The sequence below is a fragment of the Natrix helvetica genome, assembly GCF_964273705.1.
Source record: "Natrix helvetica genome assembly, chromosome: 2".
Taxonomy (NCBI): Eukaryota; Metazoa; Chordata; class Lepidosauria; order Squamata; family Natricidae; genus Natrix; species Natrix helvetica.
In genome coordinates this window covers 252,262,986-252,407,164 of record NC_138552.1, presented here as the reverse complement: position 1 = coordinate 252,407,164, position 144,179 = coordinate 252,262,986, and the positions used below count along the sequence as shown (strand labels likewise).

General features: G+C 44.5%; 2 protein-coding genes across 4 annotated transcripts in view; both read left to right on the top strand.

The window, feature by feature from the left end:
• PTK7 (protein tyrosine kinase 7 (inactive)) overlaps positions 1 to 14,789 on the top strand; it is a 95,760-nt gene extending 80,971 nt beyond the window's left edge. The window contains exons 16-20 of the mRNA XM_081944739.1: positions 1,964 to 2,196; positions 3,312 to 3,392; positions 11,572 to 11,723; positions 11,819 to 11,997; positions 13,436 to 14,789. Coding sequence (XP_081800865.1) covers positions 1,964 to 2,196; positions 3,312 to 3,392; positions 11,572 to 11,723; positions 11,819 to 11,997; positions 13,436 to 13,596 — 806 coding nt within the window. The 3' untranslated portion in view covers positions 13,597 to 14,789. The remainder of the gene's footprint in view (positions 1 to 1,963; positions 2,197 to 3,311; positions 3,393 to 11,571; positions 11,724 to 11,818; positions 11,998 to 13,435) is intronic.
• A 12,602-nt stretch (positions 14,790 to 27,391) lies between these two features.
• Positions 27,392 to 127,675, top strand: SRF (serum response factor). 3 transcript variants are annotated; one of them, XM_081944752.1, is made up of 8 exons: positions 27,392 to 28,045; positions 60,599 to 60,865; positions 99,098 to 99,359; positions 99,961 to 100,131; positions 120,131 to 120,250; positions 122,249 to 122,440; positions 124,696 to 124,772; positions 125,726 to 127,675. In XM_081944752.1, exons 1-8 carry the CDS (start codon positions 27,494 to 27,496, stop codon positions 125,819 to 125,821), a joined length of 1,737 nt encoding a protein of 578 aa, XP_081800878.1. In that variant the 5' UTR covers positions 27,392 to 27,493; the 3' UTR covers positions 125,822 to 127,675. The 3 variants fall into 3 exon arrangements, with proteins under 3 accessions (XP_081800878.1, XP_081800877.1, XP_081800879.1); XM_081944751.1 differs by having other exon boundaries at positions 99,958 to 100,131; XM_081944753.1 differs by lacking the exon at positions 99,961 to 100,131 and having other exon boundaries at positions 27,393 to 28,045.
• Positions 127,676 to 144,179: the final 16,504 nt, after the last annotated feature.

The following is a 144,179-nucleotide window of genomic DNA, read 5'->3' as shown; positions in this document are numbered from 1 at the left end:
TAGATCTATACTAGTCTCCCTTTATTTATTTATCAGCACAAATACAACACACACACACACACACGTTGCCCAGCTGGAGTAGGGCCAAACGGAGATCCTTCGCCTCTTGGCCTGTTTTTGTTCAAGTTTAACATACAGGTAGTCCTCGACTTACCAGCCCACACTTGAGCCCAACATTTATGTTGCTAAGTGAGAAGTTAGTTGTGGGTTTTGCCCCGTTTTACCATTTTTCTTGCCGCATGTGTCAAGTGAATCACTGTGTTAAGTTAGTAACACTGTTGTTAAGTGAATCACGCTAAACAATTCATAACAGTAGCAAAAGTACAGTTATGAAGTAGCAACAGAATTAAGTTAATGGTTGGGGGTTGTTCCACAACATGAGGAACTGTATTAAAGGGTCGCGGCATTGGGAAGATTGAGAACCACTGTTCTAAAGAATCATTCAATTACCTTATATAAATTACCTTACTATTAATTTTTATCCCCAAATGCTTAAACTTAAAATTTTATCTGTGTGGTAGTCCTCAACTTACAAAATTTCTCTCACTAAGTATGGCCATAAAATGTAATAGCATTGCTTAGATTCCACAGTCATAAATGCCAAAACAATGAGTCAGGAAGGAAGCTGAGGAAGCTGCACATTCCAGGAGCAAGGGGATAGGTGGAGGTGTATGCAGAATCAGAGAGGGTACTGGAGAGGTATTGTGTGGGTTGGGAGGCTAGTGGAGGGTGCAAGAGAGCCCCTGTGTGGATCAGGATGAGGTGTGAGGGTGTGCATGATAGGCCAGAAGAGAATGGCTGCAGCCACTATTCATTCAACATTGTCATTGCCTTCAAACAGTTTTTGAAGAAATTGAGAACTACTAGTATTGTTATATGATTTTACAGCTCGTTTTATTCTAGTCAGTTTCTTTGCTATATAAGTTGCATTGATGTTCAGCAACTTAAATGTCATTTCTTCTGATTTGCTGGTCAGTGAGTGATATCAGATGACTGACTGATTGACCAGCATTTCTATTCCTCTGAGTAACATCACCAGACACACTTCCGATAGGAGTGATGGCGAACCTATGGCACGCATGCCACAGGTGGCACGCGGAGCCATTTGTCAGGGCACGCGAGGCGCTGTCCTGTCAGCTGGCCAGCACGCATGGGCGCTCTGGCCAGCTGAGTTCACCCTTTTTTAAAGCCATTTTTTCGCCCTCCCCAGGCTCCAGAGGCTTTATAGGAGCCTGGGGAGGGCGAAAAGAGCCTCCCCCCACCCTCCCCCCCCGGAGGCCCTCCGGAGGCTTCATGAGCTTCCCTGACTCCTTCGGAGCGCTCAAAACTACCCTCCGAGCAAACCGGAATTCTGCTTTGCTAGGAGGATCGTTTTGAGCGAACCGAAGGCTTCAGGGACCGTCTGGGGGTGGGGTGGGGGGCTGTTTTCGCCCTCCGCAGGCTCCTATAAAGCTTCTGGAGCCTGGGGAGGGCGAAAAAAGCATTTAAAAATGGGGGGAGCGCCTGTAGTGCGTGCATGTGCACTGGGGGAGTCGTGCATTGCATTATGGGTGCGGCACGCCCGCACACGACCCCCCTGTGTTCCCCCCACTTATGGCACACAAGCCAAAAAAGGTTCGCCATCGCTGTCCTATAACCAACAGAAACCAAAAACAATTTAAGAGGCTGCACTTCTCCTAAAGCATCAAATGTATAGCCAATGGGTTCTCCTAGGTCCATTTTTGTCATTAGAAACACAAATATCTTTGGGTCATCAAAAACTATCTATGACCCCCATGGATAAATGGCGGGGAGGGTGGGGCAGGGGAAGTACGTGTCTGCATCATACTCTCAGCCAGCTCTGAAGTTTTCCTTCTTCCTGCTCATGGCCTCAAATTTTTCAACAATATCAAAATCCATATTGTACTGTATTCTGTGTTTAGTTATAGAGATGACTAGCAAGCTGCTCTCCTTTTTTTTTTAGGGAAAGGTGAATTTGGAGATGTTTTCCTGGCTAAGGCAAAAGGCATTGATGACAATGACACTGAAGTGCTTGTTTTAGTCAAGAGTCTTCAGTCAAGGGATGAACAACTACAGTTGGCCTTCAGACAAGAAACTGAGATGTTTGGCAAACTGAACCACAACAACGTGGTGCGATTGCTTGGCTTATGCAGGGAAGCAGACCCTCACTACATGATCTTGGAATATGTAGATTTGGTAAGAAATCTAATCAAATATCCAATTGTCGTATGTATGTGGGGGGTTGTTTTTTTTTTAACAAGAAGTATACAAGGTTGAAGCTGTACACACTGTATTTACTCTTAAGAGAAGACCTGTTGATTGAAATACAATAATGGATGCAGAGCTCTTGAGTAAACCTGTGTCAGTTTTGCTGTGGTTAATGAACCGATCATGCTTTTTTTTTTTTGTTTACTTTTGAAACAAAAGCCAACAGGTTTATATGGAAATTCCACCCCTTTAGATTGGAGGCTGAAGAAGCTGGTCACTGGAAAGGGATTTCTATATTGAATATTTATTTATTTCTCAATTTCAGTTCACTCAGGCAATTTACGGCAAAATCATAAAAACGTTCAGGATGAGAAATAATAAAACATCTATAGCAACACAACTCAAACAATAGCAATGCCACTTAGACGTATATACCGCTTTGCAGTGCTTTACAGCCCTCTCTAAGCGGTTTACAGAGTCAGCATACACAACATTCAAACATCCCTGGTAGGCTTAGAAACACAATATTTTAAAACTTAAGACATGAACCAGTAACAAAAAAAACATGCTGGTATCCATTCTGTAGGGAAAAGCTCCACGGAATAGCTCCATATTTCGTTGTTTCCTGAATCTTGGCTGGGCTAGGATAATTGAGTAGGGAAAGCTGGATATCTCTATGGGCCTATTTCAGAAAGAGACGTTTACACCCAGAAGTCTCCAAATCAGGGTCTTTGGTCACAAATACAGAGTTTTTAATGATGAATGCTGACCTCTTCCCCCATCCTCAGTCCTGGCTTCAAAGTTGTTGATGAATCCAAATTCTGGGAGAAGCAGATCTCTGATAAGGCAACATTGTCTTCACCCGACTGGGTCTTGCGAATGCATGCTTACTCTGCCTGCTGATCCACTACTATATACTGAATACTGTATGAACGTGGTGTTACTGCAGATGATCCTGGTTGTTTATTGTTAGCATCTTAAAATTACTTTATGTGATCAAAAGAGAATAAGAGATTGATAAGATGAATTGGTCCGACTTATTTTTGTCTCCGTATACTTTTGAATAGTTCTGAAGATTTCCTTTCTGGCTTCCTTCCTGCTAGGGAGATCTGAAACAGTTCTTGAGGATTTCCAGAACTAAAGATGAGAACCTCAAGCCCCAGCCCGTCAGCACGAAGCATAAGGTAAAGTAGTACAATTGGAGACTTAGTAGCATCTGAATCTAAAGAAGGCTGTAATTGTAGAGAAAGGAGTCAGTTCATTTGAAAGAGTCAATAATTATGTCATCCAATTTGGTATGGCATTTAGGCTGCTGTGCAGGTGCCTTATCTCCCAATGTTGTTGCTAGGGCTATTTAAAAACAAGCCTACGTGCTGATTTTTTTTTAATACAGAAAGTTGTTTACAGATACATCCTGGCAAATTGTAGATCACAAATGGACAATTTGCAAGCCATTGTGGGTCTTGATGATCTGTTCTAACAACCACCTGTTAGTGATCTAAGACATTTGTTTCTTCGTTTAAGAAATTAAGCATATGGCCTTCCACCCAAAAGCACAACTCAATAATGAACAATAATGGAATTACAAACCATAAAACCATAAACATAAAAAATAAAAAACCAAAAAATATCAGTGCTGCAATCATCTCCCATGGTGCAGCAACTATCCGTAGGCTCCAATTACTCTAGCTCACTGCCTGGGTGAAGAGCCTGGTCTGATGGCCTTCTAGGTGTCTAAAGGGATGGGGTCTGCTGAATTGCTGGGAGAAGGATGTTCCACAAGATTGAGGCAGCTGTGGAAAAGACATGCTTTTTGTGCCCCTCTACATGACAACATTTCAGGGGAGGGACCTGGACTGTGCCTACCTTAGTCAAACTGGTGGGACAGGCAGATACTAAGTCCTGCAAATAGCCTGTCTTATGCCATGTAGGCCTTTAAAGGTGATAACAAGCACTTTGAATTGCACCCAGCAGAAAACTGGAAGCCAGTGCAGCTTGTGCTGCAGTGGTGTAATGTGAGCAAACCTAGAGGTGCTCAACACTGCATATGCAGTGCAGTGTGTTGCATTCTAGATCAATTGGGGCATCTGAATAGTCTTCAAGGGCAGCCTCACATTCAGCAAATGGCAAGCAATCCAGACAGGAAATGATTATGCCACGAGTGGCCATCAGCAAGACCTTCCTGTCCAGGAGAGGGGGGGGCTTTATAGGTCACTAGACAACCCATTTCAGAGATATTTACTTATCTAACAGATGCAATACAACAGAATAGTAGAGTTGGAAGGGACCTTGGAGGTCTTCTAGTCCAACCCCCTGCCTAGGCAGGAAACCCTATACCGTTTCAGACAAATAGCTATCCAACATCTTCTTAAAGACTTCCAGTGTTGGGGCATTCACAACTTCTGGAGGCAAGCTGTTCCACTGATTAATTGTTCTAACTGTCAGGAAGTTTCTCCTCAGTTCTAAGTTGCTTCTCTCCTTGATTAGTTTCCACCCATTGCTTCTTGTTCTACCCTCAGGTGCCTTGGAGAATAGTTTGACTCCCTCTTCTTTGTGGCAACCTCTGAGATATTGGAACAATGCTATCATGTCTCCCCTAGTCCTTCTTTCTCTTAAGCTAGACATACCCAGTTCCTGCAACCCTTCTTCATATGTTTTAGTCTCCAGTCCCCTAATCAGCTTTGTTGCTCTTCTCTGCACTCTCTCCAGAGTCTCCACATCTTTTTTACATCGTGGCGACCAGAACTGAATGCAGTATTCCAAGTGTGGCCTTACCAAGGCATTATAAAGTGGTATTAACACTTCACGTGATCTTGATTCTATCCCTCTGTTGATGCAGCCTAGAACTGTGTTGGCTTTTTTGGCAGCTGCTGCACACTGCTGGCTCATGTTTAAATGGTTGTCCACTAGGACTCCAAGATCCCTTTCACAGTTACTACTACTGAGCAAGGTATCACCTATACTGTACCTGTGCATTCCATTTTTGTTGCCTAAATGTAGAACCTTACTCTTTTCACCATTGAATTTCATTTTATTAGATAGTGCCCAATGTTCAAGTTTGTCAAGATCCTTCTGTATCTTAAGCCTATCTTCTGGAGTGTTGGCTATTCCTGCCAGCTTGGTATCATCTGCAAATTTGATGAGTTCCCCATTTATTCCCTCATCCAAATCATTGATGAAGATGTTGAGTACTGGGCCTAAAACAGAGCCTTGGGGTACTCCACTGCATACTTCCCTCCATGTAGATGCAGTTCCATTGAGAACTACACGTTGAGTGCGGTTGGTCAGCCAGTTACGAATCCATCTGGTGGTGATGCTGTCTAACCCACATTCTTCTACTTTATCTAGTAGTAGGTTATGGTCTACCTTATCAAAAGCCTTACTGAAGTCCAAGTAAACTATATCAACGGCATTCCTCTGGTCCACTAATTTTGTCACATTATCAAAGAATGCAATAAGATTAGTCTGGCATGATCTGTTTTTGACAAATCCATGTTGGCTTTTGGCTATTACTTTGTTTGCTTCTAGGTGTTCGCAAATTCGTTGTTTGATTATTTTTTTCCAGAATCTTTCCTGGTATTGAGGTTAGGCTGATAGGTCTGTAGTTTCCTGGATCTAATTTTTTCCCTTTTTTGAAGATGGGAACCACATCAGCTCTTTTCCAGTCCTCTGGTAGTTCCCCTGTGTTCCAGGATCTCTGAAAGATATAATTCAGTGGTTCTGAGATCTCGTCTGCTAGTTCCTTCAGAACTCTGGGGTGTAATCCATCCGGTCCTGGTGATTTGAACTCGTCTAGGGTAGACAGGTGCTCACTTACCATTTTCTTCCCTATTTCAATTTGTGTTCCTAATTTTGTGGTGCTGCTTTTGATAGGTTGGACTGTTTTATCCCTTTGTGTAAAGACAGATGCAAAACATGAGTTAAATAGTTCTGCTTTCTCCCTGTTGCTTGTCACCTTCTTGCCACTTTCTCCTAGCAATGGACCAATTGTTTCCTTAATTTTTTTCTTGTTTTTAACATGTTGGAAGAAGCTTTTTTTGTTAATTTTTACTTTTGTGGCAAGCCTTTCTTCATTGTGAGCCTTAGCTTTCCTCACTTCATCTTTACAGGCTCGGGCTATTTGCTGATATTCTGCCTTAGTTATGTCCCCCTCCTTCCACTTTTTATACTTACTTTTTTTGTCTTTCAGTTTGTCAGATAGTTGTTTATGCAGCCATGCTGGTTTCTTTTGGGAGCTGTTATTTTTCTTCTTCATTGGTATTGTGCTAGACTGGGCTTTTGTAATCTCATTTTTCAAAATTTCCCAAGCTTCTTGAGTTGTTTTCCCCTCGAGGATTCTCATCCATGGAATTTTTCCCAAGCTCTCCCTAAGTTTATTGAAATTAGCTTTCTTAAAGTCCAAGACTCTAGTTTAACTTTGTTCTACTACTTGTGTTTGGATAATGTTGAATTCCAATATTGCATGGTCACTTGCCCCCAGGATTCCTATGGCTTCAACACCTTCTATCATTTCCTCTCTGTTAGTGAGGATTAAGTCCAATATGGCTGATCCCCTTGTTTCCTTCTCTACTTTTTGGAAAACAAAGTTGTCTGCTAGGTTTGTTAGGAACCTGTTGGATCTTCCACTTGGTGCAGAGTTTGTTTCCCAGTTGATGTCAGGGTAGTTAAAATCTCCCATTACTATTGTGGTGTGCTTCCTACATACCTTAGTTAGCTGACTAGCAAAAAGTTCATCTTCTTCCTCTGCTTGGTTGGGTGGCCTGTAGTATAGACCTATGGCAATGTCATTTCCCCCACAACCTTTAATATTGACCCAAATGCATTCAAGATAGTTCTCATTATTGTTGTGTTCTATTTCTGTAGAGACGTAGTTATTTCTTATATATAGTGCAACTCCACCTCCTCTTTTATTTGGTCTATTTCTTTTAAATAATTTAAATCCTTCTAGCTGTATGTTCCATTTGTCAGTTTCATCCCACCAAGTTTCTGTAATGGCAATAATATCATATCTGCCCTCTTTTACTTGAATTTCTAATTCTCCCTGTTTATTCCTCATACTCTGTGCATTGGTATATAGACATTTGAGTCCATTTTGATTGACCTTGTGTTTACTGTCTACATAACCTGTGTTATGCCTGACTGCCCCTATTTTCTTGCCACTTGTGTGATTCATGCACATGGTATGGCATATTTAAGTCTTCTTAAAGACTTCCAGTGTTGGGGCATTCACAACCTCTGGAGGCAACTTCTGTTCCACTGATTAATTGTTCTAACTGTCAGGAAGTTTCTCCTCAGTTCTAAGTTGCTTCTCTCCTTGATTAGTTTCCACCCATTGCTTCTTGTTCTACCCTCAGGTGCCTTGGAGAATAGTTTGACTCCCTCTTCTTTGTGGCAACCCCTGAGATATTGGAACAATGCTATCATGTCTCCCCTAGTCCTTCTTTCTATTAAACTAGACATACCCAGTCCCTGCAACCGTTCTTCATATGTTTTACTCTCCAGTCCCCTAATCAGCTTTGTTGCTCTTCTCTGCACTCTCTCCAGAGTCTCCACATCTTTTTTACATCGTGGCGACCAAAACTGAATGCAGTATTCCAAGTGTGGCCTTACCAAGGCATTATAAAGTGGTATTAACACTTCACGTGATCTTGATTCTATCCCTCTGTTGATGCAGCCTAGAACTGTGTTGGCTTTTTTGGCAGCTGCTGCACACTGCTGGCTCATGTTTAAATGGTTGTCCACTAGGACTCCAAGATCCCTTTCACAGTTACTACTACTGAGCAAGGTATCACCTATACTGTACCTGTGCATTCCATTTTTGTTGCCTAAATGTAGAACCTTACTCTTTTCACCATTGAATTTCATTTTATTAGATAGTGCCCAATGTTCAAGTTTGTCAAGATCCTTCTGTATCTTAAGCCTATCTTCTGGAGTGTTGGCTATTCCTGCCAGCTTGGTATCATCTGCAAATTTGATGAGTTCCCCATTTATTCCCTCATCCAAATCATTGATGAAGATGTTGAGTACTGGGCCTAAAACAGAGCCTTGGGGTACTCCACTGCATACTTCCCTCCATGTAGATGCAGTTCCATTGAGAACTACACGTTGAGTGCGGTTGGTCAGCCAGTTACGAATCCATCTGGTGGTGATGCTGTCTAACCCACATTCTTCTACTTTATCTAGTAGTAGGTTATGGTCTACCTTATCAAAAGCCTTACTGAAGTCCAAGTAAACTATATCAACGGCATTCCTCTGGTCCACTAATTTTGTCACATTATCAAAGAATGCAATAAGATTAGTCTGGCATGATCTGTTTTTGACAAATCCATGTTGGCTTTTGGCTATTACTTTGTTTGCTTCTAGGTGTTCGCAAATTCGTTGTTTGATTATTTTTTTCCAGAATCTTTCCTGGTATTGAGGTTAGGCTGATAGGTCTGTAGTTTCCTGGATCTAATTTTTTCCCTTTTTTGAAGATGGGAACCACATCAGCTCTTTTCCAGTCCTCTGGTAGTTCCCCTGTGTTCCAGGATCTCTGAAAGATATAATTCAGTGGTTCTGAGATCTCGTCTGCTAGTTCCTTCAGAACTCTGGGGTGTAATCCATCCGGTCCTGGTGATTTGAACTCGTCTAGGGTAGACAGGTGCTCACTTACCATTTTCTTCCCTATTTCAATTTGTGTTCCTAATTTTGTGGTGCTGCTTTTGATAGGTTGGACTGTTTTATCCCTTTGTGTAAAGACAGATGCAAAACATGAGTTAAATAGTTCTGCTTTCTCCCTGTTGCTTGTCACCTTCTTGCCACTTTCTCCTAGCAATGGACCAATTGTTTCCTTAATTTTTTTCTTGTTTTTAACATGTTGGAAGAAGCTTTTTTTGTTAATTTTTACTTTTGTGGCAAGCCTTTCTTCATTGTGAGCCTTAGCTTTCCTCACTTCATCTTTACAGGCTCGGGCTATTTGCTGATATTCTGCCTTAGTTATGTCCCCCTCCTTCCACTTTTTATACTTACTTTTTTTGTCTTTCAGTTTGTCAGATAGTTGTTTATGCAGCCATGCTGGTTTCTTTTGGGAGCTGTTATTTTTCTTCTTCATTGGTATTGTGCTAGACTGGGCTTTTGTAATCTCATTTTTCAAAATTTCCCAAGCTTCTTGAGTTGTTTTCCCCTCGAGGATTCTCATCCATGGAATTTTTCCCAAGCTCTCCCTAAGTTTATTGAAATTAGCTTTCTTAAAGTCCAAGACTCTAGTTTAACTTTGTTCTACTACTTGTGTTTGGATAATGTTGAATTCCAATATTGCATGGTCACTTGCCCCCAGGATTCCTATGGCTTCAACACCTTCTATCATTTCCTCTCTGTTAGTGAGGATTAAGTCCAATATGGCTGATCCCCTTGTTTCCTTCTCTACTTTTTGGAAAACAAAGTTGTCTGCTAGGTTTGTTAGGAACCTGTTGGATCTTCCACTTGGTGCAGAGTTTGTTTCCCAGTTGATGTCAGGGTAGTTAAAATCTCCCATTACTATTGTGGTGTGCTTCCTACATACCTTAGTTAGCTGACTAGCAAAAAGTTCATCTTCTTCCTCTGCTTGGTTGGGTGGCCTGTAGTATAGACCTATGGCAATGTCATTTCCCCCACAACCTTTAATATTGACCCAAATGCATTCAAGATAGTTCTCATTATTGTTGTGCTCTATTTCTGTAGAGACGTAGTTATTTCTTATATATAGTGCAACTCCACCTCCTCTTTTATTTGGTCTATTTCTTTTAAATAATTTAAATCCTTCTAGCTGTATGTTCCATTTGTCAGTTTCATCCCACCAAGTTTCTGTAATGGCAATAATATCATATCTGCCCTCTTTTACTTGAATTTCTAATTCTCCCTGTTTATTCCTCATACTCTGTGCATTGGTATATAGACATTTGAGTCCATTTTGATTGACCTTGTGTTTACTGTCTACATAACCTGTGTTATGCCTGACTGCCCCTATTTTCTTGCCACTTGTGTGATTCATGCACATGGTATGGCATATTTAAGTCTTCTTAAAGACTTCCAGTGTTGGGGCATTCACAACCTCTGGAGGCAACTTCTGTTCCACTGATTAATTGTTCTAACTGTCAGGAAGTTTCTCCTCAGTTCTAAGTTGCTTCTCTCCTTGATTAGTTTCCACCCATTGCTTCTTGTTCTACCCTCAGGTGCCTTGGAGAATAGTTTGACTCCCTCTTCTTTGTGGCAACCCCTGAGATATTGGAACAATGCTATCATGTCTCCCCTAGTCCTTCTTTCTATTAAACTAGACATACCCAGTCCCTGCAACCGTTCTTCATATGTTTTACTCTCCAGTCCCCTAATCAGCTTTGTTGCTCTTCTCTGCACTCTCTCCAGAGTCTCCACATCTTTTTTACATCGTGGCGACCAAAACTGAATGCAGTATTCCAAGTGTGGCCTTACCAAGGCATTATAAAGTGATATTAACACTTCACATGATCTTGATTCTATCCCTCTGTTGATGCAGCCTAGGACTGTGTTGGCTTTTTTGGCAGCTGCTGCACACTGCTGGCTCATATTTAAATGGTTGTCCACTAAGACTCCAAGATCCCTTTCACAGTTACTACTACTAAGCAAGGTACCACCTATACTGTACCTGTGCATTCCATTTTTGTTGCCTAAATGTAGAACCTTACTCTTTTCACCATTGAATTTCATTTCAATGATAAACAGAGAGACCACAGATGTAGGAGAGAAATTGGCCAAGTCAGCAGAGGAGTCAAATGGCAGTTTGTCTAGAATCTTTATACAAGTTCAAGGGGGTAAAGTCCAACCTCCTCTCTTGAATGCCATTGAAACGTATCTAGTCACAAGTTCAAATCATTACTCTGAGTAAATTTTTCTCTACAGGCTTCAGCAATAAAAAGTTAATCAAGCTCTTAAAGTGGGGGTCTGGTTGTTTGCACTTGACAGTAGGTGAGCAAAAAGCACTGGAAGTGGGAATGACTTACGACTTCCCACCAGCTTCCTCATCGACTTTCCATGTAAGAATTGGCAGGCAGCATCAGAAAACATGGTCATGAGATTAGAGCTGACTGTGGTGGCTCAGCAGTGTTGCAGGGGCCACAACATTGCCAAAACAGCTGGTCTGAAAATCCTTGAATTTTAAGTTCCACTGGAGTAATGAGTCCTAGGTTTTGGGCACATTCTTTAAGTTGAGGTACATTGACTCAAAAACGTTGCTCTGTGATGCGCCATTCTAAGAAATTTTGCAAAATAGGAAATGCCTGCCCTTTATTATTCCTCCTGCAGGCCAGTTCAGAGAACACTTAGCTTCACATAGGATGCTTACAATGCCTTTATGTATCTGGTATTTTTCAGTTATCTTTCTGCTGCCAAGTGGCACTGGGGATGGAACATCTCTCCAATAGCAGGTTTGTCCACAAAGACTTGGCGGCTCGGAACTGCCTGGTCAGTGCGCAAAGGCAGGTGAAGCTGGCAAAACTAAGCCTCAACAAAGATGTTTACAACAGGTAAGATAGCTTAGATCTCTCTTAGCGGATGCTCCAAAGGCCATGTTTAGAAGATTTGGACAGAGCTGATTTATCCTTTGCTTCTCCATATTCAGCGAATACTATCACTACCACCAAGCCTGGATTCCACTTCGTTGGATGCCCCCTGAAGCTGTCTTGGAGGATGAATTCTCCACAAAATCTGATGTGTGGTCCTTTGGGGTGGTCATGTGGGAAATATTTACATTGGGGGAATTGCCGCATTCATCATTGGGGAATGAAGAGGTGTTAGCAGGTATGTGGACCCTTATTAAATTTTTCCTTATCTAGTGAAATGTTCGTAGACTGGAGCAACACTGGACTGTTGTAAAACAGCTTCTTTATTAAGCCCCTTTATTCTACATGGGGCTTCCCTTGAAATGCACTCGGAGACTGCAGTTGGTCCAGAATGCGGCCGCGCGGGTGATTATGGGGAGTACTAAGTACTCCCATGTGACACCTCTCCTGCGCGAGCTGCACTGGCTTCCTGTGATCTATCGGGTGCGTTTCAAGGTCTTGATTACGATCTTTAAAGCGCTCCATGGCTCAGGACCTAGTTACCTGCGGGATCGTATTCTGCCCCATACATCCCTACGACCCATCCGCTCGCACAGAGAGGGACTTCTCCAGGTGCCGTCCACCAGACAGTGCCATGGGGCGGCGCCTAGGAGCAGAGCCTTCTCTGTGGCGGGCCCAGCCCTGTGGAATGACCTCCCCCCGGATATTAGGACCACTACTGACCTCCGCTCCTTCCGTGTAAAGCTCAAGACCCACCTATTCCAAATAGCCGGCTAACTAAGCGTCATAACTTCATAACGCTCCTATGGGTTTTTTAATTCAGTAATTTTATTTAATGGGATTTTAAATTGTGTTTTTAATTGTCTTTCACTTATGAGTCTACCTCCTCCATGCACATGTATATGTCCTTGTTCTTTATGTATGTATGTTTGTTTTTATCTGTATTTTATCTGTTTTGATTGTACGCCGCCCCGAGTCCTTCGGGAGAGGGTTGCGGCTAATCAAATAAAATTATTATTATTATTATTATTATTATTATTATTATTATTATTATTATTATTATTATTATTATTATTATTATTATTAAGTGAGTTAGTTTAATTAGTTTAATGAAAAGAAGGACTAGAGGAGACATGATAGCAGTGTTCCAATATCTCAGGGGCTGCCACAAAGAAGAGGGAGTCAAACTATTCTCCAAGGCACCTGAGGGTAGAACAAGAACAATGGGTGGAAAATAATCAAGGAGAGAAGCATCTTAGAACTAAGGAGAAATTTCCTGACAGTTAGAACAATTAATCAGTTGAACAACTTACCCCCAAAAGTTGTGAATGTGCTGCTGGTGTACTTTATTTAATAAAGAGATTTTATTACAATCTCTTCAATACAATTTCAGACAGGATCGAAAAAGAGGAAAGATGAATGGGATGGAATTGGAAGAGAGAATTGACTGAAAGACAGTACTGTTTCTCATCTCATTTTGATTTGAGAAATCTTCTAAAACAAACAGATCTATTATACAGAAAATGGATATTTTAAAAATAAAAATTATCTAAGTTGCTGCTTGAAGGCAAATAATTAAGGAGCTGTACTGTTGCTGAAAAGTTGATCATACATGCATCCTAGAAAAAAACCTAGGAGGGCAGTTCTTACCCTGTGCTTTCTTTTTCTCTGTTTAGGTTTACAGTCTGGGAAAATGAAGCTTCCCCATCCAGAGGGTTGTCCCTCCAAATGTTACAAGTTGATGCAGCGCTGTTGGGCTCAAAGCCCAAAGGACCGCCCATCTTTCAGCGAAATTGCTAACATGCTTGGAGAAAGCCCATCAGAAAGCAAGGCCTGAATAGGAAATGCCCACCCTATTCAGAGGTTGGATTGGGCTGAAATCACATTTTGGGGTTTTGACTGTTACAGATTCTCAATGGGACCTAACAGAACCAAAAGGGACCAAGAACTTTTACACTAGTGGATGAAGGCTGTGTATGTTTTCTTGATCCAAGATGTCTTCACCAGGCTGTGTTCTCTGTGCCCGGCCAGGCTGCATTCCTCCAGGGTCTACCTCCGACTTCCACAGGACTAGATAAAAACATCTTAGAAATGAAGGGAATGCTGGGAACGTCCGTCTTAGGATAATTTCACAAGGAAAGCCTGTAACAAGTTTTTGGGACTTCTCTGTCTTGGCACATTTAACCTTTTATTTACTTTTCAAATCCTTTCATGGAAAAGCACAGACAAGTTACTTCTGGGAAAGAGTTTTGGTTTGGGGGTGAGGGCGGGGGTGGGGAAGGGCCCATGCACAGAATCATGCTGCTCAGCCATAAATATTTTTTGGCAGGAGGCATTAAGACGGCAACAGGGAAACAAAACTTGACAACGCCTGTTGTCGCTTTTATAATTTTTGTAGTATCTGGCCAGATCTTGTGAAGCAACAGTGCTTCACAGCACAATAGCAGCCCTATTCCAAGCTGATAAAATTTTTGATCCTGTAATCGTTTCTCACTTGACTGGAATCAGAAAGGTCTGGACTGCCAATTATTGAAGAGATCCAGTGACTTTTCCTTGATCATATCCCTGCAAAGGAGATAAGGAGAATCTTTCTTAAGACAAGGAGGAACCTGCATATTTATTGAACAATGCTTTATTTCTCCTCCTGGTACTGTCAAGTCTGTCAGGCCTTCTGCTGCCTCCTTACATACCCAGAGAAAAAGCAACAAACACTTAAGTGCCTGGCATATGAAGGAGACTTTCAGTAGCTTTCCTGATTATCTAATGCCGCTTTTTTATATGATTCTTTTGGGCAATGTTTGTTTTTCTTACTTTTTTAAAGAAATGTTGACACTTTGCAGCCTAAGTAATTCTTTTATATGCACATATGTATGTATATATATATATGTATATATACATTATTGGAATTGCAGTCTAGAGTCAGTTTAACTTCAGTTTGCTTGAGCAGAGGAGTAGAACAGCCAAGACGTTTTTTTAATAAAATAAAATAAAATACACTGCTTGCAATAAAGAATCCCTCTCAAGCATAAATTGCAATCTGTGTTTCTTTTCTGTTTGTCTGAATAAAACCATCTAGAAGGATTGTGAGATATAAGCAACAAATGCTATCATATTAAGGTTGCATGGACAGTCATAAAGCAATTTTACTTCATATTCTTCTGAAATGCTTTTACTTATTGAATTTCTCTTATGTTTTTCCATTGTCTGGGTTGAATTCATGACTAATGCTATGTCATTATTCATATGAATAGAAAACAACCCAAACTCAGAGCTGAGCATTATTTGTGAACTTAGCAGTTATTTCTCAACTATTGTAATTGGGTCGAGACCGTGTTATTCTTGAGATATAGCATCTGAATTTCATCATATAGCATATTCTCCCAGTCCTGATTTGATCATTTAATATACAATGGGAGTCTTCCCCCCAAAAACGGCTAATTCCATGGCAGCTCTTTCCCAATACATCACCATGATTAGTCCAACAAACTAAGACCTCATCTGTTTGAATTTAAGAAACCTAAATAGTGTTTGTTTTGTATTTAATAACTTGGGAGGTATGCCATACAGCAATGAATACTGTATTGTAATGTTTCTCATACTTGGCAACTTGAAGACAGATGGACCAGCTCCCAGAATCCCCCAGCCAACCTTGAAGGCTGGGAATTCTGGGAGTTGAAAACTGCCCATTTTCAAATTGCCAAGAAATTGAAGGATAGCTTTATGAAATAAAAGTCCTTTATGGTAAAGGATGCATGGTCACTGTAAATATCTAAGATCTGTATTCCCGAATAAAACAAAAAGCAGCTATACAACTGTCAACTGCAATTTCTGAAGATTGCCCAGAAGGATTGCATAATAAATTAATACTTAGATACTGTATTACCAGATAAGCATACCAACACACTCAATGTGCATTGGAATAAAAGAAATGGCTGTTGGAAAGCCTTCATATTCCTTCAGCTCTTAGTAATCCCTGTCTAAATGCATATATAGGATTGTGCTCTTGCACAGACTTTTCAAGAACCTAAACTTAAGATTGCAGCCCTTTGGAATCTTTTGCACAAAAGCTCAATTCTTTGTCTTCTGTTTTTCAGCCATGACCGCCATTTCCAGGTTTCTTTTACTATATTTTCTCTTGTGTTATTTTTCTGTTCCATTCTCTGTAGTGTGCTGGCATTTTTTTTGAAGAAACACAGAGACATGGTGAAAAATGATCTGCTGTGAATGACTAAAAACTGTTTCTTCTCTCCAAATAGACTTGGAGTTTACTGAAAGGACTGAAAAACTCCAATCAGTTGAACCCAACTGTCACTTGCCAGAATTCACATTAAAGCCAACATCCTCCTTAAACAAATTCAGTGAAAAGGAATTTATCATCTGCTTCAATAATCAAACTACTTTTTCCACAGGATTTTTTTTTTACAATGATCTAATGACCACAGCCACTGTAGCTCCCCCACCACCTTATCTCCCCAATCCCTTATCCATGCCCTTCTGTCTATTCTGCATAGTGGCACTTGTCAGCAGCAGCTTCAGAGCTGGGCCTGAAGTAGAAGCCCAGGGCCTTTAGCAGTGTCAATCAACTGCCACGGCCACCAGGCATTGACTTCAGTCTCACTGCCACTGAGAAATGACATATCAAACCCAATCCGGAGCCAGACACATGAGCACCATTTTGCCCAGTCTCAATTGTCCCCACAGCCCTGCCTAGTTTAAGGACCTGCTATGCATCATTCACCTTCAGCTGTTTTCCTGCAGTTTCTGACAGGCCCACACAACCTCTTTGAGGCAGCTTCTCCCAGAATCAGTCCTGCTTCATGCCATTCTCCAAGCTGGCATCTAATTCTTGCAATAGATCCGAAGCCTCATCCCACACATTGCACACACCATTTTTTTCTCTAAAGTTGTGATGCGGGGAATGAAGTATCCGAAGTGTCATGAGAATGGGTTCCTACTGCCCGCCATGCCAGCATCCTCTTTCATGAGTCTTCAGAACCTCTGCAAAGGCTCTGTTGGCATCTTCAAATATACTGATGGTACTTCTTCACTGAGCCTTGATAATTGATCTCTGAGGTTGACTAGCTAATTTATCCATGATCTAATGCCTCATATCAGTTGTTGTGCTCTGGGGGGGGGGCAAATAGACATTCGAGCTCCAGGTATCAGCTGCACATCCAGTTGTTTTTCCAGGTCTTCTTGAATCTGGGACATAATATGTAACTGATCATCTCAAGTTGTGACAGCTTCCTCTTCATTGAAAAATTGTTTCTCAGTGTAGATGAGGTTCTTCTTTCTATCCATAGTTCCCTCGTACATTTCATACGTCCCCTCTCATTAGGTCTTCTACTGTTGTAGCATTCCATCAGTTCTGGAGTCTCTTGTCTATGTATGGTTTGTTTTCAGTAGCCCATTTATCATCATATTGTTCTGATTCCTCAGTGGAACTTGTTAATCCAGGTGATGTGTGAATCAACATCTCTCTTAGTTTGTGTCATTCTCCTATTTGAGATAGGCAGGTGAAACACTAAAGGCAGGTAAAGCGTTTGGATAAAGATCCTCCTGGTAAGGGAGGTACCATTCAGGATTCAAACCCCAGTCTCTTTTGTCAAAAGGTGGCACTCTAAGCACTATGCTATCCAGCCACTTAATACATATACTTATTTTCTAAACTCGGCACCAGTTCTGCCAGTGATATATAGACTAGATAACAAATCCCCCTTTGGGCCATCATTTCAGAAATATTTTCTTACCAGATGCTTCAATGCTTTCAACAATGACAAAACTTCTAATGTAGTATTGCCTTAACTGAAAAGTAGAGATACATTCAGAGATGTATCCGCCTTGACAATGAGTTGTATAGCATAATCAAACAGCACAGGAAATGTTTTATGATATTTAGTATTATGGGATAAATTGTTTTATCATCATTTTTATGTCATAAAATATTTTGTAAAATTTGCTAAAGTTTTAATTCCACAGAATTAGTCCCAGATTTTGGACACATTCTGTAAATTAAATGTTGAAATTCCATCACTGTGGATTATTTCCATTGATTCTATACTGTTGAAAATCCATGAAGTAAATCTGAATAAATTTCAGTTGCTAATTGCGGTCTGCCATTACATTTCTGATGTAATGATGGATTTGCCCTTGAATAATGACAGAAGGATTCTCTCTCAGTTCCTCATTGGAAGAACTTCTTTGGCACCAAAGGATGCATTTGGAAGAAGACAGTAGTTGTTGTCCGATGTTCTTTCTCAACTTGTTTGTTCTCAACTTTTGTTCGGAAAGGTTCATCATTGCTGTATAAATGAAGAGCTCATTAGGTAGAGGTTGCAAATTGCCAATCATAACTCTTTGTTTTGTACAGCAGAAATTGCCAGTTTCTCCAACGAATAGGAAGACATGACAGTAAGGGTAGGCTGACCATGGTACCAACATCAGAAATATTACCTTGTGGAAGTTTTGCTTTTTGTCTCACTTTCTGCCAAGGTTTTGTTGCTTAAGGCGGGTATTGTTGTATTTAGGAACTCTCAAAGTAATTAGGGTTTGCAACATATTCTCGAGTTGATCTTCCCTTTCCTCTTCCATCTTTGTTTGACTCCTCATTCTGCCATCCTTTTTTTTTTTGTTTTAAACAAAATTTTATTGGTTTTTAAAAAAATAAACAAGGAAAGGGGTAGTGGAATAGGTTACAAATTTTGGCAGTTACAATATGCAGGAGGTGGTCCCTCCCCCCGTGCTCATACTTTTCATTTATTAATACATTAGATTATTACAAGTTAATAGTACTTTGTCAGCATATAAACTTTTATCTTCAAATAATTTCAATCATTTTACAGCAAACAGATTTTCTTGTTCATTTTTGTGATCTGAGTTTTCTCGATGTTGCTCCTTCTCCCCCCCGCCAGCAGAGCTCCGGCCCCTCCCGTGTCCTGTGTGTCCGGTGTAGTATCATCAGGTTTATCTAGGAGGGCTTTATTTTTATCCATAAAGGCCTGAGCCTCTGTGGTTGTGTTGATTCTGACTCTTGTGTCCTCCCAGAATATTAGCATACCTTCAGGCATCAGCCATCTAAACCACACCCCTTCCTGGTATAATTTCTTCGCTAATAGCGAATAGTTTTTTCTTTTCTCTCTCACTTTCTTGGGGATCTGTTTCAGCTCATTCTGCCATCCTGACTTAATCTATGAACCCACAATCCTGTGGATCAGCTGTCAAACTTTCTTCAAAGCTCTGACCCTCAAAGTTTTTCTGCCTGCTTTTCTGCTCACAGTTTTGAACTGAAACTCTTTAAAGCAAACCTGTTAAACGTTCGGGGAAAACTTGTCTTTTTACTGCATGTGTGTTTTTGCACTTATTTGTTTACTTGCTTACTTACTTGCCAAATGTTAGCTAGTTAGTTAGACAGCTAGATAGAAGAGAGAGAGAGATAACAGATAGACCAGCTGTTAGCAATGTTAAAGTACTGATGTCTTGAGTTCAAATTACTATTTGGTCACCAAATTCAGTGAATCCAACTCCTTTATTTTCTCATTCTTCTTTCTTTGTATTTTCTGTGCAATGCTATCACAAAGAAGTTTCCCATTTTTCTGCATAAACCCTAAAGCTTACTTCTGGGAATCTGTGAAGATATTGAATTAGACATGCATTTTTCTAGTTTAATCAAACCACGTGATTGTCAATGTGTGGCAGGGCCTTATCTAATTGTTTAGTTCAAATATTTTGAATAAGTATGGGATAGGGCAGGGGTCAGCAAACTGCGGCTCCGGAGCCACATGTGGCTCTTTCCTCCTTCTGTTGCGGCTCCATCACCGGTCGGCGCCACAATTTTGAGAGGAGCTTCCGGTGGTGGAGGGGAGAAAAGCACAGTGCGCCAGGAGAAGACTCTATGGCAGGGGTGTCCAAACTTGGCAACTTTAAGACTTGTGGACTTCAACTCCCAGAATTCCCCAGCCAGCAGAGCTGGCTGGGGAATTCTGGGAGTGGAAGTCCACAAGTCTTAAAGTTGCCAAGTTTGGACACCCCTGCTCTATGGCAAGGGGAGGGTTTTCCAGTTGTCTCCACAATTGATAGGGCTTTCGGTTATGACAGGTAGAGGAAAAAGGGCGCCGTTCTAGGAGGAGACTCTATGGTGGGGGAACTGAACTTCCGGTCAGCTCCAGAATTGAACAGGGGGCTTCCGGTTAGGACTTTTGTGGCTCCCGGTGTTTTCTTTTCTGTGGGAAACGGGTCCAAATGGCTCTTTGAGTGTTTAAGTTTGCTGACCCCTGGGATAGGGATTTCAAGGGAAGACATGAACGGAGCCACCTAACCTGCATTCTCTTTAAGCTGCAGAGAAGCTAGGCATTCTAACCACATTTACGTTTACAGTCCAATCAGATGAGCATGATATACCATAAATGGAAAAAATAGGAGGGAATGAGATACACAAGAGCAGAAGATGCCTGAAGGCAAGGAGTAACTTTGTGAAGGTTTCAAAACTATTTTGCAAATTAATTGAGCAGCAATACATACCAACTGCTTTACTTGCCTGAACTGTCAGTCAGCTGAACCTGGAGCAGATTTCCTTCCCAGTTTGAACTGCAGTAATTACAAGTTTGTCTGTGGTAGCTAAAACAAACAAGACAACTTCAACTGGCTGCTAATATGTGCTGGAATTATTTTATAGTGTAGCTCTGACAAGAGAAGAAATGAAGGGTCTCGGTGCATAATCACAAACTCTCAATTACAGGCTGTAACTGCAGGATTCCCAACGTTCCCCTCAACTTAATCCCATTGCACACGTCTGATTCTAATTAATTTGAATTCCCCATCTGAGAATGGAGCTTACAGCAAGTGGGAAGCAATCTGAGCTGATGGTGACAGGGCAAAATCTTCCCCTGAGGCCTATTCTTGCTAAAATTGGTGGGCCAGCAGCAGTATTTCAGTTGCTCTGAAGGTTCTGCATGGTTGAAGCTCTCAAGTAGACACTCTTCATTCTGTCCACTGTCCCCCTTCTAAGCAAAAGGAATGAAAAGCAACTGCTCCCTTTCTCCTGCCATCAAAGACTGATGTAAAGAGGCCACACCTCATTACAGCTAAAGCCTTTTCAGCTTTCAACACATGAGCGCTTTGGGTGGGGTTCGTTCATGAACTATCCTGAACATGTCAATTTTCATTCATGGAGTACAACATGTATCTGGTATTAGTAAATCCAATGAAATAGAGAAGGCAAGGACTTTGCCCTACTTTAGGGCAACAAATTATTAAATTGACAAATATTAATTCTGTCGAGTAATTATGCATCCTGTAAGTACTTCTTTTTGTCTACCTTGAACCAGCTGTAAACACCACTGTCAAAATACTATAGGATGAAGGTTAGTATAGGAATGATTTGATTTGCAATAATCTTTGGATTGAAGAAATGGCACCTATGCCCAAGAATTTATTTTTTCACCAGACACTGTAGAACAAAAGGATTGGGAATCTTGAACACATACTTCCACTGTATATAGTTATGTTTAATCTTTGAATGGACTACATTTACTATTTAGTAGTGCTGAATTTGTAATGTATATAGATTATATTTATTATATTTATACCACCAGTTAATAATATATTCCCTGAACAATGTATGGAGTTATTTGGAGAGGGCAACATAAAAGGTAAAATGTAAAAATATACTAAGAATCAATCTTTTTTTTTTTTGATACTGGGGCCCTTGTGAAATTATACATGCCTAAATAGTAGTATACATAAACATGTAGTGCCTTAGTCTTGAGATAGTCTTATTCCTGACATCTCATAAGACTTCAGGGTTTTTGTCCAGAATTCTGTCAGATTTCAGCACCCTTGATTAAATTCAGTTGAAGATAGTAAAATCGTATGAGATTTAGCAATCCTATATATGGGTTTTTAGCCATAAACAAAACATTATTGAAATTAGGGATCTTTCAAATTCAAAACAGGGAAATTCCACAAGAAGAGGAAGTAATTAGGAAAATTCTGATTTGTGCTGAAATGGATAAATTGACATGGGAATTGAAGAACAAAGACGAATCAGAATATTATAAGATCTGGGATAAATTTTATTGATGGTTGGAACTAAAAAGGAAAGACCCAAAATAAGCAATGGCTAAGATTTATAGGATGGAGATTAGAATTATGTATGAAATCACAACAGTGAAAATGTATAAGACAAGAACAAAGCAACATGGATGGAAATACGATAACCTTATATTTGTAAATACTGAATAGACCAATTGTAAATAAGCATGGTGGTTATAATATTTAACTTTATATTCTAGTATGTATGGCAAAGACATTGCCAGGATGGTTACACCGTGTCCAATGTTTTAATGTGTGTTTAATAAACACGATGCCCATCATTTTGCCACTCCTTAAAAAAAAGTTGTATAAAATTAAGGCCAACAGTGAAAACACCAGTAGCCCAAACTTAAAAGTTACTGAAACAACTTTTGAACATGATGCCCATCATTTTGCCACTCCTTAAAAAAAAAAGTTGTATAAAATTAAAGCAACAGTAAAAACCTCAGTACCCCAAACTTAAAAGTTACTGAAACAAAAAACTTTTCCACCAGTGATAGAAAGATCTTAATGGAGATGTAAGCGACATCTGAAAAGGCCCTTTCCCCAGCAACAACACCTAACATCTTTTTAAATGGGGTAAGAGAGAGCCTCTAAAAATGCTCTGAATGTCTGAGTAGGCTCACACAAAAGGCTGATTAAAACTTTATGACAGTCAATAGTCAGTTAATCAAATACACTCCAGTTTCATGAGCAAGAAACTAAAAACAAATCCTGGGTACTTAAATATGGTTTATACAGGAAATGATGCATAAATTTCACATTTAATCCTATTAATGGAGAAAGATTTTTAAATGCAATGATTTATCTGATGGCATAGTCTGTAGACAACTTTGCAAACCTGTCCCCGCTCTATCGATGATTTCTATGTTATGAGCTGGTAAGACCATCATTATAGAATAAATCTGAATGTCCTAGAAGCTTTCCCATTGATTTACTGCATGTCATGGTAAAAAAGCAATGCAAAAAATACACTCAACAGATCAAAAAGCTTTCATATTATGTTCAGAATAAAATATTGTAGCACATTTCCCTTTTAAAATGCTATCAGAGGGCATAAACTCATAGTAATGAAAATGCTCTCATATAAAAGAATTGTATTTTTTCCCAATTTTAACTTTGACCTTTCTGTGATTGAGTTGATTTAGATAGTTGTTCTTATCATTGTCAGTCAAGTTTCATTACGGCTTTTCCTTCTGAGAACATAGCAATAAACAAGAATGATGGGTCAATACCAGCAGAACTCAGTTTCCACTTAAGTTTTTCTGATGTAATAAATTTAATAATATCAAGAAAAATTAACTTTGCAAGATGAGTTCTTAAACTAAGTCAGTAGCTGCGTGGTCAAATAGTTTCACTTACATTCAATTCTATTTTGCATAGTGGTAGTCCCATTTCTTAATCATTGGAATAATTGGACCATCTATCAGCCTGGCAATCCCCTTCCCTCCCAATTTTCTTATGACTTCTTCAATAGAGCTTGAGCTGTCAGAGTCCATGTAGCTTCCCAAGTAACAGTTGAGAATGACTCTATGCTCAAAATAGTTCAAGAGCTGCTGGAACAAAATGACCATCACATTTCTGAATAGGAAATGAGCACATCTGAGTAGGCTTTTATATGCTCCTTGTGAGTCCCTCTTTTACCAATAGTATGTTTTAAAATTCTGACTTATCTAGTCTTGTGATAATTTAAACACAGCCTCATTTTCTAATCTGTCTTCCTTTCCTTTCCTCCCCTTCCCTTTTGCAAAAGTCATAATTTTTGATGTTTATACTAGATGAGTTCAAATCACCAGGACCTGATGGATTACACCCCAGGGTTCTAAAGGAACTGGCAGACGAGATCTCAGAACCACTGAACTATATCTTTCAGAGATCCTGGAGCACTGGGGAACTACCAGAGGACTGGAAAAGAGCTGATGTGGTTCCCATCTTCAAAAAATGGGGGAAAAAACAGATCCAGGAAACTAACAGACCTACCAGCCTGACCTCAATACCAGGAAAGATTCTGGAAAAGATAATCAAGCAACAAATTAGTGAACACCTAGAAGCAAACAAAGTAATAGCCAAAAGCCAGAAATTATGAATGTTCCAACACTGAAAGTTTTTAAGAGGAAATTGGATAACCATTTGTCTGAAATGGTATAGAATTCCCCAATTCCTGTAACTGTTCTTTGTATGTTTTAGCCGCCAGTCACCTAATCCTTTGTTGCTCTTCTCTGCACTCTTTCTAGATTCTCAACATCTTTTTTATATCATCGGTGACCAAAACTGGATGCAGTATTCCAAGTGTGGCCTTACTAAGGCTTTATATAGTGATACTCTTTTGAGCTTCTCCACACTGTTGAGCTTCTCCACACTGGTATCTTCTCTTTTCACACCTGAGAGATGGGCATTTTGGACTCAGCTCCCTGCCAACCATGTCTTTTGCACCAGTCAATTATTACTATTATCAGAAATGGAACTCTTTTATGGTTTTGTATTTTTGTTAGTTTGATTGTGCAACTGCAGGATCTAAGTCCCACACCTTCAGTTTCAATTGATGCTCTGTAAACCGCTTAGGGCAGGGGTCTCCAATCTTGGCAACTTTAAGACTTGTGGACTTTAACTCCCAGGATTCTTCAGCCAGCTTTGCTGGCTGAGGAATTCTGGGAATTGAAGTCCACAAGTCTTAAAGTTGCCAAGATTGGAGACCCCTTGCTTAGAGAGGGCTGTAAAGCACTGTGAAGGGGCATATAAGTCTAAGTGCTATAAATGCTCGTGCTATACTGCCAGGTTGTAGGCCAACTGTATTGATTTCCCTGAGCTACTTTTAATGTTAAAGAATGAACAGCAGGCAGCTCAGAAGACAATGAAAGCCTCTTCTCAATTAAATGAGTTTGCAGCAAACTCCGAAGTGCAGCTCCTCCTGCAGAGGAACCCACGGCAGGCAGAGAGACTCCAAAGGGCGGGAGAGGGCAGTGTAGTCCCCGTTCCTCCACCTGCTGGCAAGAGAAAAAAAAGGCTGTAACAGAAACAGAAGGTTGTTCTGTTGTTCTAACCCGGTGGTGGTGGTGGTGGTGGTGGAAGTAAATACATCTGAGGTTTACAAAATGTAGATCTGACCTAAGCGTAGTACATAAAATTATCTGTTACAATGTCCTGTCAATGAATACTTCAGCTTCAACCACAACACACGAACACACAACGTATGGTAAACTGCTCCAAGCTTGATTGCAGAAAATACGACTTCATTAACAGAATTGTCAATGCCTGGAATGCCCTACCTGACACTGTGGTTTCTTTCCCAAACCCTCAAAACTTTAACCTTAGACTCTCTACTGTTGACCTCACCCCATTCCTAAGAGGTCTTTAAGGGGAGTGCATAAGCGCACCAACATGCCTACCGTCCCTGTCCTAATATTCCCTTGCATTTATATCAAAGGTAGCATTCAACCAGTTCTGACAGGTCCTAGAGAACCGGTAGCGGAAATTTTAAGAGTGGGGAGGGAATGGGGATTTTGCAGTATCCTTCCTCTGCCATGCCCAGAAAGCCACACCCACAGAACCAGTAGTAAAAATTTTTTGAATCCCACCAATGATTTGTATCCATTTCATGTATTCATAATCACGTTTATACATATATCTCTTATCTAATTCATGCTTGACAAAATAAATGAAATAAAATAAATACATAAAATAAAGAAATGTCCAGTGTTAGTAGTTTCCTCCTCCATTAGGAGGAGCCGGTGTGCTGGGAAACTGGTGTGAGCGACGCCAAATCTCTGGGAAATACATATTGCAATGAAGGTAACTTCTTGACAGCCTATTGTTCCTCTCGCCTTTCCTTGCCCCTACTACCAACTCAGAAGGGGAAGGGAGAAGGGGCTGAGCTCGTAACAGACCTGAAACTTATGTCCACCAGTGGCGGATTAAGGCTCACTGGTGCCCTAAGCACTGACAAGCGTTGGTGCCCCCCCCCCTCCTTTGTACATAGTGTACAAATCTTCATTGGTTTTTTTTCTTTCTTTCTCAACTTTGTGGTGCCCCCTTTGGGTCTGGTGCAGTGGTGGGTTGCAGGGGGTACGCCCCGGTATGGGCGTACCAGAGCCAGACCGGCTACCATTCCGGTACGGTGATCCGGAGGGCTCGCCCGCCCGCCCGCCCAAACTCCTTACCTGTGTTTTAAAGCTTCTGCGCTGCCGCGCATGCACATGGCAGGTACAGTGCCTGTGTGACGCTGTGCGAAGCAGCTGGAGTGGAGTATTGCGGAGGCACTAAAACACATGCATGCGCTGTGCGCGTGCGCTGGCCCCGTTCCAACCGTACTGGTTGGAATAGGATATGAAACCCACCACTGGCCTGGTGCCCTAAGTACGTGCTTAATCTACGTAATGCAGGTGTATCCAAACTTGGGAACTTTGAGACTTGTGGACTTCAACTCCCAGAATTCCCCAGCCAGGTTGGCTGGGGAATTCTGGGAGTTGAAGTCCACAAGTCTTAAAGTTCCCAAGTTTGGACACACCTGGCTTAATGGTTAATACACCACTGATCTCCACGAATGGGTCGCTCGGAGTTCCCGCTACTTAGCTCCTAAATCGAGCAGAGATGGAACGCTCCGCACTCCCCAGAACTGGAGCACGTGGGCCTCCAAAGCCAGAAGCGAGCCAGCCCCAAGGCGGGAGGGGCGAGAGAGGCACCCCTGGGCTAAGATCCCCTTCGTGCCAGTCAAAGGTTTTGGGCTTCAGTGCCTTGTTCTCACCCCTCCCCACTCTCGGATGGGGGACGGGGGGGTGGTCGCCAGTAGCTAACTTCCGCGGGCGCCGCCGATGCTTGGCGCTCCCGTCCTTTTCTTTTTCAATCGGCGGCGGCTGGAAGCGCAGAATTCCCGGGGAAACGCCGCATCCCTGCTCTTTGCAAGTCCCAGAATCCCGTCCCGGGTTCACCGAGTTTGACGCATACTTGAAAGGGGGGGGGGGGGGCGCATCGGTCCGAACCGTCTGTCAGCTGTCCGGTTTCGAGCCTCCCCGACCTGGAAGGAGCCCTCCAGATGGGACTACACAATCCCTATAACCCCACGCCGGGCCAATGACGGTTCTCTCTGGAGAAAAACGAAAGGCGATAGGTTGGGAGAAGGTTGGGTCTTTTCCGTTCTTCTGTTGCTCAACCGGCTGATCGGATCTCAATTCCTTCTTTCCTCCCCCCCTTCCTCTCCTCTCTCCACCCGGTTCAGTAGCGATCATTTGAGACTCAGGCTCCTTCCCCTTTAAGAGCTGCGCCTCGGGGTGACGTCTCAACGAACGCAGCTCTTTTGGAATGTATGCAAATGAGCCCTTGTGCCTTCCACCAACGAGAACCCGAGCCCGGTCCCCGGCAGCCAACGGCGTCCAAGCGCTGCTAGGGGGCGGCCAATAGATACAAAGCGCCGGCTCTCACCATATAAGGAGCGTCCTCGCCATAAAAGGCAACATTGTATCGCTTTATATGGGGGAAAGATAGCGGGGGGGGAGGGGGTGCCCCGGGCCGGCGCGGATCCTGACTCCGGTGTGAGGCAGCGGCTAGGAAGGCGGGCGGGCGGAGGCCGGGTACAGGCGAGGGGGCCGGGTCGGAGCAGCCGGCACTCGGGCCCATGGCAGGGCCAGTCTGACCCGACGCGTTAGCCCCACATGGAAGGAAGAGGTGGCGGCACCGGCACTATGTTACCCAGCCAGGCCGGGAACGGCGCTGCCGCCTTGGCCCGGAGCGCGGTCATGGGCATGGCGCGAACCTCCTCCGGGCGGCCAGGTGCCGGGCTTCCCCGCGGGGCGAACGGCGGCGGCGCTGCTGCTGCAGGAGTGCGCGGGCCCGGCAACGGGACGGGCCCTCCCAGCGGACAGGGGACGATCGGCGGTCGCTTCGACCGAGACCGGGATGTAAGCGTGGCGGTGGCGGCCAGCGGCAGCGAAGGCGATTCGGACTCGGCCGAAGATGAGGAGTTGGTGGGCGAGCGCCGCGGCATCAAGCGGACTTTGGGGGACATGGAACTGGGGGTGGGGGGCACTGAAGCGGCGGTCGCGGCGGCAGCGGCCGGGGCTTACGGCGGGGTGAGCGGGGCTGTGAGCGGCGCCAAGCCCGGCAAGAAGACCCGCGGCCGGGTCAAGATCAAGATGGAATTTATCGACAACAAGCTGCGACGTTACACCACCTTCAGCAAGAGGAAGACGGGCATCATGAAGAAGGTAGAGGGCGGTTGGGGCGTGTTGGGGGGGCGGGGAAAGCGGGCTGCCTTCCAGGGTGGCCGTGCAAAAAGACAAGGGTGGCCGGAGAGGGCGATCGGGGTCGATGCGGGGGCTCTGAAAGGGCAGCGGGTCTTTGGCGGGCGAAAGAAAGAAAAGGTGCCGGAGCCCAAAGCTGCTTCTCGGTCGCCAGTTCCCTTAAACGCGGCGTCGGCGGCTGGGATGCCAGAGCGCTCTTTAACCCGCTTAGGAGAACCGCTCTTAACTCCACGTGTCTCTCCTGACATTTGCAGCAACGGCGGCGGCGAGCTTCGACATGCTTGTCCGGTGCAGCGCTGCCTCCCGCTGCCTCTCCCGAAGGATCGGGCTGGTATTGATACCGGAAGGGAAGAGAGACACGGGCCTACCTATCAGCCGCTTTCGCGCCGGAAAGGCACGCCCCATTCCGGGCCGGATTCAGCTCGAGGCAGACCCTCGCGGGGAGTGAGGGAGACCTTTGGTTTAAATACCGCAAAAAGGCGATAAGAGTGACACGACGCCCTCCTTTAGCCCTGGGGGAACCAGGGGTCTCGGTTCCGAGTTCAGCCCGGTTTCGAGTTGGCCTATCCTGCATAAGAACCGAGCTCCCTTGTCGCCTCTCTCCCTGCTCAATCCGGGAAACTTGGGCAAAGCTTTCCGAACGCGGCTGTAGAGACTCGAGTTCCCATTGAGATGTAAGGGTTGTGCTTCTTTCCGAGTATAAAGGGGAAGAATGACCGGCACGTTGGAAATGCAGCAGATCCATCATTCTGTAGGAAGGGAATGAATGTTAAGCATGTGTCCAAACCAGTACCTTCACTGGTTCTATAGAATAGAATACAATTCTTTATTGGGCAAGCTTGATTGGGCACACAAGGAATTTGTCTTTGGTGCATATGCTCTCAATGTACATAAAAGAAAAGATACATTCCTCAAGAATCATAAGGTACTGCACTTAAGGACAGTCAGGGTACAAATAAGCAATAAGGAAACAATAGCAGTATAAATAGTAAGGATACAAGCAACAAAGTTACATTCATGCAGTCATAAGTGGGAGGAGATGGGTGAGAGCGTCAAATGGAATTTCACTGGATTAATGTTGAAGATAACTTTGATCAGACCTGCGCCTTTGTTTTGCTCAAGGAACTACTCCCTGGATCAGAGTGCATAGGATTGCAACCTTAGGTGACTTAAGGAGTTGAAGTTGCAGTGGGTTCCACTTATTATAGCTTATGCTTATGTCAGGATGTATTCCAGTATGTCACTAATAGACTTAAGACTTAACAAATGTACGTAAACAATGATGGCAAACCTATGGCACAAGTGCCAAAGGTGGCCCACAGAGCCTTCTCTGTGGGCATGTGCGCTGTTGCCAGCTGCTCTTATGGTTTCTGGCACGCACATATGCGTAGGCCAGGTGGTCTTCGTGGGCGCCGGAGCACCAGAAAATGGCCTAAAAACTGCCCCCAAAACTGCCAAAAAGCAGGCATGCGTGCGCCAACCAGCTGGTCTTCGAGTTTCTGGTGCTCTGGAGCTCAAGAAGACCAGCTGGTCGGCGCACATGCACATGCCGGAAACCTGAAGACCAGCTGGCTGGTGCTCATATGTGCATCGACCAGCTGGTCTTTGGGTTTCCGGTGCTCTGGTGCACGCATGCACATGCATGCACACACTTTCCAGTTTGAGCACTCTGTGCCGAAAAGGTTTGCCATCACTGTGCCAGAAGTTTCTTTGTCCAGTTTGATAGAAATAGTTTTTGTCAAAAGCATAGCTCTTATTGGAACTAGATAACACTAATATTTAGTGGACTTTTTACTCTTTGATTGGCTAAATGGTCGCCCATAAAACTTTTAGACAACTTTTTTTTAAAAAAAACCTTCAAATATGATCTTGCATTTTCTGGAAGTTTTGGGTTATAGTCCCAATTACTTGTAGCCCATAGACAAACTTCAAGGAATTGACTTTCAGATGTGTTGGACTTTAACTCACCAATGTCTATACTAACATTTCTGAAGTTAATTTTATAAATTGATAGATCAGCATGGACATTGAAGAATGTTGACAGCCTTTGGCAATACTCTGCCTGGCTCAGAACTTTATTAAATAAAAACACTGCTTAGCCTGCTCCTTGCCAGGAATAGCATAAAAAGAATTATGTATGAATATGTATCTCTGTATGCATCCCACAGTAGAATTTGGATCACTTTAATGCTTTAACTGTTTTCTGGGTGCAATTCTAATGAGTTCTGAAAAATCTAGTGTCCAGTGCTTAGTCTGTATTTCTGGGCATTCCTTATTTATACATTTTGGCTCTTACTATTTATAGTGTCATGGAGACAAAATAAGAATGCATAATCTAGGATTGTCCAAAGTTTTTGGTCTTGTGCAAATTTGATTCCTTATACAGTTTAATTATCATTGATATTGGCTTCAGCTAAAACAATCATTGTTTAATTAGGGATTTTTAAACAGTTGGCTGAATTCACTTAATGCCAAGCAGCACAATAATGCCAGGTTTGTTGTTTACAAACCACATTAGTTGAAATCACATTACAGTCTAAATTAAAACCAAATAAAATCATGTTGGTGGGTTGGTGAAAGATACTTTTTTGTGGTTATGAAGCCATTTCCGATTCATACGAAGGCTTCTGCCCTTCTTAGAATTTGGAAAGAGACCATAACACTTTCACTGCCCCCACTGGATGGAGGTGGGGCTCCAGGATCCAACACTGAGCTCCCCATAGTCTCTCTGAACTAGGGTAACCCTGATTTTCCCAATATCATTCCCTCTCATGACATTTGAAAGTTGTTTGGTTGTTGAACTCTGAGTTAGCTTATGTTAGAAGCCAGTGAAAAACATCCATTCCATTTATTTATCAAATTTATGCATATTTCATTGTTTTATCTCTATACCATCCAGAGATGGGTAGTGCATAAATTTGAGAAATAAAATTTGGAAACTAGTAAGATAATTTTTTTAATAATGCTGCATTTACCATTTTGGGCAACCTGGGGATTTTAAAAATCAGCATGCAAATATTTTAAATATTTCATATTGTCTTGTTCATCAAAGCAGCATTGCATGAGCACAGCCACAGTTCTCCAGTTTGAAAACCATCATTTGTGGCTTACCACATATGCAGTTAGCCATTTGGTGTTGTTCAGCAAATTATGTAGTGTGGCAGTTTTCATCTGCTGTGCTGTGGCACATTGGTGTGCTGCAAAAGATATGCAGGTGTGCTGCCTCAGCCAGAAGGCTGTTTCCTGTGACCTCACCAGTGGCAGGTTGCCCCCATGTTTCTTCATAAGTCCCAGCAATCGGTGACATCATGGGACTTCTGGTTTAGTGACACAGAAGTTCCACCTGTCAGTTGTGTAGATGAAAAAGATTGAAAACCTCTGGCATACAGTAGTGTAATATACCAACTCAGCTACAACACATTGTTTATTATAGTGGGTCAAAAAGTCTTTTGCAGATATTTTATCTTGAGTCAATATTGGTCTGTTCAGTACACACAGTTATTCCCCCCGGTTGTGGTGTTGCCAGTCTTAAAATAATGGAGGAGGAGCACATATGCAGCAGCACCTGTTAGTTAGGTCATGATCTTGCATATACCTGTTGCCTGCAGCCTGACTCAAGAAAGGGTGCAAATTTGTAATAATTGGAAGCTTTCTTGCCAGGATGAAGAAAAGACAAATATATGCTTTCTAGTATTGCCCTGAATGACCGACAGTTGGGCGATCTCATGCTGTTGATTAATTTAGCCTTCCAACGTACTTGGGCAGTTTTATTTTAAAAACCGAAACAGTTTCCAAAGCAACTAAAAATGATTAGGCATAGCTAAGACCCTGCCTGCAAGCTTATGATCTAAAAGAGAAAAAAGGAGAGAAGGAAACGAAAATGCAGGCATTATTTCTCAAAATGTTTGTTCAGAGTGAAGACTCAAAACTATTCTTAGAGTCAAATGGAATGGCTGCTATCAAGGTGGCAGGAGCCACAGGGTGGAATAAACTGTAGGAGTGTAAAATTCTCGGCCATACTCTAAAATACTTGGACTTTACCTTTGATTTTGAGGTAAGGGGAAGGGCTGCAGAGTAATGTAAGGTGGGGCAGAATGGATGTGTTGGCAGGGCAGGGATTTTCTGTTTTTTCCCTAGATTATAGTGGAATCTTGCAGGGGTGTGATCTTTGTTTTGAAAATATTATGCCTAATTTAAGTTTTTTGTTTCCTACCTTGAAAAATCAAGGCTGTTAGTTTTCTGCAGTTGAAAATGAGGTTGCAATGTCTGTTGGGCTTTAAATGTGCTCCACTCACATAATCCTGTTACTGTTGCTAAACTTAAGTGGCTTAAATGTAAAACACAGGCTCCCTAACAACTGAGGCTCTTGGATTCCATGAAAAGCATGAACTCTGGACCGTAGACTCGTAATCAAACTTTCCATAGAAAGCATGAATATAACTTTAATGGGATTTCTGGAAAAAAGCAATGCTGGGTGGTAAATGCTTGAGCATCTACATTCGGCTTTGTTTTTCATATTAAGTCATATACAGCCAACAAATGGAATGATGGCTCCATTGATGGCATTCCTGGGTGACTTTGTCTTAGCTCGGAGGCTAAACAGGGTCAGGCCAAATTCTCAGTTTAGAGACGACCTGGGAATATCAGGGTTGTCACTTAGACTGGGAAGCCGGGGCCATCTTGGGAGAAGGCCATGGAAAGCCACTTCCATATTCTGGCCAAGAAAAGTACATGATGTCACCAGAAAAAGAAAAAGAAATGTTTTTATATAGCTATAAATTATATGGCGAATTATAGAAATCACATTGGATTGCAGCAGACAAGGAACAACATATTTGTGCATAGCTGCATAAAGTACTGGGTGATCTATCTGATATGTTCACATTGGCAATTAAACGTTTCTGTAGTGAGCGTGTGGATATTCATCCTTGAAGAAGTAATACCATGAAGAATATGCAGCTTTTTCAGAACCATTCAAGAGCCCATTTTTCCAGAATTCTATGAGGAATGATTTGGTTTAAAAAAACTGGTTTTATGTTTGTGTTCTAAGTGTGCCCTAGGTTTTTATTTATTAGATTTGTGTGCCACCTGTCGTGTCTAGAAACAACTAAGTTGCTATGTACAAGCACATCTCTTGATTTAATTGTGCCTGCTTAGGAAACAGTAACAAGTACATAAAAAGTGATAATATCTCTGCCCAGTATTAGATTCTGGATCTGTATATTTTTACCCCTGCCACAAATATACAGTGACATAGCCACTACCTTATTCCTTTTCAAGGTACACAACATGGAAGGCACAGAACAAAAGGAGAAGTAGTGGACAAAGGAAGTTAAAGCCAAAACATTTTTTAAAAAGGGAAATAACTTTATTTTTTATTTATGCCATCGTTACACCTCTACATCTTTTTGCCTTTGCAAACTCTACCTGCTTCTACTACACTAACAGCATGTATTATTTGTACATTGCCTTTTGCTCTTTAAACATCTTTCTTTTTTAAGACGTCATCAATTCAATTGAGCCAGGATTTTTTGCATTTTCCTCCTGACCCCATTCACCAGAGGTGTCAAACTCGTGTTGTCATACCGTCGTCACATGACGTATCATGACTTTTTCTTTCTTTGCTAAACCGGGCATTGTCATGGCCAGTGCATGATGCATCCGGCCTGTGAGCTATGAGTTTGACACCTTTGTCACTCTTCCCTCAATTCACTTTCTATACGATTCACTCTTTTCTATATGATCCAATCATCTCAACATCTCTCAATATGATTGCTATTTTTTGTATTTAGTCCATATTAGCTCGGCACCCAACCAGTCTTGTTTTACAATACATAATCTTTAAGTAACCCATTCCTGTTGCACTCAACTTTATATTCCTTTTATATTTATGGCTTGCTTCATTGCAATGTCTTATGCCTCACATTTTTACTTCCTTCTCTGGCCTGTATAACAGACCACATAATATACCTTTCTACAATTAATTGTTTGTCTTAGAGTTTGCCTTATGTTTATATGATCTAGTTATTGGAATATAAGCAACAACCTGTTAACTTGCAGATAGGAAATCTCAGCTTATTTGTTTGGGGTCAAACTGAGCTTTGGCTTCACTTGTGACATACTGACCAAAATAGGCCCCAAATTACCAATGCTTCTTTAAGGCTAGTACAGACTTGTTGCACACGGCACAGACACAACTACGGCTGACAACCTAGTGGGCTCTTTTTCTTTTTTCAAATGCAGTGTCAAGGTTTCTTTCAAATGAATATAGTTGAAGAATAAAGTCAAGCCAGTATCCCAATGTCATGTTTCTAAAAGTGCTCAAATAGTTGCATTTCAGAAACTATCATTCCCCTTCTAGTGCATACGGAAGTTTTGCTTTAATGGAAAAACATTGTGAACTTATAATGAATCTCACTTTTGACCTTTACCTCTTGTATAAAGGAGGGGGGGAGGAAAAGGAAAATTATTACTATGTAAACATATACACAGAATGCAAATTTTATGTAACCGATATACACCTGCCTAAGTGGTATTTAAACCAAGAACAGTTACAAACGTTTGAAATACTTTTTTTAAAATCATCTCATGTATTTTTAACTACTCTGAGATAATTTCTGTTTGCATTTAATTTAAATGAATTATAAGTTTGGTAATATTTTATGGGTATTCTCACCAAACTGTTGTTGGGGAGGCTTCCCATTCCCCAAATGACTGTTATAGATAACGTTGGTAATTACAAAATACTAATTTAACTTTGTCAGATTTCTGTAGCAACAATCAGGAGGGAGAGGTACAGTTTAATAGATTAGAGAAAAGTTTCTTGTAACAACACAAGGAGGTCAACTGTTGTGTTACACAGAGTTGCTTTTCTGGATTCCTCTCTGCAAGTTATGTTTACAAAACTCTGCAGTACTAAAATCATGAATTGGGTCCTAATGTCCTGTTTTCTGAAAAGACCTAAACATCAGTGAGTATTATTTTTATTCTAATGCTTTTTAATATTTGGATCATCTTCAACTATTATTTGCACCTAGTATTTGTCTTTGCTTTAAAAAAACAACAACCACCAAACTCCCAAGATTTAGACTGGTGCTATTGGGGGGAAAATGCAGTGTGATTGCAAACCTCCTCCATATATTGTCTCCATTTGAGAAATAGCTTAACAGTCTTGCTTTTCCCATGCTGATTGTATGAAATGAAGAGCATGGCAGCTGTTTCTCTTTGGGACAAAATTGAATAGCTTCTTCCCCCACCCCACCCCCCCAGCTGTCCTGCTTTCTGGGTATATTGCTAGAGCTCCAAGTTCTTATAGTATGTTGCAGTTTAGCTAAGTAAGAATGAAGACCAGTGAAGTTGTTGGATGGGAAGATCTCTGGACAAAACTCTTTTATCTAGTGTCTGGGGAATATTGTAGGATGCTATCAAGCAGGTGTAGGGGTGGTGGGGTGGTAGCAGCTTCTTGCCATTAGTGGAGTTGGCTTTCTAGAAGTTACTGACCATTGTTCAATCATGGGGTCAATGAATTCTAAGAGGTTATAGTTAAATCCAGGGAACAGGGGTTGCTCAGCTTTAGGAGTTCAGTGTAAGATGGGGACCTATTTGACCTGAAAGAGCAGTTTGGTGGGAACCTTTTTGATCTCACCTTTCTCTGGCTCTCCAGGTGGCAGCAACTGTGAAGAAGATGCAGTGATGTATAAAGCATCTAGAATAGCAGTGGCGATCATTTTTGAGCCATTTGTATCTTGCATGCCTTACTCAGAGACATTGGTTATGTCACAATTCAATTACTGCAGTATGCCCCAGGTGGAGCTGTCCCTGAAGAGTAACCAGAATGCAGTGTCTAGGTTTCTAATCAATAGATAATATTGGGATTACAGGGTGTATTGAATGTTTTGTACTGGAAGCCAGTTGCTTTCCAGAGCAATTCAAAGTGTGGGTTAGTGCCATTACAGATAATCCTCGATGACCACAATAGGGACTGGAAAATTTGTTAAGCAGAACAGTTGTTAATGAGGCCATCATGATTTTGTGAGCACACCTGATTTTTACAATCTTTTTTTGCTGCTGTTAAACAAATGCTCATAGTTGTTAAGTGTGACATCACATGGCTATAATTTGTGACATCCTCCTGGCTTCCCCAGTAACGTTACTTGTTGGAAGCTGGCTAAGAAGGTCAAAAAAAGAGATTACATGACCAAAGGAAGCTGCAACCATTATACATGTGTGACCGTGGAGATCCAATAGTCAAAAGTGTGAGGACAGGTCATAACTACCATTTTCAGTGCCAGTGTAACTTTGAATGATTGCTAAATGAATGGTAATAATTCGAGGACTGATTATACTCTCATCTTTGGGGGGTGAAGGACATGATTGTCAGGTTTAATCAAGCCCTTAAAAATCTAATGATTTATTTTTGTCCCTTGTAGTTTTGTGTGTGTGTGTGTATGTGTGTATATATATATATATTTATTTGTTTTCGTAGATTTTCACGGGTGTAGGTATGCTGGTTTTGTTGTATTCGGGTCTTTTCCCGTGTAAGGTTGAGATTGTCTTTGCAACGTTTCGGCAGGATCTCACCTGCCATCTTCAAGCGTGGGCTTAAAATGGGAACGGAGCTGCCGTCTTTCTGTAAGTCTTGAAGATGGCAGGTGAGATCCTGCCGAAACGTTGCAAAGACAATCTCAACCTTACACGGGAAAAGACCCGAATACAACAAAACCAGCATATATATTTATATATATATTATTTTATTAACTTTATTGTCATTGTATGTATATACACAGTATATACAGTATAAAAATACAATGAAATTCACATGATGCCCAGAGACCAGGCCCAATACACATGACAATCCCCAGACGCTCCCCACCCACCCAAAAATTCCCCGCCCCCAAACCACCCAAGCATCCACACAACAGACCAAGTAGTGCTGTTCAACAGCTCACTGATGGTAGCCCTTTAGTTCATTGTTGAGTGCAATTATAGCTCTGGGATAAAAGCTATTCAGAAGACATGTGGTCTGAGTTTTAATTGTTCTGTGTCTTCTGCCAGAAGGCAACAGCCTAAAAAGATTGTAACCAGGATGGGAAGAGTTTTTGAGAATGTTATGTAATTTCCTCGAACAGTGAGATGCGGAGATGTCATCCAGGGCTGGTAGCTGGAGCCCGATGATGTTCTGGGCAGTTTGAATGATTCTCTGTAGAGCTTTTTTGTCTGCTGCACAGCTGCTCCCATACCATGCAAGAATGCCGTATGCCAGGACACTCTCAATGGTGCTGCGATAGTAGGACAGAAGTAGATGCTGAGATAGATTTATCTTCCTGAGCATTTTCAGGAAGTACAGCCTCTTCTGTGCCTTCTTCACAAGCATGTTAGCAATGTCTGTACTTTACTTTTGCTTTTTAACACCTAGGGTAGAAAGATACAGAATAAGTAATTAAGTTTGGGCTACTTGGAAAAGACAATTGGCTGCTTGTATCAATGAGGATTGAACTTGCTCAGCTTGCTACATGTCAATTTAAGCACAGTTTAGCCGCCATAATGAGCCTGATTAAAATTCTTTTAAGTATAGAATACCAGGATTGGCAGAGGTGGAAGGTTCTTGAACACCTGGTAAACTGTTACACGTTGATTGGGTTGTCCTTGGGATAAAAATGCCTCATCTACTTTTGCATGCATCAGAATCCAGTGTTGCTATATCTCTAGTAATGCCATTTTAAGGGTTCCTTGAAATAGATGGATTGCAGACATATAACTGCAATGAGCTGCAAAATACAAGCTCTAGAGCACCTTGGTTAAAAGGCCATGGTGTCCAGGATTGTTAGATTCATTGCACTACAAAACATGGTGAGGAGTCCCCTGAGAAGGCATGATGTTGCATTAATTTCAACGTGTGAGCGTACATTCTTTGCTCTTTTAAATATGGCTATAATTAAATATTTAAATATTTCATGCGGACTTAGTTTTACCAGCTCCTTCTACTTTTGGCATTCCATTTTGGGCTTAGCTCACTTTGCTTCTTTTTCCTTTGTGACTACTTTCTATGAGTTACCGTGAGCTGGAAGAGTCTGCAGCTTGGAAACCGAATTCTTCAAGTGGATAGCACATGTGTTATTTTTAAGAACTCAGCCTCCTGAAATAATGCTGGCAAGTTCTCAAAGGATCTTGAACTAATGATTGATTTTCTATAGCTCAGGGTCCTGAATGTATCCAATCCGATGCCTTGGCTACTAAATCTGTTTACAAAACCATTGGCAAGAAGTATTGGCTTTGGGCTATTTGCACAGCTGAGCATCTCTTCCTTAGTTTTGAGTACTTTCATCTTTGTTGTGGGTTGAATAAAGTTTTGCAAAAATTCTGGCTAGATACTTCTTCATGAACTTAAGCAGGGCACGTGCCTGAAAGTCGGACTTCTGACTGCTGTTTTGCTTTCCTTTTTCCATTTTATTCGTTGACAGTAGAAGCTGCCTGCTTTACGTTCTTGAAATGATCTGAATGCTTTGGCTAGAGACAGAATGTTATGCAGGGATGAATTATAATATAATGACGGTCAGTTGCATTTGTCCCATTCTTTAGGCAAAAACACAACACTTGCTTTTGCACTGACATATTTTGGTCTGGCTATGGCAGACTGTTTTGCATTTCATTCAGCCTTAAGTGGTTTGGTGAGAAATGTGGGCAGAGAAAGCTTTGAACTTTTGAAGACTAAGTAAATGAGCTGTGGTGGCGCAGTGGTGAGTTTGCAGTATTGCAGGCTTCTTCTGCTGACTGCCGATTGCCAGCAGTTGCCAGTTCGAATCTCACCAGGCCCAAGGTTGATTCAGCCTTCCATCCTTTCGAGGTCGGTAAAATAAGGATCCAGATTGTTGGGGGTAATATGTGATTGTAAACCACTCAGAGAGGGCTGTGAAAGCACTACGAAGTGGTATATACCGATAAGTCTAAGTGCTATTGCTAAATATTTGATAATCAAATTTGTTTGACAACTGCACTAAAATTATTATTTTTTACTTGTTTGTTGGAAACCAGCAAAGGAAGAGTCGACAATTTCATTTCTGTTCCTCCAGTTGGTTGTCTTTTTCTGGTCAGCTTGGAGGAGGGTGGGAACTTCCTTTCTCTGTCATTCCACTTCGTTTCTGTGATGGTTGAGAAGTGCCCCATCATGACTCTGGCAAACCACTCATTCATCTGTGTGTGTCATGTGATCATCTCACCTGCATGTTGCTCATGGCTCCTTGTGAGGGTTTAAAACAGAAGTATGACAAATCTGTTCTCTAGTATCCGTTTTGCAATATGAGGCACCTTTTCAGGGGTGGTGGTGGAATGAAATGGGTGCCTTAAGCCTCTGCCAGCCTTAAAAACTCACTTTATCCATAAGTCCTCTTCCCAGGGGTGGGCTGCTGGGGGTTCACATGATCCTTTAGCAAGGATTCTGCCCAGTTCAGCAAACCCCCAAATGCCACCCTGGGGCTGGCCATGCCCACCCCGCCTGTCCCAGGAGTCTCCACGCAACTCATTCATCATGCCAGCTAAGTGCAGAGCCCATGTGGAGGCTTGAGGAGAGGGGAAAACGGGCCTACTGGAGGTTCCGGAAGTCAGGAAACCAGCCTGTTTCCGGCTTCCAGAGGGCCTCCAGAGCCCGGGAGCAGCAGTTTTCGCCCTCCCGAAGGCTCGAGGAAAGCCTCTGGAGCCTGGGGGGGGTGGTGGTGGTGAAAAATGGGTTTACTGGAAGTTTGGGAACAGACCTGTTTTCGGCCTCTGGAGCCCAGGGGAACCAATTTTCGCCCTCCTGGAGGCTTGAGGAAAGCCTCAGGAGCCTGGGGAGGGTGAAAAATGCCTCCCCCCGCCGTGATGCAAGTGGCCACCTAGGTCATGCCCACTATGGCCACGCCCACCCAGCAATGGGGAAGTGAACCCATTGCTGCAATTTTTGAAGTCCACCCCTGCCTCCTCCCCTAAGTAGACCAAAATCCCATCCCATACATTTTGGAAGCATAACTCTGGATATTCACTATGATTCTTGAATTCACCAGAAGTTGTTACTTTCTGCATACTTTTTATATTTCTTGGGATAATTGCTGTTGGTAGTCATGACACTTAAATCAAATTTTCTTAGTTTTAGTGGTGGGATAGTGCTTAGAGGTTTCTCAGCAGCACCCCGTTGGCTATTGTTGGAAGAGAACTGCTGGAGTAGTGGATTCTTTAGTGTTTTCCCAGCAAGGCTGCATGTGAGTCTTTCAATACAGGCTTGAGCAGTGACAGGTGAGTTTTTCTGAACAGGGAGATATACCAAGTAACCAAGTAGATATATTGCTTTCCTGCTCTCTGACCTTGTCTGCTTCCTTTTGTTGAATGATAGCCTGTGCAAGCTGTCAGTTGTAGTGTGTTTCTGTGTTTCTCCTACCAGTTGCTTTGGTCTTAGGACAAAAGATCTACAGTAAATGATCTGGATGAGAGCAAAGCTGTTGTGAAATTCAGAGAAAGTCATTGTTGGATGGGGCTTGATGCTTGTTATCTTTGTTGATGGTGGTGCTGGAGAGTGTAGCTCTTTGTATTGAATGTGCATGACCTAAGCAGAAGAATAGGAGGAATGGTTAGATTCACACATAGCGCTAAAAGATACTGCAGTTCATTTGATTTTTGGCATAATGCTAGACAATCTGTGCCTCTTCTGCTCATTGTTTCAGAGATTATTTCCTTATCTAAACAGAGAGAAAGAATGATCAAAGGCAGACAAAAAAAGCAATAGGAGTAGGAACAGCTTCTGACTGACTGCTGGCTTCCCCTTTGAGTTATCTTGTGGAAATCTGCAGGGAGCATTGGATATCCTCCCTCCCTCCCTCCCTCATCTATCCCCTTTCCTTTTCTTTCTCATCAGGTAAATGGCTGCTGCTGAGTTGGGGAGGGAGTGAAGGGTTATGAGACTGACTGAAATTGTCACAGAAAATTGAAAATGAAGATCATGTGAGCACAGCAGCACCCAGTAGCACAGCTTTTCCATATTTCATTCCATTGGGAGTCATGGATGTCAGATTTTGGACACCTTTCTGTAAGTTAGCCCATTTGAGGAACTTTGGTTCAAAAATGATTGCTTTTCAATGACCATTTTGCCTACTGAAAGGTTACGATGAGAGTTTTAGAACAGGCATCCCTCAACGTAAAACCATAATGGAGCCTGTCCATTATCTTTGTATGTTATAATAGTAATAAGACAAGTCCATCATGTGACTGACCCACTTTTTTGTCACGGTCGTTAAATAAGCTTGTTGGTTGTAAGTGCAAATGATATGGCGATCAAGTCAATGCTGCGATGGTAGGTGTGAATCCATTGTTTTGCTGAAAATCAGAAGTGCTGATTTTTGGCAAAGCCATTGTAAAATGCTGTCACATGACCAAGGGATGTTGCAAACGGCCATAGATGTGTCTGTGTTGCCAAGTGCCCAAATGAGATCATGTGACTATGGGAGTGTGTGACCATAAACAGCCTTTTTTGGGTAATTGTAACTTGGAACAGTCTCTGACCTGCGACTGGTTGTCAATTGAGGATTACCTGTAGTAGTTTTCACATAATATAATGTGTGGGTCCAGCTATTTTAGATGTAAAGTTAGGTTTATAGATTAGAACAGGGTATGTCAAGTTTTCCAGCCAATTACAGGTAGTCCTCAACTTACAACTACAATTGAGCCCAAAAGTTTTGTTGTTAAGTGAATTTTGCCCCATTTTATGATCTTTCTTGCCACATTTGTTAAGTGAATCTCTGAATTTGTTAAGTTAGCAATTTAATTGTTAAGTGAATCCAGCTTCCCCCCTATTGACTTTGCTTGTCAGAAGGTCGCAAAAGGAGGTTGCATGACCCTGGGACACTGCGACTGTCATAAATATGAGTCAGTTGCCAAGTGTCTGAATGTTGATCAGGTAACCATGAGGATGCTGTAACGGTCATAAGTGTGAAAAATGATCATAAGTCATTTTTTTCAATGCTGCTGTAACTTCTAGCGGTCATTAAATGAACTATTGTTAAGTCGAGGACTACCTGTATTTATAAAAGTCAGAATCTTGTCAATTTCATGAAACTTTGGTAGTCACACTTTCGTTGTGCTATCTAATGTCAAAACCTTGTGAAAAACAACTAAAACTTTGCAATAATAGACAATGCTGTGAGGCCTTGCCACGTATATTAAAGGTGTTCATACTATGCAACTCATAGAATCATAGGGCTGGAAGGGATTTTGGAGGTCTTCTAATCCAATCCCCTGCCAAGGGCAGAAATCTTATTCCACACCATACAAATGGTTTTCCAATCTTTGGGAAAAAATGTTATTGTCTGCTATTTTCCAGGATTCGTTGTGAACCTAAAATTGCAATAGTTGATATAGGAAGTGGCTGTTTATTGAGACATTAGACTGTTCGTTGGCACTGTGCTGTGCTATTGATCCTTAGTGTGTTGTTTTATTTGATTAATTGACCTGGAAAGTAATGAAGTTTGGAAGATTGCTGCTGGCTGCAAGATAGTCAGGACAAAATACGGTGGATAGAAAGAGAGAATCAAATGGCTGGGAAAGAAATTTAAATTTAAGATTTAGTTTGGTATTTGGAAGTTAGATTAACTGGAATAATAAAAGTCTTTCTGAGTACAAAATAACATGTCTCATTTCTGTGCTGTTAGAACCAGTCTTGCACAGTTTCAAGGAGAAGAATTGAATGGAGGATTAGAGGCAGTGATAACCTTGGAATGTGTTTGAATTACAGTTCCCAGAATTCCCTGTTCAATGGGACATCAGTCATGTTGACTGGAATACGGTACAATTGCAATGCATTTGGAAAACTCCCAAGTTGGAGAAGAAAGGGCTATCACAGTTTACCAGCCCAGAATTAGTTTTGATGCAAAAAAATTTGCCAAAAATCTGTGGTGGAGTATAATGAAAAAAGATGGAGGGTGAGCATTCCAAAGGAATAAGAGGCAACTCAGTCCAGATAGTCTGTGTGAGAGAAAGAGGGTGAAGACAGCCCCTCCTTAATAGTTCAGAGTATAATATTGTAGAGGCAGAGAGTAGAGTCTTTAGTCTGGCAAGATTATGCCTATAGACATGAAATAATACAGAACTCTACTTGGAAAAATTACTACATATTTTTCTTGGTTTGAATATATTTTCCTGTACGCTGCTTAGAGATTCGAAGCATGGGTTAAACAGCCAATCTGCCCAGGACTGAATTGAAACTTTAGCCACGCCTCTGGTGTTGCCCTCCTTCCCTCTTTCTCTCCCTCTCCCTCCCTCCCTCTCTTAAAATTTGATGTCCATCTATTTTTCAGAACTATAGAAATTTCTAAAATCATGAGTGTGGAAAAGATTCTATCATGGGATCTTTTGACCCTGAGCAGGCCACTCCCAAGTGTTAGGAAAATGGTCTAAGCCCAAAATGCACATTGTAAGCAATGTTCCCTCTATTTTTTTTTCGATGTGAGCAGAAAAGTATAGTGTTTGAGCGGCACATTTTCATGCCTGAGCACCCGAATTTTTTTCACAGATGTCACCTAAGACAACAACGAAATCAGTATTATTTGAAACTCAAAGTTATGTTTCTTCAAGGTACCCGCTTAATTCAAAGTGTTATATAATATCAGTATCACTTAACAACGCTCCTGCTTAGCAACCAAAATGTTGGCTCAGAAACTCTGGCATTTGAAGCACGCAACTCTTAAAGCTGTCAAGTTACAAGACCCTTGCACCCCTAACCCTTTAGGGGAAAAAAAACCCAGGGGTCTTCAAACCTGACAGCTTTAAGATTTGTGGACTTCAACTCCCAGAATTTCTCCTCCAGTCCTGTTGGCTCAGGAACTCTGGCATTTGAAGCATGGAAGTCTTAAAGCTGTCAAGTTACAAGACCCTTCCACCCCTAGAAAAAAAATGCAGAGCTCTTCAAACCTGACAGCTTTAACACTTGTGGACTTCAACTCCCAGAATTCCTCCTCCAGTCATGTTGCAGCGACGTCATCTGCGTGGATCTGCTCCATCTCTGCTTTTTTCATTGTGGGCAGGGCTGCTGCTGAAGTTGCCAACGAGTTGCCACCAGAATAACTGCTGCTACCTCCTCCTCCTCCAACAGCACCACCAGATTTGCTCCTGAGCTCAGCGCTGGGTAACCCGTGCCCGCTCCTCCTCCTCCGTGCTTTTGAAGAACCATGAGGCTTTTTTTCCCCCTGCTCCCTCCCCGCCTTCCTACTGTCTCCCGCAGCCTCATGGCTCTTCAAAAGCACGGCGGCGGAGGAGGAGGGGGCAGGCAGGGGTAACCCAGCGCTGAGCTCAGGTGCTCCGAGCAGAGGGGAGGCGCCGCTGCCACGCGCGGAGATGCCGGCTGGAGCTTTGCCGGCTTCATCTCAGCCGCAGCGCCGGGCGGCAAATCCGGCAGTGCTGCCTGTTAGAGGAGGAGGAGGTGGCAGCAGTTCTTCCGGTGGCGGTGGGGGCTTTGGGGCTTCACAACTAGCCTCAGTCGCCCCGTGCTCCTCAAAGCAAGTCTGGGGAAGTCCTTTGCAGGCGGCCTGTTCTAGCTGCCTGCAAAGGACCTCCCCAGCTTCCAAAGCCTGTGGCAATAGAAATCACTGCGCGGCAGTTGAAAACTGCTGCACGGTGTTTTCTTGCCACCTGCGCGCTAGCGCAGCCGCGCACCTTAGAGGGAACGTAGATTGTAAGTATTCTACAAATAGTTGGGATTATTTTGGATCACTTCTTGAATATTTGAAATAACTTATTCTAGGGTAAGACCACTTTAGAGGTGTTCCGAAAACAGCTCTTCTGAGGACAGAATGGTTCATTGTGGGATCTTTCTGATGAAACATTCACAAGTTACCTTCATAGATGTGTCAAAATCACTGTTTATATTTCAAATTAGTTGTAGTATCAGGAAAAGGCCAGAGAGACTAGTGCTTTTGTGTGCACATGCAATTATGTTCTTTCTCAAACTCATTTAACGTAGACACATATGTATCAGCAGTGGTATTCACTTGCATTCCCTACCGGTTTGCAAATGTGATCGCACAGCCTTCCGCGCATGTGCTATTGGCGAAAAAAGGGCCTAAATGGGATGCCCTACAGCTGGGTGGAGTGGGCGGGGTGACCCGCAATTTCCGCTATTGGTTCAGGCGAACCGGTCTGAACTGGTAGAATACCACCTCTGATATGTATAGTGAATAATCGCATCTCCCTCAATGTTGATAATGTTTTGGGCATCATCTGAAAGTGACTGACCCTGGGTAGAGTAGTGCTATTTGAGCAAGTTACCCCTTTCCCTAAATTCTGCCAATTTCTCCCTTCTATTTTGGCTCCAGGACCACATTCTGGTGGTTCTGAGCAATCCTTCAATATACTATTAGGGATTTTTAGAGTAAGAGGATATAATGTCCGCTATGTTGCTTTTGGATCATAGCTGCTATCTTATCTTAGCTTTGTATTTATGCCTGTATATCTGCATCCTTTTATGTCAGGCAGCTTAGATCAGCAAGTTGTTTCTTTTATTTAAAGGGAGTCAGCTAGATAAAGAGAAGAAGCAAAGATAAGGCATAATGCTTTGGTTTGTACATTATTGTTTTAGAGAAGTAGTGAATGGGCCAATAAATGGCCTGAGGCTTATGAGACAAGAGCATTGTGCAACAGTTTATATTTATTTATTTCTACTATATTTATTATATCTTCTTGTTGCATCTGGTGCACTTCAGGAAAATAAGGGAGGCATTGTAGCTAAGAGGAAGAGCCCATGGTTTTCCCAAGGAAGATCCCTCTTTGCAATCTCTGCTTCTCTGCGTACATTAGAGAAAGCCCCATGTGCGGTTGCCATCAGTGTTGATAATATTAGTCATTGGTGTAATGTTGACCATGCATTGCATTCTCTTTGTTCCTCTAATATTTGTCATGAGAATTGACAAAGTTGGAGTATGTTTAGCTTGGAGAAGATGCAAGGAAAGCATGGTAGGGTTGCTGACTTCAAATATTTGAAGGATTGTCAAATAGATGATGAAGGAAATCTATTTTATTTGGCTAAAGGAATGGTGAGACTTGATTCAAACAACTAAAAGAGTTTTCCACTGAGCTTTCAGAAGAATTTCTTGATTGTTCTTAAATGGTGCATGTTGTTTAAGATTGGAATAAACTATCCCAAAAGGTGACATTCTTTTTTCTTAGATGGTCTCTAGGGCTGCTTATAAGCTGATCTTATCCAGCAGATTTTCAGCACGTAGGGAGGAAATGGTTTTTCCTGTGCACTGCTTGGAGAGTCCAAGCAACGGGTTAAATCAGTCTGGTTGCCCTAGGACTGAGGAATCTTTTTTCCTTGGCCACGCCTCCTGGTGTTGCTTGGCCCCAGAATTTTTCCTCAGTCTACCGTTCAGGACTTGTTTTTGTGAACTCCAGTTTAATTTATCCTAGGCTTGGACTCTCCTACTACTTATTTCCCTTTTTCTTTTTCCTTGTTGTCCTTATTTGTGTTTTTTTTTACCCCTCACTTAGTGTAGGCTATTAAGATTTGATTTTTTTTCACCGTCGTTGACTTTCTCCTTGAGACTCGGAGGTAGGCGTGGTAGTGGTGGGTGCTCCGCTTGCCGCACCGCCTTTGAACGGCAGCGGAGAGCTGCCAAATCAGCTTTAAAGCGCGGCAGGGCGGCAAGGCTCCCGGCGACTGCCTGCGGTTTATTTTGTTGTTGAGTTTTTTTTTTTTTGGTTTTCTTGCTTTTGGGAAGGCACAGCCTGCCGTGGAGAGATGTGCGGCCGCTTTAAAATGCGCGGCCGCCATTTTATCTTCCTCCACCCTCGCACCGGAGCGGCGGCCATTTTGGAAATGCTTAATTTCATGCCTTTTTCAATCGGATTTCCCGCTCAGCCACGCTTCAGCAGATAGCCGCAGGGTGGTTAGCTTGCCCTGTTTCGGGTCTCCGGCTGGGTCACTGCCACCCATAACATCTCCCCAAGCGGCGCTGGTGTCTTGGCCACCTGGTGGTCATACACCGGCACAGGGAGGGCTCCTCAATTATCTCCACTGTCTCTCCCTGCCTTATCTGTCTGGTCTTGCAGCCTCGGTTGCTTTTCCACCTTCTCACCTCCTGTTTGAGTGGCTGGATTTTCATTGGACTCATTTGCAGAGCTCCAGCATTCTCTTCTGGCATTTTTTTCACGAACTGTTCCTGATTCCACAATACCTGCTGGTCATCAGATCCAGTGTCAGCCAACAGAGTCTCCATCACCACTTGATCTCCACCTGCCTTGGCCTTCTTGTCTGAAGATCATGCCACCAGGCCATGGAGCAACCTGGCCCATCTGACTCCCTTGATGGTAGACCAGGTTCCTCACAGGCCCCTAGCAAGGGAACTTCTGCAGGCAGGGGCAAGGAAGGACAGGGTGGTCAGTCAGAATAGTCATCCCTATAAAGTGCCTTCCGCGGCTAGGGATGCAGAGAGGTGGTAGCGGGCTCTCGATAAGCAGTTCGAGAGGGCCCAGTGCCAGGCAGTGAGGTAGGCCCCTCAGCCCACTCCTCGAGTTTAGCCAGTCCTTCTATCACTCCCAAGGGGGGATTACCTGTCCGTGATTGATGAGGAGGTGGAATCCCAGGATCTATCCCCGGATAGGTCTCTGGCAGACCCGGGTTTTCCTACCCCTTCATATGTTTCTGACTCAGGGCACGCTCTTGTGGGGCCCAACCCTGGGGGGCTTACTGGTTCTACCCTCACCCAACAAGGTCCTCCTTCTTCCAGGGACACTATTGGGCCAGACACTGGTTTAGCTCAGGAATCCGAGTTATCCGTCCACATGCAGGCAGTTGTCGCTTGTGCCATCTCTCAAGGCATAGCCGAGGGGATGCAGAGATGAGACCAAGTGCCCATTGTTCCCAGTACTTCTCAGACCAGGCAGGAGGCTCCCCCTACTGCCAGGTGGGTCTGCCACCCTTCTCTGGAATGCTCGGCGCTCAGCGAGGCTTCCATTTTGGAGGACCCAGATCAGGAGGAGCAGGAGCTCTTGGAGGACGAGGACCTTCCTCTGGATGCCCCTGCCTTCTCAGGGCTCTTTAAGCCTAGCTTATTTAAGTCCATCTTGCACAAGGCTAAGAACACCACTCAAATCGGTACCAAACCTAAGACCATGCAGGGATCTTCTGATTCCACCCCAGTCAACCCCAATGTAAGCATGTTTAATGTTCATGCCCATGAGCAAGAACTGGTTCCGGTTCCTGATCTCTTTATGGATGTCATTCAGCGGCAATGGGTCCAGTCTGGTTACCGGGCCGCGCCCAGTGGTGGGACAAAAAGCTGTATTCAGTAGATCCTGCACTGGAAGACATTCTGGTCCTGCCGTCTGTGGACCCTTCTATAGCAGCCCTCACTTCTAATTCAGTCCTTCCTGCCGACCTGTTAGAAGGCCTAAAGGCGGAGGACAAAAAAGCGGAGAAGGCCTGCCACAAGACTCATCAGGCAGCAATCTGGCCCATTAAGGCGCCTTCCTCCGCATCCTTTTTCAACAGAGCCTCTATCATTTGGCTGCATGAGCTTTAGGCTAAACTACCGGCAGTAGACACTCGTCTTCACCAGGACATAACCAAAATCATTGCAGCGTCCCAATACTCGGCTGATGCCTCCCTTAACACGCTCAAATTCACTTCTAGGGCATTAGCTTCCAACGTGATGTCCCGCCGCCTTGTGTGGCTTCGTCACTGGCAGGCGGATTGGACGAACAAGTGGAAGTTGGCTTCTGCTCCGTTTAAGGGGACCAAATTATTTGGGGAGGTCTTAGACCCCTTCTTGATCGAATCTAAGGGTAAGCGGAAAGTTCTGCCCACCTTGAACAAGAAATAGGACTGTAAATCCGCTCTCTATTTCAAGAGGCAGTCCTTTTATTCCAGTGAGCCCGCAGGATTCTCCTTCGCTCCCTCGAACAGACCAGTTAGTCAGTCAGGAGATACAGGCAGTTCTTTCGGGACAGGGGTAGGCAGCAGTTCAACTACTGCAGGTCCAACCGTGGCGGGGCTTCCAACAGGCCCTTCCGCAAATCCGCAAGTGACCATCAACGCTCCCCTCCCATCGGGGGTCAGCTTCAACTGTTCGCCCCCCAATGGGAACTGACCACAGAGGATGCCTGGGTCCTCCAGACCGTCAGGGAGGGACTCTCTTTGGACTTCCTCTCTCAATCCCCTCAGAATTTTGTCCGCTGCCCAACCCTCTCTTGCCCTCTCAAGAGGGAGCTCATGACACAGGAAATTCGCCATCTCCTGGATATCAATGCCGTGGAGCATGTTCCACCCGACCAGGAAGGGAAGGGATTTTATTCCATTCTCTTCCTGGTACCCAAGGACTCAGGGGGGTGGAGGGCTATCTTGGACCTCAAGAACCTCAACCGTCACATCGCATACAGGAGGTTCAAGATGCAGTCCCTGCAGACTATCCTAGCAGGGATCCGCCATAGGGACCTCCTCACGTCCATCGACTTGAAGGAGGCTTATCTACATATCCCTATTCAACCACAACACCGAAGTTTCCTGCGGTTCTTCTATGCCAACCGACACTATCAGTACAGGGCCCTTCCATTCGGCCTGTCGTCGGCACCCAGGACCTTCACAAAAGTTCTGTCAGTGGTTGCAGCGCAACATAGGCGCAGGCCCCGTAAGACTTCAATGTTACCTGGACGACATTCTCATCCAATCGTTGTCTAGGAAACAGGCCTTACGGGACCTCCACATCACCATGAGGTCCCTCTGGAGTCACCGGTTCTCTTTGAACCTGGGAAAGAGTTATCTCACCCCAACTACCAACATTCTCCACCTGGGGGTGGTGATAGACACCTCAACTTGCAGAGTGTTCCTTTCCCAGGACAGGATAGACAGCTTAGTATCCCTGACCCACAAGGTTCTGAGCTTGAGGCAAGTCTCTGTGCTACTCCTCTCGCAACTGTTGGGGAAGATGATCTCCTGCATCTCGGTCATCCCCTGGGCACGGCTCCATTCCAGAGAGTTGCAGTGGTTTCTCCTGCCCCATCAGAGAGCCAAGAGGAGCAACTCATCAATGACGGTGCGGCTTTCCCCAACCGAGAAGAGATCTCTCAAGTGGTGGCAGTCAACAGCTCTACTGAAGGGATACCTGTTCAAGGAACCTGCGAGAGTGGTCATCACGACAGACGCCAGCCTTGCCTTGGGGAACACACATGGGACATCGCGTAACTCAGGGCAAGTTGTCTCCAGCCGAAGCAGCTTGCAACATCAACTTCTTAGCGCTGCGGGCAGCGAGACTCACCCTGCGACATTTTCACTGTGACATTCTGCATCAGCATATCCTCCTGATGATGGGCAATGTGACCACCAAGGCACATATAAATCGCCAGGGCGGCACCAAGTCCAGGAAACTCATGGCAGAGGCGGAGACCCTGGGCAGGTGGACTGAGCATCATGTTGCATCCATTCGCTCCAACCACATCTCGGGAGCGGACAATACTCAGGCGGACTGGCTGTGCAGGACCACCATAGACAATGCAGAGTGGTGATTGGATCCAGTCCTGTTCCGCCAGTTGTCTCGCAGATTCGGCACCGCCGTGATCGACCTGTTCGCCACCCGAGAGAACACACAACTCCAACGCTTCTTCTCCCGCTTCCATTTGGTGGGGGCGTAGGGGACGGATGCCCTTCGATGCAGATGGCCTCAGGGACTGCTGTATGCCTTCCATCCTGCTGCTACCACAGGTGATTTGCAAAATCATCGCGGAGAGAGCAGAGGTCCTCCTCGCCGCATCCCACTGGCCTCGGAGGTTCTGGTATGCCGACCTTGTCAGCCTGTCGGTGTCCATTCCATGGCGAATACCTCAAGACCAGATCTCCCTCAGCCAGGGGGTCATAGTCCACCCGGACTCCCAGTGGCTCCAGCTGGCCGTCTGGTACTTGAGGGGGACCTCCTGAGGAGAGAGGGCCTGTCTGAGGAGGTGGTACATACCATCCAGGCGTCCAGGAGCCCTTCAATGACCATGATATATGACTTCACTTGGTCCACCTTCGCCAAGTGGTGTGACAACCTCCATCTTGATCCAGTCACTGCACCTGTTTCCCATATACTGGACTTTCTATAGGGGGGCCTAGACAAGGGTCTCGCCCCCAACACCCCTTGTCGTCAGGTGGCGGTACTATCTACTGTTTGGTCTGGTGATTCGACCCAGCCCCTCAGCAAAATATCAAAGATTCGCTGTTTCCTTAAGGAACTCTAACTTATGCCCTCCGGTGGTTCACCGTTGCCCCACCTGGCATTTATTGGTGGTCCTACAGGCTCTTACTTCACCGCCCTTCGAGCCTCTATGTACAACATCACTTCGACACCTCACCTTAAAGACTGCCTTTCTTGTCGCAATAACATCTGTGAGGCGCATATCAGAGCTGGCGGCTCTATTGGTCCGGGGTGACCTTTGTGTCATCCAGCCGGACAGGTTGTACTGCGCTGGACCCTGCCTTCATCCCAAAGATCAACACCTGGTTCCACAGGGCGCAAGAAGTCATCCTACCTAACTTTTGCCCACGCCCCAACCACCCAAGGGAACGTGTTTGGCACAAGCTGGACCTCAGACGGGCCCTGCGGATATACATCAAGCGTTCTGCAGACTTCTGCAGGTCAGAGGCCCTCTTTATGTCATTCAGCCAGGCTCCTTGGGTAGGAAGGTGGCATCTTCTACGGTCGGCAGGTAGCTAAGAGCATGCATTGCAGCTGCATACGAACATCAGTCCAGGGCACTACCTCGACACATTACCGCTCATTCCACAAGGAGCGCTGCCCAGCACCGCGGCCTGGGCCACCCAGGCTACCATTGACAACATCTGCAGAGCGGCTGCCTGGTCTTCACCATCACCCTTTGTCAAGAACTATAAATTGGACATGTATGCTTCGGCCGAAGCCTCTTTTGGCAGGCGGGTTCTCCAGGGGGTTGTTTCCACAACCGAATCCCGGGACTGAACTTCTGCCCGCCCCTAGTGACATATAACTTGGGTATGTCCCGTTGCTTGGACTCTCCAAGCAGTGCACAGGAAAATGACCATTGGCTTACCTGAAGGGTCCTTTTCTGTGCATTGTGGGGGAATCCAACCCACCCTGGCTTCTCCGTCCAGGGATTCGTGACCGTCGTGTCAACTTGGACTTTCCTTTACTGCTTCATCACGCTTCCAAACTTCACGGGTTCCAGACCTTCTCAAAATTCTGGGGCCAAGCAACACCAGGAGGCGTGGCCAAGGAAAAAGATTCCTCAGTCCTAGGGCAACCAGACTGATTTAACCCGTTGCTTGGACTCTCCTGCAGTGCACAGAAAAGGACCCTTCAGATAAGCCAATGGTCATTATGTAGCTTTTGAAAGTCTTTCCAGTGGTCTGTTCCAGTGGTGAAAGTCATTTTTTTTACTACCGGTTCTGTCGGTGTGGCTTGGTGGGTGTGGCAGGGGAAGGATACTGCAAAGTCTCCATCCCGTCCCCACTCCTGGGGGAAAGATATTGCAAAATCTCCATTCCCATCCCACTCTGGGGCCAGTCAGAGGTGGTATTTACTGGTTCTCCAAACTACTCCAGATTTCCGCTACCGGTTCTCCAGAACCTGTCAGAACCTGCTGAATTTCACCCCTGGTCTGTTACCTTTATACCTTCCTCACTTATTATACCTTCCTTGCTTATTACTGGACGCCATTATTTGAAAATAAGGTACTGTTCTTTGTGTCCTTTTAAGCAATTCTGCAGGGCCAGGTCTTTATAATTATAACACAGTATGTTCCAAGGTTTCTAACTGCTCAGTTGTTTCTTCAGACATTTTCCCTGATTTGCACTAAATCCAACAGACTGCATATTTTGTACCGATTGGAAAAGAACTACACCGGGGTTTGTTCAATGTGAGTTAGCTCAGTGCTCCCAGGAGGGAATCATCCAACATAACTACTAATCAGAATAAGACTTCAATTTTGAAATTTTATGCTATGAAAAACCTATAGCCATCTCTTTGTTCTTTATAGTTTATGTGTTTTATGTTAGTAAATATTCGTGTACTCTTATACATTTTTATGGTTTTGTTTCTAATTGCATTATTTTATTTCTTTTGTTAACAGTAATTTGATTTATGTGTTGATAGTTAAGAATCCATTGCAGTTCTGAAGGACTATGGTTACAGTAACAACAAATATCAACCTAAACAAAAAAGAGAAAGGAAAAAGGACATCACAATAAATCTCCCTCAGAAACACAGGATAAAACCCCAGAGAGGCCCATGATAATCACATTTAAAGTTACTGCAGGTGTTATTTAACCCAGCAGCCTCCAACTTTTCCGGTTCTGTGGATCAAGGGGGTGGTGGTGGTTCTGTGCGAGCGACGGGTCAGCACATAGGCACAGCTCCATTTGGGCAAGCAGTGGACATGTGTCACTGCCATTCGCACAAATGAAGTTGTGCATATGCACTCACCCACCACTGCACGTGCGAATGAAGCTACACATGCTCACTCACCCATTTCTTCTGTGGCCCAATTCTGAATGGGCCATGGCTTGGTAGTAGGCTGTGGCCAGGAGGTTGGGGAGCCCTGTTCTAATCCAACCCATGTTCAATATGGAATTCAATGCAGCACTATTTCTTAAACCTTTTGCTCTCAGAACTCCTTCCCACTATTAAAAATTATGGAGGACCCCCAAGAGTCTGTTTGGGTTATATTTATGAATATTTATTGCATTAAAAATTTAAACTGAACCAGTGGTGGGTTCCGGATCCTGTTGCAACCAGTACGGTGTAACAGGGCCCAACATCCACCACATGAACGCGCGCAGCACGCGCATGTGTCCTTACCTCCTGCGACGCCTCTGCAATGCTCCAGCTGCTCAGTGGAGTGTTGCGCAGACGCTGTTTGCACTGTGCGCGTGTGCGGAAGCGCCAAAGAGCTCAAATACAGGTGAGGAGGATAGGCGGGCGGGTGGGACCCCCGGAGCACCGTACCAGAACGGTATCCGGTGCTCCCAGCCGCCACCGGTACGCCCATACCGGGGCGTACTGCCTGCAACCCACCACTGAACTGAACATATGTAGACTATTTATCGAATCATGTAAAAAGAATATTAAACTCATTAGATATTAACTATAATATGTAATATGTAAAATATTTTCCATGAGAAGTATTCCATATATTACATTTTAATAAATATAAAATAATAATGAGAAGAGTGACATTGCTTTAAATTTCTGCTAATATCTTCAATATCTGGCAAATAATTTTGATTTCGGAGAGCCCTGAGAAGGTCTTAGAGGACCTCCAGGATTCCTCAGACCACACTTTAAGAAACATTGTGCTACAGCATATTTGACAGATGCACATAGTCAGTCTCTGAAAACCTCAAATACAGTAAACTCTCCATGTCATGTGGCAGCTGGTCCCACTGGCTGATGAATTGTAAAGTCTAAATGTTTTTCTGATGTCTACCTTGAACTTCCTTGTAATCCTTTGGTTTTGGTCCTGCCCTCTGGAACATGAGATGTAAATCCACTTAATTTTTAAGCCTTTCATATATTTGAAGTCTGTGGTTATATGTCCTCTTAATTGTCTTTTCTGTAGGCTAAACATATTCCTATCCTTTAACTGTTCTTCACAGAGTTTGATTTCCAAATATTTCACTATCTTGGTAATCCTTCTTTCGGCTTGTTTGTATATCTGCCATGGTCTTTTTTGAACAGTGATGCCCAGATCAAGATGTCATAGTCAAATAGGGTCTGATCAGGGGTGAAATGCTACCGTTTCACCCAAACCGGTAGTAAAAAATGCTACCAGTTCAGGCGAACTGGTATTTCTGACGATTAGCTATGACGCACAATTTATATTAGCTAGAAAGCAGGATTTCCTGCTAATCTAAATCACGTGGCACAGCGGATCCCACCCCCTCTTGCTGTTCTACTTACTTTTGCAGCCATGCTCAGTAGCAGGCTCCGCCCATCCGCCCAGATGTCACCACATCTGTTTTTGATGCTCTGTGTATGCGCGGAATGTCCTGCGCATGCACGGATGTGGCACATATGCTCACATTTGCAAACTGGGAGCGAAGGTAAGATTTCACCCCTGGGTCTGACCTTTACAAACTAGCAAAGAAAAAATATTTCCTTTGATCTGGATTTCGTGTTTCTCTTAAGCAATTCCAAGACAGCATTTGTCTTTTTAGCAGGCACATTACATTTCTAGTTCATGTTTTTTGGGATGACAAGGACACCCAGGTTTTTTCCCCAGGTACTACTGCCACGCTCCCCCCTATCCAGTACTTGTGTCTTAACATCAGCTGCCATGTCCAAGGCACTTTTGCAAACGTAGTCTGATGAATAATGGCTACCCACCTCATATTCCAAATCCCTTCATCTAGCCCAGTGCTTCTCAATTATTTTCTGTCATGCCCCCCCTAGGAAGAAGAAAACATTTCGCGCCCCCCTCCCCCACGCGACTGTAAATAGTATAATTTGTCTATAAAATTGTTATAAGTACACCTCTGCATAACATAGCACACCGGTCTTTCCTCGTCTCCCACCGTAGTCACATGCTTTCTTTCCTCTTTCCCTCTTACTTGTCTATCCTTCCTTCCACCCTCCCTTCCTCCTTCCCTTCCTTCCTGCCTCCCTTCCAGTTCCCTCCTTCCTCTTTCCCCCTGCCTGCCTGCCTTCTTTCCTCTTTCCCTATCCTCCTATCCTTCCTTTCTCCCTCCCTCCTTCCCTGCCTCCCTTCCAGTTCCATTCTTCCCTCCTTCCTTCTGTCTCCTTCCTGCCTGCTTGCCTTCTTTCCTCTTTCCCTATCCTCCTATCCTTCCTTTCTCCCTCCCTCCTTCCCTGCCTCCTTTCCAGTTCCATTCTTCCCTCCTTCCTTCTGCCTCCTTCCTGCCTGCTTGCCTTCTTTCCTCTTTCCCTCTTGCTTGTCTATCCTTCCTTCCACCCTCCCTTCCTCCTTCCCTTCCTTCCTGCCTCCCTTCCAGTTCCCTCCTTCCTCTTTCCCCCTGCCTGCCTGCCTTCTTTCCTCTTTCCCTATCCTCCTATCCTTCCTTTCTCCCTCCCTCCTTCCCTGCCTCCCTTCCAGTTCCATTCTTCCCTCCTTCCTTCTGCCTCCTTCCTGCCTGCTTGCCTTCTTTCCTCTTTCCCTCTTGCTTGTCTATCCTTACTCCCTCCTCCCTTTCTTCCCTCCCTCCCTGCCAGCAGCTCCTCCAGCATCCCAGCTGGAAGCAGCAGCACAACAGTCGCCGTTACCAGGGGCGAAGGGGTGGCGGTGGCAAGATCGGGCGACCGCCGCCCCTTTGTCCCTTCCCCAACAGCGGCTGTTGCGCTTCCGCTTCCAGACGGAATGCTGGCGGTGGAGCTGTTGGCGGGGAGGCTAGCTACCTGCATAAAGACGCCGCCGAGGGCATGGCAGAATATATCCCGGCTTGAAGTGGCAGCGCTGGGGACTGCTCAGAGACTCATCAGAGCCGCGGGCTGGAGCTGTGCAAAAAGTCTGCTTGGGCTGGGGGGGGGAAGGGAGGGAAGCCTGGGACAGCCATGCTTCCCTCCCTCCCACCCCCGCCCGAGCAGGCTTCTTGCACAGCTCCAGCCCGCGGCTCCAATGAAAATCCACAGTCCGAAGTGCTGCCACTTCCAGGCGGGATATATTATGCCTCGCCCACGCCGCCGCCGTTGCACCCAGATGGAAAGGGAGCCTTCGCGCCCCCCTTTACGGAGCCTCGCGCCCCCCCCAGGGGGGCGTGCCCCACTATTTGAGAACCGCTGATCTAGCCTAAGAGCAGTGCCTCCTGGCAATATTCTGCTTCCCTCAGGATGTGCCTAATCCTCTAATCGCTCCTGGGGAATACAGGCCAGCTGGTTGACAGTGAAGCGTCAATTAAACATTAACACTCAGTTGGTAATGCTTCAGCCTGTCTTCTGTCTACCCAAGGAAAAAGGGAAGTACAGTTCAGTAGCAGAGCACATCAATTGCATATAGAAGATCCATCCTCTACTCCAGCGGTTCTCAAATAGTGGGGCGCACCCCCCAGGGGGGGCGCAAGGCTCCGTAAAGGGGGGCGCGAAGGCTCCCTTTCCATCTGGGTGCAAACGAGGGGGCCGCGGCCGCCGGTGCACAAAGAGGTCTTTGTGGCCTCGCTCGCGTCTCCTCTGAGCTAACTGGCGGCGAAGGCGGCAACAGCGGGTCCCATCGGCTCCTCTTCCTCGCCGGGTCGGGGGGAGAGCACGAAAGCCGCTGGGAAACTGGGGTCCGCCCCTCCGCCTCCGCCCTGCTGGCCGAGCAAACAAGCCTCTCGGGGAACGCTTTGGCCACGCCCGGTGGCCGAGCCGCCCCAGCGCACGCCCCGCCTGCTTGCCTGCCTGCCTCCGCCCCGGAGGAGCGCTCGCTTCGGAGCTCGCAAATACAAACCCAGGAATCGCTCCGTCCGGAACATCGCGGCTGCCGCATTGGGATTTCCCTTGCCCCCCACACCCAAACCGGGAAGCTTTGTGGGCTGCGGGGAAGTTGATGCCATGGGCACAAGATCCCTCCATTTCACAGCCACTGAAAAATCAACATCCAGAAAAGTGGATGTTCCACCTCCATCTCAGCTCTGCCAAGAATCTACTACAAGCAGCCTATGAGCTCCAATAAGGTGGTAGTATTTCCAGGGATATTGTAATAATCCTTCTTCAGCTCTCCATCCTTTTGATGGGTTGGCCTTCCTTTCCTCTGCGTAGCTTTCAAGCCCTAAAACCATATTTTCTCTTTGTAGTCCATTATCCACTTCGCAAAATATGGGAGTTTGGTGGCTGGACATCATCGCAAGGGGTAACCGTCCTTATTGGGATCCATCATGGATTGACAAGGATACAGTGTTATGCAGAGGTGTACTTATAACAATTTTATAGACAAATGATACTATTTACAGTTGCGCGGGGGGCGCGAAATGTTTTCTTCTTCCTAGGGGGGGCATGACAGAAAATAATTGAGAACCACTGCTCTACTCCAAAAGGCTCTATGCTGGAATTCCTAGATTGTGGTTGTTGGTCTGAATAGCAATACTGTGCTGGATTGACCTACTATAGATGATAACATCTGTGTTGTATATCATCATTGACTGGAAACTCCCATGCCTATTTTCCCACCTTTTTTTTGGCCTTCAAGATCACTGCAAGATTGTTAACTGTCCAAAATGCTAAAGCTGTAGATGCATTTATCCTTGAATGCTAAAACAGTAAACAGTAACAGAGTTAGAAATGACCCTGGAGGTCATCTAGTCCAACCCCTTGCTCACACAGAAGACCTGGAGAATTATATTCCCAGTCGAGATTCAAAGAAGTAAAAGCATAAGGTAAAGCATAGACAGTTTTTTCCTGTCCAGAAAGCAAAGACAGTAGTTTATGTCATGGAATTAATTTTAGCACTGTGGTATGTTGAGGGCCTTAATTGCTGGAGCTCCTGGCCTCCAATTGACCATGCAAAATCTCCTCAGTTCTGATTACAAAAGCCACTATATGAATCCCTGAATGAACCATCCCATCCAAGGGGCAGCCAAGCACTACGTTCCACCCAGAGACTAGCTAAAACATTGGGCCTCTCCTTCAACTTGTGTATTTCTGAAAACAGCATTGGCATTAGTGGAATAGGCTTTTTCTCACCACCGGAATTTGACTTTTGAGCATCAGGTATAATACAGTAGGTGCCTCATCATGTATTCTTGCCCCATATTGAAAGACCTGGGGCATACACTTTATTTTCAATATTTTCTTTTTTTTACTTTCCCATTTTCAGGAATGCATCTCTATCCTGAGTGTTCATCCTGGAATTAAAAGTTGGAGCAACGTTTGCTATAATCAAGCATAACTTTCCCAGTTTATGCGATTGTATTAGATTTGTGTGATTGTCATAGCTTGTTAACAGAACGCACAGGGGAAGCTTTTGTTGGGAAAAAGAACAGCAACTGGAAGGAACCAGGTTGGGAAATGAAATTATGATCAGAGATAGATTTGTGGTTTGGTATGCCGGCCACCCGTTTTTATTTCAATGCAGTTACTAATTAGTATTGTCTTCTGAGCCACCAAATCTGGTTTCAACTCTCTGGATCAATATTCTGTAAAAAAAAACCTCAAAATGATAGACTTTAGATTATATTAAGCTGTACATAAAGGTTTATCCGTAGTGCATTCTATTGGGTAGTTTTCTGAAATATAACTCTGGCTATTTTACCTTTTTAACCAATAGGAAATCTTGTGGTTATTTAACGCAGTGCATTTGTTAATGCACAAGCTTTTGAGGCTTGTAGTTGATTTCGTTGGCTGTGTGATCTGGAGGCCTCAGGCTACAAAGGCCACATTGTGGGCTTAGCATTACCATGCATTATGATGTCTGTAATGAATGAAGAACAAAGCAAAATTAACACATCATATGAACTATGCCATTATACACAGGCAGTCCTCAGCTTACAGCTGTTTGGTTAAAGATGATTGAAAGGCATGACTGCCTTCGACAAAGTGCTTTACAACCTGCACTTGCGCTTATAACTGTAGCATCACCTCCACAGTCCTGTGATAGTAGTTAGAGTGCTTGGCAACCAGCTTCCATTTCTGACTGGTTGCAGCATCTTACGGTCACTTGATCACAGTTTGCTAAATGACTGTGCTAAAAATCATCACAAAATCGAGTCCAGTCGCATGATGGTTCAACTTACTGACTTACAACTGAAATTCCAATCCCAATTGTGATCGTAAATCAAGAACTACCTGTATATAGACCTAGAATTGTTGAAATGGCATTTTAAGATTGCAAAATGAAGGAACTATGCTTGTGAATTATACTACTGTGACTTTCTGCTCATAATTGCAGAATAATGCAGTTGTCTACTTCCTGAACCATAAGGTCTATAATTTTTCAGTGTTTCATGTGTCTTTTATACTTCAGAGAGCTTGCTGTTTTAAATGAACATAAGCCTCCTTGGAGTCAAGGTCAGCTATTAAGTAGCTACATGGAGATTTCCATATATATTTTTTTGGCAGTAAAACAGGAGTGATTTGTAGTTATCAATCTCCAGGTTATTGCTGTCATTTAACTTCCCGGTCTAGTCTTTAGCCCTGTATTTTCTTCATGGTCTTTCATCCACATGGTAACTCTACTTAGGTTTCTGACATCCATTCAAGGTCAGATACTGCTGCATCTAGCACAGCAATACAGTAGGAAAGCTGTAATTTGTCCAGAACTACCTGGACACTTACAGTAGATCCTGACTTAGTCATTTAGTATTATTTTTTAAAGTATTGTAGAATGAAACCTAAGAGAAGTCCATGTTGGTTAAAATCATGTATATTCCCAGCCATGGTTTGTTTTAACTGTAGCTTCTTGAATGCCAAACCTCATTGTGGCTTATGTAATCCATAATCAACCCAAAAGGGTATCTTATGTCCTGTTGTGAGATTAATCCAGATGTACTTTCTCTTCTTACTAGTGACATTTTTCAGAATCTGTTCCTGACTGACTTTCCTTCACCATTTTCTTTTTTTTTTCTTATCCCAGGCCTATGAACTTTCCACCCTTACGGGCACTCAAGTGTTGCTACTTGTGGCCAGTGAGACAGGCCACGTCTACACTTTCGCCACACGGAAACTGCAGCCAATGATCACCAGCGAGACGGGCAAGGCACTGATCCAGACATGCTTGAATTCTCCTGACTCCCCTCCTCGGTCGGACCCAACCAGCGATCAGCGCATGAGTGCTACGGGCTTTGAGGAAACGGACCTTACGTATCAGGTGTCTGAGTCGGACAGCAGCGGAGAAACAAAGGTATCCCAAATTTCTATCTTATCTTGTCAGTCTTGGGAGAGCGAAAGAGCTATTGACATTGTTGCTCCCTGCATGTGCTTCATTGCAGTAGACCTGCGTGTTACCAGCTTCACTGCAAGGACCAGACTGTTTCCTTCATTGTGTTCTGCACCAATGAAGTCTAGCAGTGTAAAAGTTAATTCCCATAACTTAACCTTGCAAGGGTTTTTTTTAGAAGGAAAAAAAATGAGGTGTTCTGCAGGATGCAGTAGATTAGGAGCTGTTGGGACCTGGATTCTGCTGATGGGCACTGATTTCGGGACAAGCAGCGCCCCCCCTGATCACCAGCAATCCTCTCTGTAAACATGTTACCCAGCTCCAGTAAAGTTTGGCAGGGAGAAAGGCTGAAGCTGACTGAGAGTGCTTTGATTGCTCAGACTTATCTAGTGTTACTTCTCCTGGGAGGCTGTCCCCCCCCTTCCCCCACCACCTTCCCTGGGACCGGAGTAGATGGGCTGGATATCTGCCGAAATGGGATGGGAACAGCCCATGTCATGCCTTCCTCTAATGGCAGCAGGCGTTGGGTGGCTGGGCTGGGCAGAATGTGGCAGGTGCTCTTTGCTTTCCTGCTAGGACCTCCTGGAGCAGCTCTGTTTTTGGTTATCTCTGCCTGGGCGTCTCTGTGCTCCCGCTCATTGATAAAAATTGGATTCTGCCTCCATGGCCATATAAGGCCTGGTTTCCTTCCCTGGAGTCCCTGGCTGGGCCCCTCACATTCCTTATAAGCTGCAGCTGTCTCTTGCTTGGTGCTGTTTTGGAAGGGGGCAGGGAGGACAGGGGGAATTGAAACACTTGGCTGAACAGACTATTCCTTCTTTCTCTCCGAGTGTCCAGCCAAATACTCTGCTAGCTTAACTCTTTACTTTCTCCACAGCAGCTGGAGCATTGCTAGAGAAATGGGGTACCCAGGGGACATTGTGTACGTATTGGGGTGTGTGTGAGGGAGAGCGAGAGGGAGAGAGAGTACCTGCCTGCCTTGGCAGGAGAGAGCAGTTGTTTTGGATGATTCCAAGATGGAGAAAAGTTATAAGTGCTTTTCCTCAGTAACAGCCTTTAAACATTAGGCGTCTTCATACCGCTTAAATTATCTCTGTAAATCTGTGTCACAAAGTTGTTTGCTATCTCAAAGATGATCTAAGCCTGTTAATGCCAACAGTTGTGTTATCTCACTTTGCAGGCTAAAGAGGCAGCATTTTGCCAGATCCCACATGATGAATTCTGTGTTCTTTGCTATTGCTTCAGAGTTTCACCCTCTTTCCCAGTCTTTATGGCTGTGGCCAGCACAGCTCTTTCATATGCCCTGTTACCTGACTGTTAGCAGGAGATGCCAGAGACCGAACCCAGGAACTTCAGAATGTTTTACCCCCAAGCCAACATCCTTCTCTTCAAACCTGAAAAATCTTTTCTCATTCTCAGCAAACATGTAGGCAGGAGATAGGAAATGAAACTCCTGTAATAGCTTTTTTAGATCCCACACAGCTGTCTGCCTTGGCTTGAGACAGTTGTCAGTTGCACGAAGCAAATGATTCCTCTAAAAACCAGCCCTACTTATATTGCCTCTTGCGACTGTTCAGGGGAGACACCCCCGCCCACCCCCGTTGAGTAAACATAAACTTCATTTTCAGGCTTTTCCAACTGGACAGCACATAATATCCTACATACTGTTTTTTAAGTATGGAAAATACAGGTATGACTAATCACTGTAGATTATTTTCCTAGCACACTGTAGATTATTTTTGCTAGCAGTGATTTTACCATTGGTGCATTATTTGCAGGGTGGGTTAGCAGCAATTACGTAATTCTTCTGTTTGTCCTTGAAGCACAGCATTAAAGTAGGTAGCATATTACAGCCTAGCTGAGAATTTCTGCTTCTTGCATTACCTTTTATTGGAGAGATTTTCAGGTACAGTGCAAGAAAAGAACGGTCTCCTTTCCCAATATCCCCATTCTCTCTTTGTTCCAAACCAGCATTTTAGAAAATGGATACCTACCTATCTGCCTGCCTACCTAAATACTTTGATGTGTTTCAGTGGTGAGATTAAAAAATGTTTACTACTGGTTCTGTGGCGTGGCTTGGTGGGCGTGGCAGGGGAAGGATACTGTAAAATCTCTATTCCCTCCCAACTCCAGGGGAAGGATACTGCAAAATCCCTATTCCCTCCCAATCACCTTGGGTCAGAAGGCAGAGAATATATGGGGGTGGGGCCAGTCAGAGGTGGTATTTACCGGTTCTCCAAACTACTCAAAATTTTCACTACCAGTTCTCCAAAACTGGTCAGAATCTGCTGAATAACACCTCTGATGTGCTGCCAAATTTGAGTATTTAAGATTTCCTCCATAGTGAGGGGAGGAGTATCCAGGATGGGTTGACCTTGTCCTCTTTTGATTGGACTGAGTCAGATAAGCTCTTTTAGCCACGCCTTGGTCACCAGGCTCCACCCAGTTATCGACTCAGTCCATCAATGGACGGCTGTGTTCATCCTGAGATCCTGAAGAAAATTAAAGGAAAAAATTTACATTGCTGCAAAACCGATTGAAATTGCCTCCATGCTGCCTGATCAATCACTAGAGGCTGAGGAAACCCCCAGCGGGGGTAGAAAGCCCGTGTAGCAACCGCTAAGGCGGCGCGCAGCCCAGGTCATAGAGCGAGACCCAGGGCACTAAGTGAGGACTCTCACCAAAGACAGACAAGTGAGCTCCGCAGAGACCTCTGCAGCAAGGGCAATGCCCAAGGAGGCTCTAAGGGCGCCGGAGCGCTCCACCACTCCCCTCAGGGGTTGAGCGACGAACCGTGGCATTTTAAAACACCCTGGAGTGCCCACACTGGCAGCGATCGCTAGAAAACAAGGTGAGAGCTGGAGAGGCTCAGAAAGAGCTGCAGGAGGCGGGGGAGGTGAGAGAAAGCCCCCAGCGGCAGTGGAAGCCGCACGGCAGCCTGCAAAGGTACAAGCCGCTTCTACATGCTCCCAGGAAGAGGAGCTTTTTGAATTTGGAGCCGGGACCCATTTTGAAACCATGTGGTCCAAGATGGCAGCCCCCAGCAGCTCAGGGGAGGCTGGCAGGAGCCAAGCACTCAGCCCTGCAGCCGGCAACCCCACCGGAGGCCCCGAAGAGCCCTTAAAAAGGTTAGAAACCATCTCGGAGGCATCAGCCAAGGGCGGGGGAGGCAAGGCAAAAGCCAAAAGGAAGCATATTTCCACCAAGGGGCAGGCTGTGGATCCAAACCCCACAATCCTAGCTCCAAGTATGAAAGGCAGAGGCACCAAGTCTTGGAGCGCATCGGCCACAAGGCCAGCAACAGGAAGACACCCCCATCCCTCTGGCCAGGAACCTGAGAAAAGATTACCAGGTTTCTCTTCACCTGGCAGGGCTGCAGAAGGTGACCCCCTCCCTCCAGGTGAGGATTCCCTTCGACACCTCGGGCTTTGTCGTCTTGTGTTCAGGCAACCTTGCTATCATGATTTTCTGAGTGCCTGACTAGCCGGAGAAGCCCAGACAGGGCAAAGAGGCTCAGATCGCTAATGAGGCTTTCCCTTTAAAGAAATTCTTCCCTTTAAGGAAAAACTTTCCCTTTAAGGAAGAGAAAGAAAAGCAGCTGGAGGAGGGGGCGGCAAGACTCTCAGCGAGCTGCTGTTAACAGCAGGAGGCCACAGGAGAGAGCTTGGCAGCTCTTAGTAGCACAAGCTGCTTTTTCAAAGCCCTGCCCAGCAGGGCTGTTGTATTTGCCGCGCAACGACATTTGAAAAGAAAGGGGAGGAGTCCCCACGTGGCCCAAGATGGCAGCCTCCTGCAGCTCGGAGGACACAGACAGGAATCAAGTCCTCGCTTCTAAAGCCGGCAGCCCCACTGGAGGAGCAGAACAGCCTCCAATCAGGTTAGAGGTTACCCCTGAAGGTCCATCCAAGGGTGGGGGCAGCAAGGCAAAGAGCAAAATGAAGCACACCTCCTCCAGGGCGGCTAAAGAGGCAAAGAGCAAAATGAAGCACACCTCCTCCAGGCCTCCCAAACCTGCCTCTCAATATGAAAGGCAGAGGGCGCAACTGCCATAAGGCCATCAGCAAGAAGGTTTCACCTGTTCTGGAGCCTGATGCGATCACAGAGGAGGATCCCTCCCAGCAAGTGAAGATTCCCATTGATACCTCATGCATCTGGGGCTCTATCCAGGGATGGCAGTCTCCCTCACTACAAGGCGTTCTCCTCAAGCCTCCCTTCTACCTCTGCAGGCATGGGGGGTGGAGCAACCACCTGAGGCAGAACAGTGTAAAGATGAGGTTATTTTGAGCTCCCCTCGAGTAAAAGGGACATTGAAGTTGAATCCCAAACCCTGTCTAACTGAAATCAGCTGCTGGGATTTGGAGCAAAGAGGAACATCCCCTTTCAGTGAGAAAGGCTGATTATCTCTCCTGAGATGAAGGACTCTGTTGTGATTAAGAAAATGTGTTAAAAAGGGGCCAAGAGTTGCATGAGAAATGCAGCATCTACCACCTAGCTGATTCAATCTGCTCTGAAAAGCCTGTTTTTGTTCTTCTCTGATACACCGAGAAAGCAGATCCTGCAAAGTTAGAAAAGCATGTTTCCTCTCTCTCCTTGTTTGAAAGCAAGATCGACCTTGTTTCCATCTAATTGAGCTCCAGGGGAAGGGATCCAGGAATCCCATGATAAAGCAACCCCACCCTTTCCCAGCCTATGTAATCTGATCTGCTGTTGTTCAGGCCAAAACATGTGGCCTAACAAAGAAAGAGAAACCTGATGCAGATTCCAAGCCTTACTCCTTAAGTGGTTGTAAAAGCCTTCCATTTTTGTAAAAGTGGAAAGATCTCCATGGAAATGAAACTTGAATGAAAAAGAGGTCAGCTAGGCCAGACCAACCTCCCAAATCCTTTGAACTTTTAATGTTAAGTTGTCCTGACAACGAGGGGCAATAAAGAAGCCCCAACCATCCCAACATCAGCTTACCTTGTGAGTGCAAAGCCTTGGGGCAGCCAAAGGGCCGGTGTAGTTCAGCTGAAGAGATTGTTATGCTCTTGTGGATTGGTTACTATTGTTTATGAATTATTGGGAAGGGCTCAACCCCTATAGAAGGTACCAAGCTAGCCAGGTCCAAGATGGGTTCCAAATTTGGGTAAAGCCCCTTAGGAATTCCAAAAACTGGAGAGTCAGCTTGACAACCTAACCAGCAGAATAGCCTTGGCAACTAGAGCCGAGGTGGCACAGGGGTTAGAATGCAGTACTGCAGACTACTTCAGCTGACTGCTAGCTGCAGTTTGGCAGTTCAAATCTCACTGGCTCGACTCAGCCTTCCATCCTTTAACAGCAAAGAAGGCGCCATTACTAATCACTCCAAACAGTAGGCACAAGCAGTGCCCTCTAGTGGCTCCTCTACAAACTGCAATCCAGTATTTCAGGCCAACACTTGCAATGCGTAGTGACCGACAAGTGATGTGCGCCTGCATCTACAAAGCATTGCATCGCACCATGGTGGCCAACTCGTGAACTGTGCCTGCATCTCCAAAGCCCTGCAATGCACTCCAGTGGCTGACCAGTAAACTGCGTCTGTGTCTACAAAGTTTTGCAATGCACTCTAGTGGCTGACACGTGAACTGTGCCTGCATCTACAAAGTCTTGCAACGCACCCTAGTGGCCAACAAGTGAATTGAACTCAAATAATTCATAATACATTCAAGAAATTTTCTGAGCTAATCCTAGTCATAGAATCATAGCACCCTTCTAGCCATGGCAAAAGAGTCAGACAGGCCGGTCCCCATGCCCGAACCCACCACAAACTCAGAATTGGATGTCCAACTATGAAAAATCGGAGAAGCACCTCAGATAGCCTATGACCTTAGACAGCATTCTCTGAGGGCAGAACATATAGCAGAGGTGGAGAACATCAGAGCCGACTGACTCAGCCGGACCGAGGTGGACAATTTGGAGTGGAAGCTGCGGCCAGCAATCTTCGAGGAACTGGCATAGCGCTTCGGACGCCCGGAGGTTGACCTATTCGCCACCCCCTCTCAATGCCCAACTCCCAAGGTTTTACTCCAGGTACCGGACACAGGGGGTGGAGGGGATAGATACTCTCCGCTGCCTTTGGGCATGGGGGCTCCTCTAGACCTATCCACCCTTACCCCTGATCCCCAGGGTCATACAAAAAATCTTGCGGAAGGGGACGGAGGTGATACTGATTGCCCCACACTGGCCCCGAAGGCCTTGGTTTGCCGATCTCCAATTCCTCTTTGTGGACAGGCCCTGGAGGATCCCCCAGGAGATGATCTCCCTCAGTCAGGGGTCGCTGGAATACCCGGACCCACAATGGCTCCAGTTGACCACTTGGCGCTTGAGCGGAGCATCCTGAGGGAAGATCACTTCTCCCCCAGGGTTATACAGACTATCCAGGCAGCTCCAGACCCTCCATGGAGCACATTTACGATGCTACATGGCGGACCTTTTCAACATGGTGCATCTCTAGGGGCCACAATCCGGTCCGGGCCACTGTTGCACAAGTTCTGGACTTCCTTCAGGCGGGGCTGGACAGAGGGTTGGCTCCCAACATGATTAGGAGACAGGTCTCGGCCATTTCATCAGTACTCCTGTGCGGTAAATCTCAGACACTGACTCACCATCCGATTGTCAGGTGGTTCCTCAAGGGGGCCTCCAATCTTAAACAGCCCACGGTGCACAGTTATCCTTCTTGGGACTTACACAAGGTGTTGGATGCTCTGGCAGGCCCTCCGTTCGATCCATTACATACTGTCTCTCTGAAGTTCCTGACACTTAAGGTGGCCTTTTTGGTGGACATCACCTCCACCAGGAGGATATCCAAACTGCAGGCTCTGTCTACCAGGGAAGATCTCTGCGTGTTCCACCAGGACAGGGTAGTGCTAAGGTTGGACCCAAGGTGTTCATACCCAAGGTGTGCTCTTGCTTCCATTGCTCACAGGAGCTGATATTGCCCAATTTCTGCCCGGACCCTTGTCACCCATTAGAGAGGAAGTGGCACACCTTGGACGTGAGGAGGGCTCCGATGATTTACCTCAGAAGAACCAGGCCGAACAGGAAGTTGGAGGCCCCATTTGTTTCCTCCCAGCCAGGATCCCTGGAGAACAAGGTGACTTCCACCACGATAGGCAGGTGGTTAAGAACCTGTATTGCTTCTGCCTATCAGGCACGGGGTCTGCAAACACCAAGCTCTATCACAGCACATTCTACACAAAGTGCGGCCACTTTGGCAGCCTGGGCCATGCAGGCCTCACTATCTGAGATCTGTAGGGCAGCCACGGGGTCTTCCCCCTCACCATTCATGAGGCATTACAAGTTGGACTCCTCAGACGTAGGGTGTTGCAGGCTGTTCACAAGGCGGGGGGAGAGGTCTCACCAGGCATAAGTTTGGGCATATACTCAAATGTGTAACCCTCCCTAGGGACGTGTAGGCTTTGGTATGTCCCATCCTGGATATTCCTCCGCTCACTATGGAGAAAGGGCCTTGGTACTTACCTGATACGCCTCTTCTCATAGTGGGGGAGGAGTATCCAGCCCCTCCCTGATATGGGTATGTTGCGAAATTGCGATGTTGTTTGTTGAACTGTTCTGTTGAAGTAATAAATAAAGTTTGAAACTAAAATAAAGTTTAGAGTGGATGACACAGCGAGTCGGATAGAGTTCTTCGCCGATAACTGGGTGGAGCCTGGTGACCAAGGCGTGGCTAAAAGAGCTTATCTGACTCAGTCCAATCAAGAGAGGACAAGGTCAACCCATCCTGGATACTCCTCCCCTAATATGAGAAGAGGCGTATCAGGTAAGTACCAACACCCTTTTTCTTTCCCATTTCTATACTGTAATATCACAGCTTGAACTCCTCCAGGCTCTGTTTCAGATCAACACAGTTGCAGGGGCAGATATGATAGGTTCCAAAATCTATTTTCCTCTTGGTTTATGATACTTTTAAAACAGAGTTTTTAGGTTCTTAAAAGTTAGAGCTAATAACCTTAGACTTCCATTAAATATGGTTGCCCCCACCACCACAGTTGGTACTCTACTATGAACATGAGAGATGATCAGTGGTCCGATTTTGGTTCTACTAAACAATGATCATAGATTTTTATAGTTCCAACAGGAGGCTCAGTATTGGAGGAGGCTTCTGGGAAGAAACAGCTTGCAGGTGTTATTCATAGGTTCCATCCCTTTCGATCAGCAGCAGCCATGATTTGGGGATGAAGATGGGGGTGAAGAGTCAATTTGAAGACAAACCAAACAGACCATGCCTTCTGAGGAAGGAGCAATTTGGGATTAGCAAAGTAAATTTCTAAAAGGATGATGTGTCTTACTTGCAATATGTCTGGTTGATGCATAACTCTCTTTGGGGATTGTGGGCTATTAGAAATACAGATGTAACAACTTAAACCTGAATGAGGAATACCCATGTTCCTTCTAAGAACAGGTGGTGGGATTTTATCTTAGCTTACATCATTATAGGCCTGGCCTCTCTCTCCAGAATCAAACAGCTGGGCAAGAGTGTCCCACTTGCCATAGAAACACTTTTCAACTAGGCATATTCTGGCACACAAAACAACATAGCAACAAAAGTCTGCAATTTGACAACAAGCAATGCAGGCTAAAATATCAAAACTAAAGAGAGAAAGTAGAAAGTGAATGGGAAACTTGAAAACTAACTTGCAGATTGATTGGATTGGGGGATAAGAATGTGATAGTATATTTTTTCTGTCATGGTCAACAAATTTGTTTTAGATTAGGGTAAATAATAGGTTTCTTTTCATATTGTCCAAAATTTCTGTTGCCTAAGTGAAACAGTTGTTAAGTGAATCACTGCAGTTGTTAAGTTAATAATATGGTCTTTAAATGAATCTGGCTTCCCCCATTGATTTTGGTTGGTAAAAGGTCTCAAAAGGAGATCATATAACCCTGAGACACTGCAACAGTCATAAATATGAAGCTAGGATTGGAGCTGCTGGAGAGAAGGAGAGGGTGAGTCACAAGACAAAGACACTGAGGTGGGGGCCCTTAAACTCCATATCATTTGAAGCTTCCTGAAGCTAGGATTGGAGCTGCTGGAGAGAAGGAGGGGGTGAGTCACAAGACAAAGACACTGAGGTGGGGGCCCTTAAACTCCATATCATTTGAACCTTCCTGAAGCTAGGATTGGAGCTGCTGGAGAGAAGGAGGGGGTGAGTCACAAGACAAAGACACTGAGGTGGGGGCCCTTAAACTCCATATCATTTGAAGCTTCCTGAAGCTAGGATTGGAGCTGCTGGAGAGAAGGAGGGGGTGAGTCACAAGACAAAGACACTGAGGTGGGGGCCCTTAAACTCCATATCATTTGAAGCTTCCTGAAGCTAGGATTGGAGCTGCTGGAGAGAAGGAGGGGGTGAGTCACAAGACAAAGACACTGAGGTGGGGGCCCTTAAACTCCATATCATTTGAAGCTTCCTGAAGCTAGGATTGGAGCTGCTGGAGAGAAGGAGGGGGTGAGTCACAAGACAAAGACACTGAGGTGGGGGCCCGCGCGCCTAACGGCGCGCGAATCATATATCTATAAACCAAAATAGCAATACATTCTGGATTAGTGTGTTTGAGATTGTGATTTTATTTATTTCAAAATGACTGGCTTAGTTCAATGTAATAGCTGTTTTGCACCTGTCTTTCGCAGTACTCTTTTCAAATTTGGATACTGTCCCCTTTGTAAACAAATTACGAGTCTACATAGGCAGATTACCTATCTAGAATCTGTAATCTGTGCTCTCCAAGCAGAAACTAGGTGTCTACGTCAGCCATTCCACTCTATGGTGAAGCCACACTATCAGCCCCCTCTGCCACAAAGATCTTGCAGGAGAAGAGCTGTCTGGACAACTGTGGGATCTGGCAGGTTGAGAGCTGTGAACCATAAACCCAAAGCTTTTGCTGTGACCCAGCAAAACAGATATAGTGCCCTTGCTGACCTTAATGGGGACACTAAAGAGATAGGTCAAGGAAGTTGTGATAATGATGACTCAAATAAGCAGGGGATCGTGGTCCAAAACGAAGAACTTTCTTCGGAAAGGCGAAAAGGAGAACCAGGTATCACACATCAGTCGCAGAAGAAGATCAAGGTATGTAAAAAGAGAAGTCACCTTCTGGTTGGTGATTCAATCGTAAGAGATGTTAATTTAGGAGAGGATAAGGAGGTTTTAAAAGAGGTCAGGTGTCTGCCAGGTGCTACTGCCAGCAGAGACAAGAGGCGTATTCTTAAGATAGTCAAGAATGCAAGTAAGGACTGTGACGTTGATGCTATTATACATCTTGGCACTAATGATCTATCCCAGAAAGATGTACTTTCTGTGCAGAATGATTTCCAGAACTTGGGGTATGAACTTAATAGTATAGGTTGTAGGCTTATCTTTTCAGAGGTTTTACCTGTATATAAGGAACAAAAAGGGAAGGGCCAGCGTGTAGCAGAGTTTAATGTTTGGCTAAAGGAGTGGTGTAAAAGGGAAGGCTTTGGTTTTATTAGTCATGAAGCCTGTAGCTGGTCCAATGAAAAACTGTACAAAAGAGATGGGTTGCACCCATCCAAGAAAGGAACTGAGTTACTTGGCATTAAATTCACAGATTTTCTTGATAAACATTTAAACTGAAGAGCGGGGACAGAGAATTAATAGATACAGAACATCTCTGTCCCCAGCAAACTAAAATTCATAGGGTTATAAATGCATGTAACATAGATGTGTGTGTGGGTAAGATTATCACTCCTGCTGTCAAGCAAAACCAAGCATGTAATAGTGATTGTCATACCATGTGCATGAATCACACAAGTGGCAAGAAAATAGGGGCAGTCAGGCATAATACAGATTATGTAGACAGTAAACACAAGGTCAATCAAAATGGACTCAAATGTCTATACACCAATGCACAGAGTATGAGGAATAAACAGGGAGAATTAGAAATTCAAGTAAAAGAGGGCAGATATGATATTATTGCCATTACAGAAACTTGGTGGGATGAAACTGACAAATGGAACATACAGCTAGAAGGATTTAAATTATTTAAAAGAAATAGACCAAATAAAAGAGGAGGTGGAGTTGCACTATATATAAGAAATAACTATGTCTCTACAGAAATAGAGCACAACAATAATGAGAACTATCTTGAATGCATTTGGGTCAATATTAAAGGTTGTGGGGGAAATGACATTGCCATAGGTCTATACTACAGGCCACCCAACCAAGCAGAGGAAGAAGATGAACTTTTTGCTAGTCAGCTAACTAAGGTATGTAGGAAGCACACCACAATAGTAATGGGAGATTTTAACTACCCTGACATCAACTGGGAAACAAACTCTGCACCAAGTGGAAGATCCAACAGGTTCCTAACAAACCTAGCAGACAACTTTGTTTTCCAAAAAGTAGAGAAGGAAACAAGGGGATCAGCCATACTGGACTTAATTCTCACTAACAGAGAGGAAATGATAGAAGGTGTTGAAGCCATAGGAACCCTGGGGGCAAGTGACCATGCAATATTGGAATTCAACATTATCCAAACACAAGTAGTAGAACAAAGTCAAACTAGAGTCTTGGACTTTAAGAAAGCTAATTTCAATAAACTTAGAGAGAGCTTGGGAAAAATTCCATGGATGAGAATCCTCGAGGGGAAAACAACTCAAGAAGCTTGGGAAATGTTGAAAAATGAGATTAGAAAAGCCCAGTCTAACACAATACCAATGAAGAAGAAAAACAACAGCTCCCAAAAGAAACCAGCATGGCTGCATAAACAACTATCTGACAAACCGAAAGACAAAAAAAGTAAGTATAAAAAGTGGAAGGAGGGGGACATAACTAAGGCAGAATATCAGCAAATAGCCCGAGCCTGTAAAGATGAAGTGAGGAAAGCTAAGGCTCACAATGAAGAAAGGCTTGCCACAAAAGTAAAAATTAACAAAAAAAGCTTCTTCCAACATGTTAAAAACAAGAAAAAAGTTAAGGAAACAATTGGTCCATTGCTAGGAGAAAGTGGCAAGAAGGTGACAAGCAACAGGGAGAAAGCAGAACTATTTAACTCATGTTTTGCATCTGTCTTTACACAAAGGGATAAAACAGTCCAACCTATCAAAAGCAGCACCACAAAATTAGGAACACAAATTGAAATAGGGAAGAAAATGGTAAGTGAGCACCTGTCTACCCTAGATGAGTTCAAATCACCAGGACCGGATGGATTACACCCCAGAGTTCTGAAGGAACTAGCAGACGAGATCTCAGAACCACTGAATTATATCTTTCAGAGATCCTGGAACACCGGGGAACTACCAGAGGACTGGAAAAGAGCTGATGTGGTTCCCATCTTCAAAAAAGGGAAAAAATTAGATCCAGGAAACTACAGACCTATCAGCCTAACCTCAATACCAGGAAAGATTCTGGAAAAAATAATCAAGCAACGAATTTGCGAACACCTAGAAGCAAACAAAGTAATAGCCAAAAGCCAACATGGATTTGTCAAAAACAGATCATGCCAGACTAATCTTATTGCATTCTTTGATAATGTGACAAAATTAGTGGACCAGAGGAATGCCGTTGATATAGTTTACTTGGACTTCAGTAAGGCTTTTGATAAGGTAGACCATAACCTACTACTAGATAAAGTAGAAGAATGTGGGTTAGACAGCATCACCACCAGATGGATTGGTAACTGGCTGACCAACCGCACTCAACGTGTAGTTCTCAATGGAACTGCATCTACATGGAGGGAAGTATGCAGTGGAGTACCCCAAGGCTCTGTTTTAGGCCCAGTACTCTTCAACATCTTCATCAATGATTTGGATGAGGGAATAAATGGGGAACTCATCAAATTTGCAGATGATACCAAGCTGGCAGGAATAGCCAACACTCCAGAAGATAGGCTTAAGATACAGAAGGATCTTGACAAACTTGAACATTGGGCACTATCTAATAAAATGAAATTCAATGGTGAAAAGAGTAAGGTTCTACATTTAGGCAACAAAAACGGAATGCACAGGTACAGTATAGGTGATACCTTACTCAGTAGTAGTAACTGTGAAAGGGATCTTGGAGTCCTAGTGGACAACCATTTAAATATGAGCCAGCAGTGTGCAGCAGCTGCCAAAAAAGCCAACACAGTTCTAGGCTGCATCAACAGAGGGATAGAATCAAGATCACGTGAAGTGTTAATACCACTTTATAATGCCTTGGTAAGGCCACACTTGGAATACTGCATTCAGTTCTGGTCGCCACGATGTAAAAAAGATGTGGAGACTCTAGAAAGAGTGCAGAGAAGAGCAACAAAGATGATTAGGGGACTGGAGACTAAAACATATGAAGAACGGTTGCAGGAACTGGGTATGTTTAGCTTAAGAGAAAGAAGGACTAGGGGAGACATGATAGCATTATTCCAATATCTCAGAGGTTGCCACAAAGAAGAGGGAGTCAAACTATTCTCCAAAGCACCTGAGGGTAGAACAAGAAGCAATGGGTGGAAACTAATCAAGGAGAGAAGCAATTTAGAACTGAGGAGGAATTTCCTGACAGTGAGAACAATTAATCAGTGGAACAGCTTGCCTCCAGAAGTTGTGAATGCCCCAACACTGGAAGTCTTTAAGAAGATGTTGGATAGCTATTTGTCTGAAACGGTATAGGGTTTCCTGCCTAGGCAGGGGGTTGGACTAGAAGACCTCCAAGGTCCCTTCCAACTCTACTATTGTATTGTATTGTATTGTATGAGTCAGTTGCCAAGTGTCTGAATTTTGATCCCATGACTTGCGGGGATGCTGTAATAGTGTGAAAATGGTCATAAGTCACTTTTTAAAGAGGCGGTGGTGAGACCCTTGCTCAAGAAGCCTTCCCTGGACCCTTTGGAGCTGGCCAATTATCGTCCTGTCTCCAACCTTCCCTTTTTGGCGAAGGTTGTAAAGAGTGTGGTGGCCTACCAGTTTCCACGACATCTGGAGGAAAATGATTATCTAGACCCACGCCAGTCCGGCTTCCGCCCCGGTCACATCACGGAGACGGCCTTGGTCGCGTTGGTGGATGATCTCTGGAGGGCCAGAGATAGAGGTTGTTCCTCTATCCTGGTCCTATTAGACCTCTCGGCGGCTTTTGATACCATCGACCATGGTATCCTGCTGCGCCGGCTGGAGGGGTTGGGGGTCCGGGGCACCGTTTTGCGGTGGTTCGGCTCCTACCTTTCTGACCGGACGCAGCGTGTGTTGGCAGGAGAAGAGAGGTCGACCCTACGCCCCCTTACTTGTGGGGTGCCACAGGGGTCGGTCCTCTCGCCACTCCTGTTCAACACATATATGAAGCCGCTGGGTGAGATCATCCGTGGTTTCGGGGTGGGATACCATCTGTACGCTGATGATACTCAGCTGTACTTTTCCACCCCGAACCACCATCGAAGTGATGTCCCGATGTGTGGAAGCCGTACGGATCTGGATGGATGACAACCGACTCAAGCTCAACCCCTCCAAGACGGAGTGGCTGTGGGTACCAGCTCCCCGGTTCAGCCAATTAATTCCATCATTGGCCATTGGGGGCATTCAACTTGCCCCCGTGGAGCGGGCGCGCAATTTGGGCGTCCTCCTGGATGCCCGGCTGTCCATGGATGACCATGTGACAGCCGTGGCAAGGGGGGCATTCCACCAGGTTCGCCTGGTGCGCCAATTGCGCCCCCTACTGGACCGGGATGCCTTATGCACAGTCACTCATGCGCTGGTGACGTCTCGCTTGGACTACTGTAACGCTCTCTACATGGGGCTTCCCTTGAAATGCACCCGGAGGCTACAGTTGGTCCAGAACGCAGCCGCGCGGGTAATTATGGGGAGTACTAGGTACTCCCATGTGACACCGTTCCTGCGCGAGCTGCACTGGCTTCCTGTGGTCTATCGGGTGCGTTTCAAGGTTTTGATAACAATCTTTAAAGCGCTCCATGGCTCAGGACCTAGTTACTTGCGGGATCGTATTCTGCCCCATACATCCCTGCGACCAATTCGCTCGCACAGAGAGGGCCTCCTCCAGGTGCCGTCCACTAGACAGTGTCGGGGGGCGGCGCCTAGGAGTAGAGCCTTCTCTGTGGCGGGCCCAGCCCTGTGGAATGACCTCCCCCCGGATATTAGGAATACCTCTGACCTCCGCTCCTTTCGTATTAAGCTTAAGACCCACCTATTCCAAGCAGCTGGCCTGGCTCAACTTTGAACTTTGATCTAACCATATCGCTCCTGACGGGTTTTTAACTGGGTATTTTAATTATATTTAATTATCTAGGGGTTTTTAAATACTGTATTTTAATTGTTTTTATTTATCAGCCGACCTCCTCCTTGTGTGTGTCTCGGTATATGTCTCTGTTATATGTTTGTTTTGTCCACATATTTATTTCATATGTTTCATTGTACGCCGCCCCGAGTCCTGCGGGAGAGGGTGCGGCTAAGAAATAAATATTTATTATTTATTATTTATTATTTCAGTGCCATTGTAATTCTGAGCAGTCACTAAATGCACTACTGTAAATCGCAGACTACTTCTATATACATACACATTAAGCATAATGCAAGATACTTTAAAATAACCCTCTATTAATAAATGGCCAAAACACAACGTTTCATCCTAAATTGCTCCACACTTGTGTTGTACAAACGAAGACAGCTTTGAGTTTCACTTGACTCAAGCAACAGAAATGTCAGAGTAATATTTCTCAACTGCCCTCAAATGTGATTGTTATTGAGTCTCATACTTTTTACCTTCCATGGGATTATTGTTGAAGTCCAATTTATTTAGAAGTTCCCAGATTGGATAAAACCCTTTTTAAAGCCTTTTTTCCTCCTTCCAAATGATACTAATTTTGGAAGGGCTGAAAGCTATAGGACTAATTCTCATGATAGCTTGTTTCGTAAAAATGGATACCTGAAAACAAATGACTGAGAAATGGGCCTGATAAGTTATTTTTTTCTAAAGTTTCTAACATACCTTGTCCTATTAGTAGTAGAATGAGTACTTCAGCTTCCACCACAACAATACACAAGCACACAATAGATACATGCTTAAGGTAAACCACTCCAAACTTGATCGCAGAAAATATGACTTCAGCAACCAGAGTGATCAATGCCCAGAATGTACTACCTGATTCAGTGGTTCCTTCCCCAAACCCCCAAAGCTTTAACCTTAGGCTGTCTACTATTGACCTCACCCCCTTCCTAAAAGGTCTGTAAGGGGTGTGCATAAGTGCACCAAAGTACCTACTGTCCCTGTCCTAATGTCCCCATTTATTCATATCCATTTCATGTATTCATAATCATCTTTATACTTATATCTGTTATCTTATACATGCTTGACAAATATATAAAATAAAAAATAAATATTTGGTGTCTATCAAACCAGAAGGGCATCAGCATAATGTAAACTGCAAACTCTGCACCAATTTTTAATATTTCATACTGATCATACCAACATAGGCATTTCTGACTGTCTTAATTACCTGCCTGTCCAGGCCTTGGGATTTTTGCAAAACTTAAATACGGCATTTTTTTCACAAGGCACGTAGGAGTAATGAGGAAAAGGAAGTTTAGTTCATTAATGAGCAACCTGCATTCCAACAAAGTTAATTTCCTCGAAAACTGTGGATACCTAACAAAACTGCTGCTTTGGCTGCCTATGTATTCAAAGAATTAAGAGTGTGTGTGTGTGTATATACATGCAAGAAACTAGTTCTTACATTCATATTATATATAATGTGCCAAGTCTCATATATGTTGAACTACATTTGAATATTTTTGAATTCTGTGAATAAAAAATGTGGTAAACATTACTAGACTGAGAGGGGAATGTTACGGCTTAATAGAATTTAGATGCAATTGATCATAGGGAGAAAATAGACTCAGTGGTTATTGAAATTCTGAAGGTGGGTTTCCTCTTTGACTAAAAGGTAGCACTGCACTCTTTAAAAACATTTCTCCATAATAGAGAGAAATAGAAACAGTATATTTTATTAAAGGGTAAGCTCTTCATATACCTATGTAGCAGAACTGATACTTTTCATAGTAAGGAGAATAGAATGTGTTGCATAGCAGAACGAGACTCTTCAGATTTCTAATAATCTTGGCTGGCTTGGACTGTTTATCTTGGAATTGCCTGTTGTGATAATGCCGGAAGTAAAAATGCTGGAATTGTCTTCTGCTAGATTTGTCAGAGGGCCTGATAAAGTGTATTTCTAACAGAAAACACAGATAAAAACCCCCTCAGCTCCTGTTTCTAACTCTGCATCAGCAGGCATTGAGATGACTCTTTTCCCTCCCAAGTCCTAATTTACTTATGTGAGATGCTACCAGCTTTAGCTTTCCTGTTGAGAGAAAAATATATTTCTATATTTGTTCCTTCCTTCATCTTCATACTATCATGCTGGTGCATCCTATTCTTAGCAGGTTAGCAATGTAGGAGCTGTTTGCAACAGTATAATTGTTTTGAGAGTGTGGAAACTTTGTATAATGATCATTGGCTTGTTTTGAAGTGAGGGAAAAAATATACATATGGACATGCTAAGAAAGTATCATTGGCCACCGGTTATTTTATATGAAGAGAAGATCCTTGGACTGATAGGACTGTTTACTTTTGTGGGGTTTTCTGGGTGACACTTGTAAATATGCATTAAAATGATTTTCACTTAGAACAAAATCAAAATAGCTGAAACAAGCATATCTAAAAATAAAATAGTATGGTAATCACTAATCCTTCTTCACTCCTAACAGTGAAGTGGAGAAATTGCTAGTCACTACACACATACAAAAATTAGTTCTCAGAGTATGTTTATGATCAGTGACAGACCTAAACATTTAAGTATATCATTAGAAGGCAACACAAAGGTCATCTAATCTAGTCTCTTGCACTGCAACGTATCTAGTGTTACAGCATTCCTAATATAGCTAGCCAGACTTTGCTTTAAAACCTTTAATGATTATGATTACAACTCTTCCACTTTCTAAAACAGACTGTTCCTTTCTTAAACAATTAATTCTCTTAATTGCTTTCTAATGCTTTCCTGGATTATTTTTTCTTGTAATTTGCTGTTATCTAAACCGTTCCTTTAAAGCGATGATTTCATTGTATGTGAACTATCCTTCAGATGAATGATATCTCTTTTTAATGGCTTCATCTCCAAGTGAAACACAGCAATTCTGTCAGGCTTTCCTAATAAGAGTTATCCAGTCATCATTACCTCTATGCTGTGGATTATATTTTAATTTATCAATCTTTTTCCTAAACTATAGTGTCCCCCTGAAGTGAAAAGCAGAATAACATAATCTAACATCTAATTATTGAAATGCAGCCTTTTTGTTGAGATAGCCTACAGTGTGCAGAAAAATCAGTTTTCTAAGGAAAGAGAGAATAGTTAAACTGCAATGTTCTTTTATTTTCCTCTTGCTTACATTAACATAAATTGATCATTTGTAACAAAAGCACAAAGAAAAATATCAACAATATGACAAAGGGGAAAAACACAAAAAACACTTTTTATTACTCATAGACATTATTCTGTCTTTCTAATCTTGAAAAGTTCAACAATTTTAAGTTCTAGAATTAAACAGGCTAATAGGGAGCATTACATGCAAATTGGACCCTTAGTTCCAAGGCTTGGGAGACTGGAGCCAGTCAGAATAGCTTCCGGTAAAACTGCATGACCTAGGAATTGACCCAAATGTATTTGGCTGTCCACAAAAATTGCATTGAAATGTTATGTTGTCTGTGCCAGGGCAATGTTTGAAAGGTGCTGCATCTTTCCACTCTGTCATTATTTATATGCACTTATCATGCGTACACTGTCATAGCTCTCATCTAATACATGTGCATTGGCGGTGTCCAGGTTAAGAAACTCTGGTGAAGCTGTTGAGCTCTGATGAGCTCCAGTCAGCGTGATCAGTGTTCAGAATTTATAGGCCTTGAACCTTTCCAATGGGTGAGCCCTTTTGAGGAGTCCCCATTGGAATGATGATTTAAGCAGCTTTTGAAGTCTGCTCTTGGGTTCATTTATCATTGCAAAAAGCTATTCATAATTCTCAGATATATTCAGTCTATAGCAGCGGTCCCCAATTTTAGGATTTTCTGTCCAAATTGTCTGCCTCTTTAGATGGTCCTTACTTTACAAGAGTAACTGGGTTTGGTATTTCTGCTGCTAAGATATGTGTTAGGCTTGTCTCAGCTTGGGTATTTAGAAAAGAAAGATCCTTGACTCCATTTGTAGCAAAAGGTATACTTTTACAAAAGCCAAGTGATTATGGTATAAGCAAAGCTGGATCTGAATTTTCCTGCTCAAAACTTGCTTTTTTCCCATTCCCCACGCCCTCCCTCACTTGACAAGTTCATGAGTGTCCAATGACATTTGAATCCAGTGTTTTGGTAACCGCTTTGGTGTACTTTTGCATTCTGTTCTCACGCTCATGTCCTTGGATGTGCTGGTCTCTTCTGCATTGGGCACCTCTGATTCCTGTCATCCCTCCCCCTCTGCATTCCATTCTCTCCCCTCCCGCATTTTATGGCAAGATGCCAGCAAAGCAAAGCAGGCTGATGCGTTTATGATGGCAGACCTGATACAATGCATTTGTAAAGTGCGACATCACTTCTCTGTTGTCAACATTAAAGAAAGATTGTGAGTGACTTAAGTAAGGATTCCATGTGACTATGATTTGCAACTTCCTGCCAGCTTCCAACAAGCAAAGTCAGTGGGGAAGCCAATAGGAAGTTGCAAGTCACAGTCAAGACAAGCCATTCTTTAGGTGGCTTATTAGTATGCAGGTGAATGATATGGAATGTGCCCAGGTTGTTGTGGTTGCCATGTGAGTGTGGGAAAGGGAGGGTGTGCTGTGGCATGACAGTTCTCATACTTTCATAGCCATGGTGTTGCAGTGGTTAGAATGCAGTATTGCAGGCTAATTCTGTTGAACTGTTGCCAGCAGTTCAATTCTCACTGGCTCAAGGTTGACTTACATCCTTCCGAGGTTGGTAAAATGAGGACCCAGATTGTTGGGGAAAATATGATGACTCTGTAAATCACTTATTTACAGTGGGATATAAAGCATTGTCAAGTGGTCTATAAGTCTAAGTGCTATTGCTACTCTGTAGAGCAGTGGTTCTCAACCTGTGGGTCGCAACCCCTTTTGGGGTCGAACGACCATTTCACAGTGGTCCCTGAGACCAGCGCAACTCTAAAGTTTAGACTCCACCTCGCGTTCCTTGAAATCCCCGCGGATGGGCTCTGGAATGGCAGCACAGAGCGTCGCCGCAGCTCCATACCGTAAAAAACATAGGTGTGCACGCACACCCTGTACAATTAGCCTCGGAGACTTCGTAAAGGAGGGAAAATGTTCCTGCAAGGGAAGAAGGGGCTTAGGTCCTGCTCCGGGCTGTAATTGTGCAGGGTGTGCGTGCGGCTATGTTTTCCACGCTGCTGGCAGGTACTTTTAACTATATCTAAATCCACAACCAGACCTGTCATCAAGAGCCAAGCTCAGGAGCCCGAATTGGCCCCATTCACACAAAGAAAACCTGCTTGCTAAAAGTACCATAAACCATGCACAAAGGAAAAGAGCAAAAAAAACACAATGCAAGATAATTTAAAAAATGATGCAAGTGGAATTATTATTAGAAATAAAATGTAACAGAGAAAATGATATGTATGAAAATATAAAGTTGGGTTTATAAAGTTGAGGAGGAGGGAAAGGAAGAAAGGGTAAAGCAGAGGAAGCAAAGGAGGGGAAGTAAGAGTAGGAGAGAGGGTAAGAAGGAGGAGAAGAGGGGGGGAAGAAAGAGGAAGAAGATGAGAAGAAGGAGAGGAGGAAAGAAGAAAGCAGAGAAGGGAGGTAGAGAAGATAGAAGGAGCAAAGTTGTTGCAAAATAAAATGGGGTGGCAAGAAAGTGACCCAAACTGTATTCTATATATTTGTAAGAAAATAACGATAAATGATTAATGATAATGATATAATTAATGGTAATTATAAGAGTGTATATTTGTGAATGAATTTGAAAGAGAACATTAAAAAAAATTTAAAAAATAAACAATGCACGACGTTTGGCCAATAAATTAAGGTTAAGCTTACCACCACCACCAAGGTTAAGAGCACTCCTGCAAACAACCCAAACCAGGTTGAAGATCCATCCAGGCAGGGTAAGCAAGTTTGTGAATGCAGCTGCAGGCAACTTAGTTAAGGAGACTGTGGGAATAAAGCCACTGTGTGTCTCTGTGCATGTGTGTGTATGATTGTATAGCAGCCAAGGTTGCCCAGCCTCCAGGATGTGAAGAACAGTTGCAGGAACTGGGCATGTCTGGTTGAATGAAAAGAAGGACTTAAGGGTGATATGATAGCAGTCTTCCAATATCAGTATCTACATTACGATTCATAACAGTAGCAAAAGTACAGTTGTAGAGTAACAACGAACATTTTTTTATGGTTGGGGGTCACCACAACATGAGGAACTGCATTAAAGGGTTGCGGCATTAGGAAGGTTGAGAACCACTGCTGTAGAGAGCTCCTTGGGACAAAAAAAAGTGGGAGTAAGTGGCTTAAAACTCTTCCAATTGGGTTCCCATTCTCTTTGTTTGTGGGAAATTGGTAGGGAAGGTGACAAATTGCAATTGTTCAACAATGGGATGCCGCAACTATTGTAACACTGAGCTGGGTTCCAAGTGCCTAAATTACAATCACTGACCATGGGGGTGCTTGTAATGGCCAGAAAGTTGAACGGTCATTTAATGAGTGGTCAGCTGTCTATGGAGATTCTCAGTCATTCAGGTCATGGTTGTCCCAAAGGTGCCTTTTCAAGAAGCAACTGGACTTTCTTGTTTTTCGTTGAAGATGTTTTGCTTCTCATCCAAGAAGCTTCTTCAGCTCCGACTGGATGGTGGGGAATGGAAGGATGCACTCAGAGTTAAAGAAGCTTCTTGGATGAGAAATGAAATGTCTTCAAAAAAAACAAAACACAAGGAAGTCCAGTTGCTTCTTGAAAAAGCACCTTTGGGGTGAGCGAGTGGTCATTAATCAAGGACTACCTGCATTAAATAGCAATAGACATATACTGCTTCAAAGGGCTTTTACAGCCCTCTCTAAATCGTTTACAGAGTCAGCATATTGCCCCCAACAATCTGGTTCCCCATTTTACCCACCACAGAAGGATGGAAGGCTGAGTCAACCTTGAGCTGGTGAGATTTGAACTGCTGAACTGCAGCTAGCAGTCAACTGAAGTAGCCTGCAGTACTGCACTCTAACCACTGCGCTACCTTGGATCTTCAAATGATCTTATTTTAACTCTGCCCTCTGATTATAGCTTCTCTGTGTAAAACAATCCTTTTGAATCAGAGTTTGACTAAGCTCCGAATACCCTATATTCTTCAAGGGCATCTTCTTCTGCAGATGCAGGCTTGTCTCTCTCAGCATAGCTGGTGAGAATTTCTGTGAGGTCTGGGAAGCCATCCCCTGTTTTGCTATCCAGGTAGTCCTTCACATAACCATTTTAACGGTTCAGTAATTGTTAGACATTACAACGGCACTGAAAAAAGTGACTTATGACCAGTTTTCACACTTACCATCATTGCAACGTCCCCATGGTGACATGATCAAAATTTGGATACTTGGCAGCTGGCAGCTGGCAGTTGCACTGTCCCAGAATCATGTGATCATCACTTGTAACCATCCCAGCTGTCTTCCGATAAGCAAGGTCAACAGGAAAAGCCAGATCTGCTTAATAACAAAATAATTCACTTAACTCAGGGGTGTCCAAACTTGGGAACTTTAAGACTTGTGGACTTCAACTCCCAGAATTCCCCAGCCAGCATGGCTGGCTGGGGAATTCTGGGAGTTGAAGTCCACAAGTCTTAAAGTTCCCAAGTTTGGACACCCCTGACTTAACTACTACAGGGATTCGTTTAATAATTGTGGCAAGAAAAGTTGCAAAATGGGCATAGCTCACTTAACTGTCTTGCTTAGCAACAGAAATTTTGGGTGCAGTTGCCTGTTGAGGAATACCTGTGTTAACTTTCCACTGAAATGGAGGAGGATAAGATTTTGCTAGAAAAGGGAACACTTGTTGCTATTGAATCTCTGCAGTACACCTAACCTCCCTGTCAAGAAGCCTGAATAGGAAAACATTTGTCCTATTGTTTTGTTCAGAATTTGTGTCTTATCGATGAATATATTGTTCCATTGCATCCTGGCTGTCTCAAACACAGCTACAAGATTCTCACTTGCATCTCAGTTTTGCTTCTCACTTTTCTGTGGTTGATTGGAATGCTGCTTACTTCACTTTCATTCTACTTCTCAATACCTTTTTGCTCTTACTTTGAAGAGCGCTCCATTCACCTGCGTCATCTCCCTCAGGGCATGGTTGATAGGCCTACTTTGTTTGATCAAATTTTGCCTTCTGATCTGAGCACTTTCTCTCCCCTCTGGGATTCCTGGTTTCTTCAGTATGCATATGGATATTCTTCTGTCTACAGTGGACAAGGGCTGCTTAGCCCTGCTGATGTTATTGGATGAACATGGGCACAAGGTTTCTAAGTCTTTACGCCAGTTTTGTTATCTTGGACATATCCTATTATGAAAATTCCTACAACCAAAAAAATAAGGATTTTTTTTTTAAGGAATGGTGAGTTTTTGTTACATGGATCCCTAACTTTTCCACCCTGTCTCCGCTCTTGGTTCAAATTGACTACGATTCCCAATCTTGTTTCTTGGTTGAGGAAGAGAATTCGTCTTTCATTATCTTGTAGCAAAGTTTGTCAATTGCCCCAGCGTATACATTCCATAGTTATTCTAAATCCTTTAACGCTATTGTCATGCTTAGCAGGGCATTGCCTCGGGAGTACTAATTCAGCTTATGGGTCCTGGGCAATGGCCTGTGGCTTACTATTCTTTGAAACCTGATCTGATAGCAGCTGGATGCCCATAGTATTTGCAATTGGTAGCAGCTGCTGCCCTTTAGCTGGGGTATGCTCAAGATATTCTTTTGAACTATTCCATGACCTTGCTACAGTAGTTCCACAAGCAATAGAAATTTTGCTGCTTTCTCAACATACCCAATATATCTCTGCTCAGTTTTTACTCAGTATGAGAAACTTTTGCTGCTTATGTGACTCTCAAGCTCTATCAGACTTTAAATACTGCTCCCTCCTGATGGCTTTCCTCCTGATTGTGGGGCAGTAGTAAGCACTGTTTCTGCTTCTGGTCTTGACCTCATTGAAGACCCATTACATCACCTCAATATGGGTCATCTTTTTTAAGAGGATGGTTGATGGTGCTCTGACTACTTTGTTGTCAAGCTTTTGTGATAGAGGCTCATGCTTTTGCCACAATTATATCTGCTAAGATTACAGAGCTTGTTGCTCTAACTTGCATTTACACCCTAGCAGCAGCTTTCTCAGTGGCCACGGGCCATCTACATTGACTCCAGTATGCTTTTGGTATTTAGTCAGATTTGGAAATAAAGGGCTTTCCCTTTTCTGGATACTCCTTTCTTAATACCTCTGTGGCTTGCCTACTGCTGTTTCTGTTTCCTCTTGCTGGGATGACAAGGACATCCCATCTTTAGCATAAGGTCCTTCTGCTGTTGAAGTTCTGGCCTTTTCTTCTCCAGTTTGTCCTTTTTCTGGGACAATGCCTTCTATTTCCTGAAGACACTGCTTGGAAACACTTGGGGACTCCCCCTTCTGATGGCATTTAATGGGTTGCTCATGCCCCCTTCCCCCTACTTCTTCAGTTTACACTGTAAATGTTGACATGTTGGTGTGTCTCAAACAGGTTGCATGGCAAGTGGTCGACAGCTGTGGGGTGTGTGCAGAATTCAGTCTACACCCTCTCTTAACTGCTGTTACCAGCACTTCCCCTTGAATAGATGGACCATTCCAGTCTTTGCAACTTCATTTCATGGATATGCCTCCTTGAAGATTATATTGCCACCTACTGATTGTAATGGGCACCTTTTCAAAAGGGATCAAAGCCTTTCTACTTCTATGGCCAATATAGTAGCAGTAGTAAAGTACTTACAAAAGAGATCATTCCACAATATGGCTGCTCTTCCATAATAAGAGTGATGGTGGTCTACAGTTTGCTGGCCACTTAAAAAAACATATCCAAAACTTTGGGAACCAAGAAGAAGCTCCGTGTTCCTTTTTTTTTTTCATAAATAATTTTTATTGAATATTTTAATATTTAAAAACAGTAAAAAAGACACAACAAGGAAAAAAATGCCACAATAAAACAAAACAAAACACGGAACATACATAACAATATAGAGTAATTTTACAGCTTTCAATATCGGCTTTCCTGCCTAGCTTTTATAATTCTCCCTTCTGCATTGCCTTCCTATTACTATAGCCTTGTCCTATGATGTAACAAGCACAGTATAAACCCTTATAGTAATATTCATTATTGGTATCTCCATCTATTTGTATTCTCTATTTCCTGTTTTGGCTTTTAATTTCTAGCCACTTGTATATTTTATTCCAAACATTATAAAAGTCCGATTCTTCTCTTTCTTTTAGTTCTATTGTCATTTTGTCCATTTCTGCACACTCAAGTATTTTCCTGATTGTAGTTTCGTCTGAGGGTGCATTAGTTTTTTTCCAATTTTGTGCGAAGGCAATCCTGGCTGCTGTGAGTATACGTATGGTTATGTATTGAGATTGTTTGTCCATTTTTTGATCCAGTAGTCCTAGTAAGAATGCTTCTGGTTTGAGTTCTATTTTTCGCTCAGTGATTTCTTCTAACCACTTTTGAATTTTGCACCAGTACTTCCTTGTGTTGGGGTACGTCCACCACATGTGATAGAATGTTCCAGGCTTATGATTGCATCTCCAACAATTAGGGGATAAATTTGGGTACATTTTGGCCAATCTCGCTGGAGGCAAATGCCATCTATAAAACATTTTCAAACAATACCAATTGAATTAGAGAAATTTTTTTTGAACAACTAAATAAAATGATATCCAAATTTATTTGGTCAGGGAAAAAACCGCGTATCAAATACAAACTTCTACAAGATAGTAGAAACAGAGGGGGTTTTGGACTGCCAGATTGGGAGCTATATTACTAGGCGGCAGCCCTAACATGGTTAAAAGACTGGATCCAATTAAAAAATAAAAGAATCCTTATCCTAGAAGGACACGATCTCCAACTAGGCTGGCACGGCTTCCTCTGGGAGGGAAAGACTAAATCCCACTCCTACTTTCAGAGACATATAATAAGGGATGCTTTGTTTAGGGTCTGGGAAAAAATAAAAAGAAAACACTACCTGAAAATCCCAAGCTGGTTATCAACCATGGAGGCAATGACATATCCATTTACTATAGACCTTAGTAAAATGGTAAGATACGCAGACCTCTTAGATGAAAAAGGAGAACTAAAATCAGTACAAGATCTGAAAGCACAGGGAATAAATATGGAATGGTGGCCATTCCTACAAATTAAAACAAGATTTAAAAAAGATCGGGAACAATACGGAATAGATGAGACACAAGTGGAATTAGATAAAATATTACTAGGAACGGGAGGAAAAACGATCACTAGATTATATAACTTTCTTTTAAAATATAAAATGGAGGAAGAGACGGTAAAGGAGCCAATGATTAGCTGGGGAAGAAATTTTGGCCACAATATAGAGTTAGAAAAATGGGATAAACTGTGGGAAAGAAATTATAAATTTACGAAGGCAGCAGCTTACAAAGAAAATCTCTAGAAGCTCCATGTTCCTTATTAGCCAATTTCCAATGAATTGATAGAGAGATCAGCTGACTATATAAAGACTCAATTGGCCAAATTCTATACTGAGATGGGATTAAATTGGGTAGAGTGCCTGCTATATGCTCTTATATTCATGTAGCCACCAAGCCAAATAATGGATCTCTTTAATTTGGTAAGGTCTTGCCACTAGATACTATGTATCTTGAAGCTTGTAGCTTGTAGCTCTCTGCTAGGAATTCACAAACCTCAGGGTTTTTAAAAAAAATGTATAGTTACCAGAATTTCACAGTCCAGCCTGTACCCCTAAGTTAACCCAGTGTACTCCATCCGGCCAGGTGTTTGGTTCTGCTTAAGAGACCCCGATACAAGATCTTTTTGGAATCAAGCAAAGGAGCAAAGGAAAGAGGTCTGGTACAATTGGACCCAAGTGAAAAGGATTACCTTACTGGCAGGAAAGATGCAAAGAGACCAGCAAGTCAATCCTAGAAAAGCTGGCCGCCAGACATTCATTGGTTGTAGAGACCAGAACAATCTAGGAATTCCTTCTGTTGATGCAAACCAGGCTATTTTGTTTCTGCTGTATTTTCATCTGCATAGTGACCAATGCATGCAACCACAGATCCTGGAACCACCTTAAGACAAAATCAATGATTAAGCAACATTATAATTCTGTGTCTCTTCTTAGTAATTTTTGCTATCTTTGATCTTTAAGACATTTGCAAGGTATTTATTAGATTTTTTTGTCCTGCCTTTATTACTTTATAAGTAATTCAAGGTAGTGAAGGTACCTAATACTCCTTCCTCCCCCTATTTCCCATACAACAGGGGTGTCCAAACTTGGGAACTTTAAGACTTGTGAACTTCAATTCCCAGAATTCCCCAGCCAGCCATTCTGGGAATTGAAGTCCACAAGTCTTAAAGTTCCCAAGTTTGGACACCCCTGCCATACAACATTAACCCTGTAAGGTAGGTTGGACTGAAAGAGTGTCATCCAGCTGGCAAACTGATTTTTCTCATAAATTGCTGGACTACTGGGAAAGGATGGAGTCTATAAGTCTTTTCCATCCATAATCTTGATAGCCTGCCAACTGATTGCTAGGCAAACAAACCTTACTGTTTACTAGTTCTGCAACAAATTCTTAATGTAACTACCATACCAGCATAGGGAAGTATCTGACAGACCATTTATAGCTCTAGCGACATGTCTAGATTATTTCCAAAGAAGTAATCCAAGGTTGTTTCTCAACTCATTAATTACATTTTCATAATAGTATCCATGTGGGATTCTCTATTCTATATCAAGATGTCCTGTAACCTATTTAAGATGGATCAGTGCTGTTGCTCAGTTTTTGGATGATGAAAGGATTTGTAGAAGTGGAGGTTAAGGAATGCAGTGTGTGTGTGTGTGTGTGTGTGTGTGTGTGTGTGTGTGTGTAAGGAATGCCAGGTGACCCTAACTTTAATTAAACCTATGAAGTGCAAAAGCTTTTAGTGCTCTTCTCTAATCACTGATTACATGAATAATATATCTCTAGCATAAATTCAGGTGACTATACCATTGTATAGAAGGAGGGAGAGATGTTAAACTCACCAAGCTTGTAAAAAGCTTCAAATGGGTCATATATGTTGTGAAAACTCAAAATTATATGGATCAGACAATTTAAAAGCACAAATAATGCTGTTTCAACCCTTAGATCCCAAGTATTATGTTCATTTAATGAATCTTTTTGTCTGCAGAGCACTAAAGAAATGCTACAGTTTGTTCATTGATTCAATTTCTGTAGCTGAGACTCAGCCAGATGACTGTGTGGCTTACAATTCTAAAATTGCAAAACAATAAAAACATCCATAAAATAAATAAGTACAAACAGCAACCATGATGATTTTTCAACTAATAGTAAAGCCAAATAATTGGATCCTTAACACATTCTGAGCCCCAGGCCTGTATACATATTCTAAAGCTTTGCAAAACCCAAACAAGGTTGGGGCTATTCTAATTTCCAAGGAGAGAATATTCCGTAAAGCAGGGGCTACTACAGAAAAAGTCCATCTTCTAGTTCCTGCCAGTTGATACTCTGGCTGATGGGAACTTCTGCAGCATGCCCAATCCGGATGGATAGAAACTCTTGGAAAAAGAGTTAGGTAACTCTCAGATAACCTGACCCAAAGGTGACAACAAGCACCTTGAACTGCACCTGGAAACACACCAGCGGCCAGTGCAATTAATGTAGGAGTGGGGTTGATGTGCCATATAGCCAGCACTATTTATTACCCATGTAGTAAATACATAATAATGTATTACATTGTAATATGTTAATACAATATAAATAAGTAATAATATAATGCATTATGTAAGCAAACATCGTGACCTCCATGTGACAGCTCCATATGATTGAAGGATATACACCAAAGGAAAGAGAAAATCAGTAAGGCAGTGTTTGGGGTGGAATTGGGGGTATTGCAGACTTGCAGGAGGCGAGGCTTTTAGAAATTAATCCTAAAATTCTAGAAAAGGTCAATAATTCAATTTCATTGGGAATTTCAAACTCATAGAGCAGTGATGGCTAACCTTTTTGCCATCGTGTGCCAAAAGTGGGGGGGAATGGAGGGCCCCCATAATTCTATGCACCCTCCCCCTGTGCATGCACGTGCAACCCTCCCGTGCTCCCCCCACCGCTTTTGGCATGCAATGGGTTTTTCACCCTCCCCAGGCTCCAGACCCTTTTTCCTGTGCCCTGCTTGGAGAGTCCAAGCGTGGGTTAAATACAGCCAATCTGCCCAGGACTGAATTGCTGCTGCCGCCTGCGCTCGCCTAAAGGAGCCAGCGGCTGGCGCAGAGCCTCAGGGCATCATATTTGACTTCCGGTGGCCATTTTGAGGAGGTCAAAAGTTCCGGCCGCCATTTTGTTTGCCTTCTTCCCATGCAAATTGCCTCAGCTGTCTGATTGCCTGGCTTTCCACACGTCGCCGCTTGGAGCTTTCCTGCTCAGTCCTCCAGCGGGTCTGTCTCTTTACCTTACTGAGATCATCAGGAGAAGCGGCAGAGGAGGTTTGTTGGCTTCCCTGGGTCACACTCTTGGGTAGCTGGCCTGCGTGGGTGCTGGGAGCTTTTGGGGCTCACACTGAAGGTTCATCTACTTCATTCCAGATTTTCTTGCCTCTCTTCCTGCTGCCCTCAGTGCCTCCAAAGTAGAGCGCTATGGCCCAATCCTCCACAACTGTACAGGTGGTGAGTGGGGGATTCCCTGCCTTGAGCAATCGCACCCTAGTCAGGATAAGTCATGGTAGACCAGGCCCCCGAGGAACCAGCGCAGACAGGCCCCTGCACCAGCAGGGCCTTTTTGAGACAGGTTGGCAAGGCAGCCCGGGAGGTCATAAGGGGGAGCAAGCCCTATTTCAGGCAGGAGGTGCAGCAGGCCTCAGGCTTGGACAGGGATGCCATCTGCCGTCAGAAGGCCTTGGAGAAACAGTTTAATAAGGCCCAAAAGCATGGCCAGGCCTCCAGGCAGGTCTCCCCCAGGGAACCTTCACCAGAGGCCCAGCCCAATCAGGGGCATCCCATATCTGATAGTGAAGATGAGGGGCAGGAATTCTCCCCTATTGCTTCCCTTGCCATGGCGGGCTCTCCAGGACCCTCATTGGCCAACCAGGCCGACTTATTTGCATGTCCATCAGAGCCAGAGGAGGAGTTAGCTCCTGTGGGTCCTCTAGCACCCCAACAGCCGATCATCCAACCTCCCACCAGGATCCGCCCTGCGGAGGATCGAGGCCCCGATCTTTCAGTAGAGATGCAGGAGGTTATTGCCAGGGCCATATCCCAGGGGATAGAGGCAGGCATGCAGTAGTGGGCCAAACGCCCGTGCAAGCCCCGTCCTAACCCGGCCCAGGATTCATCCCATGAGGCTCCTCTGGCCCAACGCCCATCTTTTCCCCATTCCTCACTAGCCAGTGAGGATTCGGCCTGGGAGGAGGACATCCTTCCTGACCCTGAGCCTGAGTTCTCGGGGGATGATAAATTCCTGATAAACCCGTGTTTACTGGTTTGTTCAAGCCTGCCCATTTCAAGACTAACTTGAACAAGGCTAAGGCCTCGACCCATTTGGATTCTTCTCCCCAGCTCATACAACCCCTGATCCCATGGACCTTAATGAGGGCCTCTTTGAGGAACCGGTTCAGGCACAGGAAATTGTGCCTATTCCGAAATTATTCCTCAACGTAGTGCAGAAGCAATGGGTGCAGCCAGGCACCCTCGCCACCACTAATGGTAGCGACAAGAAGTTATACATGGTGGATGCGAGTCTGGAGGACTTACTGAAGCTACCTCCCGTGGACGCGCCAGTAGCGGCTCTCACTTCTTCCTCAGTGCTGCCCCCTGATCTCCTGGAGGGGCTCAAAGCGGAGGACAAGAGAGCAGAGAAAGCCTGCCACAAGACCCATCAGGCGGCAGCTTGGCAATCCTCTGCATCCTTCCTATCCAAAGCCTCTGCATCCTTCCTATCCAAGGCCTCTCTCCTTTGGTTGAGGCAGCTGCTTACCAAACTCCCGGCTGGGGACCCCAAATTAAGACAGAATGTCAATAAGATCATTGCGGCGACAGAGTACACTGCTGCCACCCTGACTGCTGCAAAGTTTGCATCTAGGGCCCTAGCCTCCAACGTCACCACCCGTCACCTTTTATGGCTTAGACATTGGAACGTGGACATGAGGTCCAAGTGGAAGCTTGATTCTGCTCCATTCAAGCTCTTTGGCGAGGCCCTAGATCCTGTCCTTATTGAAAATAAGGACAAAAAGAAAGTCATGCCCTCAGTCACTAAGAAATCTGATCGCAAGAGTTCCAACTTTTATAGGAGGCAGCCCTTTCAAAACAGAGAGCCTTCCCCCAGCTCCAGCTCCTTTCAACATCCCTACTCCCAGGACATGGACAGGTCCCAGGACTGTCAGCCCTTTCGTGACAGGGGCTGCCAGCTACTTCAACATCTGGAGCCTCAGTGGCTACAACTAACCATCTGGGACTTGAGAGGGACCTCCTGAGTAAGGGCAGGCTCTCCACCAAGGTCATTCACACCATTCAGGCGTCCAGATGGCCTTCCATGACCAGGATATACGATGCCACCTGGAGGTTTTTCAACAACTGGTGCACAGCACACAGAGTGGAGGCGACCTCAGCTATGGTTCCACAAATATTGGACTATTTGCAGGATGGAGTAGACCAGGGCCTGGCGCCTAACACACTCAGACGTCAGGTGGTTGCCTTGTCCACAATTCTAGAACCTGAAGAGCACTCATCCCTTGGACGTCATCCCATCATCTGTAGTTTTCTGCAGGGCGCAACCAACCTGAGGTTGTCCACAGGTACCCATCGTGGGAACAATGTCATGTTATGGGCCCTGATAGGCCCACCATTTGAACCACTACGGTCCACCAGTCTCAAACACCTGACATTTAAGACCGCCTTCTTAATTGCCATCACCTCTGCGCGGCAGATTTTGGAGTTGGCAGCCCTGTCGGTTTGGGAGGACTAGTGCCTGATACAACCTGACGGGGTGATCCTCTGAGTGGACCCGGCATTTATCCCCAAGATCAACTCTTGGTTTCACCGGGCCCAGGAGATCATCCTCCCGGACTTTTGTCTGCACCCCAAACTTCCTAAAGAAAAAAGATGGCACATGCTAGATGTTTGTAGAACACTACGTAAGTACATCAAATGCACGGCTGCGTTCAGGTGTTCTGAATCGTTTTTCGTGTCTTTTCAAACTGCATCCCAGGGCCACAAAGTTTCTTCTCCTACCATCGGGTGTTGGCTGAGGGCATGCTTTACCTTCGCCCACGTCCTTCAATCCAAACCGGTGCCACGCCATACCACCACACATTCTACGAAAAGCGCTGCCACCACGGTGGCCTGGGCAACCCAGGCACCAATAGAGAAGATTTGCAGGTTGGCAACTTGGACTTCCTTCTCTCTGTTTATTCGGAACTACAAATTGGACAGATTTGCTTCTGCAGAGGGGGCATTTGGGAGCAGAGTCCTTCAAGGCATTCATACCAGTGGAGAGACCCTAGTCTCAACAGCTTCCCGCCCTAGTGACATTTAGCTTGGGTATGTCCCATGCTTGGACTCTCCAAGCAGCACATAGGAAAATGACCATTGGCTTATCTGAAGGGTCGTTTTCTGTGCGCTGCGAGGAGAGTCCAACCCTGGGGTCTGTCTCCGCTATTCATTGCAGACTCTTTTTGGACTGGCCATATGGACTTCGTTGCAGACTTGTTTTGGATTTGTTATATGGACTTCGTTAGTCAACCTCAGCGTGCAACAGTTCCATGCCTTCATTGAAAAAAAACTAGAGACCGATCAGCACCAGAGGTGTGGCTAAAGTTTCAATTTAGTCCTGGGCAGATTGGCTGTATTTAACCCATGCTTGGACTCTCCTTGCAGTGCACAGAAAACGACCCTTCAGGTAAGCCAATGGTCATTCTATGAGCCTGGGGAGGGCAAAAAAGGCCTTCCCCACCTCCCCGGAGGCCCTCTGGAGTCAAAAACGGCCCGTTTGTTGACTTCCGGTTAGACCAAAAGATCTGTTTTTCGCTCTCCCCAGGCTCCAGAGACTTTCTAGGAGCTTGAGGAGGGCGAAAATGGTCTCTTCCCGCCCCCCCCCCCCCCAGAGGCTCACCAGAAGCCAAACACCACCTGTTTCCCAACTTCTGGTGGGCCCAGAAGGGCTGAAAATCCGAGCTGACCTCACATGCCCACCGATATGGCTCCATATGCCACCTGTGGCATGCCTGCCATAGGTTCACCATCACAGCCATAGAGCATTGTGGGGCCTTATGTTAACACATCACAAGAGGTAGAACTGAATGTAAAGAAGACCAAACCACTCACCCCAAACCCATTTTTAGGTTCTGTTATCAGTTAGAAAACTCAACGCATTCCCATGACATTTGGATTGAGATAAATCTTGAATAACCTGACTTCCATCTCTAAGCTGGTTTGCCAATTGATAGTTATTGTCACTGTACATATTTACTTTTGCGTCTTTTCTGAGGTTCTGTTGCTCTCTATATACTTTCCATTCCAGCTTTGTCTCCATTTCACTCAACCAATTTGGTGCAAGCCAGTTAGGACCAGAATGGATGGCTCTAAGGGAGAGAATTTTCTAAAGCCAAAGGAGTGTAAGGGATGAATAGAATGTAAAGAATAAGACAGCTGTCGTACTGTAACTATGCTTGATATTCAGTTAAAGAGGAAGTCCAATTGCTGATAAGAAGGTGGCGATGATTGAAAAACTGCTAATAGATAATGGGCAGACATGGCAGGATGGAGGAGGAGATAGAGAGGGGCAACTGGGGTTCAAAATAGATTGGTGGAAATCTGTATAAATGCTGTGTACTTTGGCTTATTCAGGGCCTCTCTGTTTTAGAGTTTTATCTGTTTTCTATTGCTAAGAAAATAAAGTTTACTCTGCAATTCTTGGTCTGGTCTGTTGGCTGTCCAGGTCCAGCAGATCCATTGTCAGATCTAGGCTAGATACATCCTGCTAGGTCTAGGAGAAATCCTGTGATCCCTCAGGTTAAGAAAGCAAGGGGCCTTGTCATGTGGCTGGTCTGGCTTTGTCCTTAACAACAGGTCTGTCCTCTGTGATGAAAAGGAGGCTGCAGCTGAGATAATGGAAAGTTAATTTGCACACCATTATCACATGCTCATCCTAATTCCATCTACACAGTTCTTGGTGCCAGGGCTGGAGAAGAGCAGAGGGGCAGGCAATTGCTGGCTGGCTCTCCCCTCCCCATCCCGCCTTTCCCCTCCTCTATGAAGCAGGAAGGGTGTTCTGGATTTGTTGTCTGCCTTTCCTTTTTTAGATGTTAGTTGAGCTGTGAATTCCTTGTTTTTGGCAGTGTATCAGGTCAGGAGCCTGGAGAAGCACATGGGAGTGCCTGCCGGCTGGATCTACATAGTAGTGCTGGGAGTTGGAGCGGTGGGAGGAGGCTGGCAGCAGCAAGAACACTGACAACATTAATGACAACAAGACATTAACCCTCCCCAGACAGGTTAAGATATTGCCAACTTACAGAATTCAAACAGAAATAGCTATTCTAATCCCAGAAGATAGCATTTTCTTCAGTTGAATAACCTTTAAACATGACTACCATATATATATATATACTCCCTCCCCCCCAAATAACTTTTTAAAACAACTTTTTATCAAGACACTAAAGCAAGATAGAACTGTGCAAGTGAAATCTGCTTGATTCCCAGTGGCTGGAATTCTGCCCTGGAGCTCCAAATCTTTTGATTGGAAGCTGCCCAGAGTTGGTTAGAAGATGGGTAGCTACATCAATGTTATAAATTAAAAAGATAAATCAATCAATCAATCAGACAAACAGACAGAACTTGTCTTCACTCAGAATTAGCCCATTATATTTCTCATATAAGCAGATGGTTATTTTCACTCCCTTGGGGACTAGTCAGATATTTCTTTCGGGGATATTGGCAGTCCCTAATTTTCAAAATTATATATTTAATTAGATCTTGAAAGAATGTAATTAAATATATAATTTAATCCTACATTTATATCTGTTTAGAATCAGATTTGGAAAAGGCCATTGAGACCATCAATGAAGGATATGACATGAACTGAATACCTCCATTTTAATAGGCGTGCTGGATATCTTTCTGGTTGGCTCATTCTCTGGCCTCCTTCATCTGGATTCCAGGCTTGAGTAACCATAGTTTTCAATGTTGAATAAGTGTGGTGTAAATCTGGGAAAGCCATAGAATTCAGTGTCTCCATTATAAAGGTGGCTTGTTCCAAGTGATTTCTGATCCAGCATATCCAAGTGGTCATATGCTAGATCTCTCGTCATCTGAATATGGAGGACATTACTTCTACCCATTTACTGTATTTTTGGGACTATAAGACACACACACACCCAAAAAAGAGCGTGAGAATGTGCGTGTGTGTTATACCCTGAATACAGCTTTTTTGGCCTCCTGAAACCCCATCCCCTTCACAAAAATGGACGTGCAGAGGGTTTGGGAGGCCGGCAAAGTGCTTCTGGGGGCTGGAGAACACAAAACAAGCGAAAAAATGGCCTGTTGTTTTGCTCGTTTTTGCCTCCCCCCCCCAGCCCTCAGGAGCACTCTACAAGCCTCCTAAAGGCTATGCATGCCACTTTTTTTGGCAAAAAACGGGCCATTTTTTGCTCATTTTTGCACTGCCCCAGCCCCCAGGAACACTTTGCAGGCCTCTCAAACACTCTGCATACCCTGTTTTTCACTTTTTAAAAAAATTACCTCTTAAAAATCTTGGTGCGTCTTATACTCCGAAAAATATGGTACTTTGATCAGAACACTTCCTAATCCAGTTAAGATTAATTGCTGCCCAGGATCTCACAGGATTGGGACCTGTATTGCAATAGTACCTGACAATAGAACTTAGACTTAAATGTCTCCATAGTGCTTTATACCACACTTTGGGCAGTTTGCAATACATTTGCATATTGTCTCCAACAATCTGGATCAGAGTTTGCCCACAATATTGCATTCTAACCACTGCACCACCAGGGCTGTTAGAGTTTAGAGAGCGTATTTCAAGCATCAAATAGATCCAGAGAGTTTCCAGAGCACTCTCGAAGAAATTGCTACCAAGTGGCCTGTCTATCCCACTTAAGAGTTGCTCTGCAAGTCCTAGAAGATCTAGTATGTGACTTACTATCCCAAAGCACAATAACAGGGTTCACGTTTTAGGCTAAGTTATGGTTTGCTTAAGGATTGGTTTTTGAATAGGCTATAGTTTCCTGAATTCAAATATAGTACCAAGCCTTATATCGTAGCCAGAATGGCTAGATCACATGAAATGCTAACATTGCATTATGGCCTCATGGGATATATAACTCAGAGGTCATGCTACCTGAACTTGTCATCTCTGGGAAAGCCATCTCTTAGAGGTTAAATTTACAGATTAAAAATGTCTATTCTGTAGAGGTACATACTTGTACACTGCCGTAAATATGCATGACTCTTTATAGCATAGAACTTATAGTGGGAATTTATAGTCAATTCAGTTTATGGCTCTAGACCCAAAAAGCTGCTCAATAGATTTACCAATCAATTAAATTAACAGATATTCACAAACTTAAACATCTAATTAACAGAGAATTAAAATTACACTGACTTAGAATGCAGCCTTGCTTCTAGACAAAATTTACTCATAGTTAGTGATAAGCTATTTGTAGCAAAATAACTCCCGCTCCAATGAGCTGATAAAGTGGATAGTTTTGTATTTTGATAGTGAGTATAAACAACCCTCTGTAGTTTGAAATATTGCACGTTTTTGTGCTTATTAATTAACAAAAACAAAGTGATCTCAAACATTGAAGATGAATGGCGTTTTATGCATTGAAATGCATTTGTTCATATTATTACAAAATCTCATTGTATTAGATTTACTTGGGGGGGGGGGTGGAAAGCAACATTGTTCTTTTAATTTATTTGCATTCAGTTTCTGCATTACATATCGACCAATATGAATTAATGACGTATAAGCAAATGAATAAACAAGAAACTCAAAGCATAAATTTGAAGACTAAACTTTGGTTCTACAGAATCCAGATTTGTTGTTAATCTTAGGAGTGGTGTAAACCAAATCATTGGAGATACCAAAATGGTTATGGAAATCTCAAAGTTTTCTAGGTTTGGAAATGTGAATATCATATAGAAGTTGAGCATGTAACTTGGAACTGAAGTAGAACATATAGGAAACCTAGTATAGGGATTTAAAGATTCGGTATCATGTAATCAGGGTTGGGTGAATGATTATAGCAGCAGAATACTGGATTACTGTGAAGGGATTAGGGCAAGATATTGAGAGACCAAAATGAAAAAAATGGTATCATCTAAGATACCTGCATCAGGTAAAGCTTGAGTGCTGCATCAGGTACTGGATACCAACATTTAAGAAGGACTCAGACTTGAAAGGGATTAACAGAAGGACAACACATATTCTCAAAAAACCAGAAATATAACTCTTTGACAAGAGATTGGGAGAAATGGGTATGTTTAGCCTTGAGACAAAAAGAAAAGACATATGTGTGCGTGCGTGTGTGTGTGTGTGTGTGTGTGTATGTATGTGATATGAGAATACTTGCCAATTCTGAAGTGGTGTCATAGAGAAAGACACAATCTATGGTATTCCTAGAAGACCGGATATAGAATCATGGATTTAAATTATAGGAAGCATATCCAAGTGAAATGTTAAGAAAAAATAATTCCCTGGTGAAGGTCCTTGCTGCCATTAGGTCTCAGATTTAGTATAAACCGGGCCTGCTGTGGAGTAGTATGGTGATTTTGAGAGCTTATTGACCTCTGCATGTTATCTTTTACTTTTAGATGTGGATACTGTACTGCCAGATACTCAGAAGGGGAAAGGCTGTGGGCAATGTACTCAGTTTTGGCTTGGCTCTTCTCACTTGTGCTTCTTTTACAGGACTCACTGAAGCCAGCATTCACTGTCACCAACCTCCCAGGGACGACGTCCACCATCCAGACAGCACCCACAACATCCACATCCATGCAGGTCAGCAGTGGGCCCTCGTTCCCCATTACTAACTACTTAGCACCAGTTTCTGCCAGTGTCAGCCCCAGTACAGTCACCAGTGCCAACGGAACAGTGCTGAAAACCACTGGAACCAGCGCAGTGACCTCTGGAGGACTCATGCAGATACCTACCGGCTTTACCCTCATGTCAGGTCAGTTTCTTTTTTGCCAGTTGAAGCATTTTTGCGATTAGCTGCTGATTCTTCTGCATTTACACTGAGCACACTAGACCTTTGCCCTTCTTTGGCTCATGAGAGGCTGGAATGGAAATGCCCAAACTGCTTAAATACGATTGTTTCATAAAGGAGTATGGTTGAGGCCAGAATAATAGCTGGTCAAGGGACAGGTTCTACCAGGAGAACAGGAAGTTTTAGGGAAATGGCAGTGTTGCTGTCTCCGCTGCCAGCCTCCTCGTTCTTTTGAGGAAATAGAAAGTCCCACTTCGACATTTCTGATTGTGAGAATTGTAGGGTTTGGAACTGGGACATGGAGTTTGGTCAGCGCCTTCCCTCTTCTTCCTCCCATGAAAGATGTATGTCAGCCTCTCTCAACTGGATACTCCATCTTCCAGAATTCCACTCGGAATTCTGGCATTCATAGTCACAACCCAACTGAAGGCACAAGGTTGGAGAAGGCTGCATATGATAATAACCTGGGAGGAGAGAGATTAACAAGAATCCAAGAGGGAATGAAGGAGATTTTAAAAACATCTGGCCCTGATAAAAAGCCTTTTTTTCTCCCTCCTTCCAGCAGGTGCTCCACTCCCTCCCGGGACCCCTACCATTCCTCTCACTCAGTTACAGCCGCACTCGCTGGCCCTCTCCAACCAGCAGGGCCAGGCTGTACCTGGACAGCTACAGCAGGCACAACAGACAGTCTTCCGATTTCCATCTACAGCCGGAGGGCAGATTGTGTCTCTGACAGGTCAGCTGCACCCATATTGCTGCTTGCACATGGAAGGTTGGTGGGAATGCACGTTTTCAGGGCAGCTGGTTGACCTGTCTGGGTTTGAGTTGTCTTGTGTTTTTGGGAGGCCCTCCTAAGAGCAGTGATAGAAAGTTGGGAAAAGTTAGCTGCTAGGTTCAAATGGAGGTGTGCTGAGACAGGAGTGGAAGGTGCAAAAGCTGTTGTTTGTCAGCTGAATGTGAGTGATAATTTATTTTAGGAGGAATAAAGACAAATATGACTAATAACTGGTAATATATTCCCCAAAATAGAAGGCAATTCTTTCAACTGTCTGAAAGGTAGTCCTAAGAACTTGTCACCTAGCTGAGACTGATCCTTCTACACCTGCAATCTCAGCATCATGCCTGCCGTCTTCATTTTTTAAACATCTAACCATTTTGCTTCCTCCCTTGTTTGTTTTTTAAATGATTGTCTATTTTATTGTCCAGTTAACAGACATCCACCTGTTCTTTTTTTACTATTAAATCTTATTACTTGTTCTTAAAAAAATTCAAAAGCCTGCTCTTACCTGGTGGTTTTTAGTCTTGAGGTATTGCTTACATTTGTATTTCCCCCCCTGCTATTATAAGAAAGAGTTCTTGATCTTTTGCTTTTTCATAATTCAAATTGTGATGACAAGACACTCAACTTTCAAAGCCTACAGGCACGTCTTAAGCATTCAAATCCCTAACTGAAAACAATGCCTTGTGAAGGGGGAGTCTAGATTGAAGAATTAAGACCCTGTGCAGGAAACACAACTGAATATGGAGACTCTTTCTCCTAAAGATGCCAGGATAGAGAGATGAAGGAATATTTTAGGGCAGATTTATTTATTTACTGCAACTACAACTGTCCTCTCTGGGACAGCTGATACAAGGTTATTAACATTGAGATGTTTTCTTCTCTGAAGCCACATAATAATGTTCTTCTAGAACCGTGATGGTGAACATGTGGCACGCATGCCACAAGTGGCACGCAAGCCATTTGTTAGGACACACAAGGTGTTACCCTCTCAGCTCCAGCGCACATGTGTGCACCGTCCAGCTGACTTTGGCCTTCTTTTGAGGCCATTTTTCACCCTCCGGAGGCTTCCCTAAAGCCTCGGGAGCGCAAAAAACAAGCCCTACAGGCAAACCGGAAGTTCAGGAACGGACTTCCAATTTGCTCGTAGGGATGTTTTTCGCCCTCTGAACCCTTCAGGAGGCTTCCCTGAAGACTCTGGAGGGCACAAAACGGCCCTATGAGCAAACAGGAAGTTACTTCCGGTTTGGCCGTAAGGCCGTTTTTCGCCTCTGGAGTCTTCAGGGAAGCCTCCTGAAGGCTCCGGAGCTCCTGAAGCCTCCAGAGGGTCTCGGGGGGGGGAACAGGGGGGGGGGTTTCCCCTCCTTGGGCTCCTAGAAAGCCTCTGGAGCCTGGAGAGGGCAAAAAAGAGCGCCAAAAGCGGGGAGGAGTGCTGGTCGTGCGCGCATGCACGCAGAGGGGAGAAGCATGCACATGACCCTGTGTTCCCCCCACTTTTGGCACGCCAGCCAAAAAAGGTTCGCCATCACTGTTCTAGGGCAGGGGTGAGCAAACTGCGACTCTGGAGCAGCATGTGACTCTTACATCCCTCTGCTGCGGCTCCCTGTCGTTCAAAATATGCGTCACAACTGCCAATGTGCGACACCCGCCAGAACGTGATTTATTTATTCCGGTTGACCCCGGAAGGCCAACCATGGATAAATCCAAGAAAAGAAAAGTTTGAGAAGAAAACAGATCGTTTAATTCAACTACATATGCTAGTTTTGTGGCTGCTCAGGAAATAGGCATGGGAAGGGTTTGTGGCTCCCTGTGTTTTCTTTTCTGTGGGAAACAGGTCCAAATGTCTCTTTGAGTGTTTAAGATTGCCGACCCCTGTTCTAGGATATTAGCCTGTTGTGACAGTAACTATATTTAGGAGCATAATTCCTTCAAAATTTAAAGTGGCTGCTCTTGTGGTGGTACAAATTCTGTGTGGTACCTTTTTGGTTTGGGGAATGGTGTTCCTGGGTCAGGGCAGGAAGACAAAACAATATTGGTTGTGACAGAAGTTTCCATTTCTCCCAAGCTGTGACTGATGAAATGAAATAAAGTAAATGCTTATTAGGAGGGAACAGAAGGAGAGAAAGAGAGCGAGACCACTCACTTACTTACAAGTGATGTAGTGGAAAGTAACTACTCTGTGGAAAACTGTCAGTATATGAAAGTTAGGAAAGGAAGAGATTTTGGGGAGAGGTAGCAGGAAAGCCTTTGCAACCGTGTTTGCACAATCAGTAGCATGAACTTTTGATTAAGGTTTCTAGCTGGTGTTTCCTAACTCTTATAAAGGACTTGGTTTTCTTAGAACTTGAAATCATACGCTGGAAATCTATCAGAACTTCACCTTTCATTCGAAGGCAAGTGTTGGATGGTAGCAAGTGTGGTAGCAAAGGAGATGGAGAAGACTTAAAGTGCTTAAGGTAGCCCTTGACGTACGACCACAATTGAGCCCAAAATTTCTGTTATGTGAGATATTTGTTAAGTGAAGTTTGCCCCATTTTACGACTTCTCTTGCCATCGTTGTTAAGGGAATCACTGTGGTTGATAAAGTCAGTAACACGGTTGTTAAGTGAATCTGGCTTCCCCATTGACTTTGCTTGTGAAAAGGTTGCAAAAGGTGATGTAGCAACGGCATAAGTACGAACCAATTGCCAAGCATCTGAATTTTGATCACATGATCATGGGGGCTGCTACAAAGGTCATAAGTGTGAAAAACGGACGTCACTTTTTTCAGTGCAGCTGTAACTTTGAATAGTCACTAAAAGAACTGTTGTAAGTCGAGGACTACCTTTCATATGATAAATGGTATACTGGCATAGGTATTTATTGTGACTCCCTGGTAAAGTTCTGAAATTTGAGAGAAACGTGTAGCCCAGGGGTGTCCAAACTTGGGAACTTTAAGACTTGTGGACTTCAACTCCACAAGTCTTAAAGTTCCCAAGTTTGGACACCCCTGGGGTAGCCTCTCTAGCAGTCTTTAGTGTGAGAGGGAGGCTAAGCTTTTCTTTTTCAGACCTTGGCCCCCAAATCCTGCCTTACACTATTGCTACATTGGACCCAGGACCAGTTACCAGTTTTGAATTTCTGTGTATTATTAATATATTTGTGCAAAACACACATTGCCTTCTACCCACAAATAATGGATAATCAATCAATCAATGCTTTGTTTAGTTTATTGCATTTTTAACATAAGATTTCAGTTTTCACAGCATGGAAATGTCATCCAAAGATATTCCTTCCCTCCCAGCATGTCTCCCTGAAGACAATTATCTCAAAATTGACTTGTGTTCTGCATGTGATTTGGGCCAAAACAGTTTGGTAATGTATGTCATACCCTGTTTTCCTGTACACCGCTTGGAGAGTCCAAGCAATGGGTTAATTCAGTCTGCTTGCCCTTAGGACTGAGGAACTATTTTTCCTTTAGCCACACCTCCTCCTGGTGTGCTCAATCCCCCAGAATTCTTCCTCAGTCAGCCCGTTTGGACGTAATTAGCTAGAGCTCTGAGCTGAATTAATCCTTTTTTTGCTTGGACTCTATTTGCGTTTTATTTCTCTTTCCTAACATTTCCCCAACTTTGTGAGACGTTTTTCTTCTCATCACTGCGTTTTTCTCCAGCAGAATCTACGTTTGAAAGCCAGGAGGTAAGCTGGAAGGTGGTGGGGGGTGCCTCTCAGCCGATCCTTATGGGACGGCTTCGGAGGCCTGCCGCTTGTTGTTTAAAACGGCGGGGCTGCAGCGGCGAGGTTCCTACGTCCCCAGGCCCCTCGTTTGTTGTTTTAGACGAAGTTTTTTCGTTCCCCGGCCTGCTAGAGGACCTCTGCCGCAGGGAGGAGTGGGCGATCGTCGCCATTCGAGGCGCGTTCGCTCCTCGCTCTCCCTTAGCCCCACGCTGTTGCGGCGGCCATTTTAGGCGCGAAAAAAAGCGCGCCCAGCCATGGCCGCCATTTTGCATCAGCCTCGTTATCAGGAGACCGCTGGAGGTGGCAGGGCCTAGCAAGGGTTTCTCAGGCTGGGATCGCCACCTTCGTCTTTTGCCTATTTTTGCGAGCGGTGCTGGTTCCTGGGCCATACCAACGGTCATTATACCGGCTCAGGGAGGAGGCCTAAGTAAGCTCAGGCCAAAGCTTTTTCTAGTCATTCTCCTCCCTGCTTCTCCTGCGGAGCCTTGCGCCTCGGTGCAGGCCCCAATCCTACCCCTGGGCCTCTGACTGGTATTAAGCATGGGATGTTTTCATACGTATTGACTCAATTACTGTGCATATGACAATTTTGACAAATCTTTTTGTTTTGTTCCCCTTGCAGCAACCAGTCTCTCTCTCTAACTTCTGCCTTGTCATAGCCTTGCTCCATCTTGTGTGGTCATTGACTATGGACCTGCCCAGTCCCCCTGATTCCCAAGATACTAGGCCGAGCCTCTCTCAGGCCCCTAGCAAGGGTTCCTCCTCATCGGGGAGTGGGGGTGCGGGCAAGAGTGGTGGGGGTAGCTCTGGGAAACAGCGTTCCAGAACCCCTTCTGTGGCTGAGGCCAAGGATGCTGAAAGGCGCCAGCGGGCCCTTGACAAGCAGTTTGAGAAGGCCAGACGCTAGGCAGACAGGGAGCAGTCCCTCTCGGGAATCCCTCCCTCCCGGGAAGATCTCCAGATGGTCCTCGCCGAGGAGGTGGAGTCCCAGGACCTATCCCCAAATAGGTCATTTGCAGAGCCAGCTTCCCCGGCACCCTCTTGGGCCTGTGAGCAGGCCCCTCCCCCTGGGGATGCTAGTATAGATGACATGCAGGGTGAGGCTTCACCCCCCCTAGAGGAGGGCTTGGATCCTGATTCTGACTCTGAGGAGTTATCTCCCCGCATGCAGAAACTAATGGCCCGTGCCATTGCCAAGGGCATCACGGAGGCCATGAAATTTAAGAGTCCCACTGCAGTGGCCCCTAGGGGTCCCAAACCCGATCAGGCAGCTCCCCCTCCGAGCAAGCGTGCTCGCCATCCTTCCCTGGAATCCTCAGTGGTCAGCGAGGCCTCTGCCATTGAGGACCCTGACCCGGAGGTGCTAGGTCTCTCGGACGACGAGGACCTTCCCCCTGAAGCGCCCGCCTTTGCGGGTCTGTTCAAGCCCAGCCTTTTCAAATCTGTCCTTCACAAGGTCAAGGCTGCCACTAGGGTGGGGATCAAGCCCAAACCGGCCGCGCCGGCGGCGGATGCCACTCCGGCTAATCCCAATGCGGTCATGTTTGATGTCCCAGCACCCCAACAAGAGCTGGTTCCGGTCCCGGGGCTGTTTCTCGACCTAATCCAGCGCCAGTGGGCTCAACCAGTCACGCAGTCCTCTCCCAGTGGGGTAGATAGGAAGCTTTATACTATGGAGCCAGTGCTGGAGGACCTTCTGGCCCTTCCCACTGTCGACCCGCCCATCGCTGCACTCACCTCCAACTCCTCCCTACCGGCCGACCTTCTGGAAGGCCTTAAGGCGGAGGACAAGAAGGCGGAAAAGGCGTGCCACAAGACCCACCTGGCGGCTGCCTGGGCCATCAGGGCCTCTTCATCCGCCTCCTTTTTTAATAGGGCTTCTGTGATCTGGCTGCGCGAGCTCCTAACCAAGCTCCCGGCGGGAGACGTCCGCCTCCACCAGGACGTGTCTAAAATAATCGCGGCCTCCCAATATGCCGCTGACGCATCCCTTAATGCCACTAAATTCGCCTCCAGGGCACTCGGCTCTAATATCACTTCTCGCCGGCTGATCTGGCTCCGACATTGGCAAGCGGACCAGAAAAACAAGTGGAAACTGGCTTCCGCCCCCTTTAAGGGGTCCAAATTATTTGGCGAGTCCCTGGATCCTCTCTTCATCGAGTCCAAGGACAAGAGGAAGATCCTCCCTTCTCTAAACAAGAAGCAGGAACGTAAGACCGCTCCCTATTCTAGGAGGCAGTCCTTTCGTGCCTCCGAGCCTTCCACCTCTGCCTCTTCCTTCTCTCCCTCCAATAGGTCCTTCGGTCAGCAGGGCGACAGGTCCCAGGACAGGGCGCCCTTTCGGGACAGAGGCAGGCAGCAGTTCGGCTTCCGCAAGTATAACCGCGGTGGGGCCTCCAACAGGCCGTTCCGTAAGTCAAAGTGACTGCCCGGGCTCGGCGCCCATCGGGGGTCGCCTCCAGCTGTTTGCCTCCATTGGGCCCAGACAACCGAGGACGCTTGGGTTCTGCAGATAGTCAGGGAAGGCCTCTCCCTGGAGTTCCTGTCCCTCCCCCCCCGGACCTTCATCCGGTGCCCAGTCCCATCCTGCCCCCAAAAGAGGGAGCGTATGGACCAGGAAGTCAGACATCTCCTAGACATCAGGGCCGTGGAACCAGTTCCCCAAGGCGAAGAGGGGAGGGGGTTTTACTCCATCCTCTTCCTGGTGCCAAAGAACTCAGGGGGGTGGAGAGCCATCTTGGACCTCAAGAACCTCAACAGGCACATCGCCTACCGGAGGTTCAAGATGTAGTCACTGCAGACCATTCTGGCGGGGATTCGACAGGGAGATCTACTCACATCTATAGATCTCAAAGAGGCATACCTCCACATTCCCATCCGTCCTCAGCACAGAAAGTTCCTGCGCTTCTATTATGCAGGTCGCCACTTCCAGTACAAAGCTCTCCCATTCGGCCTCTCGTCCGCTCCTCGGACGTTCACCAAAGTGCTGGCGGTAGTGGCGGCCCAGCTAAGACGCAGGCCCATAAGGCTCCAGTGCTACCTGGACGACATCCTTATCCAGTCGTCGTCCAGGCAGCAGGCATTGCGGGATCTCCAAATCACTATGAGATCCCTCAAAAATCACGGCTTCACTCTAAACCTAGAGAAGAGCCATCTCACTCCAACAAACAGACTTGTACACCTGGGGGCGGTGATAGATACCAACTTGTGCAGGGTTTTCCTCTCCCACGACAGGTTGGCCGGTCTAAGGTCCATGACCCACAAGGTGATGAGCTTGAGGCAGGCTCCAGTGGTCCTTCTGTCGCAGCTGCTGGGAAAAATGATCTCCTGCATTTCCATCGTGCCGTGGGCCCGCCTGCATTCCAGGGCGCTTCAGTGGCTGCTGCTGCCGCACTAGAGGGCATCCAGGAGCAACTCTCCCAGGCCGATTCAAGTTACGCCGGAAGTGAAGAGGTCTCTCCGCTGGTGGGTGTCTCCGGCCATCCTCAAGGGCCACCTATTCAAGGAGCCCGAGAGGTTAATCATCACCACAGATGCCAGCCTCACCGGCTGGGGAGCCCACATGGGTTCCCTGGTTGTCCAGGGCAAGTGGTCCCAAGTGGAAACCAGCTACAGCATCAACCTGCTGGAACTGAGAGCTGCTCGCCTGGCCCTGCGCCATTTCAGCCGGTCCATTCATCGTCAACATGTACTTCTGATGACGGACAATGTGGCCACCAAGGCCCACATCAATCGCCAGGGCGGCACCAGATCCAGAGCACTGATGAGAGAGGCGGAGTCCCTGGGCCGCTGGGCGGAGCGCCATCTGGAATCTCTCCGCTCCGATCACATCTCCGGAGTGGACAACACACAGGCAGACTGGTTGAGCAGGACAACCATAGATCCTGCGGAGTGGAAACTGGACCCTCGCCTGTTCCACCAGATGTCCAACAGATTCGGAAATCCGACCGTAGACCTGTTTGCGTCCAGGGACAACAAGCAGCTCGACCGCTTCCACTCCCGGTTCTTCACCCCGGGGGTGGAGGGGACAGATGCACTGCGTTGCAAGTGGCCCCGCGAGCTACTGTATGCCTTCCCTCCCCTGCCTCTCCTTCCTCAATTCATCTCCAAAGTTATCGCAGAGGGAGCGGAAGTCCTCCTCGTGGCCCCGCACTGGCCCCGCAAGTCGTAGTTCGCCGACCTTGTCCACCTGTCGGTGTCTCCTCCGTGGCGCATCCCTCCGGACCAGATCTCCCTCAGCCAGGGGGCCGTGGTTCATCCAGAGCCCCAGTGGCTCCAGTTGGCCGTCTGGCACTTGAGGGGGACCAACTGAAAGGCCAAGGCCTGTCAGAGGAGGTAGTGAACACCATTCAGGCGGCGAGACGCCCTTCAACCACCAGGATTTATGATGCGTCCTGGGCCGCCTTCGCAAAGTGGTGTGAGGAGCTGCTCATCGAGCCGACGACCGCGCCTGTTTCCAGAGTCCTTGACTTTCTTCAAGCGGGACTCAACAAGGGCCTGGCCCCGAACACCCTTCGACGCCAAGTGGCGGCCTTGTCCACCGTCTGGTCGGGCGACCATCTTTTGCCTCTCAGCAAAATCCCGAAGGTGCACCTCTTCCTCAAGGGCGCCTCCAACCTTCGCCCTCCCACCGTTCATCGCTACCCCACTTGGCAGCTGTCCGTGGTCCTGCGGGCCCTCTCCGGCCCTCCATTCGAACCTCTACGCACTACTTCTCTTCGATTCCTGACGCTGAAGACGGCCTTCTTGATTGCCATCACGTCAGCTCGCCGGATTTCGGAACTGGCGGCTCTTTCTGTTCGCCAGGACCTGTGCGTCATCCACCCTGACAGGGTCATTTTGAGGCTGGACCCGACCTTTACCCCCAAAGTAAACTCATGGTTCCATAGAGCGCAAGACATTGTGTTGCCAAATTTTTGTCCTCATCCGTCGCATCCCAGAGAGCGCTCTTGGCACAATCTTGATGTCAGGAGGGCCCTGAAGGTTTACATTGCTCGTACTGCGGAGTTCAGGAAGTCAGAGGCTCTTTTCCTCTCCTTCCAGCCTGGTTCCCTAGGGAAGAAGGTCTCTTCCTCCACGATTGGCAGGTGGCTTCGTGCCTGCATTGCGACAGCCTATGAAAGTCAATCCAAAGCCGTTCCGCGCGGCATCACCGCACACTCCACACGAAGTGCTGCTACCTCCGCGGCCTGGGCCACCCAGGCCTCGATCCTGGACATCTGTAGGGCCGCTACGTGGTCCTCTCCTTCTCCTTTTGTGCGACACTATAAATTGGACATTTTCGCCTCGGCTGAGGCGTCCTTCGGCAGGCGTGTGCTCCAGGCAGTTGTGTCAGAGACCGAATCCCGGGAGCCTTCTTCTGCCCACCCAGATGGACAATAACTTGGGTATGTCCCATTGCTTGGACTCTCCAAGCGGTGTACAGGAAAATGACCATTGGCTTACCTGAAGGGTCCTTTTCTGTACACCGCGGGAGAGTCCAACCCACCCTGGCTCTCAAGGCCGGGATTCGGGTTCTTCGTGTCAACAGTACATCATCTTGGACGCTTCGCTCCGTCCGCACGAACTGACTCCTTCTAAGAATTCTGGGGGATTGAGCACACCAGGAGGAGGTGTGGCTAAAGGAAAAATAGTTCCTCAGTCCTAAGGGCAAGCAGACTGAATTAACCCATTGCTTGGACTCTCCCGCGGTGTACAGAAAAGGACCCTTCAGGTAAGCCAATGGTCATTTCCCCTGAAAATAAGACCTCCCCGGATAATAAGCCCCAATGGGCTTTTGAGCGCATGCGCTAAAATAAGCCCTCCCGGAAAATATTGCAACACAACCGCAGCCATGAGGTGACCACGCTCGCCACCTCCTGCACCTCAAAAATGATAAGACCGCCCCAAAAATAATGTGAAGTGCTTATTTCAGGGCTCAAAAGAAAATAAGACCCCCTCTTATTTTCAGGGACCATGGTATTAAAATATTAGCAAGATGGGAAGGATGTTCCATTTCTTTTTGGGAACAGAATGGGAGTAGTATAGAATATGGCCATTATCTGAGTGGCATTGACATTAAATTGGCCAATGAGCACAAATGAATTATTAGATCTGCTGCAAAACATACTTCTGAACTGCAAAGCATTTTTTTTTAGGATTGAAGTTAATTAGTTACTTATGATAGATTCTTTACCTGGCATTTGAATTAAATGATCCAAATCAATCTATTTGTCTCTCCTTCTGCCTATGGTAGTATTTTAGAGGAAGAATCTTGCCATTGGAACTCCTGTGATTGTAGCATGACCTGGCTAAGGCAGATATCATGTGGCAAGTTCAGAAAAGGTCTTGCTATCTTGGCTGGTGTTTCAGAACCCCAGACAACCTCCATCACTCTACAAAAACCTTGTGATGAGAATTAGAAGGACGTGAATAACTGACTGAAATGAAGTAAATGAACAAAGTTCACACAGTGAGTTTTGTTTAGCTTACTGAACAAACCACTGTATGTTGACTTCATGCCATAATGCCAAGTCCTTAATTTCCAAACCGTAGTGGCTGGTTTCATACAAGATATAAAGTCATAATGAATTGGATAATGCTGTAGTTTAAAAACTAAATGAAGCAAGATTTAGAGACTAGTGTAAGCTATTGGTAGCCCCAGGCTTGCAATCTTCTATTCAAAAGATGGCAAGCTAAGACAGAATGAAAGGAAATGTCAAGAAAAAGAATATTTGCTATTTCAACAGTTAAGGGTTAATTGACTGACCCAATTTATTTCATCAATAAAACATTAAAACTGAATAATTTAATATTAAAAATGCAAAAATATAAAATAACATTATAAAATTGCAAATGAGGGAGAGTTCTTAAATGGAGAGACCAGAAGCTTAATATGCCTTAGGTGTGGGGAGGGGGGGGATTTTCATGGGGCCAATTAGTCCAGTGGCTGGTTGGGCCCCTGTGTCCCCCATGCAAAGCTACACACCCACATTTTGACCCCATTGCAGAAGGCCAAAAGGTTGGGGGCTTTCCTCTCACCTCTGAGGGCAAGATGTTCCACAATTTTGTGGTGGTTTTGCAGAAAACTGGCACTTCTGAATTTTTTTGGGGAAAACTCTTACTTAACGATCAGTACCAAAAAAAAAATCCCCATAAAATTTAGGTTGGTCACGCGACCAACCTGTTTTACAGCCCTTATGACATACCATCATAATGGACAGACTCCATTATAGTTGTGTGTTGAGGACTACCTGTACTAATATTATATAGCTTTGGGCACATAAAGCATAAAATAATTTAAAGAAATAAACCAGATATTACAGGAGATACTTTAAAAATAACCATATTATGTATTTCAGATTTACTTTGATCACAGCAGAAAAAACGATCAAGCTCTTTTGCTCTCTCAGGATATCAGAACTAAAATGAAAAGCACTGTCTGCCAGGCCTGACATGCAGCAGGGGAAAAGGCATTTATCAAGGCCTCTGGAATATTAATTTGAGTACTTGGCAGGTTAAAAATGTTCTGTATGTAAGGAATGGGGAATCCCAAAGGCCTAACTCAGGCCTCAGCTGGTCTATCCTGCCTTCTGAATCTTGTGAGACCACTGCCCCCAAATCACAGGGCTACTTTCTGCTATTGCTGATGGCTGTTCTTCCTGCATTCATTCATTGTCGTTCCCCTATTCTAGTGTATGCAAATAAAATTGTGCACTGATATTTTTTGCTAAAGGGAGAACCTGCATTCTGCTGTCTCTAGAGAAGGGGAGCCCACCATTGCCACTAAGTGGAACATAGAGCTGGGAAAGTGACTATGGAGTTCAGTACTGATATTTCAAAATTTTGATTTTTAGCCCACCACATCTCTGGTCTGCTCAACTGCATAATTAAGACAAGGAATAGTAATTAAAAGTATTTATTTATTGAATTTCTATAGCTGCCCATCTCAGCCTAGTGATTGGGCAATTTACAATTATAAAACTGTAAAACAATTAAAAACAATAAAAACAATCCAAAGAATAAATACATACAGCAGCCAAAAGAGTTGAACAACTATTTTGGTTGAACCACAACCAATTAACTGTAAAGCCAAGGAATGGGTCTAACACATTATGAGCCCCAGGCCCTCGCACACAGGCATGTTTTTAAAGCCTTACAAAAGACCAAGAGGTTTGGGGCCATTCTAATCTCTAAGGGGAGAATGTTCCACAAAGCAGGGGCTACAGCAGCGAATAAATGCAAAATGGGGGGAAATTAAAAATAAAGTTGATAATAAAATTAATTAAGAAAGCACTTATGAAAGAGATGTGCCTTTACAGATTTTCTAAGTAAAGAGAAAATAGGGATTGAAAGCAGGCAATACTTGTTTGAGTGCATTCCATATTTTTTTATTTCTAAATCTTACAGATATTTGGGTATTTCATGGCAGCCCAAGTACAGTTCTCATCCTGTTTGGCTCTTTCAAAATCAGCCAAGTGCTGCCACCTTGTGTGATTTTTCTCCTAATTATTACCAGAATTTGCTTTGCTACAATTTTCAATTTTGGGGCTTCCCTCTGGAAAAAATAGATCAGTGCAATGATGCTTGGGGTGCCATGTAACTAGAATTTTTGGATGACCTATTTCCTGTTCAGTTAGTGCTGCTGCAGGTTATACGGTGAGTTTAGTTCTGCCACAAGCTGAGATTGAAGCCTTATAAAAAACATAAAGATTTCTCCTGCTACCCAGATTTCAGAGATTAGAAAAGAAGACAGCTCAGTTACATCAGCCTACCCTGGGGGAGCTGTAACATTACTTCTATGGTAGTTTGAATTAGGAAAAGAAAACTACTGAGTCAGTAATATCTTCAAAGTAGCATAATGAATCAGATTGGGAAGTCTAGAGAAAGCCCAAGGGAAGAACCGGTGGGTGGGTGGGGCTAGACAGAATAATGGTGTGTGAAATTCAGGGTCTAGGAATGCATTTTATGTAGGTCATTGGAACAAACTCACTCTTAAGAAATTTGTCTGCCTGTATCTCAATGGTGGTGTAAATTTGGATTAGCCTGGCAACAATTTGAGCAATACCCTGTTAGATTAGATCACTCTCACTGTTCTGGTGCAATACCTTTTTTGTGTGAATTTAAATGGATAGTCTACCCAATTAACCCTTAGACTGAGCAACCTTTATATATATAGGTAGGACAGAATGAGAACATCATTTTACGGCAAGCATTGTCAATTTAAAGCCCTGAGACCAAATTCAGGGCCAGAGGCATCCCCGGGAGAGATGAAGAAATCAAGATGGTGGCTATAAGGTTGAAATCCTGTCACACATGTGAAAAGAGGGAGATGCTTTGATGATGCAGCCTCAGTTGTTATCCTAACTTTTAGATGCAGTTCAACAAAATTCTGGAGCATCTTTGGTTTGTATTGTTCTTCACAGTTGCTAAAGCGGGTGACAAATTTTGAACTACACCTGTAGGGTAACCCTTCAGCATTAATGTAGTTTTATTTTTAAATAAAAGGACAAAGTAGTTTCTCAACCCAGAGAAAAAGGGAAAACTCTGGCCTCTGTACTTTCTGTCATCATACCACTTTCTGTATCTGGTTACTAAAGCTCGTGTCTCTTCTCTCTCCTGTTCTTGGTGCTTGATTCCAAGCAGTTCTACAAATGTTATTGTCACAAAAATTATTCCATTGACTATATAATAGGGATAGGCAGAAACCAAGCTTACATTATGTGTTTTTTTATCTTTTCTGCATAAATCAAGGCAGCTGGCAGCAATGAAATATATAATTATAAATTAGAATATATTTTAAAAAATAATCTACGATCACATAAAATAGTTCTAATTTAATTCTATTTCCAGAGTTGACTATTTCACCTAAATTCTACAAAGGATAGAAGGCTGTTTTTACTAACCATTAGAAGAAAATAAAAGATAGTCAATGTGGACTCTTGATAGAGAATTCAGGTATTTGGAAATATTAGGCTGGGGAAGGGTGTAGGGGGATTTTACACTCACATTACCCAGTCCTTTTAGAACAGGAGTCAAACTAGTGCGTCATGCTCAGGCCATGCGCATCCCAGCTCTGCAAAGGGAAAAGTCACAAAAGGTAATGTGACAGCAACGTGACCCACGAATTTGACACAGAATTGTTTCGAATCTGTGATCTGTTCTCTACACAAGACCCAAAACTAGATAAAGAGAACTGTAATTTCCCCTTCCAACGAACTGATAACCTCAGAGGTTTTAGAGGGAGTGAGTTTTAAACTCACTTATTGGATTCTTTTTATACCATTTTGTCAGAACAATTTAAATTGATTTAAAGCAGTGGTTCTCAACCTTCCCAATGCCGCGACCCTTTAATACAGTTCCTCATGTTGTGGTGACCCCCAACCATAAAATTGGTGTCTCGGTTCTTAAGACCATCGAAAATATGTGTTTTCCGATGGTCTTAGGCGACCCCTGTGAAAGGGTCATTCGACCCCCAAAGGGGTCCCGACCCACAGGTTGAGAACCACTGATTTAAAGGGTCTCAGTAAATAAAATACTTATATCTGATTCTTATAAAGAAAATAAATTTGGTGTTGTTTTGGTCTCTTGGGAAGGTAATTCAGAGATTGGGTAAAAACAGAATAAAGAATCAAAAACTGTTGTGCTTCATATGATAAACCAGTGATGGCGAACCTGTGGCACGCCAAGCCATTTGTCAGGGCATGCGAGGCGCTGCCCTGTCAGCTGGCCAGCGCGCATGCGCGCTCTGGCCAGCTGAGTTCACCATTTTTAAAAGCCATTTTTTCACCCTCCCCAGGCTCCAGAGGCTTTATAGGAGCTTGGGGAGGGCGAAAAGAGCCCCCCCCCCCCGCCCTCCCCGGAGGCCCTCCGGAGGCTTCAGGGACCGTCCGGAGGCTTCCCTGAAGCCTTCGGAACACTTAAAATGACCCTCCGAGCAAACCGGAAATGACTTCCGGTTTGCTCGGAGGGTCGTTTTAAGCATTCCGAAGGCTTCAGGGAAGCCTCTGGACGGTCCCTGAAGACTTCAGAGCGGTTTGCTCGGAGGGTCATTTTAAATGCTCCGAAGGCGTCAGGGAAGCCTCCGGACCGTCCCTGAAGCCTTCAGAGCGCTCAAAATGACCCTCCGAGCAAACCGGAAGTCATTTCCGGTTTGCTCGGAGGGTCATTTTAAGCGTTCCGAAGGCTTTAGGGAAGCCTCCGGATGGTCCCTGAAGCCTCCGGAGAGCCTCCGGGGAGGGCAGGGGGGCTCTTTTCGCCCTCCCCAAGCTCCTATAAAGCCGCTGGAGCCTGGGGAGGATGAAAAAAGCATGTAAAAATGGGGGGGTTTGCGCCTGTTGTCCGCGCATGCGCACTGGGGGTTCACGCATTGCATTATGGGTGCAGCACACTCGCACACGACCCCCCTGCGCTCCCCCCCACTTGTGGCACGCGAGCCAAATAAGGTTTGCCAGCGCTGTGATAAACTAATCCTAAATCTAAGTTAGCAAAACACAGTTGCTGAAGTCACATAATATATTATGCTTAAAATTATAAATCACATTAATGTTTAATGTGATGATCTGTTTACACAGCATGCTAAGACAATGGCTGAGTTCCCACAATTCATCAAAAACAATTCAGTCCTTTTTTAGCCTAGCTTTCTGTGTGGTGCCAACAAAACAACAGAGAAATTTAGAGCAGTTTGGAGAACTATCTTTCTTTTTGTCTTCTTCTTTACATAGATTACCCTTTAGGGCCACCGAAGCAATCAGGTGTAACTTCTAAATATAAATGTGGTTGAAGTAAATCCAGGTTATTGGTGACAACCACAAAGAAATCACTTCCTTGAGTAAAGTATTTTGCATAGTTGCAAGGATTAAAAATGTATACTTTATGAATAGCTGTATTGTAACCTATTTCAGGTTGCAGCAAAAACTGTAAGTGGTAGCAAAAATGCCAAAGGTGTGAGTTGCACATTGTGCTTAATTGTAACATGAATGGTTTCAAGTTTATTCCAGCTGTTATTCAATAAATCATGGTTAATATAATCATGCTCATTGCTCGAGTGTGAGCCTACTCAAACTGGCCTTTGGCACCTGCCAAATTATTTCATTTATTACAGTGAATGTTTTCATTACTTTCATTCACTGGAATTAAGCGGACTGCGAATCAGCATTGACTCCTGGTGACTGCCTTCACAAATCTCTGTAGTTTTCGTGGCAAGGTTTTTGAGAAGTGATTTGCCATTGCCTCCTTCCTAGCCTTAGAGAAGGAGGACTGACCCAAAGTCCCCCAGAAGGCTTTGTGTCCAAGGAGGGACTGAAACTCATCTCCTCCCCCACTTCCTAGCCCACTGTTTTAACTGCTACACCATACTGATTGCCCTGATAGCCCAGGAGAAACTTATAGATTTTGGACTATTGCTCTCCATAAGCCCTTGTCAGTATAGCCAGTGATTATGGATTATGGGAGATGTGGTTCTCAAATTGCCTGTTACTGGCATTAGCTTCATGGAAGATCAGTTCATGGTGGTAGCAATGAAATAAAATTGTACAAAACTCTAGAAGGTTTTGCTGGAGAATGCAAGGTATATCTTTTTACTAAGGATTGTCATGGGTCATATGAAGTGAGTATCCACTAAATTTGTTCTGTATAAGATTTTCTTCTCCCCAAGATGTTTTTTTTTAATTTCAAATCTAGTTCCTGTTCTGGGATTTCCTGGTAGTTTCTATCATGCTAGCAAATCAGCTGACCCTACTTAGCTTATCCAAACCATCTAAAGTTAACCAGGTGCTGCTGCCAGGTTGGGACACTATTTTTGTACAAGATGCCAGAAATTCATTTAAACTTTGTGTGATTGGCTGATATTTGTGCACTGTAGGAGGCATCCAGACAGCCCTATTTGTATTTGCCAGATCCTTTTTTTTAAAGGGAAGGAAAAGTAAGAGATCAAAAGAATCCTAATGACCCCCATCTATCTGTGAGCCTGGCATATTTGTCCTTAAGGCTGTTTTATACTTTGATACTAGTAGGTAATGGAAAGGCTACAGTGGATGGAAGACTTGGACTAAAATAGGTAAATATGTAAAGAGAAGGGAAATGACGTAGCCAGAGATGTAGACACTTAAACCTGGAAATTTAGATCTTCATGTCCTGTCCACTATGCTTGCTGAGAAAGAGTAGAAACCCATGGTGGCAACAGCTAGCCAAATACTTTACTAGGAGGTCCCTTCCTCTTGGCCTTATACTTTTCTGTACATTATTTTGGATGCTGGTAGACAGAAAAATCCTTTTGGATAGGCTGGAGGGTATAAATATTATTTTAGCTATATTTGTGCTCTAAATGGATTAGAAAAAGATGAGAAAGCATGTTGATGCAAAAAAAGAGGGTCTGTTTATCCTATTTCAATTTTGACTTATTCCTGTGTAATACTGCTTCCTTACACAAAATATAATTAATATAGTAATATTTATAATTAGCATATAATTATCTCTCTACATGTAAATATACACAAAGACAAACTCAAAGTTACATATATACATTATAGCAGAGGTTCCCAATCTTTTTCGGTTTGCGGCTCCCATAACACTTCGGATTTTTTCCGCGGCTCCCTTAATAGGTACATCCGATTTTTTTTAATTTTTGACTTTTTAAGGATTTGGAAATCTACTTTTTAGTTCGTTAAGGTTAGGTTAATTGAAAAATAAATTAAACACGAGCTTTAAATTCACAATTTATTGAACATCGTTTAATGATTTAAAATTATTAATGGGATGGATGGGCTTGTTGTTCGCTGCACAACTTCTCAAATCTTGGATCAGAAAAATAGCTTTTGAAAAGTAACTTAACCACCACACTAGCCCAGTGGTGGGCAACTTTTTTTTTCAACTGAGCCAAATCTCGCCAAAACCACGATTGAAATTTATTTGGAGAGCCGCTCTTGCTTAGCAACCAAAATTTTGGGCTCAATTGTGGTCATATGTTGTTTTTCTTTCTTTCTTTCATCTCTCTCTCCCACTTTCTTTCTTTTTTTCTTTTTCTTTCTCTCTCTCTCTCTGGCTCTTTGTCTCTCTCTCCCTCCCTCCCTCTCTGTCTCCCTCTGTCATTTTCTCTGGGTGTCTATCTGTCTCTCTCTCTCTGTATCTCTGTCTCTCTCTCCTCCTTCCCCCATCTCTGTCACTCTGTGTGTGTGGGTGTGTCTGTCTCTCACTCATTCACTTAATCACTCACTCTGTGTGTGTCTCTCTGTCTATCTTTCTCTCCCTCCCTCCCCCTCTGTCTGTCTGTGTGTGTGTGTGTGTGTCTCCCTCTGTCTCTCTCCCCTCCCTTCCTCTCTGTCACTCTGTGTATGTGGGTGTGTCTGTCTCTCACTCATTCACTTAATCACTCACTCTGTGTGTCTCTCTCTCTGTCTATCTTTCTCTCCCTCCCTCCCCCTCTGTGTGTGTGTGTGTGTGTGTCTGTCTGTCAGTCTCTCTGATTCCCTCACTCACTCCCTCTCTCTGTTCCTCTCTCTGTCTGTCTGTCTCACTCACACACACACACACTGTGGTCACCACAGTGTGTGTGTGTGTGTGAGTGAGACAGACAGAGAGAGGGAGTGAGAGAGGGAATCAGAGAGAGACTGACAGAGACGAATCAGAGACGTACTTTTAGCTACCTGGCAGCGGCGTTTTGCCTTGGGGGGCTCCTCAGAACTTCCCAAGACTTCGGAGGGAAGTTTACAGCCCTCCCTCGGAACGCTTCGGAGGGAAGCTTCTGCAGCGAGTGGCAACAAGTCTCCCAGGCTTTAATTTGCCGAGCTGTGCGCACGCGCCTGTTTTCCACGGCGTGGAGCAGCGGCGAGATTCTGCGCGGCGAGCAATGATTCCAGGGGCCATCCGGGAAGATGAGGAACGCGAGGGGGACCCTGCCTCCCCCACTGATAGCCCCCGAAATCATCGCTTGCCGCTGCTCCACACCGTGGAAAACAGGCGCGCGCGTACAGCTCGGCAAATTTCAGCCTGGGAGACTTGTCATGCCCGGGCTTTTGCAGAAGCTTCCCTCCAAAGCCCGAGAGGAGGGAGGGAAGCGGGCGCCCGGCTTCCCGGCGCCCTTATGACGATAGCGCGGCTCCCCAGGGAGCCGCGGCGCACACTTTGGGAATCACTGCATTATAGAATTAATGATACAAATGAATTAATGGGAATAATTATTCATTGCAGCCCAATGGATCCTTTCTGTTCATGGGTACTATAGCTTTTCAATTCTGAATTGCTCAGGTGCAAAAGATGGTAGCTTTCTTTATAGTTTTTTGTGGCTTTTCCCAAAATCTGGTTGAATCCTTTTGGAACAATCCTTTTTGGTGCTTGTCAGAAGTCTCCTAACTAAGATATTCACCCAGGAATATCATAGCCATATTTGCTTGGACCTGAAAGTTACAGTTAATGGTAGTTATAAGTCCAGTATTTCTAAACGGCATCAGGTTGAGGAAGTGTAATTTCCCAATATTTAGAAACTGCCCATCTCCCTCACAGATCCCCCTTTCTTTGGGGGAGTTTTTTGATTATTAGATTTATTTCCCATCTTTTGTTCAGGAGCTCAAGGAAGTATTAATATGTTTCCTCTTCCCATTTTGCCCTATGACAACAACCCAATGAGGTAGGTCTGGCTAAATGAGAGTGTCTATCCCAAAATCATCCAGTGAACTTCCATGCTGAAGGCTGCCAGCCCAACTTCTTAAGCACTACATCACACTGCTGTGTTTTTTAAGTTTTAAAAAGTCCCTCTGTGAGGGATATGGGTAGTTTCCAAATGTGATTGATAAACAAACAACCAAACAAATTGCTTTCATTGTATTTAATTGCTTGTATGTATGAGATTATTGTTTAAAAAACTGGTTTTTGTTTCGTGTTTGTAATAATTTTAAGATTAGGTTTTGATATATCCACATTTCTTGGAAATGTCTTATGTTGCTGACTTACTGGATACGGCATGATCCTAAATAACAAAAGTCATCACTTCTTGTACAGTACTTTATTTCAAATATAGAAATTCCTACAGTACATCCTATTTACATTGTCTTGACAATTCCTCCCTCATTGGCTTCAAACTTCTAATATTGAAGGCAGTATCATTTGAACAATTCGTTTAAAATAACTTTGAAAAAACTGCTGTAATGAAGTGAAAGGTTAGCATGTTGCTGTAATTGTTTTGAAAAAAGCATCTAACATCTTGTCAACTACAGTCAAAAGGTACAAGCAACAGCAGATGCTAAGAACAGCTTGTCTTGCTTCCCAGGTGGTGCAGTGGCTCAACAGGTTCCTGTGCAAGCCATCCAGGTGCATCAGGCCCCCCAGCAAACGTCTCCTACAAGCGATAACAGCACTGACATCACACAGACCTCTTCCAGTGGGACAGGTAAGCAACCAATCACCCCTAATTCTCACTTTGCAGCTACAGGTCATATTCCCAGATCAGATCTCTTTTCCTTTATTGAGGGGAAAGGGTGGAGAACTGCCTTTCCCCCCAAAAGACAGGAAGTCTGGTCCTCTTTTCTAAGAATTAGGAAACACCGATGACATCTTGTCTTAAGCATACACGGGAACTGAGCAAATGCATTGAAACCAGGGCAGTTTTGATCCAACTCATTTTATTTTGTGACAATGGGGAGATGGCAGAGAAAGTTTTTAAAACTCATATATATGTGCTTAGTCTATTGGAGGCTTTGCTCATTTTGTCTCTTAAGACTTTCTACAAAAAGTCAGGAGAAAATTATACCACTGTTACATATAGTCCTCCAGTTCTGACTACATGGCAACAATTCAAAGTTACAATGGCACTGAATGAGGAGGACTTATAACCAACCTCTAAACTGCAGTTGTTGCAGTATTCCCAGTGTCACATGATCACAATTTGGGTGCTTGGCAATAACTCAAAATTACAATACTCGCAGTGTTCTGTGGTCAAGTGATTGTCATTTGTGACCTTCCCTGCTGGCTTCCCCCAAGCAAAGTCAATGAGGAAACTAGCAGGAGGTTCCAAGTCACTCTAGCAACTCTTGCCACTTTTTCACTTGCCCACCCAAGCTCTCCATGGCCATGCTCCACAGCGCCTACCCACAGTAGGGTTGTCTTCAGGGTTGTCCACCAGAACTCAACATCAAGAAGTTCAATGCAGGTAGTTCTTGAGTTATGAAGGCAACTGGGACTTGAATTTCCATCACTAAGCAATACAGTTATAAAGGGCTATGTGACATGACATTGCTTAGTGACAGCAAAACTGGTTGCTGTTGTAACCCCAGGACTATGTGGCTCATTAAGCAAGGAGCTCACATGACTGTGACGCTGCATTCGTAACCTCAGGATCATGCGGGTCCTTAAGCAAGGACCTCAAATGACCTCTGACATGGGAAGAAGTGGAAGTCCCAGGCAAGCAGGCCAGGTCAGGCAGCTACTGTGGGTAGGCGCTGTGGAGCATGGCCATGGAGAGCTTGGGTGGGCAAGTGAAAAAGTGGCAAGAGTTGCTAGAGTGACTTGGAACCTCCTGCTAGTTTCCTCATTGACTTTGCTTGGGGGAAGCCAGCAGGGAAGGTCACAAATGACAATCACTTGACCACAGAACACTGCGAGTATTGTAATTTTGAGTTATTGCCAAGCACCCAAATTGTGATCATGTGACACTGGGGATACTGCAACAACTGCAGTTTGGAGGTTGGTTATAAGTCCTCCTCATTCAGTGCCATTGTAACTTTGAATTGTTGCCATGTAGTCAGAACTGGAGGACTATATGTAACAGTGGTATAATTTTCTCCTGACATTTTGTAGAAAGTCTTAAGAGACAAAATGAGCAAAGCCTCCAATAGACTAAGCACATATATATGAGTTTTCTCTGCCATCCCCCCATTGTCACAAAATAAAATGAGTTGGATCAAAACTGCCCTGGTTTCAATGCATTTGCTCAGTTCCCATGTATGCTTAAGACAATATGTCATCAGTGTTTCCTAATTCTTAGAAAAGAGGACCAGACTTCCTGTCTTTTGGGGGGAAAGGCAGTTCCCCACCCTTTCCCCTCAATAAAGGAAAAGAGATCTGATCTGGGAATATGAAGGAGCCAGCCTGATTTTCAGACATACATCACATCTTTTCAGATACATTGAACAACTGTAGAATCTGTATTCTGTCATGCGTTAAGAAGCCTTTGGACAATTTTATCTCCTGGTCGTAGGATTAAGTCTGCGGCAAATGTACATGGCAAATTTTTACTGGCTTAGAGATCCTCTAGAATAGGTTTTACCCTGTGACTGTGCACACCCCTGATAGAAGTGTGAAGAGGTCTGGCTTCTGCAGGTAAGACAGTGGAGGGAAACTGATCTAGCATCCAACTGTTTCAATTGTGTCTTTTCTTTTGTTTTTCCAGTGACCCTGCCAGCTACAATCATGACTTCATCTGTGCCAACCACTGTGGGAGGCCATATGATGTACCCCAGTTCTCATGCAGTGATGTATGCTCCTACATCGGGCCTCACAGATGGTGGCCTTGCGGTTCTCAATGCCTTCTCCCAGGCCCCATCAGCAATGCAGGTTTCACATGGGCAAGTCCAGGATCAGGGTAAGACTGGACCCAGAGAGGTTTGATGTTTGAACAACCTACATTGCTTACTGCCCATCTGATTTCTCTTTCTCTTGCTATACATACATACATAGCATAAAACAGCATTTGGTTCTCAACCAGCAGAATGTTACCAGTTCAACATGGGTACCTTACTGTATCTGTCATAAATTCTTTAAGCAATCCATCTTTTTTTCCTTAGCTGCCACAGTAGCCACGTGAACTCAAGAAAATAGACGTTTGAGATGTATTGCCTGTATAATAGTATTGTTTTCGGGTTTACTGAACCTAGAAACAAACCTTGCTCTCTTCTCAATTTTAGTAACAAATTTGCTAAAATGTGACTCAAAGTAGAAACAAGGAAGGAAATCAAGAAAGAATCATTTTCAGTTAGCTTGCTTAAAGTTTAATATAGATGAATAAGGGATGTGATCTGAGGATTTACATGCAGAGAATGTACACAGTGGCTTTGAGTTTTAGGCAATAATTCAGAAGAAGCATTTGACTGAGGCTTCCTTATCCTGTTTGTGGTGGTCACAATGGTTTCCTACCCCAATTTTTGTAAAAACCACAGCTTTTCAGTCTCAAAAAGGAGATGCTGGTCATTGCACAAGCTGCTGGGATATACATACAATACAATGCAATACAATACAATAGTAGAGTTGGAAGGGACCTTGGAGGTCTTCTAGTCCAACCCCCTGCCTGGGCAGGAAACCCTATACCATTTCAGACAAATAGCGATCCAACATTATAAAGGAAGGAATTAAAAATGATTCCCAAATCACTTCAGAGGCTATTCTCTTAGTGAGGTTTTTATATGAAAGAGGAAGATCACACAGTGTATTAACGCATGAATTATTTAAACTTCATAAATTGAATTAATTCCAATTGGCTAGCTAGATCTACCAATATGCAACACATATGCTTTACAAACTACAGTGGCTGGGTTCACATAACTTTATTTAAAAAGCCAAGCATATTATGATATAGCATATGTGAATTCGGTTTATCTATAGGTTATTTTTTTTTGTTCTGTAAAAACATAGCTTGCTTTGTGAGTTATTTGGTTTTGATAGCAGTAGTTCATTTTTAATTTCCTACTGTGATTATGCCCGCATAGTCTAGAGCAGTGGTGGGCAACCCGCGGCTCGGGAGCCACATGCGGCTCTTTACACCCTTTAATGCGGCTCTTCTGTGTGCCGGGTGCCCGCTCCCCTCCCTCCTCTCGGGCTTCGGAGGGAAGCTTCTGCAAAAGCCCGGGCGAGTGACAACCAATTTTGGTCCTATGACTGCAGAATGCTGCAAAATACCATAAATGCAGGCCAGTTGTTGAGTGTTTCAAATGTGATTGGAACACTCAACAAGGTGACCACAGTGTGTGTGTGTGTGTGTGAGTGAGTGAGAAAGACAGACAGAGAGAGGAACAGAGAGAGGGAGTGAGGGAGGGAATCAGAGAGAGACTGACAGACAGACACACACACACACACAGACAGAGAGAGACAGAGAGGGGGAGGGAGGGAGAGAAAGATAGACAGACAGAGAGACACACACAGAGTGAGTGATTAAGTGAATGAGTGAGAGACAGACACACCCACATACACAGAGTGACAGAGAGAGAGAGGAAGGGAGGGGAGAGAGACAGAGGGAGAGACAGAGACAGACACACACACACACAGAGTGAGTGAGAGACAGACAGACACACACACACACACAGAGTGACAGAGATGGGGGAGGGAGGGAGAGAGAGACAAAGAGCCAGAGAGAGAGAGAGAAAGAAAAAGAAAAAAAGAAAGAAAGTGGGAGAGAGAGATGAAATTAAAAACAACAACATACAAACCTGACTTACTCAAACTATCCAAGGAAATGCAAGGCCAATGTTCACATTAGTGGTTGTGACTTTGTCAGTCAATGTCAGGATGTAATTTTCTCTACATTGTAAGGCAAATTTTACGGAATTTAACGTTATCGATAAATAATATCGTTCTAAAGTTTTTGTTTTATTAGTTGTGTTATTTGTATCCTCCCGACCTATGTGGATACTTGCATGCAGAATATTCTCAATAAAAACTTATTGAAACTAAAAACAGTGTACCATCCTATGTATTTTCGGTTTTAAAAATGTGGCTCTCAAAGTAAATTTCAATCGTGGTTTTGGCGAGATTTGGCTCAGTTGAAAAAAAAGGTTGCCCACCACTGGTCTAGAGTGATCTAATTTTGGAGAATGACTAGTATACATCTGTCATTTTCTCTGGCAGGTGGAGTCCCTCAGGTATTCCTGACAGCTCCGTCAGGAACAGTTCAGATCCCAGTCTCAGCTGTTCAGCTTCACCAGGTAGGTCCAAAACAACCTTGCATTTTTCTTTTCAACTTTTACCCTGAGACTGTAGTTATCTTACTGAAAATGAGATACACGTGGAGGAGGAGTCAGTAGGGTATAAAAATTAATTGTAATTATGCTTGCAATTATTTTGCAGCATCTTGATTTTTTTCCCCTTAGTTGTTCAAGACATGAAGATTTCATACTTCGTGTTCCATTTACAGAAGTACTGTGAGCAGATGTTCATTTAAAACGGGTGTCAAACTTGTGGCGTGTGGGCCGGATGCATCACACACTGGCCACGCCCATCCCTGGTTTTGCAAAGGGGGGAGTTGCTATACATCACGTAACGACATCGAGTTTGATGCCCCTGATATAAAACACGTGACTGCTAGCAGAAGCCTCTCAGTTTATTAACAGCAGCTCTAGTTAAATATACAGTATACTGAAACTCTGAGCTTGCGTGGCATGTGCTACTCATTGAATATATAAACATGACTTTTTGGCATCAGCGTTTTTGCGTGTCACTGACTTTTATTAATTGTGATATGTACAGTGAGGTTTCATATGCAGAGGTGGTATTCAGCCAGTTTGGACTGGTTCACCTGGTAGTGGAAATTGCGGGTGGTGGGCCTGCCCGCCCCGGCTCTATGCCATCCTATTTAGGTACGTTTTCAAGCCGCGTACGTGCGTGTAAGCTCCGCACGTGGTCAAAGCGCATGCACAGAAGCCTGAGTGCTTGCATGGACGGGGCGCATGTGAGTGAAGCGAATGCGCACACATACTCACATTTGCGAACCGGTAGGGAAAGTAAGTGAATACCATCCCTGTTCATATACCTTTAAGTTTTGAAACGTAAGTGAAAAAAGTAAGCTGGGATAACACCTTTGTGAGACCCAGGAGCAGAAGAATGTTTGGTGTTCACCCGTAAGAGACTGTTCCTCTCATTGGTTCTTTTCTCTCTGCAGATGGCTGTCATTGGTCAGCAGAGCAGCAGCACTGCCAACTTGACAGAGCTGCAAGTGGTCAACTTGGAGGCATCACACAGTTCCAAGAGTGACTGAGCAACTTTGGGGGGGATCTGGTGAGGAGAAGGGAAGACGTGTGTACCCAGCACCCCAACCTGAACCAGCAGATGCCACCACCGCCTCCTCCAGCTTTATGCTGCATCTGGCCCTGGATCCATGGCACTCCTCAAGCTGCACGAGGATCTCGGCAGTCCCTATTTTTGTATGGACTCCATCACTTATTTATTGTTGCCTTTTACACGTTTTCTTCTCACACTTTACACTGACACCCCCACCCACAAAAGCACCCACAGAAGTACATAGATGCATATTAAAAGTGGCTTCAAGGCCAGCAGCAGGAAGCTGAGCTTGGGCTGTAGGGGGACTTTGTTACACTGCATTTACTGTTCTTTTTGTTTGTTTTTGGTTTTTGTTTTCCTTCTTGTTCCAGCCAAAGAAATTTTCTCTCCCGAGTGGGAGAATTTGCTCTGCCATGTATAAAACCTTCCCTCTGTTTTCATTGCCAGGGAGGGAACCTTTCTCTCTCTTTGCCTTGCTGCTTCTGATACATAAGAATGTCCTTGAATGTCCTTAGTTTGTAACCTCTAGGCAGAGCAATTGAGGCTGTGGGAAGAAGCTGCAGTCCAGAAGGCTGCGAAGCCATTCTGAACAAAGGGTAGTCTCTTTTCAGGCATAGCCCTGATATCCTTACACACACACACGCACACACACACACCTGGGACAGTCACCACTTTGCCCTCCCCCATTCCAGTTCAGGTCACTTCCTGGCTGCAGCTTTGTGCCTTCAAGCAATCCATGATGCGTTGTGGGTTGGCTTGCCATTATTCTTGGCTGGCAAAGAGAGGGTTCTTCCTGTTGGCATTCCAGCTGGAGCAACTGAGCATCTTGGATTTCCTTTGACCCTTAAAGTATCCCTCCCTTGGAATCTCTTTTTTTGTTGTTGTTGCATAGGAATTGACTTGGAGCAGCTTCTTGCCCATTTAGTCTGGCTGTACACACATCTGACAGCCCAAACAAGAATTGTTTACCCATCTCCCTTTTTTCTTGGAAACACACTCAACAACTCATAAGCCCAGTAGCAGACTTTTGTTTTGTGTAATGCTTGAGTTTTGCTGAATTTTTTTTTTCTTCCTGAGAAGGAAGAGCTACCGTCATGTTATAATAATAATAATTATTATTATTATTATTTTAATTTTGGAAGGTATAAAGCAGCCTTCCCCACTGGTGCTCTCCAAGATGTATTGGGTTCCAAACTCCATATCCACTAGCTTTTGGCAATGCTGGGAATTGTCGACTAAAAGATCGGAAAAGGTTGATGAAGGCTAGTGCTAAGGAATGAAGTTGGAAACAAATAAGGGTCGTTTTAAGAAAAAAAGTATTTAAACTTAACTCAGCTGGCTTTCCCAAGCCAATTGCACCCATGAATGAACTATAACCAGTCCGGGATACAATAATGTAACATAGCCTATGACATTTGTTTGCTTCTCAGATAGCCCTGGAAATGAGATGGTATGTTGCGCCACCATCATGAAGCATGTTTGGCCTTCACCTGCGAGACCTACAGCCTGGGAGTGGGTAGATGGGACGGGGCCAGCTTAACCTGAGAGCATTTGTGATAAAGGTTCTTCCCATTTGTTTGTGAAGCCACTGCTGTGTCCACGTTCTTTAGAAAAAAAATTATGACGCTTCAAACAGGAGGTTCTGGGATGAATAAATACCGTAACACCTTTAAGAGGGGAAGCTGCAGGACTGGTGTAATGGAGAACGGAAAGAGATGCGGAATTGAGAGGAAGGGCTGAGTTATTGGATCATTTGTTTGCACACAATCATGCATTTCATTCAGCCCAGAACAGGTCAGTGGTTCTTATAAACACTGCCCCCCTCCCCCCCCCCAAAAAGGGCCAGCTTGGATTAAGGAGGCTGCAGACTTTTAGAGAAAGAAAGCAGCTATTGTAACTCCTTTCTTTCTTTCTTTTAATTAAAAGACAAAAGAAGCCTTGAAAAAAAAAAGACTTTATTTTTCTAAGTGTTAAACTCAGTATTTATGTAATTCTTAAAGGAATTAAAGTCTGGCTCCTGTACAGTTTTCATGGGGTTTGTAGTTGGGGGGGGGGGGGGGGAAATGGGCCATGAGGCAAGGATGAAAAAAAAAAGGAAAAGAAAGGGCCCTTTTTAATTTGTATTGTAATATTCTGAAATTGCTTCCATGAACATTAGCGTTTAAACATGTGTCTGTCTCTAGCACTTGAATCATGCTTTGGTGGAAAGGTTGCACCAGTGGGGAGGAGAGGGCTTATATTAGGTGTGCAAAATGTACTACCTGGAAGCCACATGCAATTGCATCAGCATTCCCTTTTTAGTGCCAGAGTCACACTCAGAATAGATGGAACTAAAGTGTTGGTCCTTTTGTCTGGTCTTGGGGCAAAGTGGAAATATTTATCCCTATGGATGCTTAAGGCATCCATTTGCCATCTTAAAATACCTTGCACCCCTTTCTAAAATGGACCATGGCCTCCCACTTTGGGATGTAGAGCTCAATATGCCACACAAATCCTGGGATGGCCATCAAGCCAACTGAAGTTGTGTATACTACTTTTGTTTGCATCTTCAGCTCACATGGGCACATTTTAAACGTGTACCCAAGCTCCATCAAATCTGGCTTATATCTGATTGAAAGAGAAAGTTAGGTTAACTTGTTTAAAACCTTCCCTTGATGGTTTACATTTATTGTTTTTGTTTTAAATGTCAGAAAACATTGAAAAGTTTATTTCCCCAACTAGTAGTTGCAGCTTGAAAGGAAGTGATTTATTCAGTTCTTTTGCGCTACATGTATATTGCAACCAATCTGAATTTACTGGTACTTCTCCATCACTAACTTCAGTAGTGAAGTTTCCAAGAATGGTGCAAAAGTATCCCCTTGTTTTAACCCTCATTCCTTTTTAGTTTAAATGCAGTTTTTAAACATCTTCATTAGATCAGTGACATTAGAAAGAAAGGCAGTCAAGGCATATGAATGATTTCTCTTTGCCCTCTAGCCCAAAACAGATACACACCTTATGACAAAATATTGCTTCCATTGGCAGCAATAATGGAAAAGTGATTTGTATTCAGTGACATCTATCCACTGATGAAAACATTTGTCAGCAGAATAAATCTTCAACAACCCGTTTCCCCCCCTTCCCAATTCTGATATGGAATATTGAAGGATTTGCCATGCAAATGGAATTTTATCTATACATTGATAGCTGGGGTTTTTTTGTATGTAGATTTTTTTTTCCTCCAAGAAGGAATTTCTCAGCTGATACTAGGAAGTTGCTGGGGATAAAGGCACACCTGCAAAGCAGTAATTCTCGAATCATGTTGCTAATTCAAAAATCCTCTGCTGAAATCGAGACAAGAGGCCAAAATCAAGAATTATCTATTTTTTATGATAGTGGACTAATTTTCTGATTGGGGATTCTACACTTGATACTCATCCTTCGCCTGAAGGAAGTTCTCCCTCCTACAAAAAAAAGCACCTGCAGGTTAAACGCTAATGTTGCATGTGATTAAAGTGTTGAATTGTAAGAACACTTATCAGGGATGAAATGGCATTTATTGTGTGGTGACATTTTTAGTTCACTTTACCGATTGTTTTTGGATTTTTTGTGTGTGTGTGTGCACGTGCGTGCGCGTGTGTGTATGCGCGTGAGTGGCTGTGTGTGTGGTTTGTTAATTTCCAGGGTTGTGTTTCTGGAAGGATGTGACAGTAATCGCAGTACTATGTACAGAGCTTTCTTTTGTATTAAAAAAAATAATCTTTCAATAAATGTATCATTTTGTGCACAAACCTTTGTGTCTTAAGTATTGCTTCTTTGACCAATAACTGCCATGAGTCCTCCAGGAGGGTGCCAATGGAAAAATATAATAAATAATTATAGACTGGAAACAAGTAACCGATTGCAATGATCTGTGTTGTTAACAGTATGCATATAAAAAGGAATAGAATAGAGTGGAATAGAACAGAATAGAATAGAATAACAGAGTTGGAAGGGACCTTGGAGGTCTGGTCCAACCCCCTGCTTAGGCAGGAAACACAACACCACTTCAGACAAGTGGTTATCAAACATCACCTTAAAAACTTCCAGTGTTGGAGCATTCACAACTTCTGGAGGCAAGTTGTTCCACTGATTAATTGTTCTAACTGTCAGGAAATTTCTTCTTGTCCTTTGAAGTGGCTTCTCTCCTTGATTAGTTTCCACCCATTGCTATTTGTTCTACCCTCAGGTGCTTTGGAGAATAGTTTGACTCCCTCTTCTTTGTGGCAGCCCCTGAGATATTGGAACAATGCTATCATGTCTCCCCTAGTCCTTCTTTCTCTTAAGCTAAACATACCCAGTTCCTGCAACCCTTCTTCATATGTTTTAGTCTCCAGTCCCCTAATCATCTTTGTTGCTCTTCTCTGCACTCTTTCTAGAGTCTCCACATCTTTTCTACATCGTGGCGACCAGAACTGAATGCAGTATTCCAAGTGTGGCCTTACCAAGGCATTATAAAGTGGTATTAACACTTCACGTGATCTTGATTCTATCCCTCTGTTGATGCAGTCTAGAACTCTGTTGGCTTTTTGGCAGCTGCTGCACACTGCTGGCTCATATTTAAATGGTTGTCCCCTAGGACTCCAAGATCCCTCTCACGGTTACTACTATTGAGCAAGGCACCACCTATACTGTACCTGTGCATTTTGTTTTTCTTGCCTAAATGTAGAACCTTACTTTATAAATAATTTCACAATAGAGGAGGAAAAGGAGGTCGGTTGAGATCTAGGAGGGGGATTTTGCCTGACTCATGCTTAAAGTAGCATGAGATGAGAAGTGTACTCCATAGGTAATAGGTAAAATCTCCATGTCAAGTCTACTTCTGATCACTGCATGGATGTATCTGCTGTTTTCTTGGTAAGAATGTACAGGTGGTTCACTGCTACTCTGGTTTGCTTTTCAATCTCCAGTTTCTACAACTTTGGTGTCAGCCCTTCAAGTCAAATCAAGTCAAGAAACAGATACGTAAGAACTCTTATGATTCAATAGAATTTTGAAAGCTTTAGAGCATCTCTTAAAGCAAAAAAGAATCAAGGCAACGTTATTCCTGAGTTTCTTTTGTATGGCATCTTCCTTTCCAGTTCTGTTGATATTCTTGCATTTCCTCAAGTTTAGCTACGTATTTTTCCACACCATCTCCCTGGTTAGATTCACTCCCTTCTTCTGCACATGAAAATGAAACTGCCTCTCCCCCCACTGTCACCCCAGCCTTAAGTTCAGGTCACTAAAGAAAACTTGCCACCCAGACAGAGCTAGAAAATATACTTTCCCTCCCCTTGGTCATTTATAGTAGTGGCAGATTGCAGGGAAGGACCGTATGGAAAAAATTGAGAGGGAACCAATGTACAAGATATGGAATGTGGACATCTGTTGTACTTTCCCATGACCTTTTAGATTCAGGGTAGTGAATAAGATAATTCAAAACATCTGCAGAATACATTCCACTTCATATTCTTCTCTCCTGTCCATCAGGATGTGGGAAGAATAGAAAGGGACAGTTTTGGAATGCAAAGGGGAGTGGGCGTGGCTTGGTGGGCGTGGCAGGGAAAGAATACTGCAAAATCTTCATCCCCACCCCACACCAAGGGAAGCATACTGCAAAATCCCCATTCTCTCCCCACTCCTGGGGGAACGATATTGCAAAATTTCTATTCCCACCCCACTCTGGGGCCAACCAGAGGTATTTGCCAGTTCTCCGAACTACTCAAAATTTCCACCAGTTCTCCAGAACCTGTCATAACCTGCTGAATTTCACCCCTGGCATGGGGGCTCCTCGTGAGCAAGCAGTGCCTGATGGAAGACCAGATGAATCCACAGCAGCTGGCAATGACAAAGGCCACTGAATTAGTTTTACTAGGTAACAAAAGGAGTCAAAAGCTGCAGTCCAGTTTTTAGATGGATGGGTTGAAAATAAAAATGTAGTGGAAAGCCACACCAAATACCCCCTCCCTCCCCTGCAATTTTGATACAAGTGCTTATATGTGTCTGTTGCCTACTCGTATGGAGATTTTGGCAAATATAATACTTCCCGTAAGATAAGTGCCTATTTCTTTGCTTAAAGTCCAAGATAAAAAGACAAAAGCTGGGGTTCCAGTAAGCAAAATACAGGGGTGATAGCCAAAAGCTGCCTAAAAGACATGCTTTTAGGAGGACTATACAGTTGTTATACCCAAATTCTGCAACAGGCAATAGTTAACTCAATTGTTCTGATAAGAGATACAGAATGTCAAATATTGTTCTATATTTAGTTCACCTGCTCCATTTGCCCACGTATTGCTGAAAATCAAATAGTACAAGATACATAACAGCGTTTAGAAAATCTGGTGAAATTTTTCCTATTTATGCCAAAGCGAATAAAAGCAGATTTATCTTGAGGTTCATTTTTGCTGTCTCTTCCTCCCCTTTTTAATCGAACCATTCTTGCATTTCTTCTTCAAGGTTAGCTCCTTACTCCTTTGCACGACTTGGGGCTTCCTTGGTGAGTTCCCATCTATGTATTAATCAGGACCAGTCTGCCAAGTTTTTATTAGAACAATTAAGATTGATTAGATACCATCACCTGCTATATCACAACTATTATCACCTGCAATAAATGCTATAGTTGGCCAGATGTAAAAGAGAACAAAATTCAAGTGTCTAACTGTTTGCCATGTAAGCTGAAATTCCCACTCTATATAACAGTGATGGCGAACCTTTTTTGGCTCGCATGCCACAAGTGGGGGGAACACAGGGGGGTCGAGTGCGGGCGTGCCGCACCCATAATGCAACACGCGACCCCCCAGTGCGCATGCGCGCAAAATGCGCGACCCCCCCATTTTTACATTTTTTGGCCCTCCCCATGCTCCAGGGGCTTTATAGGAGCCTGAGGAGGGCGAAAAGAGCCTCCCCCGACCCCCGGAAGCCCTCCAGAGGCTTCAGGGACTGTCCAGAGGCGTCCCTGAAGCCTCCGAGCAAACTGGAAGTGACTTCCGGGTTGCTCGGAGGGTCGTTTTAAGCGCTCCGAAGGCATCAGGGAAGCCTTGTGTCAGGCCTGTAATTCTGTTCCTTTTAGGATCTTTGGCCTGCCACATAATTAAAACATATATATATTATGCTGTTTCATTGGTATAGTAGTTGGGAGGGGGGGATAGAAAGGAGTAGGATTGTGGAATGTATTGTTATGAATTTCTTAGAAGCTCAAGGTCGTCTTTTGTCTCCGCACCTCGACACCTGGCCGGAAGAAGAGGGGTGTACATGCCAGCGTGGAAGATGTAGATTGGACCATGTGATGAATTATGGGGTGTGGGGAAAAATGATGAACTTTTAACTGGATGAATTCACCGGATGTACATTAGAGTTGAAATTTCACCAGCATAATGTCAACATGCCTGTCTTATTAAATTGGAGTTTTAAGGACTACTTTGCCTTGGACAATGATTTAATTCTGCATGATATTTGGAACGCTGACATTATTTCAACTCTCCCTTAAAAAAAATTTCTTTCATCGGGGTACTGAATCCCAGCTCTGACCCAACCCTGGGCAGGACGAAATTTCAGTGAAGATGGAGGAAGGAAAGAATGCAGCAGAGAAAGCTAAGGATGATGGATCGCTTACTTTTGTCGAAACCATCTATGCACCTTCTAAAGAAATAGTTCAACAAGCAGAGGCGAAGCAAAGGGAGCTTCAGCAGGGCGCCCAGCGAAAGGAACCGAAACCAAGATTTCCCTCACAGACGGAGTTAGACCTGCGGGAGGAGGTTTCGGGATTTATTGCTTCTCAGGAATGCTTGCTAGAAGGAGAGGGGCCCCCCAAGGGGGCTCTGACAGACGACTGGAGCATGGGGAGAAGAGCAAATGAATGGAGATCTCAGTCGCTCTCACGCAGCCAGTCTTTGATGGGCCTTCCGGACCAATTCCGATGCCTAAATGTGAGTGAACAAAAACCCCTGGGGCCCCCAGAACCACCCGGGTGGAGCCTAGCAAAGCCCACATTATCCTTTCCCAGCAGAGAAACTGCTGCACAGTGGAGCGGAGACCTTGGGTCTTTCCACACAGCCATCAGCGAATCAGCACCCCCCCCCTCCTGGAGTGAAAAAAAGTTGGGAAGTAAAACTTAACCAGCCGAAAGGGGCCTGGAACACTTTCACCTCCCCCCCTCTGCAAAGCGATGGCTCTGGACCCATCAATCAAGCCAATTCAGGTTGGGCTTTCTTCCCGGGTCATGGATGGGCTCAATGCCAGTGGACGCCTGCCCCTTCCCAACTAATGGCGCCACCCCAAACAGCTGCTCAGAGGCAGAGCCAGGGACTGGGACCACCACAGGGCCCAGCCCCCCCACCAATGCCTCAGCAGGCTTTTGCCCAACCGATGGGTGTGGCCCCACAAAGAAGCTTACCACCCCAAGCAGCAGGCTGACAGGTTGCTCCGGGTCAACCACCAGCACCCCCTCCTCCTCCCACACCCCCAAGGTTCCGTGCAAACTATGATGGCAGCCGAGACAAACTAGCTTACTTTATGAATCGAGTGTTGGCATACATTGACCAAGTAGGCCCACAATACCTGACAGATCGAGAACTGATCCAAGAAATAGCAGAGGGGATGTATGAAGGAGAGGCAGCACAATGGATAGCGGAACTCCATGAAGAAGCAGCTCCTGAGTTAGATGACATAACGGGGTTCATCCAACTGATGCGGGCCCGATTTTACGATGTGGCCCAACAGGTAGATGCTGAAGACCAGATCCAGGAATTACGACAGGGGGGTCGGCCGGTCAAAGAATTAGTTTGGGAATTCCGGAGAATAGCTGGAAGACTACGTTACTGGCCAGAAAGACTATTGGTCTATACGTTCAAAAAGGCCTTAGATCCCAAACTGAAACAAGCTTGTGCCGTAAGGGGGACCCCAGATCGTATCCAAGAATGGTACACCACTGCAATCATACTGGACCACGAGATTAACACCTATCCAAAGCCAGGTACCAGAACCCCTGAAAAAAAACCATTAGCCCACCGAACGCAGAGGCAGCAAACTGAAAAGCTCCCGCCAACCCCGCGTTCCTGGGGCCCCAAAATAAAGTGCTACCGTTGTGGTCAGCTTGGCCACCGGGCATCTACATGCTGGGCTCCAGCCCCAGTTCCACAACCACGCCAATCACCTGCCAGCACAGTCAAGAAAACCCCCAGAAAACCACCAGAAAAAAGTCGTCTGGCACAGCAGCCAGCAGGGGCAGAGAGCGGAGCCACTGAAAACGCCCTGGCCACCTCAGAGGAGGAAGAGGAAGGAAACCCAGAAGACGACCCAATGGTGAGTGCACCTATCCGCCCCTTCCAAATAAAAGCCAAACTCCAAATACCGAAAATGGGGGTAGAAGGGGAAGTTGGGGTGATTATAGATACCGGCTGCACCCGATGCTTAATCAGCATGTCAATAGTGGAGCAACTAGGTATACGCACGAGACCCCTGAAACAACCCATTCCGTTTGAGCAAGTGGATGGAACCCTAATTGGGGGAGCTCCGGCTACAAAGATCACTGAGTTAGTAAAACTGGTGATAGGCCGGCACTATGAGTTCCTCAGATTCATCGTGGCCCCTGGAATGCAGGAGTCAGTTATCCTAGGGCTTGCATGGTTGGACAAGTGGGAACCTACCATAAAGTGGGAGGATGGCGTTAGAAAGGTGACTATTGGACTTGGGCCGTTACCACCGGTGGAACCAAAAGGCCACCCAGGAACATTGGAACCTAACAGCCCAACCCATCCAGAACCTGCAGCAACCGCAGCAGACACTAAACTTCCGGGAATCCAACGAGTCCCAAAGATCTATTGGGATCTGGCGGAGGTGTTCAGTGAGGAAGACGGAAACTACCTTCCACCTCACCGCGCCACAGATTGTGCCATAGAGTTCAAACCTGGGGTAACCTTACCAAAGCCCAAAATGTACTCTATGACGCCTAAAGAGATGATAGAATTGAGGAAGTACATCGACACCAATTTGAAAAGAGGGTTTATTGAACCAGCAAAATCAAAAGTAGCGGCCCCAGTGCTCTTCAGGGAAAAGAAAGATGGGGGGGTTCGCCTCTGTGTGGACTTACGAGCTTTGAATGTGGTATGCGAAAAGAATACCTATCCCCTCCCTCTCATGAAAGATATGTTGAACCACTTGGCTAAGGGCAAGATCTTCACCAAGCTGGATTTGAGAGAGGCGTATTACCGTATACGAATCCGGAAAGGGGATGAGTGGAAGACCGCTTTTAATACTCCCTTAGGCAGCTTCCAATATAAAGTCATGCCTTTCGGACTACAAGGAACACCCGCAGTATTCATGCAGTACATAAATGAAGTGCTACATGACCACCTGTACCGCGGAGTACTCGTTTATTTAGATGACATCTTGATCTTCTCTGAGACCATGGAAGAACATGTGAAACTGGTACGGCAAGTCCTGAAAAAACTTCTAGCTGCCAAACTTTATGCAAAATTGTCAAAGTGTGAATTCCGCAAGACCTCGCTAGATTATCTGGGATATCGTATCTCCAATGAAGGAGTAGAAATGGACCCAGAAAAAGTGAAAACGGTGTTAGATTGGAAACCTCCAAGCACTCGCAAACAATTACAAAGCTTCCTTGGATTTGCAAACTTTTATAGGCAGTTTATTCCAACCTTTGCTGAAATTGCCCTACCATTGACTGACCTATTAAGAACGGGGCCTTCTCCTACTAAACCAAAAGCAAACCAACCATTAAAATGGACAATCGACTGTCAAAAGGCTTTTGAGAAATTAAAACGGCTCTTTGCCCAAGAACCCATATTGCAACACCCCGATCCAGAGCGACCTTTCATAATCCAAACGGATGCCAGTGATGTCGCGATAGCCGCGGTGCTACTACAAAAAAATAAAAAAGGCCACCTCTAACCATGCGCTTACATCTCCAAGAAACTCACCACTACGGAAAGAAGGTGGCCCATTTGGGAGAAGGAGGCGTTCGCGATCAGGTGGAGCATGCTCACCTGGAGGCATCTCCTGGAAGGGGGGGATATACCGTTCGAGGTATGGACTGATCATAAAAACCTCGAAACTCTCCTTGCCCATCGAAAGTTATCCCCCAAACAGGTCCGTTGGGCCCAATATTTCCAAAGGTTCAAATTTGAAATTAAACACATCCCCGCAGGGAAGAACTTGTTAGCAGATGCACTGTCGAGAAAACCCCAGTTTGACAGTAAGAAGGAAGAAATTTTCCACCCCATCATATCTCCTTCTCACCAAAAGGCAGCTCAAGTCACCAGTCGAAGCCAAGATAAACTGAGAACCGAACTGAAAGCAGCCCTCCAGACAGACCCATGGTTCAACAACAACAAAGACATCCTAACGATTAATGATGGCGTAGCCTGGAAGGGATCCAAACTGTACGTCCCTGCAGAAATGAGATTGCAAGTGCTACAGCGGAGTCATGATGCGAAACTAGGAGGTCATTTCGGATTCCTGAAAACTCTCCACCTCGCCAGACGTCAATTTTGGTGGCCAAAGATGAGGTCGGAGGTGGAAGATTATGTAAGAAGCTGTGCTACTTGTGCAACAATGAAAACCCGTCCGGGAAAGCCCCCTGGACTACTACAACAAGTGGCCAACCCTAGCCGACCATGGGAAGAGATAGCAATGGACTTCATTGTCGAACTTCCAGATAGCAGTGGTAATAAAGTAATCTGGACAGTTATTGATTTGTTTTCCAAGCAAGCACACTTTATCGCTTGTTCAAGCCTACCATCCGCAAAGAAAATAGCGAAAATGTTTGTGAAACACATTTATCGCCTACATGGAGTTCCAAAAAGGATCATTTCAGATCGCGGAGTTCAATTCACCGCCAAGTTCTGGAGAGAATTCCTAAAATCGATCGGGTCCACGCAGGGACTCAGCTCAGCATTTCATCCCAGCACAAATGGGGCAGCAGAGAGGGCCAATGCGATGGTGGAACAGTATATCCAGTGTTATGTGGACTATCAGCAAGACAATTGGTCGGACTTGCTACCTTTCGCTGAAATAGCATATAATAATGCGGTTCACAGCAGTACCAGATTAACTCCTTTCCAGATTACCAGTGGCATGGAATTTGTTCCCATGCCTGAACTACCTAAGGAACCTCCCTCATCCATGTCCCTGAATGAATGGCTGGAGGCACTAAAGAAGGGATGGGAGAATACCAAAAAGGCGCTAACAGATGCGGCAGAAGCCTACAAGAAGCAAGCTGATAAACATCGTTCCCTACAACCCCCCTTTCGAGTGGGGGACAAAGTTTTTTTGTCTACTAAATACATAAGATTAAAGATGCCTAGTAAGAAATTAGGTCCAAAATTTCTAGGTCCTTTCCCAATAGAAAAGATAATTAACCCAGTTACAGTTCGACTCAGCCTACCCAGACTCTTAGGGAAAATTTACCCGGTATTCCATTGTAGCTTATTGAAGCCGGTAAGGGAGTCTAGCACGAGACCATCCACCCAAACTCCACCTCCTCCCGTAGTGGTAGAAGGGGAAACACATTATGAAGTGAAAAAAAATATTAGATTCCAGGCTGTATAGAGGTCATTTACAATATTTAGTGCATTGGAAGGGATACCCTTTGTCAGAAGCTACGTGGGTGAAAAGTTGGGATCTGAAAGCAGATAAATTAGTGAAGCAATTCCATGAGAAATTCCCTGATAAGCCAAAGGGTCCCCCTGGGGGAGGAAGAGGTGGTTAAATTTTGATGGTTAACATTTATGTTATTCTCTTTTCAGGAAACGTTTTTCTCTTGAGGAGAGGCCGCCTGTCAGGCCTGTAATTCTGTTCCTTTTAGGATCTTTGGCCTGCCACATAATTAAAACATATATATATTATGCTGTTTCATTGGTATAGTAGTTGGGAGGGGGGATAGAAAGGAGTAGGATTGTGGAATGTATTGTGATGAATTTCTTAGAAGCTCAAGGTCGTCTTTTGTCTCCGCACCTCGACACCTGGCCGGAAGAAGAGGGGTGTACATGCCAGCGTGGAAGATGAAGATTGGACCATGTGATGAATTATGGGGTGTGGGGAAAAATGATGAACTTTTAACTGGGTGAATTCACCGGATGTACATTAGAGTTGAAATTTCACCAGCATAATGCCAACATGCCTGTCTTATTAAATTGGAGTTTTAAGGACTACTTTGCCTTGGACAATGATTTAATTCTGCATGATATTTGGAACGCTGACACCTCGGACGGTCCCTGAAGCCTTCGGAACGCTTAAAACGACCCTCCGAGCAACCCAGAAGTCACTTCCGGTTTGCTCGGAGGGTGGTTTTAAGCATTCCGAAGGCTTCAGGGCCGGTCCCTGAAGCCTCCGGGGGGGGGGGGAGGCTCTTTTCGCCCTCCCCAGGCTCCTATAAAGCCTCTGGAGCCTGGGGAAGGCGAAAAATAGCTTTTTAAAAGATGAACTCAGCTGGCCAGCGCTCGCATGTGCGCTGGCCAGCTGACAGGGCAGCGCCTTGCGTGCCCTGACAAATGGCTCCGCGTGCTACTTGTGGCACGCGTGCCATAGGTTCGCCATCACGGCAATATAAGTAGTAAAGTCCATTCCAGATTATCTCCACAGGAGCCAGGCCCCTTTCAGGAAGATCTCGAGGATCTAGATCTCCTGCCGGAGAGTATCAAAAGACTCATTTCTGCAGCCATCTCACATGACATTGCCCAAAGGGACAGGCCTTCCCACTCTAGCAGGGCCCCATCTTCCTACAGGCATCACCACTCCAGAGCCACATCTCCTTCCATGGTCAGCGAGGTTTCCACCCTGGGGGAGGACAATCGAAATGACATGGGGTTCTCGGAGGATGAGGATTCTGTTCCTCCTGTTTCTCCCTCCTCCTCGGGCCTGTTCCCCCCAGCTATGTTTAAACCACTTTTACATAAAGCCAGAAAGACCACTAAGATTGGAACTGGAGACCCTATGGTTCCTCAACCTAGAGACCCCGATATGGCAATGTTTTCTAATACTGCAACGAACAAGGAGGAAATTCAAGCTCCCCCCTTGTTTTTAGAAGTAGTAAAGAACCAGTGGGCCCGTCCTTCTAATTTTTCCAATACGGGCAGCAATGACCGCCGATTCTACAACGTAGAACAGGTGTTCCCCCAGGCCCTGCAGCTGCCAGCCATTGATACCCCAATAGCTGCCTTGGTCTCCTCATCCCCGGTGGTCTCTGGGGATGCGGCTGATAAAATGAAGCTGGAGACAAATGGGCGGAGCTCACATTGCGAAAGAACTTTAACGCTTCCGCTTGGGCTGTCAAATCGGCGGCGGTGACTTCTTACTTTAACCGCCCGACAGTTATGTGGCTCTGCCAACTCCAGGATCGCATCCCAATCCAGGACAAGCACCTCCATCAGGACATAACAAAGATCATAGCTGCTTCCCAATTTTCAGCCAACGCAACTCTGGATGCGGTCAAATTTGCCTCCAGCGCCCTGGCCACGTCTGTTACCTCCCGGCTCCTACTGTGGCTCCGTAGCTGGCAGAAGGACAATAAGGCCAAGTGGAATTTGGCGGCGGCCCCCTATGCAGGCCCCAACCTTTTGGGGGAGGCCCTGGATCCCATTTTGATTGAAAATAAAGACAAAAAGAACGTCCTCCCATCCAATGCCAAGAAGTCAGAGTCTCGCCCTAATCCATATCGCAGATCTTCGTACAGGGCTCCCGAGCAAGATCATCAACAGAGATTCAATACCTTTAGATCAGACAGGCAGTTCCCACACTCCTCTTACCAGGACAGTAACAGATACCAGGGCCAGTCCAGACAGCCCTTTCGTGGGGGGGGGTCGCCCCTTCCACAGGGGGAAGTGACTCGAGTCCGACCTTCCCATAGGTGGCCGTCTAGCACTTCATGCGGACCATTGTCACGAGATCACTACCGATGCCTGGGTCAGAGCCACCATCCGGCACGGCCTGAGGTTAGAGTTCCTCTCCACCCCCTCCCCGAAATTCTTCAGGACATTCCCTCCTTCTCGAAATCCGGAGAGCTGCCGCCTCATGGATCTCGCTATAAAGCATCTTCTCGAGATACAGGCGGTGGAGGCGGTTCCATCCACAGAACGCAGGCTGGGCCATTACTCCAATCTGTTTGCGGTTCTGAAGAGCTCGGGGGGCTGGAGGGCAATCCTGGACCTCAAGCGTCTGAACCAGTTCCTGGTATACAGACGCTTCAAAATGTCCTCCCTCAAATCCATCCTTTTTTTAAAAAAAGAATTTTATTGGTTTTTAAACATTTATGGGAAAAGGTAAGGGGATACCTAGAAAATTTTGGCAGCTCCCACGCTAGTGGTAGAAATCCATCCAAATCTCACAATTTTTACAATATTAAAAACAAGATATAAAAGAGAAGCAAAAAAAATAGAGTCTTATTCTATATTGTGTCAACCATGTGTTCAATCATTTTTCCTTTGTCACTTTCTAGAATATCAACAATTACTAATATTTCAAATACTTTTATTTTTGTGACCTGAGCCTTTTCGGTATTGTTCCTTCCTCCCTGTCCCCAGAAGTTGCCACGCCCCCCCCCCTCCTTCATATCTTGTACCTTGCTACCCCTTTCACTACCTTCGCTGTGTTCGTCCTCTAGGAGGGAGAAATGCTTTTTAATGAAGGCTCCAGCCTCCTGCACTGTATTAATTCTAATCCTATTTCCCTCCCAGAAGATCAACATTCCCTCTGGCAATAACCATCTAAATCAAATTCCTTTATTGTATTATTTATTTGATAAGGAGGAATACTTCCTCCTTCTCTTTCTTATCTTTTTCGGAATCTGTTTAAGAATGGTAATTTCTTCATCTTTATATTTCAGTGGCCTCTCCCTTTGGGCCCCAAGCACCTCATCCCTTGTGGTCCTCCTGAGGAATTTAACATGCACCTCCCTTGGAACATTATGACTTCTAGCATATGCTGAATTAATCCTATAAACCAGATCCATGTCCCACCACAACTGTTTTTTGTCTCTCGATATATTCTGCTAAAATTGTACTCATAATATCCTTGAGATCTTCATTTTCTGTCTCTGGTAGGTTCTGGAAGCTGAGAAAAAAAGGACATTCTTTCAAATTCTATTTTTGCCAAAAAGTTTTCCAGGTCTACATTTCCCTTCCGGATTGCTTTAACCTCTTCCCCCAGCCCAGCCGCTACCTCCTCCAACACCACAATTCTCTATTTATTTTCTGCAATATGATGTTTAACATCTCTGAGTTCCTCTTTAAGCTCTGTCACTTCTTTTTTCAACTCATTTTGACCCCTCATAATTTCTTGAAACATTTGGGAAACAGATAGTTCTTTTGGGTCCTCTCCAGTCCCTTCTTGTTGTAACAATGAAGTAATTTTTGTTTGCTGCATGCTTGGACTGGAGGTGGCAGATGCGGGAGCCGAAAATGACTTGCCCGTTGGTGGTTTCTTAGGCCCCATTTGTCTAAATTCAGAGATGTGTATAAGTCTTTTTCAAAGAAAATGGCGTCCGAGGATTGCGCAGCTGTGCCGATCCCGAGAGGCAAGCAAATCCGAAAGTGAAGAGTTAACTCTCCTTCACAGTTCCAAGGCACTGAGGCAAACCAGAAAGAAGAAAATCAGATAGTCAAAGTCCAGGAAGACCACGTAGCAGGGGAGGTCCCGGTCTCCCTCAGAGAGAGTAATAAAACAATTCCAAAGGTTTTTTTTTCCTTGAAGGTAGTTTCAAAAGGCAGACTTCATTTGTAAATACAAAAACAAAGAAGGGCGGACGCCATCTTGGCTCCTCTTTTCACAGGGAGAAAAAACAGAGATCTCTATAAAGTTTTTTAAAGAAAAACAGCTCAACAATCATCTCTAGCAATTGTGATAACAATCTTTCTCACTTAGTTAGTTCAAGTGAAAGTCAGCCTTTGTTCTCTCTCCATTCCAATATAGAGAGAGATAGTTCAAATGCCGCTTAATCTGAGGGGGGTAAAGAGAAGAAACACCCCCCTCTAATCTCCATTCAAGTAAGTTGAACACGAATTTACAGGAGTCTGCTGCTTATCCTTTAATGATGATCGAAGAGATCAGGATGAATCCCCCACCAGCAGCATCTAGCCACACTTCTCTGGATAAATTCCTTCCTCCGGAGTCATTCGGCGAAAGGGTGGACAGCCTGAAGCTGTCCCACGCCCCCCCCTCTGCTCCCCGGCTCCTAGGCGAAGCTGAAAAGCACCCCTGCCGGCTGCCGCCGATTCCAGGGGGCTTCAGCAAGCCACCCTTCGGCAGGGGACCCCTCCAAGGCCCCCTGTGCTCCTTACGGAGCCAACCGGGGAGACAAGCGGCAGACAACACGTCCGTCACCAGCAGGAACCGGAAGTGATCTCGCCTCAAATCCATACTTCAGGACATTCGTCGAGGGGACTACCTGGCCTCAGTAGACTTAACAAAGGCCTTCCTTCACATCCCCATTCAGCCGAATCACCGCAGATACCTAAGGTTCTCTCACGAAGGTCATCGCTATCAATACCGGGCTCTACCCTTCGGCCTGGCCTCAGCCCCTCGCACCTTCACAAAGGTCCTGGCAACATTGCGAGCTCACCTGAGCTCGGTGCCGGTGAGACTACAATGCTACCTAGACGACGTCTTAGTTCAAGCAGTTCCCTTCCCCAAGCGATGACCAACCTTCAGCTCACTATCCAATGCCTCCAGTCCCTGGGGTTCTCCGTCAACTTCCCCAAAAGTCACCTTTCTCCATCCACTCGAATCCTGTACCTGGGAACAGTCATAGACTCAGTGACAGGGATGGTCCAGCTCTCCCTGGACTGTCGAGCCAGCCTCCATCTACTGGCATCCAAGGTCTGCAGAAGTCGGTCAGTTTCCATCCTCACTTTGTCTCAGCTACTTGGCAAGATGGTCTCTTGCATCAGGATTGTTCCCTGGGTCCGACTTCATCTACACACACTTCAATGGAGCCTGATTCCCTTCCAGAAGAGGAGGATGAGCAATTCCCTCCAAACTCTCTGCCTCCCAGCAGAAGTCCGGACGTCACTCCAGTGGTGGCTGTCGCTGGCCCTGCAGCGGGACTGCACATTCTGGGAACCAAACAGAGTGACTGTGACAACGGATGCAAGTCTGTTTGGTTGGAGGGCGGTGATGGACTGCAGCATGACTCAGGGTCATTGGACTGCTTCAGATCTCCGCCACAACATCAATTAGCTGGAGCTGAAGGCAGCGCGCCTCGCTCTCCAACATTTCAAGGACCTCGTGAAGGGGCGACATGTGCTCCTCCTAACAGACAATGTGGCCACAAAGGCCCACATAAACCATCAAGGGGGTACACATTCCTGTGCTCTGTGGCTGGA

Coding starts and splice junctions, on each gene's coding strand:
- SRF (XM_081944751.1), top strand. CDS start 27,494: ATGGAAGGAAGAGGTGGCGGCACCGGCACTATGTTACCCAGCCAGGCC. Junction 60,866..99,097: donor ACAGCAGCGGAGAAACAAAG/GTATCCCAAATT, acceptor CTTCTTTTACAG/GACTCACTGAAGCCAGCATT. Junction 100,132..120,130: donor GCAGATTGTGTCTCTGACAG/GTCAGCTGCACC, acceptor CTTGCTTCCCAG/GTGGTGCAGTGGCTCAACAG.